Here is a 139089-nt window from a genome sequence, read left to right on the forward strand (position 1 = left end):
GCCTGGGTAACAAGAGCAAAACTCCATCTCAAAATAAATAAATAAATAAATAAATAAATAAATAAAAATCAGCTTTACTGGGCCGGGCGCGGTGGCTCACGCCTATAATCCCAGCACTTTGGGAGGCCGAGGCGGGTGGATCACGAGGTCAAGAGATCGAGACCATCCTGGTCAACATGGTGAAACCCCGTCCCTACTAAAAATACAAAAATTAGCTGGGTGTGGTGGCACACGCCTGCAGTCCCAACTACTCAGGAGGCTGAGGCAGGAGAATTGCTTGAACCCAGGAGGCGGAGGTTGCGGTGAGCCGAGATCGTGCTGTTGCACTCCAGCCTGGGTAACAAGAGTGGAACACTGTCTCAAAAAAAAAAACCAAAAAACAAAAAACCAGCTTTACTGAGAGGGGATGGGGTTAGTAAAAAAAATAAAAATAAATATTAGCCAGGTGTGGTAGCAGGTGCCTGTAATCCCAACTACTCGGGAGGCTGAGGCAGGAGAATTGCTGGAACCCCGAAGGCAGATGTTTCATTGAGCTGAAATCATGCCATTGCACTCCAGTCTGGGTGACAAGAGTGGAACTCCATCTCAAAAAACAAACAAACAAACAAACATACCCAGCCAGGCGTGATGGCGGACACCTGTAATCCCAGCTACTAGGGAGGCCAGGGCAGGAGAATCACTTGAACCCAGGAGGAAGAGGTTGCAGTACAGAACACTACAGCTTGGGCGACAGAGTGAGACTCAGTCTCAAAAAAAAAAAAAAAAAAAAAAAAGAACTGCTGAGATATTTGTGCTGAAACAGCCCCAGGAAGGCAGGTGTGGACACCATCCACCCTCTGCGGGCAGAAAGCCCATCCCCGAGTGGTGTGATTGGCACCCAGCTCTCTCAGTCTGGCTCTTCTGTGCTGGCGACTGGCAGATGGGACAGCTCATTGCTGCTGCCACTCATGCGTCTCTAGTTATGGGAGAGGGTGGCACCTTTAGATGCTCTGTGCCACGATGGAGAAGAATGTGACAAGGATGCTGGCAGAGGAAAAGCCTGAGGGAGCCCAGAAACGGTGCACACAGAGGACCATGCACAGATGCAGGTGTGCACGGCGGGGCTCCACCTGTGCCTGGTGCACGAATGAATCCGTGAAGAGAAATAGAAGGTAGAGAGAAAGCCCTCAAAAGAAAGATATGGATGGGTGTGGTAGCTCACGCCTGTAAGCCCAGCACTTTGGGAGGCTGAGGCAGGAGAATCACTTGAAGCCAGGAGTTCGAGACCAGCCTGGGCAACATGATGTGACCCCATCTCTATTATAAAAAAAAGAAAAGAAAGGTATACACTTATTAACGATTCTCATTATCTGAGGGAAGAACAAGGATGGCAGGAGACTCTTTAACCACCAATTTTAGTTTGATCTGCAATATTCTCCCCCTTTGGCATTTTCCGTTTTGTTCAAGAAAAAAAAGACCAAAAAATTGGAGGTCAATCTTTTAAAACAGAGCAACCCGGAGAAAAGAACTGCTGATTCATGTCCATTCTTTTAGCTTTCTTACGTTTTGTTAACACTGGAGCCATAACAGGGTGTGAGGGAATTTGGGGTGACGGAGCTGTCCTGTGTTTTGGTTGCAGGCGGTCAGGTGACATGTGCATTTGCCAGAACCTCAGGACTGCACCTAAAAAGGGTGAATTGTGCTGTATGCAAATTATGCCTTTATTTTAAAAAATGCTAATTTTTTTCTTTCTTTCTCACATTAAGGAGACAGATTTGACAGCCTTTAAATTAAGATCTCTGTGTATAAAACAAAACTCACACTAAAATTATAAGTTAAGAAATAGACCTGGAAAAAAACGTATATCCCCTGTGACAGAAATAGCGTCAATAATCTTAACATGTGAACCACACAGAAGAGGAACAAAGTTGGATTCCAGTAGGCAAGTGGGCAAAAGACACAGAGAGACATTCGCAAATCGGAAAGAGAGGGAGTAGCCAACCACCACAGCAGGAAGACGTTCCCGCACGCAAGAAATCAAAATCCAACCCTGCCCATCACAACCGGGAACCAATCTCACAGGAACCCCGGGCATGGGGGAGGCCGGGGCAGCGACTCTCCTGCTCGGCGGTAGGACTGTCAGGGCCTTCTGGGGGACAGAGACAAGATCTTTTCATCTTCGGGGTCCATTTGTGGGAATCGAGACCAAAGAAATCATTTAAACACGGACAAAAAGCTTCATCCCCAAAGGTGTGATTTGCAGCACTATTTATCGTAAAAGTCACCAAAATAAAAATAAAGGTACGAATATCTTTGTCTTTATTTAATTTATTTGGAGACAGAACCTCACTCTTGTTGCACAGGCTGGAGTGCAGTGCCATGATCTTGGCTCACGGCAAACCTTTACCTCCCAAGTTCAAGCGATTATCCTGCCTCAGCCTCCCAAGTAGCTGGATTACAGGCGTGCAACACTGCGCCCAGCTAATTTTTGTGTTTTCAGTAGAGATGGGGTTTTGCCACATTGAGCAGGCTGGTCTTGAACTCCTGACCTCAAGTGATCTGCCTGCCTTGGTCTCCCAAAGTGCTTGGATTACAGGCATGAGCCACTGTAATATTATCACCTAGGGAGTGCCCATCCTAGGTACTAGCTACAAATATTTTAAAAACATTGACAAACAGAGTTATGAAGAGAGGGTTATCATGCTTTTATGCCTGATAACAAAAACTATCACATGCAGGGTTTGATGGCTCATGCCTGTAATCCCAGCACCTTGGGAAGCTGAGAAGGGAGGCTCACTTTGAACCCAGGAGTTGGGAGGCCAGCCTGGACAACGTGGCAAATCCCCATCTCAACAAAAAATACCAAATAATAGCCTGGCATGGTAGTACGTGCCTGTGGTCCCAGCCACTCTGGAGGCTAAGGTGGGAGGATCACTTGAGCCCAGAAGTTGGAGGCCGTACTGCAGTGAGCCGAGATCACACCGCTGCACTTCGGTCAGGGTGACAGATTGAGACCCCATCTCAAGGGAAAAAAAAAATGCCACCACCAACACCTATTACAAAAGACTCTACAAAAACCGCAACCTGGCACAAAAGCCATCACAACCTGCCACCAAAAATACTTCAAGGACATCTCCCCGCCTGTTCACCCTCAGACTGGTGTCACCTTTATTATCGATCTTTGCAGCCAAGGATAATTATTTCAAAACCATTATGCAATCCTCCTCTTCTTTCCCGTTAAAAACCTTCTTCTTCCTTTACCTCTCTGCATATGCATGTCATTTACTATGACATGCATTTCCCACTGCAATGATCTATTCCCAAATAAACATATTTTCTTTTGGAAGCCTCTCTCTGGTTCTTATTTAGTTTGACATTGCAATAGCAAAACACTTACAGAAAGGGGAAAAAAAAAAATCTTAAATTTGTGCCAAGAAGGAATTGGGTAAGAACGCCATAAACCCTTCCCAGGGTACTATGATTTTAAAAGACTGAAGATGGCATGGTAGAAGGGGAAATGCTTCGAGAAATTAAGTATCCAAAACCAGGCTGCCCACTTGAAAATATTAGTTCGGATATCAGCTTGTCAAGAAGCAGGGCCCAAATCCAGGCAGGGCAGAGCCTGGGAGAACAACCATCAATTCACCAGCTCTCCTTGGTGTCGCCCTTAGAGAAGGAACTGGCTTCAGTTAAGGAGACGCCACCTTTGAAAAACACACCGTAATTGATCAATTCTAAGAAGGCACTTTCCCCACATCTTGAAGGCTCTGAAACCGGGAGGCATCTTCCAACAGCCGGCACCACACGACTGCTGTTTGCAAGGCATGAAAACCGGCAGAAAGGGGTGTCCACAGCCTAGAAGAAAATCCAGCAGAAATCCAGCAGAGTGGGGGCACTCTCAGCCCCTGGGAACCAACTGGGTGGGCTTGGGTTGGGAGAGGGTGGAATTGGCGGGGAATACGTTGTGTTTGGTGTTGCTCTGAAAACCGAAGTCGGCAATAAGCTGTTTCCTCTAATTGTAAAACTGGATCAAGAGCCCAGCAGTAATGATTTTTAGTTCTTACGTGCAATCATGCAATCTTTTTTTTTTTTTTTTTTCTGTCATCCAGGTTGGAGTGCAATGGTGCCATCACGACTCACTGCAGCTTCAACCTCGTGGGCTCAGATGATTCTTGATTCTCCCACCTCAGCCTCCCGAGTAGCTGGGACCACAGGTACACACCACCGTGTCTGGCTAATCTTTGTATAACTTTTCCATAATAAACAAAGAACAGGATCTCAATCGTGAAACAACTTCAGGAATCCTTTGTTTTACTTATATTTTCCTTTGCTGCTTGCAAAAAAATATACCCATAAAAGCTCTTTCAGCAAATAAGAAATAAAAATTCGAGTGATAAGAAAGCATTGTGTTGCATTTTACAGGCAGTACACTCTTTCTTTCCTTCCTTCCATCTTTCCTTCCTTCCTTTCTTTTTTTGAGACAGAGTCTTGCTCTGCCGCCCATACTCGTGTGCAGTGGCGAGATCTCGGCTGACTGCAACCTCCGCCTCCGTGTTCAGGTGATTCTTCTGCCTCAGCCTTCGAGTAGCTGGGATTACAGGTGTGTGCCACCACACCCGGCTAATTTTTGTATTTTCAGTAGAGACGGGGTTTTATCATATTGGCCAGGCTGGTCTTGAACTTCTGACCTCATGATCTGCCTGCCTCGGCTTCCCAAGTGTTGTAATCCCAAGTGTTGGGATTACAGGGGTGGGCCACCACACCTGGCCCACTTTTCTTTCTTTGTAACAACTATAAAAGTGGAGTGTCTTAGAATCCACAAAATGCAGTAGCTGAAACATTCTGCAGAAGGAATAATGCTAATCATAATAGCTGATGGGCCGGGCACGGTGGCTCACATCTGTAATCTCAGCACTTTGGGAGGCCAAGACAGGCAAATTACCTGAGGTCAAGAGTTCAAGACCAACCTGGGCAATACAGTGAAACCCTCTCTGCTAAAATACAAAAAAATTATCCAGGCGTGGCGGCATGTGCCTATAATTCCAGCTTCTCAAGAGACCGAGGCAGGAGAATCACTTGAACCTGGGAGGAAGAGGTAGCAGTGAGCCGAGATCGTGCCACAGCACTCCAGCCTGGGAGACAGAGTGAGACTCTGTCTCCAAAACAAAAAGCATGAAATACTAGTAGATGCTACACGGATGAACCTTGAAAACATGATGCTAAGTGAAAGAAGCAGCAGAAGTATTTCCTGGGCCAGGAGCAGTGGCTCACACCTGTAATCCCAGCATTCTGGGAGGCCAAGGCAGGTGGATCACTTGAACTCAGGAGTTCAAGACCAGCCTGGATGACATAGTGAGACCCTGATCTCTGGAAACATTACCAAAATAGCCAGGTGTGGTGGCACTCGCCTGTAGTCCTAGCTACTCAGGAGGCTGATGTGGGAGGATCATTTGAGCTCCAGAGGTTCAGCCTTCAGTGAGCCATGATGGCATCACTGTACTCCAGAGTGGCCGACAGAGTGAGATCCTCTCTCCAAAATAAAAAATTTAAAAAAAGAGATGCCAGTCACAACATTATACGATTCCATTCATATGAACAATGTTCATAAGAGGCAAATCTATAAAGACAGAAAGAGGATTAGTAATTTCTTAGGGCTGGGCAGAGTTGGGGAAGCTGGGGAGGCAGAGGAACGAGAGCTAATGGGTACAGGGTTTTTTCCAGAAGTGGTGAAAATGTTCTAAAATTATAGTGATAGGTGTGTGTATCTGTGAATACATTAACAGCCATTGAGTTGTAGACTTTAAATGTGTGAATTGTCTGGGTACGGTGGCTCATGCCTGTAATCCCAGCACTTTGGGAGGCCACGGAGTGCGGATCACCTGAGGTCAGGAGTTCGAGACCAGCCTGACTAACATGGTGAAACCCTCTCTCTACTAAAAACACAAAAAACTAGCCAGGCGTGGTGGTGGGTGCCTGTAATCCTGTAATCCCAGCTACTGGGGAGGCTGAGGAACACAATGGCTTGAACCTTGGAGGTGGAGGTTTCAGTGAGCCGAGATCGCGCCACTGCACTCCAGCCTGGGCAACAGAGTGAGACTCCATCTTAAAAAAAAAAAAAAGAAAGAAAGAAAAAGAAAAAAGTTATTTTTTCCTCCTTGTTTGATAAATGTTTTAATTTTTCGTTCTTTTGTTTTTTGAGATGGACTCTCACTCCGTCGCCCAGGCTGAAGTGCAGTGGCGCAATTCCAGCTTAATGCAGCCTCCCAGGCTCAAGTGATTCTCCCGTCTCTACCTCCCAAGTAGCTGGGACAACCGATGCACACCACCATGTCATAGCCTCGCCATGCTGCCCAGGCTGGTCTCAAACTCCTGGGCCCAAGCCATGCTCCCGCCCTAGCCTCCCAAAGTGAAGGGTTTTAATTTTTTTTTTTTTTTTTTTTGAGATGGAGTTTCGCTCTTGTTACCCAGGCTGGAGTGCAATGGCACGATCTCAGCTCACCACTACCTCCGCCTCCTGGGCTCAGGCAATTCTCCTGCCTCAGCCTCCCGAGTAGCTGGGATTACAGGCACGCGCCACCATGCCCAGCTAATTTTTTGTATTTTTAGTAGAGACGGGGTTTCACCATGTTGACCAGGATGGTCTCGATCTCTTGACCTCGTGATCCACCGGCCTCGGCCTCCCAAAGTGCTGGGATTACAGGCTTGAGCCACCGCGCCCGGTCCTTAATTTTTTTTTAATCATAAATAGATATACAGCCTTATAAAATTATTTTCCCATATCAGTTGAAATTATTATATTTTCTTCTTTGGTCTATGGATATGGTGAATTACACGAAAGATTTTTTTCAATTTTTGAACCATCTTTGCATTCGGAGGAGAAATCTTATTTGATCGTGAAGAATTATGATACGCTGGATTTAATAGAGGATTATTTAATTTGGGATTCTTGCATCTTCATTCACAAGTGAAAGGAATCTATAATTTTCTTGCATCTGGTCCTTATCCGATTTTGGATTCAACATTGCATTAGCCTCTAAAAATGAATCAGGCAGTTATTACATAATTTTCCAGCAATTTTCTGGAATAATTCATACAAGATAGGAATTAAACATTCTTTGAATGTTTGGTATCACTTGCTTAGAAAACCATCTGTGCCTGGGGGTTTTGGGGAGAGGGGAGATGTCTGAATATAATTTCAAATTCTTTAATAGTCACTGGCTTATTCAAGTTCTCTCATTTTGTGTCATTTTAGCATTGTATGTTTTTCTAGTAATTTAACCAGTTCATTCAGGTTTTTCATGTTAGCACATAGCCATAATATAGTTTCATTACTTTTTATATCTCTGTCCTGGCTATAATTATTCATTTTACAATTTGTATTTTATTTGTAGCCTGTCTCTTTGTTCTCAATTTGTTTGCCAAAAGTAAGTCTATCTTAGACACTTTTTCAAAAAGTAAAATAGCTTTAGGTTTTGTTCATCATCTTTTCTTCCCCCATCCACTTCCTTGATTTCTCCCATATTATTTTTAATCATTTTCATACCATACCCCCCAAAAATGTACAAACTATAGCTACAGGCACCATCACAAACACAATCTTCGTAATAGAAGTTTGTCTTTAAGAAGCAAGTTGCCTTGGCCGGGCCAGGTGGATCACACTTGTAATCCCAACACTTTGGAAGGCCGAGGCAGATGGATCACTTGAGGTCAGGAGTTCAAGACCAGCCTGATCAACATGGTGACACTCCATCTCTACAAATGCAAAAATTAGCCAGGCGTGGTGGTGTGTGCTCATAGTCCCAACTGCTTGGAAAGCTGAGGCAGGAGATTGGCTTGAACCTGGGAGGCAGAGTGGACGTTGCAGTGAGCCAAGATTGTACCACTTCATTCTGGCCTGGGCAACAGTGCAAGACTGTCTCAAAAAAAAAAAAAAAGAAAAAGCAAGTTGCATACAGTAAGATATGGTTATGGGCTGAAATGCAGCCCCGATGAGGCAATGAAGGTTAAATGGGGCCGTTAAGAGGGGCCCTAATCCAATCAGACTTCATCCTTATGGGAAGAGCAAATATGGCCACACGGGAGTCACCCGGGATGTGCACAGAGAGAGGACCACGTGAGGACACAGCAAGAAGGTGGCTGTCTGCAAGCCAAGGAAGGAGGCCTCAGAAGAAACCAACCGTGCTGACGTCTGGATCTCAGACTTCCAGCTCCAGAACTGGGAGACAATCACTTCTGCTCTTTCAGCCCCCACCAGCCTGTGCTACTTTATAAGGATAGTTTGAGCAAACGAATACAGGTATGATTACTCCAAAGCCCAAAAAACAAGCAAAACTAAATAGGACGTTGTTTCGGGAAACACACACGCATGCTAAAATAATAGTGAAAATCAAGCAGCAGTGAAACAATTCAGGATGGTGGGAACCAGTGAGGGGGGATGGGAGAAAGCGTTTAACAGTCACATCCTGTTCTTTCTCTTTTTCTTCCCTCCCACCCCTCAACCCCCCGGGCTCAAGCAATCCTCCCACCTCATCCTCCCAAATAGCTGGGTCTTCAGACTCCTGCCACCACGCCAGGCTAATTTTTGTATATTTTGTAGAGACAAGGTCCCACTATGTTGCCGAGGCTGGTCTCAAACTCCTGGGTTCAATGATCTTCCCGCCTCAGCTTCCCACGATGCTGGGACAACAGGCGTGAGTCACCACACAGGCCAGGAGCATCTTCTGTTATTCATAATAAGCCCACATCTGCTGACTCATCAATGGGTGCAAAATCACAGGGGAAGTTTTGATGAAAGGCAGATACCTTACCTGTCTTAAAGTATCTGCCCCTGGACTGCTTATTAGCTGCAAAGGAGTATTATACAGCTGAGGAATTGGACATCAGCTTGCTGGGTGATCAAAGCTCACTTCACTAATGAGGGACAGAAGAACCCTGTGTCCAGAGGGATCCCTTCAAAGTTGTGCACACCTAACCTCATTATTCTGGTGGGGAATGTATAACCTGAATCTAATCATCATGAGGAAACATTAGACCAACTCAAAATGCAGAACTTCTTTTTTTTTTTTTTTTTTTTTTAAGATGGAGTCTTACTCTGTCCCCAGGCCGCAGTGCAGTGGCGCCATCTCAGCTCACTGCAGCCTCCCAGGTTCAAGCAATTCTTCTGCCTCAGTCTCCCCAGTAGCTGGGACTACAGACACCCACCACCATCCCCAGCTAAATTTTTGTATTTTAGTAGAGACAGGGTTTCACCATGCTGGCCAGGATCGTCTCAATCTCCTGACCTCGTGATCCACCTGCCTCAGCCTCCCAGAGTGCTGGGATTACAGGCGTGAGCCACGGCACCTGGCCAAAATGTGGAACTTCTATTTTTAAAAGGGCAAGGAGCTGTTCTTCCAAAATGTCAATATCATAAATATGTTCCAGATTCATGCAGGCTAAAGAGACATGACAACTGGCCGGGTGCGGTGGCTCATGCCTGTAATCCCAGCACTTTGGGAGGCCAAGGCAAGTGGATCACCTGAAGTCAGGAGTTCAAGACCAGCCTGGCCAACATGGTGAAACCTCATCTCTATTAAAAGTACAAAAATTAGCTGGGCGTGGTGGCAGGTGCCTGTAATCCCAGCTACTTGGGAGGCTGAGACAGGAGAATTGCTTGAACCTGGGAGGTGGGGGTTGAAGTGAGCTGAGATCGTGCCACTGTACTCCAGCCTTTGCGACGGAACGAGACTCCATCTTAAAAGAAAGAAAAAGAAGAGACAACTACATGCAATGCCTGACCCCAGATGGGCTGCTGAACTGTGGGGAAGTGCTGTGAAGGACATCATTGGGTAAACTGACATAATTTTGAATATCGCCAGTGGATTAGATAAGAGTATGCATATATGCTACATTTACAGAAGTTGATTGCTGTGGTTACGGACGGTAATGTTTCTATTCTGAGGAAATACACACTGAAGAATTTAGTTACACGCATGATAGGTGTAACTGACCCTTAAATGCTTTAGAAAATAAACAGGTAAGGCCCTGCACCGTGACTCATGCCTATAATCCGAGCACTTTAGGAGGCCGAGGCAGGAGGGAGGATTCCTTGAGCCCACAAGTTTCAGACCAGCCTGGGAGAGACCTAGTCTCTTCAAATAACAGTAATAAAATTGGCTGAGTGTGGTGGCGCAGGTCTTTGGTCCCAGCTACTTGGGAGGCTGCCTGGGGGGAAATTGCTGAAGCCCAGGCAGTTAAGCGGCAGTGAGCTGGGATTGCACCACGGCACTCCATCCTCCGGGGGCTGAGGCGGAATTGTCTGAACCTGGGAAACGGAGGTTGCGCCACAGTCCTCCAGCCTGAACGACAGAGCAAAACTCCGTCTAAAAAAGGAAAAGAAAAAAGAAAGAAAGATCGGGGGAGAGAGAGAAAGAGAAAGAAGAAGAAAAGAAAAATTATATATATATGAGCTAAAACTAGCTAATACTGTAAGGGTCTGGCCTGCCCATCATCTATAGATCCAGATGAAACCAATGGCAAGGTTAGCAGCACACATTTCACCCGGGGGCGAGCTGCAGCGACGAGAGTGTCCTGGCAGCCGCCTTCGTGAATGACCACTGCTATCTTACTCTCTGAGAAACTTTGTGCTCTAAAATCACAGACTGTCGGAAACTTGGCTGTTTGAAAGTCTATCATCTGTAAGAATGAAACAGCCTAATCGCTGTTGCCTGGAAGATCTCCGTCACTTTGACAAAGATAAGGAGCCTCAATTTCCAGCCCCGGTGCAGAGCTTTAAATAAAGAGTTTCTGGGCACAGCATGCCACATTTATATTAACACTGTAGTTTCCAGGGAAACGGGACCTTAGGTCCACTTTGCAGTTCAAATCTGATTTATTTATTTATTTATTTATTTTGGAGACAGAGTGTCATTCTGTCATGCAGACTGGAATACAGTGGTACAGTCATATAGTTCACTGCAACCTGAAACTCCTGGGCTCAAGGCATCCCCTACCACCACGCCCAAATAATTCTCCCCTCTTCTCTCCCCCCCTCCCCTCCCCTCCTCCTTCTCCCCCTCCCTGCCTCCCTCCCTCCCTCCCTCCCTCCCTCCCTCCCTCCCTCCCTTCCTTCCTTTCTTCTTTCCTTCCTTCCATGGAGACTGTGTTTCACTGTTACCCAGGTTGGTCTTGGGCTCCTGGTGAGCTACTGCACTTGGCCCAGGCTTGATGTTGACTCACTTACACAGATTCCTCCCTTGTTCTAAACCTATCTAAACATTGCTTCACTTAAATTTCACCCCAATTTCTGTCTTCCTCCAAATGCTATGATTCGATTGCAGCTTCTCCTCTGGGGAGTGATCGCCATCATTTCAATGGGTCAACAAATCTGACTTTGTCTTGCTTGTCCCTGATGACTGGGCTAGGATGGGTGGGTGGGTGGGTGAACAGATGGAACCATGAAGCCAAAGCAAGGGCACAAACCGTTAATAAATAAATCTGAGTATTTGTACTACGGGGTTTATATATGTGCAGGTTATCTTTATTTATTTATTTTTTTGAGACGGAGTTTCGCTCTTGTTAGCCAGGCTGGAGTGCGATGGCGCCTTCTTGGCTCACCGCAACCTCCGCCTCCTGGGTTCAGGCAATTCTCCTGCCTCAGCCTCCCGAGTAGCTGGGACTACAGGCATGTGCCACCATGCCTGGCTAATTTTTGTATTTTTAGTAGAGACAGGGTTTCACCATGTTGACCAGGATGGTCTCGATCTCTTGACCTCGTGATCCACCCGCCTCGGCCTCCCAAAGTGCCGGGATTACAGGCTTGAGCCACCGCACCCGGCCTTATGTTCAGGTTATCTATAAGTTTAAAATTATTTCCAAATTAAAATTTTGTTTTTCTTTGTTTTTGTTTGTTTTTTGAGACGGAGTGTCTTGCTCTGTCACCCAGGCTGAAGCGCAGTGGCACAATCTCGGCTCACTGAAACCTCCATCTCCCAAGTTCAAGTGATTCTTCTCCCTCAGCCTCCTGAGTAGCTGGGACTGCGGGCGCCTGCCACCGCGCCCATCTAATTTTTGTATTTTTAGTAGAGACGGGGTTTCACCTATTGGCCAGGCTGGTCTCTAACCCCTAACCTTGTGATCCACACACCTCGGCCTCCCAGAGTGCTGGGATTACAGGCGTGAGCCCCCGCGCCCGGCCTTTGCGTTGTTTTTGTAAGGTGCACGCCTGTAATCCCAGCCACTCAGGAAGTTGAGGTGGGAGGATTGGTTTAGCGTAGGAGGTTAAGGCTGCAATGAGTACGATTGTGCCACTACTGTCCTCCAGCCTGGGTGGCAGAGTGAGACTCCGTTTCTAAATAAATAAATAAATAATAAAAAGGAAATAAATAAATAGAAAACAAAGAAACTAAGTTGGTTTGGACCAGCGTTTAGCCACAAAGAAATTTTATATTGAATTTTATGTTGTGATTCGGTATACTGACGTTCAAATTTTGAAAAGCTTATCATTTTCTACGATTCTTTTTTTTTTTTTTTTTTTTTTTTTTTTTGAGACAGAGTTTCGCTCTTGTTGCCCAGTCTGGAGTGCAATGGCGCGATCTCGGCTCACCGCAACCTCCGCCTCCTGGGTTCAGGCAATTCTCCTGCCTCAGCCTCCTGAGTAGCTGGGACTACAGGCACGCGCCACCACGCCCAACTAATTTTTAGTATTTTTAGTAGAGACGGGGTTTCACCATGTTGACCAGGATGGTCTCGATCTGTTGACCTTGTGATCCACCCGCCTCGGCCTCCCAAAGTGCTGGGATTACAGGCTTGAGCCATTTTCTACGATTCTAATATTTCATATGAACTTATTTTACTTTTCAAAAAATGGTTATGATGTACCCAAGGAAACGGGCCTGTTTTGAAAAACTCTCGTCTGAGAGATCCAAGTGCAAGCTGAATGCTAAGACTTCACAGCTTGGGGTTTTCCTACCTTTGGGCGCGTGACCGGACTACATTTCCCAAAGTACCGCGGGGCGAGGCCTGGGAGGAGAGGAGGGGTCTGAGCTCTGATTGGAGACTGCGGAGCTCCGACCTCACCGCCAAGGCATGGCCCTCAGGCTTGCTGGGAAATGGAGGGGAACCTCACGTGGGAGGAGGGGGCGGGGCTTGCGAGGTGACCTGTTGGAGTCACCCAGTTACTGCAGAAAAACGTGGTTCTGGGAAGGCAGTAAGGGGCGTGCTGCTTGGCCTCCTGGGCTCTGTCGCCCTGCAAGCCCTTGCGGCCGCTGGTTCTTCCTCGTTTGCTGAATCATCCCAGGCCTCCTGCCCTTCCTCTACTACTTCCCTCAGATCACTTCATGGATCCACCCCAATCAGCTGCAGAGGCCTCGCCTAGTCCATGACTCTGGCCTTGCAAACTACAGGCGCTCTGCAGAAATTCAGAGAGAGGACATTGGCAATCTCTGGCCCGTGGGAAGCCTGGTGGGGCTTCCTGGAGGAAAGGGTAGGTTTCCCACGCAGATTAGTCAGGAATCCGCACCGAAGGCCACTTATAGGCTGCTGTTCCGATGTATAAACAGTCCTTGCAGGCATGCCACTCCCCACCTTGGACCTCTCTCTCTGCACGCCCATAGCTCTACCTGTGCTTGGTATGGTAGCTCCAGGCACTGCCAGAGAGACAGACATTGTCAGACCAGACGGTGGCATTTAAAGTGATGTGGAAAGCCCTGGGCCCTATGGAAAACTAGAGGAGGTGCCTCACCCAGCCTGGAGAAGGCCAGGGAGGAAAAGCAGCAGAGATCCGACTCATCTCAGGGTCCCCAGCATGACGCCACATAAGCATCTTCTTTCAAAGGGCTGTCATGTGCCAGGCGATGCTGAGGACACGGAGATAGTCATGCCCTGTCCTGCCCCCCACCACACACACACCTGGAGTGTCCCTCAGCCTGGCTGGTCAGGGCTGGGTCAAGAGAGGAACAAGAGGTTTGTGGATACCAGAGGGGGTCCCTAACCCCACGTGGGGTGGGGGGAAATTCTGGTTGTGTGGGGTGATGTGTTATCCAATTCTTGGGAGTGGGTATTTACCCTGCAGAGAAAGGAGGATGGAAATCTTTGCATATACAAGAGCACAGTGTCAGGAGAGAACACACAGAGGTGAAGGTGAGGTTGGCTTGTCCTGGGGAAGATCAGATTGGGAATTGCAGACTCCTCTGTATCTGGTACTATTCTAGATCAATATTGTTTTTATCCCCACAGTACAGATGGAGACACTGAGAAGCAGCAAGGTTACGTCTCACTCAGGTTTTCCCAGGAGATAAGCGGCTGAGATAGGATTGGAATCTGAGGCATCTGGCTCCAGAATCCGGGCAGGTAACCATGGTGCACCACACCCACATACTTTCCAGAATGGAAGCTCTGCAAGGGCGGGGACCTCTCTGGGAAATCATAAGTAGTCATCGTTGTCTGCCTAATCTGACCTCTGGTTGGCTTTAAGATATCAGGTTGTCTGTCCCTCCCCAGGGAAACTGAAGCTCAGCGTGGGGAGAATTTCTGATTGAAGGCTGACTCCAGGCCACACCCGCACTGTCCTATTCTGTATTCCTGTGGGGCTGCAGGACTGAGAAATAACTCCTGAAGGGAGAAGGGTGGCCGATCTCCCCTCTATCCAAGCTGACAGTGATGGTTTGCTCTTCCCATGCGTGGATCCAACGGTGTCCCTTTAGGCAGTGGTGCCATGGCTGAAGGAGGGGACAGTGGTAAGGACAGACAGGGTCACATCCCCATTCCTGGGCTCCCTGATGTCAGGCTCATGCCCACGATGCCAATACTGGGGGAGGTCCTAGGGTGATTTCTAAAGCGCCTCTCCTCCAATCAGAGCTGTCCACTATGCTGAGGCCCAGGCTGGCTGATTCCTGAGTGTCTTCACTGCCCCCAAGGAGTAAAGGTATGAAAAATGGTGAGGGAGGGCGGGGCAAGGTGGCTCACACCTGTATTCCCAGTACTTTGGGAGGCCCAGACAGGCAGATTGCTTGAGCTCAGGAGTTCAAGGCCAGCCTGGGCAACATGGCAAAACCCGCCCTCTACAAACAATGCAAAAATTAGCCAGGTGTGGTGGGGTGCATCTGTAGTCCCAGCTTCTTGAGGGGCTAAGGTGGGAGGACTGCTTGAGCCCAGGAGGTTGAGGCTGCAGTGAGTCATGATTGTACCACTGCACTCCAGCTTGGCTGACAGAGCAAGACTCTGTCTCAAAAAAAGCAAACAAACAAAACAAAACAAAACAAAACAAAAAAGAGGAAGGCAGGCAGAGTGTGGCTCAACTTCAGCCATCCCCAAATGCGCACTGTCCTGGCCTCACCTGAACATCCCAAGAGCTGTAGAAGGTAGAAGGGATTGTGCCCATGTTCAGATGAGGAAACCGAGGCTCACAGTGGGGAAGGGCTGGGCTCCTGGCCTCACTGGCAGGAAGCAGAGGAGGAAAAATTGGAAGTCTAAGCTTCAGGGTTGGGTGGGTCCTTAAGTCCATGTTTCAATATATCATCTCAACAAGTCCGTGAAATGATATCAGGGGAAACAAACTGGCGGCACACCACTTAAACAAATTAAACGGGCTCTTTCCTGCAGGACTTGTCAGAGCCTTTAGCTCCTTCATGTTTCCCAAATCTCTTTGAAAAGGACCAAAGCCACCGCCTGGGGCGGCTGGCAGGCCCTGCGTCCCAAAGGCCGAGAGAGAGGGCACGATGGAGGTGAAGGTGCCTACAGCGTTTACACGCGTGCACTCCGGGCATCTGTGCAAAGGAGCAGATGACCGTGTGTACATATGCACCTGTGTTTCTCCATCACTCTGACGACTCAAATGACATCTGCAAAAAGCAGGCATCCAAAGGCCAGGACAGGCGCCTAAAGACCCGGGTCTGGCCCTTCCCGTCTTCCGTTGCAGGAGATAAAGTCCAAGAGTGCCTTCAACGGCCCTCAAGTCAGATTCCACAAGGATTTATTGGCACCGGACCTAGCCTGCTGCCAGCCCCTTCAAGGAAAGGCACTGACACGGAGGGGTCCCAGCACCGCAAGAGCCCTCCCAGGAGGGCCCAGCCCGGGGGACGGGGCGCGGGGGGACGCTGCCATCCGTGGGCAGGGAGTGAAGGGCAATATCGGAGGAGCGTGGGCACGGCACAGGAGAAGGCCGGGTGGTGGGATGGGTGCAGAGGCGGGTAACCAGCCCCGCTAGAAGGGGAACTCGCAGACGTAGTAGAGGCGCCGCTGGCAGTCGTGGTCCCACCAGGAGCCGTCGTCAGAGGCCTGCGCCACGCAGTTCTCCAGCGTGCCGCCGTTGGGCTGGTCCGGGCTGAGCGGGTGCGGCGTGGCGCTGGGCCGGGCGCCGGGCTCGGGGCGGGGTGCGCGGTGCCACGCGAAGAAGGACACGCGCTGCCCGTTTTCGAAGAGGTAGAGGCCCTCGGCGCGCCGATCGTGCACGCCCAACCATACGGGCCAGTTGTAGGGGGCGAGCGCCCCGCGCAGGTAGCGACTGAGCGCCTCCATCTGCTGGCGGTCCGCGGGTTGCGCCAGGCTCCCGCCTCGCGCCGTGCACCGCGCCTGCGCCGCCGCCTGCGCTTCGAAGTCGCGCGAGAGTAGGAAGCACTTGTGGCCCAGGCGCAGCCCCTTCAGGCAGCCTGCGGATCCCGCCGGGTAGAGGAGGCGGGGTCATGGATTTGGAGGCGGGAAGGGGGCGGGGCTAAAGCACCGGGGGTGGAGGGAGGCGGGGTCAGGACCTCGTTGGGTGGGCTGGGAGGAGGCGTGGCCAGAACCGCGGGAGCCCAGAGGCGGAGAGTCCGGTCTGCCAGGGGCGGGGCCAGGCAGTGGGGGCGGGACTGGAGGGGGCGTGGCGCTGCCCCAGTCGGGTCCGCGCGGCTACGGTGTGCCAGCTCTGCTCCACGCCTTCGGCCTCCCAGCTCTCTAACCTCCCTGTCCCCCAGCACACCCCAGTTCTCCCGAACCCACCCTCCCGCCCCGGGCACCGAGGGCCACTTTCCCACCAGTCCCATACCTGGCCCAGATAGTCTCATTTTTTTTCCACCCCGCGCACCGCGGACTCACCCTCCAAGCGGCCGTGCTCGCGCTCGGCGCGACCCTGCGCCTCCTGCAGGGCTTGCAGGGCATCGCGGGTGTCGCCCGCCGCGTTCCGCAGCTGCCGCAGCCCCTGGGTCAGCTCGACCACGCGGGTGTCCAACGCGTGCAGACGGACGTGCAGCTGGTGCAGGCCTGCGTCCAGGCCGGCCAGGCGGCCCACTGCGGACACACAGGGATCGTGCTGGAGGGGGAGCCTGAGGACCTGGACAACTGGGACCTAGGGCTCCTGAGGGAGGGGCGGGGGTGGGGTGGGACGGGATTCCTGGAAGGTAGGATCGAGTGGCCCAGGTTCTTAGGAGGCATGGCCGTGGACCTGGGGCTTCTAGGGGTGTGGGGGCTCAGGGCTGGGCAATGGACAGCTGAAAGGCCACCGGGCAGTGAACCGACCCTTCATTTTTGCGAAAGTGATAGCGGAGGCCTGGGGGTTTGGGGGCGGGGGCTTCTGGTTACTCACGGATGTAGGTGACGGTGTCCTCAGGGGTGGGAGAAGGGCTGGAGCTGGAGGATGGGATTGGCGTTGCTTCCTCCTCTTCCTCTCCCTGGTCCTCCTCCATCTCCCAGTCCTCTTTGCCCTCAACAGTTCCGGGAGGATTCTCATCCCCCCTCCCAGCAGGCAGTCCCAGGGCCTCCTGCAGATGCTGGGGCAGGGCAGGGGTGGTGAGCCCCAGTCTGCCACCAAGATGCCCCACACGCCCTTTTCCAACTCTTAACTCGTTCTCTGCCTCCTGAGTCCTGTCTTTGAGCCCATCAGCCCCCTCCTCTGAGACTATTCCGATCGCTCCTCCTTGTCCATTTCCCTAACCTTGCAACACCCGCCCCCAGGCCCACAGTTTGCCACCCATAGCTCCCTGACAGTCCAGAGCTCACCTTCCGCATCAGGGCCTCCCTCTCCCGCTCCTCCTCCTGGGCACCTCCCCAGACTCCCTCCCACTCCCTCTCGGCTCCCCGAGCCCCATGGCCAAAGCTCAAGAGCTGGGGGACCACCAAAGCCCCCAAAAGCCAGGCTGCCTGCATTAGGCTGTACTCTTGGCACCCAAGGTTCCAGATGTCTGGATGTCTAGGAGGGGGGGATGGGGGTCTCTGAGAACTGCTAAGTGGCTGTGCCCTGTGTGCAGATCACTAGCCCCCAGCTTCCCGACTCTCCCAGCTTCTCTCTTCCTGTCTCTGTCTGTCCCTTGGTCTCTTCTGCTCCTCCGTGTGTGTCTCTCCCCGCCCCTCTTGGCTCCCTCGAGGCCCTGCCTCTGTGGCCGGAAACCTCCAACGTTCCAAAGCCTGGATCCCCGCCTTGGGTCTCCTCGCACACCCCCCTCTTTCCACTTTCCAGAGCTCGCTTCCGCCCTGCTCTTTCCTTCTGCCGTGGCCCAAAGCTCAGATAATCAGGAAGAGGACGGAGCTGACTCTTCAAGGAATCTTGGAGAACGCAGGCCCGGGCCTCAGCCCAGGAAACCACTTAGAACCAAATGGGCAGTGGCGGGATGCTGGGACCGAGCACTGCTCCCTGCTCCCCTGCCTGGTCATTCCTGAAGAGGGAGCAGACCTCAGCGACTCACTGAGGTTGCTATTACCCTGGGGCCACCATCGCCCACACACCCGATGGAGGAGACTCCGGGGCCTCTCCTGCCCCCTAGATTGCCCATCGTAGCCTCCAAGCCCTTGTCTGGAGATGCAAGTGAGTGTGTGTGGGGGCAGGGCGACACATGTGAAGAGCATGCGTGTGACTGTGTGCACAGCCCTGGAAGATGGGGCTTGGAGATTAAATGACCACTTTACTAGAAGCCTCCTGCAGCCTGGGCCCTGGGCTGGGTGATACCGGGGGCTCCAGCTACTCACAGACCAGCAGCCAGATAGTTCCCAGGGTGAGGGGCTGGAGGTGGGAGGGGGTGGGGAGTCTGGAGGAGCAGTCAGGGAAGGTTTCTCCAGGAGGTGAAATCGACAGATGCTGGGTTGTGTGCTCAAGGAGCCCGGAGCATTCCGAGAGCCACCTCATCCCAGCCTGGACCACTGCAGTCTTCCTGCCCTCCCCCTTCTTCCTCCGGAGCCCCTCCAATCCCGCTGCTTGCCGCAGCCAAAGCAATGCTTCCAAACCATAAATCAGATCACATCACTCCCCACTCCCCTGCTCCCCCACCTTCCCATCATAAGCAGGAGGGAAGCCAAGCCCGGGCCTTAGTCCTCAGCACAGCCTGCCATGCTGGGGGCTGGGAAGGAAGAACCCTTTGCACCTCTGCAGCCTCATCACCCCCACTCCCCTTGCCCGCCCCCAGGCTCCACCTTCCCTGGCCTCTTTGGCTCCTACCCAAATACTAAGCTCATTACAACCCCAGAGCCTCTGCACTAGTCCTTTCCTCCTTCTGGAAGGTTTTCCCCCCAGCTCCTTCCCATCGAGATCTCAGCTCCAGGAAGCCTTCCCCAACCACCTTATCTGTCCCACAATTTACTTTATTAAAATGCCCCTTTTCATCTTTTTGGTATAATCGAGACTGGCACGATCTGTTTGTTTACATCTGTCCCCTGCCAAAGAAGGCAGGAGTTTTTATGCACCGCTGGATTCCCTAGCACAAGGCCTACCGAGCACATAGTAGGTGCTCAATGAACCTGTTGAGTGGGTGAGGGGGTAGCTGTTCCTGGTGGGGTCAAAGGCCTGGAGGCTTCGCCTTTTTGGTTTGGTGGCACCCGAGTTCTCAGGGTGGTGGTGGCAGCGTGGGTGGAGGTGGTGAGGGCAATGGGAGAGGGGCTTGGAGGTGCGGAAGCACGGCGCCATGCCGTGCCCCTCTATGCCAGGCCCATGAGTCACGCAGGGCTTTTCCAGCACAGGCCTGGCTGGCGGTGCCAGCAAGCATGGGGCACAGTAGCCAGGGATCACTGGCCTGCTCTTCAAAGGAGGAGACTGAGACTCTGAAGCAGCATGGCCTGCTGGAGGTCACCAGTGTGGCGGCAGCTAGCCAAGGTTTCTGGCTCCAAGAGCAGGGCATCTGCCCTCGGCTGCTGGGAGCCCCAGGAGGGGCCTTGGAAAACAATGCCTCCAGCCTTCCGTTTTCCAAGAAAGCCTGGTACATCGAGGACACTGTGACCTTGGGCAGTCTGCTCCCTGCCTCAGAGCCTGGGCCTCCCAGGTGCCCACTGGGGACCTGGGTCCCTCACCAGGAGGTACAGACCTCAAGAAATAATGCGTATGTGGGGAAAGGCCTTGTAAACTGTGCAGGGGTGCACAGCCTCTCTGGCTGCCGGAGCCAACACAGGCAGCTGTTCTCTCCCCAGGCTCAGCTGCTCACCACCTGGGCTAGTGGGCGTGCATCGAGAGAGAGGCCTCCCCAGGCTGGGCAGGCACCTCCTCCATCTCATACTGGGGTACCCCAGAGAGCCTGCAGCTGGAGGGGAACCCAGAGGCTGCTTAGAACTGCCTCTTGCAGGCTCTGGAGGTGCTGTTGGAGCTGGAGAATGGGGAAGCCTGGGCTAAGGAGCCACTCACCACTCACTGCTGCCCTGTGGGCTCTGCCTTTGCCGGTGCGTCCCAGGCGTGAGTTAGCTGTCTGCACACAGCTGGCTGCATATGCGTGCCTACACACACGCGTGCAAGCTCTGAGGAGATGGCTGGGTGTGTCTGTGTGTGAGGATCAAGGATATGCAACTGTGAGGGGATATGCCCAACAGTGCACAATAGCAATTGAGTGGGGACGTTGGAGCCAACCTCCCCGTTCCTGATCCTGTTCCCACCTCCTTATAGCTGGATGACCTTGGGCAAGTTATTTAGCCTCTCTGCGCCTTGCTTCCCCCTCTGGAAAATGGGGATGGTGACAGTCTCTGAGCCTGGCACACAGAAAATGCTCCAGGAATGTCAGCAGTAGCTATCCTGGAGGGGAAGGATGGCACGGTGTTAGGCATGTAAGCGGGTGAGTGCGAACCAGTGCAATGGACGGCACAGTGGGTGGGTGTGATGGGAAGGCGTGCGCACGTCTCTACAGTGCTGTAACTCCGTTTTGGTGTTGAGAGATCTGGGCATGCATACCCGGGTGAACGCCTGCGTGCGTGTGTGTGTGTGTGTGCGTGTGTGTGCGTGTGGTGGGCAAATGTGTGCATGTGCTTCTGTGCTGTGTGTGTGCCCAGGCACAGGGGTGTGACACACAACTGCATGTAGCTGGGTGTGTTTGCGGCCGTGTACCCCAGGTGCACTGTCTGGGCTTGCACGCGCTGGAGAGTGCGTGCCTGTGGGGATGTCTGCAGGTGCTGTTCAGCTGGTGACTATGCACCTGTGCCTTGGGGAAATGTGGTCTGGCCCAGGTATGTCCACATGTGCCCGGCCCCGGTGCTTAGATGGAAAGGAAAGAGTGGGGGGGGGGTTGGGGGGGAATCGGGTAGGAATCTATAACCTTCACACTTCAATTTGGGGATATAGAGTCTGGCAACAAATATTTATTGTGCCCCACTGTGTGTAGGGGGCCGAAGAGCTCTCTGGGAGGGGCCAGTCCTGAGGTGTGTGGGGGGCACCCTTACGGGGGCAGGACCCCTTCTTTGGGGTACGGGAGCAAGCAGGGGTGGAGTCAGGATCTGGGGACTCGGAGGTGGAGAGGAGTGGTGGGGGAGGGCAAGGGTAGGGGGCGGAGCCGGCGTTGGTGGGGGGGATGGGCGAGGTTTGGGGGCGCGGGGAGGGGCGATGTCTCCTCCGCCGACTCCCGGAGGGAGGGGAGAGGGCGGAGGGAGGGGAGGGAGGGAGAGAGGGAGGGAGAGAGAAACAGGGTGAGGGAGAGACAGCGAGAGCGAGAGAGCGAGAAGGGTGGCAGAGGAGGCGCGGAGCGGGCGGCGGCGGCGGCGGCCCGAGGAAGAGGAGGAGGAAGAGCAGGCGGAGACGCGGCGCCCGGAGCCGGCCGGACCGAGCCGGGGGCGGGCGAGGAGGGGCGCGGCGGCCGCGGCGGAAGGGGGGGCGCTCTGCGGATGGCCAGGCCCGGCCCGCGGGGGGGGTGAGGTCCTCGGCCCTCCCGCCCTCCCCCCCGGCCCCCGCCCGCCCCCTCCCCGGGCCCGCTCGCCCTCCGGGGCGGTGGGGCATGGCCTGAGGGTCCCCCGTCTCCGGGGGGGTGGGGGGTGGGGGGAGGGGGGAGGGGCCGCGGGCGCCGCCGACCGGGACTCAGCAGCCCCGCCAGGCAGGTAAGGGGGTCGAGAACCTGGGGGTTGGGGGAGCTACGGGGCCGGGGCCGCGGAAAGGGGCGGGGGCGCCCGGGATGTCCTTGGCCTGGCGCCGGGCTCCGGGCCTGGGTGTGCGGCTGGGGGTGCGGGTGAGGTGGGGAGCGTTGCCCTGGGCGACGCCAAATTGGGTTACGCCCGGGTCCCCCGTGCCCCGTCCCAGATTGCATCCTTGATGGGAGGCGCGCCCCCCATCCCCCGCCAGCAGAGCCCCTATCCCGAACCCGCCTTCCGGCTCTCAGGGGCCAAGGGCTCAGTCCCGGTACCCGCCTCCCCGCCCAGCCCGGCCACTCCCCCGCCTCATCCTGGCGCACCTGGGCCCCTTCGCCAGGTCACCCTGGTCCCCCTTCTCCTCCAGGGAGGGTCTAGGCCCGGGCCTCCTCCGCCCCCTTCGACCCCTCCAGCTCCCGCTTCTCCTTCCAGGCTCCTCCCTTCCCTTCCCACCTCCTGCCCCAGCTTCCCGCGTCCCCGCCTGGTCTCCAGTCCCTACACCGCCCGCCGGCGCGCCCCCTCGGCTCCCACCCCCGACTCCTGCTCCCCGGCGCCCCCCGCCCCTCTCCCCGGCCCGGGCTCTCCCCCACCAGTTTCCCAGCTTCGGCCCGGGCTCTCTCTCCCCGCCCCTCCCCGCCTCCCTCCGCCTCCATTCATTCTCCCGGGCCCCGCTCTCGGCCACGCCAACCGCCCCCTGTTCCCCCGCAGCCTCCCAGGGCACCCCCTCTCTCCCGTCCTCCGCCCCCCCCCTCGCCGATTCCTCAGCCCGTCTTGGTACCAGCTGCGTGCCAGCTATTCTTAGCCGAGGAGCGTTTGATTCATGCCGCCCCGGCGGAGCGTGCCCGCTCCCTCCCGCGAGCCCTGAGGGGGAGGGGCCGGAGTCGGCCAGGGGGCTGGGGCAGCCGTGCGCCCCGGCCAGCTTTTCTTTCCTCCCACTGGTCACCCTCTCCCAGCGGGGTTGAGGCTGGGGGTCAGCCAGGGTCAGCCGAGGGGGAGTGGCTGCGGGCCCCAGATCGCAAGGTGGGCTCTGCGGCGGGGTGAGGAGGAGGAGGCCGGGGTCTCGGCAGGGACGAGGTGGGGCGGCGCCCGCTGGGTACCTGGAGGGGGAGGGGCTTCGCAGCGCTGCCGCGCGTGGGGGAGGGGTCCGCCGGCCCTGGGTTAGACGCTCGCTCGCCCACAGCTCCTGGAACTCTCCTTCCCCCCCCCCACACACTCCGTCTTTCCTTCCCCAACCCCCCAGCCCATCCCCACTCCCCCAAAGTCAGCAGTACCCTCCACTGCTTCCCATCTCCATGGCAACGGTGCAGGAACCGGGCCTGGTGTGGGGGGGGAGGGACCAGACCAGACATTCTGGTTTCCGGTGCTGGGGTGGGAGTTGGGGGAGAACAGGAGGGAGGCGGATCCCATTTGGAAAGGGCCCACCCTCATAAGGCCACCTCACGGGAGAACAGCAAGGATCCAGAAATGACCTCCCACCTCAGTCCCAGAGACCCTCGTCTCACTTCTTAACCTCCCTCCTAACACCCCAGTCCTCAGAGCAGAGCCCCTAGTACCCAGCAAAGCCAGCCTATCCACCCTGCAGTCCTAGAAAAGAGCTACAGGTCATCTGCAGCCACCCATATCTACGGGGGGCACCACACCACGGTGGCCAGGACAGTGCTCCCGGGCCAACCTCCCTACCCACCCGCACACCTCCAGATGCCCCAACCTCCAAAGGCCACTTCTTGTGGTTCCCTTGGGGACGCCGCGGGCCAGATGCTCTGCCCATGACACCCCATCTCAGTGCCCCTTGTTCCCCTGGGACAACCAATTCCCTAGCACTACTCGGCATGCCACACGTTGTCAGCCACACTTAAGTGAAGTCACCGGCTCCACCCGCTCCAGGCTCACCACGCCTCCATCTCCCCCTTACTACATCTCAGCCTCAGCTTCTCCCCAACCCCCGCACCCCACCCCCCCCCACTGCCCTGGGTGAGGGGCCAGGCTGGGGCCAGGATGGCAGGAGGGCAGGATGCCTGTCAGTTTGTCCACCTGTCTGTCCTTAGCTAATTTTAGCTGCATTTTCTGTGGCCTGGCAAAGTGGGCCAGTAGCTCCCGTGGTGATTCTGCGGTTTCTGGGACACGGCCACGCTGGGTCACCAGCAAAGTGGGGCGCAGGGGGGGTGGGGGCTGCAAGCAGGGCCAAGGGCAGGGAAGGAGACACATGCCAGAAGCATGTCAGGGATGGGGCTGTGTGCATGCCAGCGTGGGAGGAGGCGGCAAGGGAGGCCCTGCAGGCAGAGGGTGTGCCCAGCCTCCTTCCTGTCCATCTTGGGCAGTAGGAGGAGGCTGCCCTTGACCACTTGACCACTGAGTAGCGCCTGTGGGGTCTGGGGGGTCCCGATCTCCTAGTCTGATGCCCGCCCTTGGCCCTCGCAGCCGCCTGTGATGCTGCCGTCCCCCGTCGCCCCGTGGCCCCACGATGACCCACAGCCCCGCGACAAGCGAGGACGAGGAACGCCACAGTGCCAGCGAGTGTCCCGAGGGGGGCTCAGAGTCCGACAGCTCCCCAGACGGGCCAGGTCGAGGCCCCCGGGGGACCCGGGGCCAGGGCAGTGGGGCACCTGGTAGCCTGGCCTCTATTAGAGGCCTTCAGGGCCGCTCAATGTCAGTCCCAGACGACGCCCACTTCAGCATGATGGTCTTCAGGATTGGCATCCCGGACCTGCACCAGACAGTGAGTGCCTGCTCACTGGCTGGCAGCAGGGGGGGACGGGGGAAGCAGGGGATACAGGGCCCCAACTGACATGGGGAGGCCACTGGTGCTGGGTATCCCTGGAGGAATCACCCCGACGCCCAGCTCCCAGCTCCCTTCCCAACCCACCTGAGGCTCTTCTCTGGCCCCTGACCCACCCTGTCGCCTGTCTCCTCCCCCACCAGAAATGCCTGCGCTTCAACCCTGATGCCACCATCTGGACGGCCAAGCAGCAGGTGCTCTGTGCCCTGAGCGAGAGCCTGCAGGATGTGCTCAACTATGGCCTGTTCCAGCCGGCCACCTCAGGCCGTGATGCCAACTTCCTGGAGGAGGAGAGGCTGCTGCGGGAGTACCCCCAGTCTTTCGAGAAGGGGGTCCCCTACCTGGAGGTGAAGCTTCCCCAACTCCTTCACTGACAAGAGAAGGCATGCCCTGAAATACATCTGTCCACCGCCCACCTTTGAACACACCCGAAACCTTCACGAGGGGACATCCAGTGTTCTAGTCCAGACCTTCTAAGCAGCACAGGGAACTCAGAGAGGCCTGAGTTCAAATCACCATCGGTTCTACTTCTGACCAGCCAAGTGGCCTTGGGCAATTCACTTCCCTGCCCCGAGCTTCTCCTGGCCCATCAAATTGGGGGAGGATTCCCAATTACAGTAGGCACTCTAGAACATTCCCCGTGGGGTCCCGACTCCTCCTCCTTCAAGGAAGGGATTGCCGCGCACCTAGGCCATGATACCCAGCACTCTCGGAAAAGCCGCTGCCTCCCCTCTGCCCAATAAACCAAGGTTCCAGGGCTGTTGCCACTCCTACCCTTAGCTACCCCCCCCCCCACCAGGGAACTGGAGGGGGATCAGACCTTCCCCCTACTCCAGGCCTTCTCCCCAGGCCCCTGATTGCAAGTCTCTGTGTCTCTCCCACTACCCTCCCCCTGACCTCAGTTCCGATACAAGACCCGAGTTTACAAACAGACCAACCTGGATGAGAAGCAGCTGGCCAAATTGCACACGAAGGTGAGAGAACCCTGCTGGCATCTGTCCCCTGTAGACCCTACCACCGGAGTCCCCTGCCCAAGCACCTTCCCTCCCCACCTCTTGCCAACAGACTCGACGTTCCTCCAGCCCGCTACCCCTCTGGCAGTCCCCTCCACCCCCGACTTGGGACGCTGTACCACATTTGAGACAGCCCCAAATACCATCACCTCCGGCACAGCTCCTTCGTACTTTCCTCTTTTGTCCCTCATCCCTCTGCCTGGGGTCGCATCATTCCCACCTGGCCTCCTTTGAGTCCCCCTTCTCTTCCCCTGACTCTCCACATCCAGCCAAGGCCTCCGTGCTTCCCGGGCCTTAGCCCAGGACCCTGACGTTGAAGGTCCTTGTGCCTACAGGCCATCTCACAGACAGGCTGCCGTTCCCCCAGCCTCACAGCCTGAACCTCTTCGAAATCCAGGCATTACCCCCACCCCTTCTCCAGCCCTATCGATCCCGGTACCTTGCCCTCCGGTCCTCAGCCCCTGTCTCCCCTGTGTCTCTGATGGTGAGAGCTGGGAGGAAATCGGGGAACCGCTTTGGTCAGACATGGGGGATTCTTGATGCTGGAGAAGGAAGACCTCCCAATCCCTCCTTGTCTGCCCTCCCCCGCCCACAGCATGCATTGAACTCTTTCCTCCACTAAACGTTCCATCCCTCCAGACTTGCACGTTGGGAGCCACTGGCCAACCACACTGAGAGCTTTCAGCATGGTTGGTCCCAACTAAGACAAGACTCCCTGTGAGTGTGAAACACACACTGGGTTTCGAAGACATAGTATCAGAAACAGAAAAGTTAAATAATCTCGTTAGTCATTTTCATCTCAATTGTCTTTTGAAACAATAACATTGTGGCTATGTCAGTTAAAGAATATATATCATTAAAATGAATTTCAACACAATTAACAGTTCACCCCCACCCTGCTTTCTTTTCTTTTCTTTTTTTCTTTTTTTTTTTTTTTTTTTTTTTGATAGGCTCTTGCTCTGTCACCTGGGCTTGAGTGCAGTGGTGCAATCATGGCTCACTGCAGCCTCAACCTTTCAGGGTTCAAAGGATCCTTCCAGCTCAGCCTCCTGAGTAGCTGGGACTACAGGCGTGTGCCACCACGCGTGGCTAGTTTTTTTGTTTGTTTCTTTGTTTGTTTGTTTGTTTTGTTTTTGTTTTTTGAGACGGAGTTTCGCTCTTGTTACCCAGGCTGGAGTGCAATGGCGCGATCTTGGTTCACCGCCACCTCCGCCTCCTGGGTTTGGGCAATTCTCCTGCCTCAGCCTCCTGAGGAGCTGGGATTACAGGCACGTGCCACCATGCCCAGCTAATGTTTTGTATTTTTGGAAGAGACGGGGTTCCACCATGTTGACCAGGATGGTCTCGATCTCTCGACCTCGTGATCCACCCGCCTCGGCCTCCCAAAGTGCTGGGATTACAGGCTTGAGCCACCGCGCCTGGCCGATGCGTGGCTAGTTTTTTGCATTTTTTATAGAGACTGGGAGCGGTGGGGGGGGGGGTCTCATTTTGTTGCTCAGGCTAGTTTCAAACTCCTGGGCCCAAGTGATCTGCCTGCCTCGGCCTCCCAAAGGGCTGGATGCTTTCTCTGTAAAGGAAGCTGCTAGACACTTTTTAACGGTGTATATGACTCCATGTGTTTTTTCACTGGACGGCCTTGCTCAAGGACCCTGCTTCTCCTCCCTGCTCCTGACTGTCCTGTCTTCTCTCTCTTTGCCCGTGGCTCAGACGGGGTTGAAGAAGTTCCTGGAGTATGTGCAGCTTGGGACATCTGACAAGGTGGCGCGGCTGCTGGACAAGGGGCTGGACCCCAATTACCATGACTCGGATTCGGGAGGTAGGGAGGGGGCACACAGCAGGAGACCTTGGGGCCAGGACAGGGCTGGGGAGCAGGGGTGCCATCTGTATTCAGATCCATTCCTGACTGATCCAAGGCTCTGTGGTTTCCCTGGGGACACCCCAGGCCGAATGCTCTGCCTGTAACACCTCCATCTCAGTGCTCCTTGTTTGGGTGTCTCCCAAGCATGCCACTGTCCTGAGGGGGAGGCCGCAGGGCCAGAGGCTGTGGGGTGGAGCGCTCCAGAGCCTAGAAAATGGGCAGGGATGGAGGAGAGAACGGGCTCCGTGTGACCAGCCTTTCCTGCCCTTCAGAGACCCCCTTGACACTGGCAGCCCAGACCGAAGGCTCCGTAGAGGTGATTCGAACCCTGTGCCTGGGCGGGGCCCACATCGACTTCCGGGCCCGGGATGGCATGACAGCGCTGCATAAGGCCGCATGTGCCCGACACTGCCTGGCACTCACGGTGAGGCTGTGGGGTACCCCCGCCCCCATCCTGGGGCCCTCTCTCCTTTTCCCTTTGTTCTTTCTCAAACCTGGGTTCTTGGGTTTCTGTTAAAAACGGGCCCTCTCATGTCCCCAGTACAAAGCCCCTTTCCATAGACTGACAGGCAGCTCCTAGTGTCACCCTGGTCAGGCCCCCTGGGTGCACCCACCTGGGCTACAGCTGACATGACGCATGCCCCAGGCACAGCCTCCTCCCCTAAACACCCCGAAGGTCTCCATCCACAGTGACCCAGCTCAATACCAAACCTGCCTCTGTCTCCCCAAGGTATAAACCCTTCTCTTCCCTTCAAATATGAAGTGAGCTCCCTGCTCTGCCTCCAGATAGAGCCCCTCCGCGTATACCCTGAAAAGAGCCCTCCAGCTACCTTTCCAAGCCCAGCCCTGCACCAGCTCCGCTCCCTCCTCTCCCACATCCAAATACAGCCCCTTCCCCACGTACACAGCCTCAAATGCACTTTCCCAAATAGACAAACCCATACACCCACAAAATACATACACAGCGTCAGCTGCACAGTCTAATTTTAAAATACTCTTCTTCTGCCCCTGCCCCCGCCAGGACACTTGATTCCGCTTCACACACAGGTCAGGATGGGCTGCCCCCAAAAACAGCCATTGAGAAGCACCCCAATGCACAGATGCTCCAGCTAAACAGCCCCTCCCTTCTCTCCCTCCCATTCTTTCCTGAAGAGCCCCTAATGCAGTCAGACGCCAGCCGCAAGGATCTGTAGCATACGCCTAGAATTAGCAGACCCTCTTTATGTACCCCCATTCCCATGCACCCCCAAACCACCATCCTGCTCATGCGCACCCCTCCCAGCCCCCAGACCTATTCAAGCCAGTAGCCACTGGCCACCTGGGACTGTTTAAATTTAAATTAATTAGAATGAAGTGAAATTAAAGTTTCAGGTCCTGAGGCTCACTAGCCACGTTCAGGTGCTCAGGGCCACGCGTGGCCACCGTATAGGGCGGGGAGTTGCGCACCATCCCCACGGTGGCGGAACGTTCTGCTGGACAGCTCTGCTACAGGCTGTCCTCACACAAGGTTGCTGCCAACACTTTCTCCTATTAATGCTCATTATCGCCAGCCTTCCACCCCCAGAGCTGTCCTTCAAGTGGGGGCAGGAAGTAGCCTCCAGCCTCAGTGAGGCTGGCCTGATCCTTGCCCTTACCCAAGCTTATCTATCTGTCCCCTGTGCCCCTTCTTTGAGATCCTGGACCTAATAACACCTCCCACTTGGCCAGGGACCCTCCTGCATCCAGACTCTGTCCTCTCATTTGTCCCCACAACCCCCCTGTAGTAGGTGGAATGGGTGGGTGCTGTGGCCCCAGTGTCCTTCAATGGCTCATCCAAGGTTGCCCCCCAGGGGAAAGGCTGGGCAGGATGTCAGAGTGTCAGAGTCCTCTGGAGGCATCTACCAAGTCCCACGTTGTTTACAGGGGATCCGAGTGGTCCAGGGAGGGAAAGGGCTGGGCTCAAGGTCGCGCAAGGGCATCATGGCCGAACTGAGATTGGCATTGGCCACTTGGTTCATCCAGGACTGCCAAGTCCCCCTGGGCCTTGAGAATGAGCAGATTAATATGTGACGGTCATCTGTGTTTTTCTACTGGGCTCTCTCTCCATTCCTAGGCGCTCCTGGACCTTGGGGGGTCCCCCAACTACAAGGACCGCCGGGGGCTGACCCCCCTTTTCCACACGGCTATGGTGGGCGGTGACCCCCGATGCTGTGAGCTGCTGCTGTACAACAGGGCCCAGCTGGGCATAGCTGATGAGAACGGCTGGCAGGAGATCCACCAGGTGCTCCTGAAGGGCTGGGCCATGAAGGGCTGGGGTTGGGGACTGGGTCCCTAAGGCATCCGTGGGGCTGGGGCTGGGAGCCAGATGCCAGGCTCCTCATAGAGCTTGGGGATGAGGACAGCATGGTCACCAAAGACGAAAAGATGGGGGATGAAGACATGAAGACCCTCAGGGAGCAGGGGCTGGGGAACCAGATGCCTTGATCCCTGAGAGGGATGGGCTGGCCTCTTGGCCTCCTTAAGGAGGTAGACCAGATACCTGGGGCTTGGAATGACTGGACATTTGGGTTGTGAAGCTGACAGCCCAGGCCCCTCAGCAGCAAGTGAGGCTAAAAGGTGATGGGGAGGTGGATGCGGTGAACGCTCGCATCCGAAGGCCAGAACGCAGGTCATAGACAGACTCTTGGCCCAGAGGGAGAGCAGCCTGGGCGGAATCCAGCCTGGGTCTGATCCGTGCCCCTCGCTCCCTGTCCTGCCCAGGCCTGCCAGCGGGGTCATTCTCAGCACCTGGAGCACCTGCTCTTCTACGGGGCTGAGCCTGGAGCCCAGAACGCCTCGGGGAACACGGCTCTGCACATCTGCGCCCTCTACAATAAGGTCTGCCTAGCAGCGGCCGCCCCAGGCCCCTCACAGCCCCCACAGCCGCCTCCCCCAGGGCCAAGCTCAGGCACTCCGCACCCTTCACTTCTTCACTATTTCCACCCTTTATCCAGTCATCCATTCATTCCTCCATCCATCCATCCATCCGTCCATCCATCCATCCATCCATCCATCCATCCAACAGATATTTACTGAGCTCCTGCTCTGTGTCAGGCCCAGAGCTGGGTGCTGGGGACAGAGTGTTGAGCTTGTGGCCTAGCAGAGGGCAGATGACGTCATTTGCTGCTGCAATCCAGAGTGCTCAGAGCAAAGTCACAGGGAATCCAGGTCCCTGTGGGAGCCCACATCTGGGACTGGGCTTGGGTGGAGAGGCTGTGGGTAGAGGTGGCTTCCTGGAAGAGGTGTCCCCAGTGTTAAGATTAGCAGGAGTAGAAAAGGAATTAAGGGGGGTGCTCCAGGGCAGGGGCCTGGCCTGTCCAGAAAGCCAGCAGAAAAGGGGCTGTGGGTCCCCAGTTCCTGTGTGTCTTCATTCAGCCCGTGATGTATGCAGGTGCCACGTGTCGGCAGGGCAGGGCACAGGGGAAGGCCACCGTGCAGCCCCTGCAGCTCCTGAAGGGAATGAGAGTGGGATAGCAGTTTTAGCAATTCAGGACCTTGGGATTTCTGACAACCTGGGTCCCCGAGCAGGAAGGGAGTGCTGAAAGGAGGACATCCCCACTTTCGGAGTCCCTAGAGAGGAGAGGTACAGAGTAGGCAGGGGGTCTCGTGACAGCTGGTTGGCAAGAGCCAGGGCTTTCAATGTCATGACCTCTGGCACTTCAGCCACCCAAGCTGCAGGTGATCCTGGGCAGGTCAGCCCCGTGGGAAGCCTCAGTCTCCCCACCTGTTTCTTGATGCTCCCTGCCCTTGAAGGGCTGCTGGGGGTTACTTAGAGGGCCAGGCGCTGGCATGACAGAGCTTGTCTGTCAGCCCCCTTCCTCCAGGAAGTCTTCCAAAACAGCCCTCGGCCCCCTCTGCTCGGCAGAACTTGCAGTGCTGGGGATTTGGCGGGTGGCCACGTGCCGCCTCGTGGCAGCCAGCAGTATGCCTGGAGCCCAGGGAAGACTCAGTGTTTGTCAAACCGAACCAACATGGTGCCGGCACTTCTCTCCCTGCGTGCTTCTGCCTCTCCTGCTCTGCGACACAGGCCTGGAAACCAGTCCTCTGACTCCCAGGCCCTCGTGCTGCTGAGGGGGAAGAAGCCCCAGCCCCACAGGCAGATGGGGGCGGGGGGCAAACAAGTCCCTCCCCCTCTTCGAGGCGCCATCCTTCTTCCTGAAATGGGAGTAACGCCAGCTCTTAGTGTAGAAGATGAGCCATCGTGTATATTAAGTGCTCATCCCTGGAAGGCAGCCATCAGAATAATAATTGTCATTGTTATCATCACCAGTGTCAGTCAGGGTCCCGTCAAGAGACGGAAGCTGTACCATTCGGATAAACAGATAAATTTTAGTGTAGAGAATTAGGCCAGACGCGGTGGCTCATGCCTGTAATCCCAACACTTTGGGAGGCTGAGGTGGGAGGATGGCTTGAGCCCAGGAATTCAAGACCAGCCTGGGCAACATGGGAAAACCCGGCCTCTATGAAAAGTACAAAAATTGGCCGGGCGGGCATGGTGGCTCATGCCTGTAATCCCAGCACTTTGGGAGGCTGAGGTGTGTGGATCATGAGGTCAAGAGATGGAGACCATCCTGGTCAACGTGGTGAAACCCCGTCTCTACTAAAAATACAAAAAATTAGCTGGGCATGGTAGCATGCACCTGTGGTCCCAGCTACTTGGGAGGCTGAGGCAGGAGAATCGCTTGAACCCAGGAGGTGGAGGTTGCAGTGAGCTGAGATCGCACCACTGCACTCTAGCCTGGGCAACAGAGCGAGACTCCGTCTAAAAAAAGAAAAATACAAAAATTAGCCAGGCACAATGGCGTGCACCTGTAGTCCCAGCTACTCAGGAGGCATGAGTTGGAAAGATCACTTGAGCCTGGGAGGTAGAGGCTACAGTGAGCTATGATCATGCCACTGCACTATAGCCTGGGTGACAGAGTGAAACCCTGACTCTGAAAAAAAAAAAAAAAAAAAAAAAAGAGACAGGAGGCAGAGTTTCCTTAGTAGACTGATGAACAAATCATTTCCCCTCCTTGGTAGTCTCCTTTCTCAGCTGTGAAATGGGTTAATAGTTTTGCTTGCCTTTGCCATGGGCTTAACAGATCGATGCATAACACATGAGAACTTGTTTCCCTTATTTCCATGCCGGCCCCCCACCCATCTTCCTCCCAGGCTTTAAGCTTCCCAAGAGCCAGAGCTGAGTCTGACAGTTTTTCCTCAGCCCCTGCCATCTTGGCCCCCTGACATGCCTGTCTAGCCTTTAGTGGTGACGGTCAGATCCGCGTCTAGGCTGTGAGCACCTCAACGGGGAGAGTTGAGTCTGATTACTTGCTGTGTTCCAGGGCCCCAGCATAGAGCAGGCCCACATGCATCTTTGTTGAGTGAGTGAATGAATGAATGAAAATGAATGAACGAATGATGGGTTAGTCCTGTTGGATTTCCACCAAGACTGTGCAGAGTGCCTGGCTAAGAGCATTCAACAGGTGTTTGCCTCTTTCAACAGACTGAATGACTCAACGAATGAATGAATGACTCGAACAAATGAATTTTGACGGACTCAGCCCCACCTCTTCCATCCTCATTCTTCCCGTGCACATTTCTTGAGCACCTACTATGTGCCCAGCACCAGGCATTGGGGATGTGAGATGAATCAGACGCAGCATCTGCCCTGGGGAGGGTGAGGGCGGGGTGGGGGGCTGGGAGCTCACAGTCTGGTGAGGAGGCAGACAGTAGACAAATCACAGCGACAGCATGAGATAAGTGCTAGGAAGCCTTTAAATGGTTCTCTGGGCGCCCAGGGGAGGGAGCCATCAACTCTGACTCGCACACCTTCTCAGCTCTGTAAGAGTAGGATGAGGAGCAGGTGAGCTCAGGGGCTGTGCTCTGGTCCTGTGCCCCCAGGGTGGGGGCTGGGGGGGGGGAACATGCAAAATACACATGGCAGCACTTAACAGTCTAGTTGGCCAGCACGGGCACACACAGACTCACATGCACACACACATACACACACACACACACACACACACACACACACACCCAGAACACACACTGGGCTAACTCTGCTGCCTGATGTGTGACTTCAGTGGTCAGAGCCGTCCATTCATAGCATCAGAAGGCCGGGTACGTAGAATCACTAGAGCCCAGGAGGCGGAGGCTGCAGTGAGCCAATACCTCGACACTCCACTCCAGCCTGGAGACAGAGGAAGAGCGAGACTGTCTCAAAAAAAAAAAAAAAAAAAAGAAAAAGGCCAGGTTGGAATCCTAACTGTTCCACTAACCGGCTGTGTGGCCTTGGGCATAGTGTCTGCCCTCTCTGAGCCTGTCCTGAAACATGTCATGTGGAAGGGGTAAGATCAAGGAGGCGCTTGGAGAATGCTGGGTAAATTAGCATCAGAGGGCACTGGGGTAGAGTTGAGCTGGAGACCAGATTGGGTTTGGCCAGGCCAAGACAAAAGGGAGAGGACATTCCTCCTACCCAACAGTTCTTGTGGGTCCAGCATGAATCCAGGTGGCTGGTGCCACAGGCAAAATGAACCCCCTGTGCAACTTACGATGTAGAAGAGAAGAGACACGAATGGGACAAATAACAGAAAATGGAATTTCAGGGAGATGGTGTTACGAAGAAAATGAGTCAACGTTGGCTTAGAGTGCCTGGCACACACACCAGTGGCATATTAAAAAATAAAGCAAGGGGTCGGGCGCCGTGGCTCACGCCTGTGATCCCAGCACTTTGGGAGGCTGCTGAGTTTGGGAATTCGAGACCAGCCTGGCCAACATGGTGAAACCCCATCTCTACTAAAAATACAAAAATTAGCCCGGCATAGTGGCAGGCGCCTGTAACCTCAGCTACTCGAGAGGCCCAGGCAGGAGAATCATTTGACCCAGGAGGCAGAGGTTGCAGTGAGCCGAGATCACACCACTGTTCTCCAGCCTGGGCAAACTCCATCTCAAAAAAATAAATTAAATAAATAAAGCAAGGAAGAGGACGAGGTTTTGTTTTTGTTTTGTTTTGTTTTTGAGAAGGAGTTTTGCTCTGTCCCGGGCTGTATGGCACAGTCTCGGCTCACTGCAACCTCCGCCTCCCAGGTTCAAGCGATTTTCCTGCCTCAGCCTCCTGATTAGCTGGGATTACAGAGGTGCGTCACCACGCCCGGCTAATTTTGTTTGTTTGTTTGTTTGTTTGTTTGTTTCGTAGAGATGGGGTTTCACCATGTTGGCCAGGATGGTCTTGAACTCCTGACCTCAGGTGATCCACAAGGGTTTTTTTTTTTTTTTTTTAGACAGGGTGGCTAGAGAAGACCTCTCTGAAGAGGTGGCATGTGTGCAAAAGCTTCAATGAAGTGAGGAAGCAGACTATGCTGAGATCTAGCGGGAGAGGATTCCAGGCAGAGGGAGCAGCCGTGCAAAGGTCCTGGGGCATGAGTGTGCTGTCAGAGGAAGGAGGAGGCCAGTGTGGCTGGAGCCTGGGAGCAAGGGTGGGTGGTAGAGGATGAAGTTGAAGGGTTGGGGTGCGGAGTGGCAGGGCAGGCAGCTCAGGTTAGCTCAGCTAACACTAACCCTGCTAGGCTGTGGCATGGACTTTGTGCTTAGCCCAAAGAGTGCTGAGGGCTTATGTGTGATTGACATTGGTGAGAAATTGATCTGAATGTAGAAGGTGTCCCTGTCCCCACTGGCCCAGTCCTGCCCCCTACCCTTTCCTCTGCAATGTATGTCCCCTTCCTTCTGGGTCTGGCAGAAAATGCAATTAAGATAGAAGGCTTTGGAGTCAGAGAGATCTGGGTTTAAATCTGAGGTTGATAATCACCAGCTGTGTGACCTTGAGCTTTGTCTGGTTTTTGAGACAGGGTCTCACTTTGTTACCCAGACTAGAGTGCAGTGGCACGAACAAGGCTCTCTGCAGCCTCGACCTCTTAGGCTCAAGTGCTCCTCTCACCTCAGCCCCACAAGTAGTTGGGACTACAAGCATGTGCCAATATGCCAGGCTGATTTTTGCATTATTTGTAGAGACGGGGTTTCGCCATGTTGCCCAGGCTGCTCTTAAACTCCTGGGCTCAAGCGATCCTCATGCCTCAGCCTCCCAAAGTGCTGGGATTACAGGAGTGAGCCACTCTGCTGGCTCACCTGAAGCTCTTTTGAAAGCCTTAGTTTTCTCCTCTGTAAAATAGAGACAATTTTCATCTCCAGGAATTGCTGGGCAATTCAGTGAGCTTTTGCCTCTAAGGTGCCAAGTGCCTGGCATGTAACATGATAAGCCTCCGGAAGGTCTAGACCTGTGATTCTCAACCAGGGAGCTTCTGCCGCCCAGGGGACACTTGGCAGTGTTTAGAGACATTTTTGGTTGTCATGACTGGGGAGGGGAGTGCTACTGACATCTAGTGGTAGAAAGGGGGGGATGCTACTCAACATCCCGCAGTGCTCAGAACACCCCCCACAAACCAATGAATCACCAAGAATTAATTATACCGTCCCAACATCCAGTGGAACATAGCGTGAGCCATTTATCCTAAACGCCCTCAAATATCCTAGTGGCCACGTTAAAAAGAAGGGGAAAATAATTAGGTGACATTTATTTTAACAACATATTTTACTTATAATAGTGTCTCCAAAACATTATCATTTCAACGTAGGATCAGTGCAGAAATTATCAGAGGTTTTTTGTTTGTTTGCTTTGGTTATTGAGACAGAGTCTCACTCTGTCACCCAAGCTGGAGTTCAGGGTGTCAGCTCGGCTCACTGCAACAGGGCCTTGCTCTGTCACCCAAGCTCGATCTCAGTTCACTGCAGCCTCAAACTCCTGGGCTCAAGCGATCCACCTATCTCAGCCTCCCAAGTAGCTGGGACTCCAGGCACCCACCACCATGCCTGGCTAATTTCTGTGGATTTTTTTGTAGACATGGGTTAGGGGGTGCTCCTCACTATGTTGCCCAGGCTGGTCTGGAACTTCTGCCTTGGCCTCCCAAAGTCCTAGGGTTATAGGCTTGAGCCACGGAGCCTGGCTACAGACATTTAAATTCTCTCTTGTTTCGTATGGTGTCCTTGAAATCCAGTGTGTATTTGGCATGCATGCTGCATCTCCGTTCGGGCTGTCCACATTTAATCTAAAGTGCTCCTGGCGCATACCTGGCAGGCGGCTGCTGTCCTGAGTGGTGCAGGTTTAGGGTGGAGTATTTATTCCTGTGGATCTTAGCACAAGCCCGAGCTAAGGGTCTTGGGCAAGTGGCTTCACCTGTGTGAGGCTCTGTTCCTTCAACTACACAATGGGGCCCAGGACCCCCTTCCCCAGAGAGGGCCATCAGGATTCTAATCAGATGATTTGACGAAACGTTCCAGCTATGTCCTGCACACCGGTACACCACGAGTAATACCTGTATCCACTCGTGGTGACCTTAATTTTCTTTTTTGTCTCTCTGTCCTGGGCCACGGGCCGTCACCCACAGGAGACCTGTGCCAGGATCCTCCTGTATCGAGGGGCCGACAAGGATGTGAAGAATAACAATGGCCAGACCCCCTTCCAGGTCCGGGGCTGCAGGGGATGTGCTGACATTTCCGGGGCTGAGGAAAGGGTGACAGTGACACCCAGTGGATAAGGAAGGGGACAATGAGGAAAGCAAGGAGAGAGGTTGTGAGGGGAGCTGGAATAAGAGGGAGGGCATGGGGGGGAAGGTTTGGGTTGGGCCCGGGGACCTCACCATGTTTCCTGCCCTCTCTCTGCTGCCTGCCCCCCGCCACCTGCCTGTACCCCCTCTCCCCAGGTGGCAGTGATTGCTGGGAATTTTGAGCTGGGGGAGCTGATCCGAAACCATCGAGAACAGGATGTGGGTGAGTGACAGGGGCTGGGGCTACACAGAGCACCTGGGGCGGCTGGGAGTTCGCGGTGGGATGGGCAGTTGGGGGACCGGATATGGGTGCTGGGATCGGATGGAGAAAACTCTAGAGAACCCAAAATGTCTGGGTGGGGGAGGGGGGCAGTCCCAGGCCCCCCACCCTTTCTCATCTCTGTCTTTCTCCCTCATACCTCTCTCCCACCATCTCTCATCTCCGTGCGGCCTCCTGCTTGCCCTTTCTCCCCCTCCCATCTGCCCCCGCTGCCACTGTGCCCTTGCAGTGCCCTTCCAGGAGTCCCCGAAGTATGCGGCCCGGCGACGGGGACCCCCGGGCACAGGGCTGACGGTGCCCCCAGCGCTGCTTCGAGCCAACAGTGACACCAGCATGGCCCTGCCCGACTGGATGGTATTCTCTGCCCCGGGGGCCTCATCCTCTGGGGCCCCTGGCCCTACCTCAGGGTCCCAGGGACAGTCGCAGCCCTCAGCCCCGACCACCAAGCTCAGCAGCGGGACCCTCCGAAGTGCCAGCAGCCCCCGGGGTGCCCGGGCCCGCTCTCCATCCAGAGGGAGGCACCCTGAGGACACCAAGAGGCAGCCCCGAGGCCGGCCCAGGTAGGGGAGGCTCACAGTTCCCAGCCCCATCGAATCTCCTCCCCGATCAGCGGCTTCTCCCAAGGCCAGCCCAGCTGCGTTCCTCCCGCGTCCTCCTCCATCCAAGTCCCTAGTGTCACTCTGGGGTAAAGTAAGGTCCTTGGGAGGTACTGTCCCGACTCCATCTCCAGAGCACCGCATGTTAGCTGGGCATCTGCTCCACGACAGGGGCCCCAGGCAGGGCGTACCCCAAATAAACATAGGCCCCAGCCCTTGAAGACAGACAGAATGACTGAGTGAGGTGGGGGAGGCCGAGCAGGAGGAGGATGAGGGCGTGGCAGGGACTTGGCGGTGAGGGGCAGACAGAGAGGTCACGCTGGAGGGAGGATGAGGAGGGGGTGGGGGACATTCCGGGGTCAGGAGGCCCACCTGGCTAGAGGAGGGTGAGAGGGAGGTGGAGGCCAGCCAGGCGAGTCCCAAGGAAGTGGGGGAGAAGCTGGCAACGGCGGGCAGAGGAGTTGGAGCTGACCCAGGAGGAAGCTGGGAGTCGCGGAAGGCTCGTGAGCAGAGGGATGACACAGTCCCAGCTCAGCCTCAGGAAGCTGAATCAGGCGGTGCGCACAGGACCGTGGGAGGGGCAGAGCCGGAAGCCAGGAGGCAGGAGAGGGGGCTGGGGGGGGGCAGCTGTGGGCAGGCAGAGGGAGCCCCCAAATGCCCTCTTCCCCTGAGGATGCCAGTGCTGGGAAACCCCTACCCCCCACCCCGATGCTCCATCCTCCCCCACGCAAGGACCTCTGTCCTCCTAGAGGTGTCCCTTCCCTCCACCCTCCCCTGCCTCTCATGCCCTCTGTGTACGCAGCTCCAGCGGGACACCCCGGGAAGGGCCAGCTGGGGGCACGGGGGGCTCAGGGGGCCCTGGGGGCTCCCTGGGCAGCCGCGGGAGGCGGAGGAAGCTCTACTCGGCGGTACCCGGACGCTCCTTCATGGCTGTGAAATCGTACCAGGCCCAAGCCGAGGGGGAGATCTCCCTGAGCAAGGGCGAGAAGATCAAAGGTACGCTGGGTGGAAGCAGGGACGGGGCTGGGCTGTGGGGGCGATCAGGGAGGAGGTGGAGCAGACAGCAGACCATTCTTGGGCACCTGGAGTGCCTCATGCACTCTGGAGAACTCAGACAGCCCCAGGACGCCTCTTGAGCCTTGAAGAAGCATAGAGTGTAGCTAAGATGACCCTGTCAGGAGGCAGTTCTGAGGCAAAGGAAGTGAAGTGAGCATTTGTGGGATGCCGACGCTGTGTGCAGAGCATGGCTGGCATGTTTCACCAAATCATCTCATTAGACTCCTGATGGCCCCTTCTGGGGAGTGGGGTCACGGGCCCCGTTGCATAGTTGAAGGAACAGAGCCGCACACAGGTGAAGCCATTTGCCCAAGGCCCCCAGTCCAAGCCCAGAGTCCTTCCCACCACCTGGTGTGGAGCCTGAGGCCGAGCAGCCTTAACTTTGCCTCCTGCATCTGCCCAGGGGTCCTCAACTGAGAGACGGGCCCAATGAGTTGGCAAATGTAAGACACCTGGTCATGGCGAGGGCTCCCCAAAGGGTGGCCGCTGTTATCGGGGTTCATCTCCCTTTGGTTTTTCTGTCACCTGGAAAGTGATGCCCATTGCCCCCGCTCGTAGACTTTGCAGGGCTGCTGACGTGTTCTCGGATAGAAGGATGCTTTAGAGCAGGCGTCCCCAAACTTTTTACACAGGGGGCCAGTTCACTGTCCCTCAGACCGTTGGAGGGCCGCCACATACTGTGCTCCTCTCACTGACCACCAATGAAAGAGGTGCCCCTTCCTGAAGTGCGACGGGGGGCCGGATAAATGGCCTCAGGGGGCCGTAGTTTGGGGACGCCTGCTTTAGAGACTACCACATGCAGCAGGTGTGGCTGTTAATATGAGGCATCGAATAACTCTTTGCCAGACTCTAGGCTGCCCAGGAGCCGAGCAGTATAGAGGTTGAGAGCCAAGCGGCCTGAGTTCAAATCCTGACCCTACCACTTCTGAGCGGGGTGACCTCGACCAAATGATTTCTCTGGGCCTCAGTTTCTTCATCTGTAAAATGGGACCCTCATGAGGATTAGAGGAGCCAGATGATGTGAAGCACTTAGATCAATGTTGCCTACATCACAAGGTGGCTCATGCCTGTAATCCCAACACTGGGAGGCCAAGGCCGGTGGCTCACCTGAGATCAGGAGTTCGAGACCAGCCTGGCCAACATGGTGACTCCCCATCTCTACTGAAAAAAAAAAAAAAAAAAAAAAAAAAGCCAGGCATGGTGGTGTGCACCTATAATCCCAGCTACTTGGGAGGCCGAGGCAGGAGAATAGCTTGAACCCAGGAGCGGGAGGCTGCAGTGAGCCAAGATTGCGCCAGTGCACTCCAGCCTAGGTGACAAGAGTGAAACTCCATCTCAAAAAAGAAAAGGCCATCATTTTCCTAAGTGGTCCCTATTTTAGACACTTAGAGGACAGAGCCTCAGGCCCCTGGATAAGCAAGGAGGGTTCTATCATAGAGGGTGAACCTGAGTGAGGCCTTAAAGGGTATTCAGGGATCAGAGCATCAGGCAGGCAGTATAACTGCATGTGTTTCGTAGTCTCTGTTCCCATAGCCTGAGTTCCTGTAGGTGAGGTCATAAGTCAGTGGTCTCTGGGTCTCTGGGGCTTAGTTTAATGACCCAGCTTACAGGAGGTTTCAGTACACACATATTGAGTGAATGAATGATCAAATTCAGGAGCCACTGTGGGGGCCACGTGCAGCTTCTTCAGGGCCGGCTGCCCGGGACGTAGGCACGTGGGGTGGGGGTTGATGGGAGAAAAGAATGGTGAGCTGAGGCCAGAGGTAAAGGCCCTTCCAGGCAGGCAGAGGACCATGGGCAGTATCTTGCCGAGCTAGACGCTCAAGGCTTCAATGCAGGGGAGAACACACTGCCTTTTGTTTTTATATCCTCATCTTCCATTAAAAGGGACTTAATTGCCTCAAAGCACGCCCACATCCACGATGTCACTGAGCTTCACACAGCCCGATGAGGTAGCAGACTCCCTCTACTCTCAGAATCAAAGCCCAAAGCCGTAACTTGGCCTCCAAGCTGCCTCCCTGCCCACCTCGCCAACCTCATCTCGTGCGACTCTTCCCTTCACCCACAAGGTTCCAGGGACCTCATCCTTCTCTCCAATCCTCCAATGCTCCAAGCCCTCCGTTACCCCAATGCACCAACCCCCCCAATCCCCCAGTGCCCCAAGCCCTCCAATCTTCCAGTGCCCTGAGCCCTCCAAACCTCCCAACCCTCCAAGGCACCCCCCAACCCTCCAGTGCCCCAAGCCCTCTTATACACCAAAGCCTTCAAACATGCTGTTCCTTCTGCCTGGAAAACGCTTCCATGCTCTCTTTGCCTCCCCAGCTCCTAGGATCCTTCAGGTCTCAGCCTATATGTCACCCCTCAGGGACACCTCCCTGGACCCCTTTGCCATATGTAAGTTATACACTCCCATCTGGCTTCTCTCCAAACACCCTCTTCTTTTCTCTTGCGCTCTGACCCCAACTCCCAATCACGCAGTCACCTGTACAGTTATGCCCCTACTGGCTGCTGGTTCGGAAGCTTCTCAAAGGAAGGAACAACATTGACGATATTCAACGGTGTCTGCCCTGGCACCTGACTCGTGACTGGTACTAAATATTTTTTCAGTGAACAAATGATTGATCACAAGATCACCAAGCCAGGCATTGCAGAACCAGACAAGAACCCAGTTCCCTTGACACCCCATGTCCTGCTCTCTTCCAAGACTTTCAGCTTCCCCTCATTTGGTCTCCCCAGAGGCTCTCAAGGGAGGCAGTTTGTGGAAGGGAACACGTCTGATGGCCCCAACGCAACCCCTAGCATAGCTGGAGCCATCGCCAGGTGGGGTTTCCTCCACATTTGCTTCAGTTTCATCTATGAAATGGAAAAGCAGTCGTCACCTAGGTAGGTGTAAGGAAGGGTTGAATGAGGAAGGAGAATAGGTGAAGGGCCGAATGGGGGCAGAGTCATGAAAAACGCCGAGGAAATGGAAGACAGTGTGCTGTCACTGGTGCTACTGTCATGCAGCAAAGCTCTGGGATGGAGAGGTAACAGCTCTGAGTGACTGCAAGCATGACCCCTGGAAGCAGACTGAGCTGTGTGCAAATGCAGATCCGTCCGTTACTAGCCGTGTAATCTTCAGCAAATGATCTTGGCTCTCCAAGCCTCAGTGTTCCTATCAGTAAAAGGGGGATAATGAAAGTGCCCCCTTTTAGGGTCCTGGCCCAGGTGCGAGCTAGATAAACATTAGCTGTTCTTGTCATGCGTCTGTGTACTTCAGCCCCAGGCATGTAACAGGCGGGCAGTGATGTTTGCTAAATAGGGAAGCGGTAGAACTGGGAGGTCTGGCAGGGGGAAGCAGCTTCCATTAGGGGAGAGGGAGAGAAGGCAACAGGTGATTCTAATCTCTTCTCCCTTCTGGAACCAGGAGAGGCCAAGAGAAACAAGGGTCTGGGGACAAAGGACAAAGATTAAGTGTCAAGGAGACTTTGGGAGGTGGCGGGGACATGGGCGGGAGGGTGAGGTAGAGCTTGTCCCTCCGTCCGTGATGTAAGTCCACAGAGCCTAGGATGGTGTAGGGGAATTACACAACTGAGCTGTGACCAGTTACCAGGGGAGACGAGGACCAATCGTGGACCTGCCCCTAACGTGGGAAGACCGTGTCATGGAACACAGCCCTCTTCCCCAGTGCCTCTGGTCCCCACTGGATCCAGAAGCTAGAAGGCAAGAGTGACGTGATTTGATTCTCCCCCAAGCTCCTCGCCCCTTCCTCAGATGTTTATTAAGGATACCCTTGGCCAGGAGCTGGTAACTGGGGAAGGCTCTAAGTTGAGTGTTTTGCCACCTGAGGGGCAGCACAGAAATGCAGAAATGTGTCTGTGTCCCTGTTCCCCAACCAGTGCTTAGCATCGGGGAAGGAGGCTTCTGGGAAGGCCAGGTCAAAGGTCGTGTTGGCTGGTTCCCCTCTGACTGCCTGGAAGAGGTGGCCAATCGCTCTCAGGAGAGCAAGCAAGGTAATGCAGAACCCCCAGCTGTGCTCAGTGGACCCTAGGATTCCCATGGCCATTCCTTTCCCTTTCTTGATGGGGGTGGGTACTGGGAGGTAATGGGAAGACTTGGGCCAGGAGCTCTGGGGTTGGGCTTGTGGTTTCCACAGGAGTCCAAGGCTATCTGTTGTCCCCCTGCAGAAAGCCGCAGTGACAAGGCAAAGAGACTCTTCCGGCATTATACCGTGGGCTCCTACGACAGCTTTGATGCCCCAAGGTAAATGTCCTTACACCCTCACGTGACCCCCCTCACCCCAAGTTCCCTTCACAATTTACGCATTTAAATATTTCCCATTACCTCTAAGTCCCCTTTCTAATCCGTTCTTTCTAAAATTTGATCCAGGGGTGGGAGAAGCCAGAATTAGCTTCAGAGAGCACAGCCCAACCCAACCCCAAACCATCTTCCGCAGCCACTAAGACTGCCCAGCTCTGGGGTCGCCAGAGACCAATGGGGTGGCCAGGGCAGGGTGGGGATGCCCAGGGGCCTGGGGAGTTCTTACGTCTGGCTGGCCGGAGGCCCTCTTCTCCTTCTTGTGCCCCATCTCTGTGCAGTCACGTGCAGTGGGAGTGTGTGTATCCCATGCACTGGTGTAGGGAGGGTGCAGTCAGGGCTGGGTGGGATGGGGGTGAGGAGAGGGGTGCACTGACACCTTTCCCCTCCCTGGCTGCTGGCTGACTTGCTTCGGAAGCTTAATCGATGGGATTGGCCCAGGGAGGTGAGAGGGGAGGGGCAGGGAGGGGATGGGGTCAGGAGGGAAAGACGGGGTGCCGGGGGCGGGGGTGGGGTGGGTGTATGAACGTGTGTGTGTGCACGACCAGAGCTGCGGTTTCCCGGTGTGTGAACGTGTGTCTCTGTAGGTGTGCATGACACGCATCTGTGTGCATGTGTGGCCTGGATGTACATGGACCTATGCCCGGGGCTGAAGGGTCTGCCCTGTTCTGTACATACCGGTGCCTTTGTGGCTATGATGACTGTGGGCTGGCTCTGCACATCTGTGCCTCTCTGAATCTGTGGGCAAGCACTGCAGGGCATGTCAGTGAGTCTGCTCACACACACGGACAGGTGGGTCTCTGCACACATCTGTCCCTCTCTGTGCATGTCACTGTGTGTGCACTCGCACAGGAACGTGTGTGCATGCATGTGTGTCTGTCTGATTGATCTGAGATTCAGGACCTGGGATGTTGGGGGAGGGAAGGGCAGAGGAGGGGAGGATTCCAGGGCTTGGGCCTCCAGAAGGACAGGGCTGTGGGGGAGGGAGGGTCATAATTTGGTGTCCAAAATACAACACTCTCCTCCGCTGCTCCCTCCAATCCAGGGAAGGGTCCCCTTGTGCGTAGCATCCTTCCATTAAATGTGTCCAAACCTACGTGTCTGTGTTCTGGCCAGTGGGGATGGGTCAGGGATGGGGAGGACAGAGAAATGGCAACATGGGGAGAGAGGGTGGGGCTGGGGTGCCACCCCGCGCCCCAGGTGTCTGAGGCGCTTGACCGTTGTGCGTGTTTGCCTGGCACGTCTCCGGCTCTGGGCACCGGGTGAGTATTGGGGTACATCCCCCACCCCGAGCTTCCATGTCAGCCTGTGCTTCTTGTCTACCAGCGTCTCTCTGGGTCTCTCCTTTGCCTCCGACTGTGGGGGTCACTTGCTCTACCAGCTGAATGGGGGTGGTCCCGTCTCCTACTCTGTCTTGTCAATGGGCTTCCTTCTCTACTCCTCCGTGCCTCTCGCTGGCTCCCACGTGCTGCTCTGTGTGTGGTGCGTCGGAGCCTCCCCTCCTCTTGCCTCCCCGCTGCTCCCGGACCCTGTCTGTGCTGGCCTGGCCTGTGCCTTGTGGTGTGCCCTGCTGCCAGGGCCCAACCCCGGCCTCCCTGCCGGAGATGGGCGATCCTTCCGTGTGTCCCCCCTCCTGGCGTGTGACGCCCTCTCCTCGCGCTGGCTCGGGGATCCACGCTCTTTCGGGGAGCCGTGGTGGTGTGTTCGCCCCTCCGCCTGGGCTTCTCTGGTGGAGGAGGGGTGTCGCTCACGGCCGTGGGGCCCAGTCTGAATGGCCCGGCCTTCCTTTCCGACTGTGCCGAGGTGCGTTGTGTGTTGGTCTGTCGTGGTGGGCTGCGCGTCCCCGCCGGGGGCCTCTCTCACCCGCGGTGTCCCTGCCCGGGAAGCGGGGCTCCGTCCGCGCGTCCGTGCACGCGGCTGCGAGGCATCTTGTGTGATGTGCGTCCGCTCCCCGCGCTCTCTCGCTCTGCACCTGCGCGGGAGGGCTCTGGAGGGGGGAGGGGGGTTAAGGGGGGGCTCAGACCGGAAGTGCCTCCCCCTTCTCCTCCCCCCTCCTAGCCTCGCCCCTCCCCCTTCTCCCGCCAAGGGGGCCCCCGCGTTCCCCTCCCGGCCCCCTCCCCCCTGCCCGGCCCCCTCCGCCGCCCGGCGCAGGACGCCAAGGGGTTAAGCCTCGCGCCTGCCGCCCGCCTCCGGAGCTGTCCGCGGTGCTGAAGCCGGCGCCGTCCGCGGTCTTTGCGCTACCGCCGCGGCCCGACCCCGCGCCCCGCGCCCCCGCGCCCCCGCGCCCCCTGGCATGTGAGCCCCCGGCCCTGCCCTCCCTCCCGCGGGGGGGGTGCGCGCCCCCTCCCCCTCCCCCCTCCCGGCGCGGGTCAGCATGAGGCGGGGCCTGGGGGCCCGGACACGGGGGTTCGGCCGAGCGGGGACGGGGACGCGGCGGCGGCGGCGGCGGCGGGGGCGGCCGGCACCGGGACCTGGGCCGGGGCTGGGGCCGCGGCGGCGATGGCTTTGTCTGCGGTCGGCGGCGGGGGTCTCGGAGGCGGCCCCGGTGGGAGCTCCCTGCCGCAGCCGCCCCCCGCGCTGTCCTCCAGCTGGCCAGCCCTGGGGCCCCGGCGGCGCAGCGTCTGGTACATCTACAGGTAACGGAGTGCGCCGCCCCCTGCTTTGCGGCCCGGCCAGCAGGCCCCGGCCCGCGGTGGCGACCCTCCCCCGCCGCTAACCCCCAGCCCCAAGGCCCTTCCCCCTCCCCCAACCCACCCCTTCCTCTCTGCTCCTCTTCCCTAACCTTCTCTCAGCCCGAAACCCCTTTCTGGACCCTCGTCTCAACCCTTCTCCTCTCCATCTCCCTCTCTGGGCCCCTCTCCCCAACCTCCCACCCAATACGCACTCAACGGCCCAGGGAATCTTTTCCTCCACCCCCTCACAGGCCCTTCCAGGCCCCTCTCCTCTCTTCCCCCAGACTTTCCACCCAGCAGGCCCCCCAAACGGATCCCCCTCCAGGATTTGGAACCCACTTGCCTTTCTGCCGCCTTTAGCGCCCCCACTCCCCGGAGCCCTCCCTGTGGGGAGCCACCGTGGCTTACCCGCATCCGCCTACATCCCGGGCCCCTGTCCCTCTGATCCCCACATCCCCACACCTCTTCACGGAGTTGGCAAGTCCCCCCATTCATACCCCTCTCTCCCATTCACAGTCATTCCCCCCTCCATCACACACGCATCCCGCCCCCGGCTTCCCCTCCCCTCCTCTTTTTCCGCTGCGTGTCACTGTGCGACGGTGCGTGTGTCAGTGTGGCTGTGTCGATGTGCGTGTGTGTGACTGCAGCCGCGTGCGTGTGTGCGCGGTGTGTGTGTGAGTGAGAGAGAGAGATGGAGAGATGGTGGGCTCCGAGCCCACCCCCCAACTGTGTCCATCTGTGTGTCCCTGTGTGACAGCGTCTGTCTCTGTATGACTTGGAGCGACAGCGAGGCTGTCTGGGACTCTGTGTGTGTGGTGTGTGGTGTGTGTGCTGGAGTGGGTCTGTCCCAGGGACTGCGGCTGTGCTTCCCATCACCCACCCTCCTGGGCCTGGCCTGCCCCTCCCCCACAGGTCCCTACTTGGAGGGTCCATCCTGTGTCACTGTCCCCGTGTGCTCCTCCCCCCTGCGCCCTGCCCCCCGGGGGTCTGTGCATGTCAGAGGCACTTGAGCCAGTGGCTGTGCCCTCTGCCCAAGTGGGGCACGTGTTCAGAGCCCCAGCTGAGCTGCATGGGGAGCCGCATCCGCTTGTTTGTGCCACTTCTCAGCATGGGGAGGGGGGCTGGCGTCCCTGCGTGGGGCCTCTGGGCAGGCCGTGGACGCGGGTACACGGGGAGGGGCTGAGTGTGGGGTTGGGGGTGCGGCGTGCATAGCAGCAGGCTCTGGGCTGGTGACCCTGGGTTTGTGAGAGGGACCGTGGGGCGGGGGTGGGGAAAGGAGGGGAGTGCAGGCCTCTGCGGGGCCCCTGTGTGTGGGATCCAGTGAACAATAGCTGGCTGCTGAGCTCCAGAGGCCGCTCGGGGTCGCTGAGGGATGGCCTGGGGAAAAGCATTGTGTGAGGTCCTGCAGGGCAGGTAGTCAGCCAGAGGGAGCATGAATGGGATGCTGCGTGGGCCGCCAAGATGGGGGGCGGGGGGGGGCTAGAGGGGGCTGGGTAGGAAGTGCAGGGTTGAGCCTGGAACCGGGGAGAGTGGGGATACTGAAGTGGGGGAGGGGTGGAGGCTGGAGGCCGGAGGGTTCTGAGCAGAGAACTGGGGTGGGGAGGGAATGCGGGGAATGTGGGGAGGATTTGGGGGTGGGGATTTGGGCTGTAGGGTGAGAGCACCGAGAGGACGCAGGGAATGTAAATGAAACGCAGCTGCCAGCAAACGCAGGTGGGAGGGCGTGTGATGAAGTGAGTCGAGGGGGCAGAAATAGGTAGTTTCCACCGTTGCGAAAGAGGGTGCCTGGGGAGCATGAAAAGCACCAGGGGTGCTTTAGGGGAGCCATTGAGGTTACTTACAGAGGTGCAAGAGGGTGTGGGAGGGATGAGGCCAAGAGATGAGGGAGAAGTGACAGGACAGGGGTGAGGAGGTCACAGAGGTCAGGAGGATGCTTTGGGGGAAAGGAGGGTGGGGTGTGTCTGGGCGACCGGCGAAGTCTGGGGATGGCTCCTTGGGGTGTCAGGGGAGCTTATGGGAGTCAGGGTTGAGGGGGGTGGGTTAGGGCATAGGTAACCTCAAGATGGCATGGAGGATCGGAGAGTGAGGGGCAGAGAGGAGGGGTACACAGGAGTCGGGGAGAGGGAGTTTAGGGGTACATGGAGCTGTGGGAGCAAGAGAGCAGTTGGGAAGTCCAAGGAGACTGTGGTGGGGTGAGGGAAACCCCACCGATGCCCTAGCTGGGGCTTGAGGAGGAGTCCTGGAGCAGAGAGGGGAATGGAGCATGTGTACGATGGTTGGTTGAGAGGCAGGAACAGAGTGGGTCTGGATGTGGTTAGACCCCCCTCCCCGCCCCAGATCACCACTGCTGTATCTAGGTTGTCTCTGGTGAATTCAAATCTTGGCTTTGACATTTTTCTAGCTCGTGTCATCTTGAGCAAGTTATTTCTCCGTGCCTCAGTTTCCCTATCTATAAAATGGGAAGAATAACAGTCAGCCTTTCCCAGGTTGTTGTAAGGACTAACTGAATGCACAAATGGAAATGTATAAATGCAAAGTGCTTGGAATGGTGGCTGGCATTCAGCAATAGTGCGATAAGTGTTCTGCCACACCCTGGGATAAACTCCAGGTGCTGCAGGGCCGAGCTCAGGGTGGATCTGGAGCAGACGGATATATATGCTCAAGGTATTTCAGTGCTGTGGAGTGGAGGGTATTACCACTGCAGTTACCCAAGTGTTCTCTTGGGTATTGTTGAAGAGTGGTACTCACTGTGTGACCTTGGACAAGTTACTTAACCTTTCTGTGCCTCTGTTTCCTCACCTATACAGTGAAACTAGGGCCCGGTGTCCTGGCTCATGCCTGTAATCCCAACACTTTGGGAGGCTGAGGTGGGAGGACTGCTTGAGCCTAGGAGTTCAAGACCAGCATGAGAAAGATAGTGAGACCTCATCTCTACCAAAATATATATATATATATATATATATATATATATATTTTTTTTTTTTTTTTTTTTTTAATTAGTTGGACATGGTGGCATGCACCTGTAGTCCTAGGTATTTGGGAGGCTGAAGTTGGAGGATCCTTTGAGACCGGGAGTTTGAGGCAGCAGTGAGCCATGATTGTGCCACTGTACTCCAGCCTGGGCAAGAGAGTGAGACCCTGTCTCAAAAAAATATAAATGAATACGTAAAGTGGAACTGGTACGTATCCCTACCCGAAGGCTGCTTATGAGGAGAACATTTAACGATCTATGTGCGAAGGGCTCCAATACTGCCCGGCCCATGGCAAATTCTCTTTCTTGGCATATCAACATGGGAGTTTTATTAATTATATTGGCTGACATTTGGGGAAGGCTTATATATGGGGTATGAAGCTGATGAGGGGCAAGAGAGAGATTCCAGAAGGCAGGGAGGAAGATGAAGGAAGGGAGGGATTTGTGGAATAGGTGAAAGACAGTGAGGTTGCCACCAGCGAGGAAGGGTGCTGCTGGCTGCTGGGGGGCCCTGGAGACCCGGAAGGGTTACAGGAGGGAGGGGTAGGGTAGGGAGCTGAGAATGAGGATGTCACAGAATGTGTGGTCAGAAACAGGCGGCTCTGACCTCTGAATCAATTTCCATGTCCAGTTTCCCTGTCCACTTGCCGTTCCAGCCTTTTTGGCCCGCTTTTCCTCCCTTCCCTTCTCCCTTCTCCCCGCCTCATCCACCCCTTTCAGCCCCTTCCCTTTTCTGCTGCCAATACCTCTTCATCCGAGGGAGGAAGACCTGGCAGGTATGGGGTGGATGAGTTTACTGGACTGTGATGAACTCTGAGCAAGGATTGTTGCTGGAGTACATACATGTGGACACTCGTGGTGTTGGGTGCACTAGGGTGCCACAAGGAGGGTGGTGGCAGGAAGGGAGGACGTGTGCCCGTCCAGAAGCCTGTCACCATGGTGCAAATGTATGGATTTTACAAGGGGAGCCATTGGAGTTCTGGGAGCACACGGGTGCTTGTAGGGGGTAGTACCCAAATACAGTGGAGCACAGTAGGTATTATTGGTGTGTGCTGGGAGGTATGTGTTCAGGGGGCGTGTTATGGGAATATACTGAGATCCGAGGGAAGGGGAGTTATTATTGGAACATACTGGGATGTGTGGGGGTTGCTGAAACATACTGGAGTATTCCAGGAGGGCTGTTTTGCTGAATTTGTGGGGGTAGGTAATTGGGGAGCATGCTTGGCTATTATTGGAGTATATTAGGGCCACATGGATGTTACTGGGATCTGGGTATTGTTGGAATACTCTGGGATTGTGAGGGTGGGAGGTGCTATGTGGTTATGCTCTGGGATAGGCTTTAGACCCCTAGGATGCTGGGCACAGCAGAGCACACATTCTGGTGACTTCTCGGTGATCTTGGGTATTCTGAAGGCAGTGGGGTTGCAGCCAGGGTGTCTGAGTATCCCTGCTGTAGACTGGGGTGTCAGATCCTCTGGAAATGGAATGGATGTGTATTCCTGAGGTGTACAGTGGTGATGTCAGGGGTTTGGGGCTGTTTGAGTGAGTGTTGAGATAAACGAACTGTATCTGAGTTTCATTGACATTTCCTGGGTACGTGAGCCTTACCCAAATGTGCTGGTGGCATTTGGTGGCTTTACTGGAGACTACCAGCCATATTCATGGGTGCTTTGCATTTTACTATAATAGAATATGCTGACTGCATGCAGGAGCTCCATTTGGGATGCACCAGGGAATACAGAAGACAGCGCCGTTCGCGGGGAGCTTTGCAGCAGTGGAAATGTTCTATATCTGCACTGTCCAGTGTGGTGGCCACCAGCCGCGTGCAGCTTTTGCACACTTTGAAATACGGCCACTGTGACTGAGGAATTGAATTTTTCCATTTGGTTTTGATTAGCTTTCATAAAAATAGCCACATGCACCTAGTGGCCACCATATTGGGCAGTACAGAATAAGCAATTTTATCATGTATGTGGAGTCCTTGGGAGGTGACATTTATATATGAAAGAAAGTGAGGGTGTCACCTTTACTGTATGTATATATATTTGTGTGTGTGTGTGTGTGTGAGCATATATATATATATATATATATGCTCACACACACACACACACAGTGAGTGTATATATATATATATACTCACACACACACACACACACACACACACACATACAGTAAAGGCATTTTGAGGGGTATCATCAAAGTACATGAGTCCTCTTGACTTAACACCCTGACCTAAGGATATCGAGCAGATCGTACTGAGCACCTACTATGTGCCAGGCATTGTGCAAAATACTATATGTGTATTACCCCCACTGGACTCCCACTACAGTCCCATCAGGTAGGGACTGTGATCACACCCCATTATAGATGAGGGAACTGAGGCACAAAAGGTTAAAGTTGTGGGCTCAAGGTCACAGGCAGGAAGTGACTAGCAGGGACCCAAGCCCAGCTGTCTGGTAATCTGGAGGCTCTTCTCCCATCCTCCCCACCGTGCCTGGCGCTGAATGGATGGGTGGATGGAGGCATGGATGGATGAATGAGGAGAGAGGGAGTGGGAGAGAGAGCATGCCGGCTCTGAGGGGGAAGCCTGTCAGGGCTGCTGCTAGCATACACACAGAGTGGGTGACAGAGATCCCAGGAAGGCAGTTAATGCCCCTGGAGCAGGAGCTCTGGTCTCTGGGTTGCTGGGTGGGGGACAGGCTCCGTGTCTCATGATTTCTTCTCCACTCCCCCCGCCCCCCCCATTTCTCCTGCCTCCCTGCCAGCGATTACATCATTAAGGAGAAGACAGTCTTGCTGCAGAAGAAGGACAGTGAGGGGTTTGGGTTCGTGCTCCGGGGGGCCAAGGGTGAGTGCCAGCCGGGAAGGGGACGGGAGAAGGGTTCTGTGACCCCAGAATCAGGGCTGGGTTGGGGGGCTGGAAAGGGAAAGGAACCCCAGCCTGCCCACCACCCCACCCCGGGGTGATGGTCCCTCAGCTGCGGTGAGACCTCCGTGACTTGGGTCTGAGCCCCATCCCCTGCTCGGCCTCTCCACCCCCTCCCCTCCGACCCCGCCGGCTCCTCCCTGTCTGCAGCGCAGACCCCCATCGAGGAGTTCACCCCTACCCCGGCCTTCCCGGCGCTGCAGTACCTGGAGTCGGTGGACGAGGGTGGCGTGGCATGGCGAGCTGGACTGCGAATGGGAGACTTCCTCATCGAGGTGAGTCCAGACCCCTTCTCTTCCCAGGGAACCTGGTGACAAGTTCCCAGACCCCCTCATGATCCACACCAGGATCTGAGTGCCCAGTTTTATCCTCCTTTGGCACCAGACTTCCTAGCCCCCTGCTCACCCTCCAGCCAGCCTCCATTTTCTCCAGCGATTCCATCCAGAGGCCTCTGAGGCATCTCAAAAGTGACACAGAGCTGTCCCCAACACACACAATACCAGGGGACAGCCAGGCACAGTGGCTCACGCCTGCAATCCCAGTGCATTGGGAGGCTGAAGCAAGTGGACTGCTTAAGCCCAGAAATTTGAGATCAGCCTGGGCAACATAGCAAGACCCTGTCTCTTAAAAAAAAAAAAAAAAATTGAGCCGAGTGTAGTGCTGCGTGCCTGAGGTCCCAGCTACTCAGGAGGCTGAGGTGGGAGGATTGCTTGAGCCCAGGAAGTTCAGGCTGCAGTGAGCCATGATTGTGCCACTGCACAGCAACCTGGGTGACAGAGAGAGACTCGGTCTTTTAAAAATGACAGTCGCCAGGCGCAGTGGCTCCCACTGGTAATCCTAGCACTTTGGGAGGCCGAGGTGGGCAGATCACCTGAGGCTGGGAGTTTGAGACCAGCCTGACCAACATGGAGAAACCCCTTCTCTACTAAAAATACAAAATTAGCCAGGTGTGGTGGTGCGTGCCTGCAATCCCAGCTACTCAGGAGGCTGAGGCAGGAGACTCGCTTGAACCCTGGAGGTGGAGGTTGTGGTGAGCCAAGTTCACGCCATTGCACTCCAGCCTGGGCAACAAGAGTGAAACTCTGTCTCAAAAATCAATAAATAAGGGGCCGGTCGCGGTGGCTCACGCCTGTAATCCCAGCACTTTGGGAGGTCGAGGCGGGTGGATCACGAGGTCAAGAGATCGAGACCATCCTGGTCAACATGGTGAAACCCCATCTCTCCTGAAAATACAAAAATTAGCTGGGCATGGTGGCGCGTGCCTGTAATCCCAGCTACTCAGGAGGCTGAGCCAGGAGAATTGCCTGAACCCAGGAGGCGGAGGTTGCGGTGAGCCGAGATCGCGCCATTGCACTCCAGCCTGGGTAACAAGAGCGAAACTCCGTCTCAAAAAAATAAAAATATAAATAAATAAATAAAAAGTAAATAAATACTGGGGACAAGGAGGGAGGGGGAGGTGAATAGGGTAAACTGAGCCTCTTCCCCAACCCTGGGGCCAAGGAGGGTGGGAAAGAGGGCTTGCCCAGGGAGGCAGTGGTATGAAGGGTCAGAGGCAGAGGAACGTGGCCCAGAGGACCATGGACAGGGCAGTGCAGGAGGCATCCTCGTTGGGGTGTCTGAAGCTGCAAGTACCCCTCCCCTCATCCACTTGATGTGATCTGGGAATGTCTGTGCCGCAGGTGAACGGGCAGAACGTGGTGAAAGTCGGCCACCGACAGGTGGTGAACATGATCCGCCAGGGGGGCAACACGCTGATGGTGAAGGTGGTGATGGTCACCAGGCACCCGGACATGGATGAGGCAGTGCACAAGAAAGGTACTCCTGCGACCATTCTCACAGACACCCCACTGCCACCAGGCTCAGGCCCGTGGGAGCCCCAGGGCTGGTCGCTGCTGCCCAAGGCCTTCCCTTCCCCAGCCCTGCTTCTCCATGACTCTTGTGGGGAGAAACTGAGGCAGGGAGGGCTCCCCCTGGCAGTGGCTATCCTCTGAGCCCTGTAGTGGGTAGAGGGTTGGGGGCATCTCCCCCATTATCCTGATGCCTTCCCGCATCACCTTTTCAGCACCCCAGCAGGCCAAGCGGCTGCCGCCCCCAACCATCTCCCTGCGTTCCAAATCTATGACCTCAGAGTTGGAGGAGATGGGTGAGCCTGCGGGGCTGCTGCGGCTAGGGGGCCGGGGAGGGGAGAGGGGAATAGGGGCTGGACCACCCCTTGAGTTCGTTAGTGTTGTTAGTCACCGGGGTCCTTGTCCTTATCCTGTCCCTAGTCCATGGGTCGGACTCCGGCCTGTGTGTGTGTCGCTGGGAAGGGGTGTCTGAGAGACGACTCTCCTCTGTGCTCTTGTATCTGTTTCTCTGTTGGGGTCTCTCTCAGGGTCTGTATGTGGCCCTCTCTACGGGTCTCTCTGTCTCCTTCCTTCTGTCCCACCTCACCCCCAACCCCCATTCAACATCTCTCCCTCCACCAGCTCCCCCCAACCCCCAATAACAGAGGAAAGCAAGCCCGCGGGTCGGGCAGCTGACCGCCCCCCGCCAGGGGCCCCGAGGGAGGTGGGCTTCCAGAGAGGGGACCCCTCGCCTTCCCCTGACGTCCTAACTCTTGGCTCCTCTACTGCCTCTCCCCCGGGCTAGTCTCCCCCTGGAAGAAGAAGAGTGGTGAGTGGGCACAGGACTGGCGGGAGGGCCCCCCCGTCTCCCGACCCCGCCGGCGGACTCGCCCCTCCCCAACCCGGCCCCTCACTGCCCCTCTCGCGCATGCGCGCCCGCTGGCCACGCCCACTGGCCCGCACCTGCTGGCCACGCCCACTGGCCGAGCCCGCTCCGCCCCGCCCCCGGGGGCTCCCTGGGCTTCATCCGTGTCCTTTGCCCACAGAGTACGAGCAGCAGCCGGCGCCGGTGCCCAGCATGGAGAAAAAGCGGACCGTGTATCAGATGGCTCTCAGTAAGACGACCCAGCCCTGCCCCTCGGGCTGCGGGGCCCCCAGCCCCGACATCTGCGCATCCCAGTCGTCCCACCACGAACCCCACGGCGCCCCTCACCTTCCTGCCCCAGCGAGGCCACGATCCCACCTCCCCTCCCTCCGCCCGTCCTCCCCCAATGCTGCCCCGTTTCTTGCCCACACCCCTTCCCACCCTGGCTGCTGACCCCCGGGCTGGGAGATCATGTGCCCAAGCGGGACTGCCCGTCCACCTGGAACCAGACAGGGCTGCCCTTTCCTGGTCGATCCAGGTGCTGGATGAACTGCGGACGGCAGCTCTGGTTTCTACGGCCCGGGTCAAGGCAAACTTCATTTTCTTGTCTTGCTACCCCTCTTCATCTCCCCCTAGACAAACTGGACGAAATCCTGGCCGCAGCTCAGCAGACCATCAGTGCAAGCGAGAGCCCTGGGCCCGGTGGCCTCGCCTCCCTGGGCAAACACCGACCCAAAGGCTTTTTTGCCACTGAGGTAGGCGGCCTGGTGTGGGGAGAAACTTGCAGGGGAGCCGCGGTTCACACACCAACCTGGAGCCTCTCTCTTTCCGAAACCCTCCTGAGGCCCCTGTGCTTTAGGCTGGTCCTGGAGAGGCGACACGCCTCCTAGGGTTTCCTCCTTTCTCTCAACTTTAGGGACCTCCTTTCCTCCTTATCCCCTTTTCCCAAAACCCCATCTCTGTCCTTTTCTGTCTCCACTCTCCACCCTGCTGTCATAGCTGCTCTCTTCCCCTGCCTCTTTCGATCCTCTGCATACCATCTCAAAGGTCTCAGGGAACACAGAGTGGTGTCACGGATGTAGTCTCCCCTGGCATAATAATAAATGCCCAACACATGGTACTTATTTTTTTTTTTTTTTTTTTTTGAGACGGAGTTTCGCCCTTGTTACCCAGGCTGGAGTGCAATGGCGCGATCTCGGCTCACCGCAACCTCCGCCTCCTGGGTTCAGGCAATTCTCCTGCCTCAGCCTCCTGAGTAGCTGGGATTACAGGCACGCGCCACCATGCCCAGCTAATTTTTTTTTGCACTTTTAGTAGAGACGGGGTTTCACCATGTTGACCAGGATAGTCTCGATCTTTCGACCTCGTGATCCACCCGCCTCGGCCTCCCAAAGTGCTGGGATTACAGGCTTGAGCCACCGCGCCCGGTTCACATAGTACTTATTAAAATATGAATGGTCATCTCTGTGGCCACTCTGTCTACCTCTCCCCACAATAAGAGGCTGACATGTAGGGGGTGTTGATAATTTGGGGGACACTGCATTTTATTTTTAAATTTTCATTTATTTATTTATTTTGAGACAGAGTCTCACTCTGTTGCCCAAGCTGGACTACAGTGGGGCGATCTCAGCTCACTGCAACCTCTGCCTCCCGGGTTCAAGTGATTCTCCTGCCTCAGCCTCCTGAGTAGCTGGGATTACAGGTGTGCACCACTATATCTGTCTAATTTTTGTATCTTTAGTAGAGACGGGGTTTTGCCATGATGGCCAGGCTGGTCTCCAACTCCTGGTCTCAAGTGATCCACCTGCCTCGGCCCCCCAGAGTGCTGGGATTACAGGTGTGAGCCACCGTGCCCAGCCAGACACCGAATTTTATAAATTATCTCATTTATTCCTTAGACTCATCCTGGGAGGTACACCAGGTTGTTAGCCCATTTACAGAGGGGAAAACTGAGGCTCAAGGAAGGAGGAGGGATTTTAACCCAGGAAGGCAGCCTTCTGAATCCATGGTCCTGCCACAGCTCTGGCTATCCTGTTGGGGTCCTGCTGGCACCTTCCTGGTTGTCGCCCCTACTGCACTAGGCTGTGTGCCTTCCCTTCAACACATTCCTCACCAGGCCCGCCAGTGCCACCCCTGACCCTCTGGCTGTCTCCTCCGGAAGCCACACTCTGCCTTACCCCTCCCTTCCCGCTTCTTTCTTCTCTGCGCAGGCCCCATCCTCCAGCCACATCCACCACCTAGTGGTCAGGGGTCCATTGACTCTAAAACTGGGTCCTTTGGCTTTTAGGGGGGCCATGGATCTCTTTGGCAGGCTGCCACGGTCCTTCTCAGAATAACGCTTATAAATGCATAACATGAAAGGATAACACAAGAGGCCAGTTACGCTAAAATATAGTTCTCAAAATATTTTTCTAAAGCAAAATTTGTGATATCACAATATCATCTTTTTTTGTCAACATGGTAGACACTGGCGCTGGATCTTAACAACTCTAATTTCAAAATCACGAGGAGCATAAACACTATTTTGGGAAATCTGCACCACTGTGATGGGCTATGGAAATATCTGTGATTCCTGCTGGGGATGCAGGCATGGGTCTTGATGAAACGAGCATGGTTTGCAACTTACATATTTAATTGAGGAAAGGTTGAGTTTTTGTTGGAGGATAATGAAAATGAAGACATGGGTTTTTTTTTTTTTCCTCTACAAGTGCCCGGGCCCACTGAAGTCTTTCCACAGTGCGGATGTTAGAGACTGCACTGTGTTCTGGAGGGTCTCATGCTTTTATAAAAATCAAGAGCATGGGACAAATTTTGTACCAGGACTCCTGGAATTTCTTTCTGACTTAGAGGCAGAAGGTCCTTGGCCACCTCTCAGGGCGTGGCAGAGTGTCCTGTTGGTAACAAGTCTTCATTTGACACCAGTCCTTGGATTCTCAAGGAATTTGCAATCCTTGAGTTTGTTAGGGTCATATTCCCATGCCCACCTCTCCCCGAGTTCCAAGGTACATGGACGTTAGAGCCTGGAGGATGTGGCTTCAAGTCCTGACTTCTTCTAAGTCACTTAATTTCTCTGCAACCCAGTTCCCTGCTCTGCAAGAGAGTGTTAAAGCTGACCTTGCTGGTTCTTAGGAGGATTCAATTGATGAATCCCAGCACAGCAGGCTCTCCACAAATAGAGGTTTCCATCTTCCCGCATTTCCCTAGTCTCAGAGACATTTTTCTAGATGGTTTCTCTGATCTAAGGCAAGTCCTTCCCCCATTCCCCAAAACTCGCACCCTGGAGTTTTTGAAACTTCACATCTGGCTCTGAGTTCCACAGACTCTGAGGCCATCCCTTGGGGACATTGTTTGGAATCTAGTCCAGATATCAGCTCTTATTTCGTAATCCTCTCTACTACCTCTTTCTTTCTCTTTCTTGAGACAGTCCTATTCCAATCTGTTCTTGAATGCCTCTGAAGATAAGGAGCTCACCACCGCCTGTCGCAGTTAGTCTATATGTGGATGGGTTTTTTTGTTTTGTTTTGTTTTGTTTTAAAGACGGAGTTTCGCCGTATTGGTCAGGCTGATCTCAAACTCCTGACCTCAGGTGATCCAACCGCCTCAGCCTCCCAAAGTGCTGGGATTACAAGCATGAGCCACTGTGCCCGGTGTGGATGGGTTTTTAACAAACTTCTTCCTGGCCAGGTGCGGTGGCTCGCACCTGTAATCCCAGCACTTTGGGAAGCTGAGGTGGGCAGATCACCTGAGGTCAGGAGTTTGAGACCAGTCTGACTAACATGAAGAAACCCCATCTCTACTAAAAATACAAAAATTAGCCAGATGTGGAAGGTGCCTGTAATCCCAGCTACTCAGGAGGCTGAGGTAAGAGAATCGCTTGAACCCGGGAGGCGGAGGTTGCAGTGAGCCAAGATTGCTCCATTGCACTCCAGCCTGGGTGACAAGAGCAAAACTCCATCTCAAAACAAAACCAAACCAAACTTATTCCTCACGTGGAGTTCAAATCTACCTCCCCTGGGCTCTTACCTTTTTTGTCACAGTTTTCTCCTGCGATCTTCTATCCTCACTCACCTGGCAGCAAACCCTCATAATTCCTCAGCAAACTTCTTCACAACCACCTACAAAGAAGGAAAGGGCAGTACAGAGACAGAGAGAAAGAGAGAGAGAAAGAGAGAGAGAGAGAGAGAGAGAGAGAGAGAGAGAGAGAGCATGCACATTCCCATTTTGCGGAAGATGAAACAGTCTTAGAGATTTGCATTCACTTGCCTGAGACCTCTCGGCAAGTGTGTATCTAATCAGACAGAACCATTATCTTCGTCGTGGTTTCTAGCACCCGCACTGCTGAAACAGTTGGCCCTCATGATCCCCAGATTCTGTGTTTGCGAATTCGCCTGCTTGCTGAAATTTATTAGAACCCCAGGATCAATACGGGAAGGGTTTTTGTGGTTATTCTCGGCCATGGGCAAAACAGAGAAAAATCTGGAGTAGCCCTGTGTGCGGGCTCCCGACGAGGCAGAATGAGGCTGCCTTCTCATTTCGGCTCCTATACTGTGAACAAGTGTCTTTTCTCGGTCTATTTAGTCCCATGTGCTTTACATCCTTGGGCTTTTTAGTGGTGATATCAGTGTTTCAAAGGTCCCCCAAGCAGGGTGCCGAAGAGCTGTCTCGTGTTCCTAAGTGTGAGAAGGCCGTGATGTGCCTTATGGAGAAAATACATATGTTAGAGAAGCTTCATTCAGGCATGAGTGAGAACGCTGTTGGCCAGGCGTTGGCTGTGAATGAATCAACAGTATATATTAAATAAGGCATCCTTCAACAGAAACACGCACAAAACAAGGTTATGTATTGATTGGCTGAGGGAAATGTGTGGCAACCCCATAGAACGTAACTACTGCAAATAGCCACAGTTGCCTGTATTGGGGGCTGTGTAATTCTTTGTTGTGGAAGGCTGTCCTATGCATTGTAGGGTTTTAGGAGCATTCCTGGCCTGTCCCGTCTGGATGCCAGCAGCAAATATTGCCCAATGTCCCCTGGGGAGCAAGACCACCTCTAATTGGGAACCACTGTCCTATATCAAAGGTGAAAAAGATTTTCAGGCCCGGGTACAGCAGCTCACACCTGTAATTCTAGCACTTGGGAAGGCCAAGGCTGGCAGATCCCTGGAGCTCAGTAGTTCAAGACCAGCATGTGCAACATGGCAAAACCCCGTCTCTACTAAACCCCATCTCTATCAGCTGGGCATGGTGGCTCACACCTGTAATCCCAGCACTTTGGGAGCCAAGGTGGGTGGATCACCTGAGGTCAGGAGTTTGAGACCAGCCTGGCCAGCATGGTGAAGCCCTGTCCTATTAAAAATACAAAAATTATCTGGGCACAGTGGTGCATGCCTGTAATCCCAGCTACTTGGGAGGCTGAAGGAGGAGAATCACTTGAACCCGGGAGGCAGAGGTTGTGTTGAGCTGAGGTCGCCCCATTGCACTCTAGCCTTGGCGACAGAGCAAAACAAAACTCCGTCTCAAAAAGAAAAAAAAAAAAAAAAAAGGAAGTCCACCATGACTCACCAGTGATCCCTGTGTATGCCCAGAGACCCTGAAACACCAGAGACGCCAAACTACCATATCAGGCTGAGTATAAATCTCTGATAAACTAATTAGAGCAAGTCCTGTTTCCATTAATTCAATAAATGCGCAGAGCCCCCCTGAAGTGCCAGGCAGCCACAGTTCGAGGTCTGCCCTGTGTGAACCCAGTTACAGGACAGCCAGGATCCTAGCCCTCAGGGAATTCACTCTCTGAGCTCCAGAGGTCTCCCAAGAGGAGCCCAGACACCAGCCAGTAATAAAACCAGCTGCCCACCTGCCCCCACCTCCTAGAAATGAAACTCACAGGCACTCCCCTGAGTTCTGTGGGACCTCCTTTCCCTCTGTGACCAGGGGACCCATAGTCATTTGCCCTGTACATCCCCCTCGCCTCTTCTTCCTTTGCCTCTTGGATCTGCCCCTGGGCCTTCCCCAGGCCCCCCTCTCATGTTGGAGGCTCTCTCTGCCGCCATCTCTGCTCCTTCCCACCTGCTGTCTTTCTCCCACTCTCTGAGTCAATGCAGATGCCCCTTCATGAGGTTTCTGCATCTTGGTGGCCTCTCTTGGCATCAGGTCTGGTTCTTGTATCTCCATTTCCCATTCATATCGGCTCCTCTCCCTTTTTACTCTGCCTCTTCCCTCTGGTCTAGTTGCAGTGTGGGGGTGCAGTATCCCCGCCCCCCCCCCAAGGCATCTTAGGTTGGGTCTGCACAAAAGGGAGCAAGAGCAAAGCGTTGTATAAGATGCCACTGTTGGCCAGGTGTGGTGGCTCATGCCTGCAACCCCAGCACTTTGGGAGGCTGAAGCAGGAGAATCACTTGAACCTTGAACCCGGGAGGCAGAGATTGTGGTGAGCCGAGATCACCCCTTGGCGCTCCAGCCTGGGTGACAGAGTGAAAAAAAAAAAAAAAAAGATGCCGCTGTGTAAGGACTTGGAAGCTGGGAAATTTCAACCTCTCTAAAGATGCGCTTTCGCATACAACCTAGGGCAGGTGGGGAGGAAGACCCTCAGGTGCCAACAGCGGGGGCGCAGAGCCCGGCATAGCCACCGTAGGTCAGGGCATCTCTTGGGCTGTCTCCTCCTAGGGCTCTGCTGTCCATCCAGGGCTTTGGCTTTCTTGGCTACTGTCTTTGTCACCTGCCACTGGCGCCAGAGAACTCCCTTTCCCCCCCAGTGTCTCAGTCTGAGAAGTCATCGCCCTCTCTCAGTCGCACTCCCTGCTTCTGGGGTTCCCTCCTGGGGCTGCGCTGGCCCTCTGAGTCTGGGCTGCCCTCCCTCCCGCCTCTCTGCGCCTCCTGCTTCCCATCTCTCTCGTCTCAGTCCACGTCTCTCCCCCTTCTAGGCCCTGTCTCTGTCTGTCCCTCCTCCTCTCTCTCACCTTCCCTGTCTTTCTATTCCCATCCCTCTCTATTTCCCCGCCCCGCCTTCCCCCATCTCTGTGTTCATCTCTGTGTCTCTTGTCTCTCCATCTCTGTCTCCCATCTCTGCCTTTGTCTCTCTGTCTCTGTCTCCTGATCTCTGCCTTTGTCTCTCTATCTCTCCATCTCTGTCTCTCTCTCCCCATCTCTGCCATTGTCTGTCTCTGTCTCTCTGTCTCTCCACCTGTGTCTCTGTGTCTCCTTGTCTCCCTGTCTCTATCTCTGTCCCCCCCTTCCCTGTCTCTTCAGTTGTCTCTCCGCCCATTCTCTCCCCATCCCCTATCAGGGTGGCCTCCCTAGCAGGAGTTCCCAGCCCCTGGTCAGCCCCAGGACCTGCGCTGCCACTGAGGCACCAGGCTCACGAGGTGACGGAGAGTTGGGCCTGCGGGCGACTCATTGACGGGTGTCTGCCCGGCAGCCGGTGACGTTACTCAAGGCTGCGCACTCTGATTGGCTGTCCCTTCTGCGCGGGAGCGAATGCTCCTGTTGATTGGTGGAGTTCAGGGGCTCCCTCAGCAGTCAGTGCGACGCCCCCATCAGACAGTGTTATGGCCCCTCCGTCAGTCTGACATCTCTCCTGTTACCCTGACCCTTCTTATGTCAAGCTTTCGGACCCTTCCTCTTCCACATGGCAAATCTTCTGTCAGTTGGCAAATCTGACACCTCCTCTAGCACTCTGCACCCTCCTCTGTCGGGGACACCCCTCCCTTCCCACTCTAACCGGTTTCCTGCCACTCTAAGCCCTCTCCCGTCACCCTGATGCCTTGCCTGTAACCCTGACCCCTCCCCATCACACTGACACCCCATCACACTGACCCCTCCCCATCACCCTGACCGCTCCCCATCACCCTGATTCCTTGCCTGTAACCCTGACCCCTCCCCATCACACTGACACCCCCATCACCCTGACCGCTCCCCGTCACCCTGATTCCTTGCCTGTAACCCTGACCCCTCCCCATCACACTGACACCCCCATCACCCTGACACCTCCCCATCACCCTGATTCCTTGCCTGTAACCCTGACCCCTCCCCATCACACTTACACCCCCATCACACTGACCGCTCCCCATCACCCTGATTCTCTGCCCATAACTCTGACCCCTCCCGATCACACTTACACCCCCATCACACTGACACCCCTCATCACCCTGACCGCTCCCCATCACCCTGATTCCTTGCCTGTAACCCTGACCCCTCCCCATCACACTGACACCCCCCATCACCCTGACCCCTCCCCATCACACTGACACCCCCCATCACCCTGACCACTCCCCATCACCCTGATTCCTTGCCTGTAACCCTGACCCCTCCCCATCACACTGACACCCCCATCACACTGACCCCTCCCCATTACCCTGATTCCCTGCCCATAACTCTGACCCCTCCCGATCACACTTACACCCCCATCACCCTGACGCCTCCCCATCACCCTGATTCCTTGCCTGTAACCCTGACCCCTCCCCATCACACTGACACCCCCCATCACCCTGACCGCTCCCCATCACCCTGATTCCTTGCCTGTAACCCCCATCACACTGACACCCCCCATCACCCTGAACCCTCCCATCACCCTGATTCCTTGCCTGTAACCCTGACCCTTCCCCATCACACTGACACCTCCCATCACTGTGACCCCTTGCCTGTAATCCTGACCCATCCCCATCACTCAGACCCCTCCCCATCCACCCTGATCTGACCTGAAAAATGCTTTTTATCTCTCTTTTGTTAAAGAAGTTGGGGCTGGGCATGGTGGCTCACGCCTGTAATCGGAGCACTTTGGGAGCCCAAGGCAACGGATTACTTGAGGTCAGGAGTTCGAGACCAGCCTGGCCAACATGGTGAAACCCCGTCTCTACTAAAAATACACACACAATAAAATAGCCAGGCATGGTGGTGGGCACCTGTAATCCCAGCTGCTTGGGAGGCTGAGGCAGGAAAATCGCTTGAACCTGGGAGGTGGAGATTGCATTGAGCTGAGATCACACCATTATACTTCAGCCTGGGTGGCAGAGTGAGACTCCACGTCAAAATATATATATGGGGTAGGGGGTTGCAGCCAGGTTGGCAGCCTCCATAGTCTTAAAGACCCAGACTCCTTCTCAATTTCTGCTCCACCATCCTAGCCATGTTTCCAACTACAGACTGGCCTCATAGTCCAAAGTGGCTGCTGGAGCACTAGCTATTGCACCAGCATTCCAGGTAGCAGGAACAAAGAAGGAAGGAAAGGCAGAAGGGCAAAAGAGGGCACCTTGCTGCCTCTTGAGTTACCTCCAAGACCCCAAATGTAACACGCAGCACTCTGACTTGTGCATCTGGGTTGGTCTTCCTTAGTCATATGGCCACACCTAGCTGCAAAGGAGGCTGGGAAGTGGAGTCTCTCAAAAGGTGCCAAATATGATGAGCATTTTCTTACCAAGGAAATACAGTAGAATGAGTATTGCGGTGGGCTGCGTGCCCGGGAAGACAGACCGTAAACAAGCAAGCAAATAATTATGATGACTCCAAACTGGCCTACGTCCAGGGAGCTATGACGGAGTAACAAGAAGCCGCCTCTCCAGAGAGGCGACATTGGAGCCCAAATCTGAAGGAAACTCGAAACTTGCAGATCCGACCCACTCCCACCCTTCTGTCACCTGTCTGACCTCATCTCCCACCCCTCAGCTCCCCGTCTTTGTCCTGCTCCTCCTGAGCCGGCCAGGCTCACCCGCCCTTCAGGGCCTTCGCACCTACTGTTCCAGCTGCCTGGAACACTCTTCCTCTACACATGGTTATGCTGCCTCCTTCACCCCCTCCAGGAGTTTGCTCAAATGATACCTTCTCAGTCAGGCCTTCCTTGACCACCTCATTTTATTTATTTTGAGACAAGGTCTTGCTCTGTTACCCAGGCAGGAGTGCAGTGGCATGATCACACATCACTGCAGTCTCAAACTCATGGGCTCAAGGGATCCTCCCACCTCAGCCTCCTGAGAGCTTGGAAGACAGGCACATGCACCATGCACCACTAATTTTTTTTAAAATTTTGTTTTGGTAGAGACAGGGTCTTGCTACGTTGCCCAGGTTGGTCTCAAACTTTTGGCCTCAAGAGAGCCTCCCGCCTCCCAGAGTGCTGAGATTGCAGACATGAGCCACTGTGCCTGGCCAGCCTTTATTTTGTTTTGTTTTGTTTTCTTTTATTTGACAGAGTCTTGGTCTTTTGCCCAGGCTGGAGTGCAGTGGCGCAATCTCAGCTAACTGCAAATTCCGCCTTCCAGATTCAAGTGATTCTCCTGCCTCAGCCTCCCAAGTACCTGGGACTACAGGCATGTGCCACTACACCCAGCTAATTTTTTGGTATTTTTAGTAGAGATGGGGTTTCACCATGTTGGTCAGGCTGGTTTTAAACTCGTGACCTCTAATGATCCACCACCATGACCTCCCAAAGTGCTGGGATTACAGGCGAGAGCCACCATGCCTGGCACCAGCCCTTATTTTAAATTACATTCTCCCTCTCTCTTGCCCCTTATCTCCATCTGACCCACGTTATAGTTTACGAATTTATTTTGTTTATGGCCTGCTTGGCCTTCCTGTGGTCCAGGCCATTTGTGTAATTTGTTGTATCTGCAGTATCTGTTACCGTCCCTGGCATAAAGGAAGTCCTCGCTAAATATTTCTGGAATGAATGAATCAATGAGACAAACAGAGGAATAGGCCCTGTCAGGGAGGGAAGTGCAGGGAGAGGCGTGTAAGACGGAGCCCCGGAAAGTCTGGACTAGAACCAATAGAAATCACTGTGATGACGAAATGTTCCACATTTATGCTGTCCAGTTTGGTAGCCATCAGCCACAGGTAACTGTTGAGTACTTCAAATGTGGCCAATGCAATGGAGAAATTGAATTTTACAAATTAATTTTAATTAATTGAAATTTACACTTGTCTCTTTGGTTTGTCTGCAGAGTCTCACTCTGTCATCCAGGCTGGAGTGCAGTGGTACACTCGTAGCTCAGTGCAGCTATGAATTCCTGCACTCAGGTGATGCTCCCCCCTCAGTCTCCCAAGTAACTAAGATGACAGGTGTGTGCCACTACGCCTGGCTAAGTTTTTTTTTGTTTTTGTTTTTTGTTTTTGAGACTGAGTCTTGCCATATAACCCAGGCTGGAGTGCAGTGGCATAATCTCGGCTCACTGCAACCTCCACCACCCTGTTTCAAGTGATTCTCCTGCCTCAGCCTCCTGTATAGCTGGGATTACAGGTACGTGCCACCAAGCCCAGCTAATTTGTAGTACTTTTAGTAGAGACGAAGTTTCACCATGTTGGCCAGGCTGGTCTCAAACTCCCGACCTCAGGTGATCCCCCTGCCTTGGCCTCCCAAAGTACTGGGATTACAGGTGTGAGCCGCTGCACCCAGCAACTTTTTTAATTTTTTTTTTTTTTTTTTTTTTTGTAGAGACAAAGTCTCCCTATGCTGCCCAGGCTGGTGTCAAACTCTTGGGCTCAAGGGATCCTCCCAAATGTTGAGATTTCAGTCATGAGCCGCCATGTTGGCCTGAAATTTACAGTTGAATGGCTAGTGGCAACTCTATGGGGCAGGGCAGGCCTAAAGGAAGCGGGTAGCCAGGCCCGGGCGGAGGGCTACAATGACAGAGCTTCCCCAAGCAGAGCCCAGAGCCCAGTGCAAGGATGTTCCACGCAGAGTCTGGGAGGTGAGAATTCAGGGAACGGGGAATGCTTGTGAATGGCTGGAAGAAAGGAGCAGGAGGGGGCGTGGTGGGAAGTGCAGGCAGTGAGGGTTCATCCCAAAGGTGAGGACTTCATTCCAGGAGGGTTTCCTTTCTCTGCACTTCTGGTCCCAAAGATGGAGAAGAAAGAGACATGGGGTGACCTGGCAGAAGCTGGGGAGTAGGGCCCCAAAGTGCTGGACCTGGGCTGATGCTACGTTACTCATCTGACGCCTCCAGAACAGCAGGCCACGTGTGGGGACTGGGGACTCAGTAAGAAAGTGACCAAGTCACTACCCTACCCTCAGGCAGGTTTCACAATGACCTTCCTGAACCTTAGGGGCTTTGGCCCTTCCGCATTTAAAAAAAAAAGGTGGGGGGCCGGCACGGTGGGTCTTGCCTTGTAATCTGACACTTTTTGGGAGGCCAAAGTGGGAGGATCGCTTGAGCCCAGGAATTTGAGATGAGCCTGTGCATTTCAAATGCCCAGTTTTGTTTGTTCGTTTGTTTTGAGGTTTTGCAGAGGCAAGACCTCCCCTCTGCAAAAAAAAATTCAACACAGTGGCTGACACCTGTCATCGCAGCCCTGCGGGAGGCCAAGGCAGGCAGATCACGAGGTCAGGAGATCAAGACCATCCTGGCTAACATGGCGAAACCCCATCTCTACTAAAAATACAAAGAAAAAAAATTAGCCAGGCTTGCCTCTAGTCCCAGGTACCTGAGAGACTGAGGCAGCAGAATCGCTTGGACCTGGGAGGCGGAGGCTGCAGTGAGCCAAGATCATGCCACTGCTTTCCAGCCTGGGTGGCAAAATCAAAAATTAGCTAGATGTGATGGTGCCTGCCTATAGTCCCAGCTGCTCAGGAGGCTGAGGCTGGGATCACCTGAGCTTGGGTGAGCCTTGTTAACGCCACTGCACTCCAGCTCTGGCCACCCCCCCCCCCCCCAAAAAAAAAAAGTTTAAATATTATTTTTGTTGCTGCAAAGATGGATGTTATCCAAGTAGATTTTTTTTTCACTTCCACTTTGAAAAGAAATTAAAACACTTTCCCAAAAGGCATCATGGTCCCTAGACACTGTAGGCGCGATGCCTGCGATGCAACAGGCTTGCCTTCAGCGAGTTTCTAGGCTATTGGAGGACATGAGCAGCAAGCAGACAACACGGGTTCTGGGGAAGAGAGACGCTGTGAAGGCAACGCAGGGAAATGCGGCCCGGGAAGGGGCAGGGAAGGTCCGCGGAGAGCTCAGCGCTGGAGAGGAACTGTGACGGGAAGGGAAAAGCGCCTGTAGAGAGGACCCAGCGGACCTGTGTCTTTTTTTTTTTGAGACGGAGTTTCACCCCTGTTACCCAGGCTGGAGTGCAATGGCGCGATCTCGGCTCACCGCAACCTCCGCCTCCTGGGCTCAGGCAATTCTCCTGCCTCAGCCTCCTGAGTAGCTGGGATTACAGGCACGCGCCACCATGCCCAGCTAGTTTTTTGTATTTTTAGTAGAGACGGGGTTTCACCATGTTGACCAGGATGGGCTCGATCTCTCGACCTCGTGATCCACCCGCCTCGGCCTCCCAAAGTGCTGGGATTACAGGCTTGAGCCACTGCGCCCGGCTCCTGTGTTCCTAAGCCACGGTAGACGCGGGGCTGACAGAGGAGGAGAAAGAGGTGGAAGTGGAGGGGGACGCAGGGAGCAGGTGGGAAATGGGGGCAGGGGCTGGGGTGTCTTTATGTGTGAGCTTCCCTAGAACGGGAGCTTGAGGTGGGGATCCCTGTGCCAAGGGTTTGCTAAGGGGGGATGCTCAGGGAGTGCGGAGCCTGGCTGGAGCCGTGGAAGGTCACTGCCTCCAGCCTGATTCCACGGGGAGTTCTGGAGTGGGAACCCGTGGGGTCAGGCTGGGCACGCCGGCTTTAGTGCTGCCTTGGACTTGCTATCAGTCAGTGGTGGGCTGCGTGCCGCTCCAAGAGGCAGGGGCACCTAATGGACCCGGGGAGTCCAGGACTCTGAAGGAGGGTGATTCTTCAGGGCCGCAGCAGGTGGCAGTCCCAGCGGCGGGGGAGGGGTGGGATGCCACATGGCGGGGCGGCTGCAGGGCCACCAGCAGCGCTTGTCATGGACGGTCTCGTAGACCAGAGTTGGGAGTTGGGTCCCCTCTGTTTCTCCTGACTACACGGGATTTCAAGCAGGGGCCATTGCATGCTTTTTGAAAGATGCCTCCGGCTCTTTTGTGGGAAACAGATGGGAACAGGGTTGGGGATCGGGGATGGCAGCTGGGAGGCGAGGCAGTGGGCTGCTGCCGCCATCCTGGAGAGCACTGGTGGGGGCCTGGACAGGGGCAGGGGCTGGAGGAAGGAAGCAGAGAGAGAGTGGACGGAAAGTCTGCTTTCTTCTCCTTTCTTTCTCCCTCCCACCCCGACGCAAGGCTTTTCTTTTCCCCAGAGTCGCCTTTCACCTTCTTTTTTGTTGTTGTTGTTTTGAGCTGGAGTCTCGCTCTGTTGCCCAGGCTGGAGTGCAGTGGTGCAATCTTGGGTCACTGCAGCCTCCACCTCCCGGGTTCAAACGATTCCAGAACCTCAGCTTCCCGAATAACGAGTATTACAGGTGCCTGCCACTACGCCGGGCTAATTTTTCTATTTTTAGTAGAGACAAGGTTTCACCATGTTGGCCACGCTGGTCTCGAACTCTCGACCTCAGGTGATCCTCCCGCCTCAGCCTCACAAAGTGCTGGGATCATAGGTGTGACCCGTCGCACCTGGCCTCCTTCCACCGTCTTCTTCACACTGCTCTCCCTTCCCACAGCAGCTTAGGGAAGAAATAGGGGCAGCTGTAAGGGGAAGCCACGAGCCTTTCTGCACTGACTGATCTTTCTCTGCTATCTTTTCTCTGTCTCCCCCTCTGACTGCTGCCCTAAAGTCAAGCTTCGATCCCCACCACCGTTCCCAGCCAAGTTATGAGCGTCCTTCTTTCCTGCCTCCAGTACCTGGGCTGATGCTCCGACAAAAGTCTATCGGTATGCCACCCAGAAGAGGGGATGTGTGGGCTGGGGGAGGTCAGGAGGGCGACAATTTAGGAAAAACGAGCAGACTTGGGAATGTTCTCTGCTTCCAGAGAGACCATAGTTTCATCCAGTTGGGTCAAAAGTTCAGGCTTTGGAGATGGGCGAACTTGGCCATAAATCCTGGCTCCTCTCCTTCCCAGCTGTGTGAACGGGGACAGGTGGCTTCACTTCCGGGGGCCTCCAGCTCTGCATCTGGAGAATGGGAATGTAGTGAGCTAAAGCCCCTGCTCCAGCTTTCTGATTCTTTCACTTATACCCAATTCCATTCATTCATTCATTTTGCAAGTGTTAACCGAGCGCCTCCCACAGGCCAGGAATCGTTCTAGAATGGGGATGTGTCAGGGAACCCTCCTGGGGCTTGCTTTCTAGCGGGGAAAGACAGATAATGGATTATAAGGATGATAAGCAAGAAAAGTATCTAGTACATGAGCAGTGGTACAGGCTATGGAGGAAAAAATAGAAAAAAATAGTAGAGTAAGGTGATAGTGATCAGGAGGGCTGCGGTGGGGGGCGGGGGCGGTGCAGGTTCGACCTAAAACCTAGAGATGAAGTAGGGAGTCTTGAGGCTCTCCGGGAGTAAGGCATTCCAGGCAGAGCGACCTGCCTCTGCAAAGGCCCTGAGGTCTGTCCGAGCCTGGTCCACTTATAGAACAGGGAGGAGGCCAGTGCTGCGGGTGCCGAGGGAGCACTGGACATGAGGGCAGAGGGGGGACAGGGCCCTGATCATTCAGAGTCTGGGGAGTCGTGGTGAGGACTTGACCCTTTGCTCTGAGTGAGGTGGGAGCATGGCGGGGCTGTGAGCAGAGGAGCTGATTTCGGTCTTAGCAGAATCTCTCTGGCTGCTGTGAAGGGACTAGAATGAAGGGCGTGAGCTGGGAAGCCCAGGGACCAGAGAGGAGGTGACAGTTATTGCTATCCAGATAGGAAATGATGGTGGCTGACCCAGGGTGGTGACTCTGGAGGGGTGAGAGGGATTGACTTCCGGATACAATTTGAAACAACAGAATTTGCTGGTGGATCGGATGTGGGTGATGTGAGGGAGAAAGCCACGAGGGGTGACTGCAAGGCTTTCAGTCAGAGCCTGAAAGGACACAGCTGCTGTTTACTGCCGTGGTGGGGGGAGACGGTGCGCTGGGAGATCGGGAGCTTGGGCTGGAGCCTTGGGAGTCTGAGATGCCCGTGAGCCAGCCAGCTAGGTGTGAGTATTTGGATATAGAAGCCCGGAGCTCAGGGCGGAGGATGGGGCCGTAGGCAATAAACGTGGGTGTCAACAGGAGAAATGTAGCTGGTCACTGGTCGAGAGGGAGTAGTCAGAGGCGAGAAGAGGGTCAAAGGCAGAGTCCTGGCAGGGAAATAAGCAAAGACTTAAACTCCACGGCTCCTGGAGTTGTTTTTCCTTGATGACATCCGGTTTTTCCCCAGCTCCTCGATTTCAAAGTCCATCAAGTGTGAGTCTTGCAGCCGTGGGGTCTACCCGGCTCTCATCGTTTCCCTGATTTTTTTTTTTTTTTTTTTCCTATAGATCCGCTCCCTTTTAACCTTTAGCCTCATCCTAAGTGGTTCTCTCTGTAGAATCACAGCTTCAACGTACTGGTTGCATTTCTTTCCTGCATCTATGTATAAAGGAAGCACCTATCTGTGCATAAACTCGAGGGACTATCCCTTCCCAGCTCAAACCACTCGGTGAATGGTTTATTCACTGAGCCTTTGAAAGGAATTTTTTTTAAAGAAACGGCGCCCCCTCCTGGCGTGGGGAGGAAGCTCCGCTGAATTTCAGTTTCCTGACCTTGAGGACCTTGTGGTTTCCGGTTGTGCAGTGCACAACCTGTACCTCTGTATGATGCAGATTTGGGTTTACCCCAGCTGGGGAAGCGCTGGGCGAGCCCGCGTGCAGTTCTTAGCATATACTGGCTGCCATTCTTCTTAGTAGTATTGTTGCGGTTCTACGGGATAGTGGAGCAGGGAGACCGTCCCTCCCTCCTGTCCCTCTCCTTGATCCTCTCTGTCTCCCCAGGGGCAGCAGAAGATGACAGACCTTACCTAGCACCCCCAGCCATGAAATTCAGCCGCAGCCTGTCTGTGCCTGGTTCGGAGGACATTCCCCCGCCACCCACCACGTCCCCACCGGAGCCCCCCTACAGCACACCTCCAGCCCCCTCCTCCTCAGGCCGCCTCACCCCCTCCCCCCGGGGAGGGCCCTTCAACCCTGGCTCTAGCGGCGCCCTCCCCGCCTCCTCCCCAGCATCCTTTGACGGGCCCTCCCCTCCCGACACCCGCGTGGGAAGCCGCGAGAAAAGCCTGTACCACGGCGGGCCCCTGCCCCCCGCGCACCACCACCCGCCCCACCACCACCACCACCACGCGCCGCCGCCGCAGCCCCACCACCACCACGCGCACCCCCCGCATCCTCCCGAGATGGAGACGGGCGGCTCTCCCGACGACCCTCCGCCGCGCCTGGCGCTCGGGCCCCAGCCCAGCCTGCGAGGCTGGAGGGGCGGCGGGCCCAGCCCGACCCCCGGGGCCCCGTCCCCGTCGCACCACGGCAGCGCGGGCGGGGGCGGCGGCTCCTCCCAGGGCCCGGCCCTGCGCTACTTCCAGCTGCCCCCGCGGGCGGCCAGCGCGGCCATGTACGTGCCCGCCCGCTCGGGCCGCGGCCGCAAGGGCCCGCTGGTGAAGCAGACCAAGGTGGAAGGCGAGCCCCAGAAGGGCGGCCTCCCGCCCGCGCCGTCGCCCACGTCCCCGGCCTCCCCGCAGCCGCCGCCCGCGGTGGCCGCGCCGTCGGAGAAGAACTCCATCCCCATCCCCACCATCATCATCAAGGCCCCGTCCACCAGTAGCAGCGGCCGCAGCAGCCAGGGCAGCAGCACCGAGGCCGAGCCCCCCACCCAGCCCGAGCCCGCGGGGGGCGGCGGCGGCGGCGGCGGCGGCTCCTCGCCCAGCCCCGCCCCGGCCATGTCGCCCGTGCCCCCGTCCCCCTCGCCCGTGCCCACCCCCGCCTCGCCCAGCGGCCCGGCCACGCTGGACTTCACCAGCCAGTTCGGAGCCGCCCTGGTGGGGGCGGCCCGGAGGGAGGGGGGCTGGCAGAACGAGGCGCGCCGGCGCTCCACGCTGTTCCTCTCCACCGACGCGGGGGACGAGGACGGCGGCGACGGCGGGCTGGGCGCAGGGGGCACCCCGGGCCCACGGCTGCGCCACTCCAAATCCATCGACGAGGGTATGTTCTCCGCCGAGCCCTACCTCCGGCTGGAGTCCGCGGCGGCCGGCGGCGGTGTGGGCTACGGCGGCTACGGGGCCGGCAGCCGAGCCTACGGGGGTGGCGGGGGCAGCAGCGCCTTCACCAGCTTCCTGCCCCCGCGACCCCTGGTGCACCCGCTGACCGGCAAGGCCCTGGATCCCGCCTCCCCGCTGGGGCTGGCCCTGGCCGCCCGCGAGCGAGCGCTGAAGGAGTCCTCGGAGGGCAGCGGGGCCCCCCAGCCCCCTCCCAGGCCCCCGTCGCCCCGCTACGAGGTCCCGCCACCCACCCCGCACCACCACTCGCCCCACGCCCACCACGAGCCAGTGCTGCGTCTCTGGGGGGCCTCCCCGCCGGACCCCGCGCGCAGGGAGCTGGGGTACAGGGCCGGGCTGGGCAGCCAGGAGAAGTCCCTTCCCGCCAGCCCGCCCGCCGCCCGGCGCTCCCTGCTACATCGCCTGCCGCCCACCGCCCCGGGGGTAGGGCCCCTCCTGCTGCAGCTGGGAACGGAGCCCCCGGCCCCGCATCCCGGAGTGAGCAAGGCCTGGAGGTCTGGAGCCCCCGAAGAGCCCGAGCGGCTGCCGCTGCACGTGCGGTTCCTTGAAAACTGCCAGCCCCGGGCCCCTGCGGCGAGCGGAAGGGGGCCCCCCTCGGAGGACGGGCCGGGGGTCCCGCCGCCCAGCCCACGCCGGTCCGTGCCCCCCTCCCCGACCTCCCCGAGGGCCAGCGAAGAGAACGGGCTGCCCCTGCTGGTCCTGCCGCCTCCCGCCCCCTCGGTGGACGTGGAAGACGGCGAATTCCTGTTTGTGGAACCGCTGCCTCCGCCCCTGGAATTCTCCAACAGCTTCGAAAAGCCGGAGTCGCCCCTCACGCCTGGGCCTCCGCACCCGCTACCCGACCCACCTGCCCCGGCCACCCCGTTACCTCCCGTGCCACCCCCGGCTGTCGCCGCAGCCCCTCCCAACCTGGACTCCACCGCATCCAGCCTGACATCCTATGACAGCGAGGTGGCCACCCTGACCCAGGGGGCCCCCGCCGCTCCTGGGGACCCCCCTCCGCCAGGCCCGCCTGCCCCAGCAGCACCGGCTCCCGCTGCGCCACAGCCCGGCCCAGACCCTCCGCCTGGCACGGATTCTGGCATCGAGGAGGTGGACAGTCGGAGCAGCAGTGACCACCCGCTGGAGACCATCAGCAGCGCCTCCACGCTGAGCAGCCTGTCTGCCGAAGGTGGTGGCAGCGCAGGGGGCGGGGGCGGGGGTGGGGCCGCTGTGGCCAGTGGGCCGGAGCTTTTGGACACCTATGTGGCCTACCTGGACGGCCAGGCCTTCGGGGGCAGCGGTCCTCCCGGCCCGCCATACCCTCCTCAGCTCATGACTCCCTCTAAGCTCCGGGGCCGGGCGCTAGGAGCTGCTGGAGGCCTGCGGCCTGGCCCCAGTGGGGGACTCCGAGACCCTGTCACCCCCACGAGCCCCACCGTCTCGGTGACAGGGGCTGGAACCGATGGGCTGCTGGCCCTGCGCGCTTGTTCAGGACCCTCTGCGGCGGGCGTGGCGGGGGGTCCGGTGGCTGTAGAGCCAGAAGTCCCACCGGTGCCCTTGCCCTCGGCCTCCTCTCTGCCTCGGAAGCTGCTGCCCTGGGAGGAGGGCCCGGGCCCACCGCCACCACCTCTGCCCGGGCCCCTGGCCCAGCCTCAGGCCTCAGCGTTGGCCACAGTTAAAGCCAGCATCATCAGTGAACTCAGCTCCAAGCTTCAGCAGTTTGGGGGCTCCTCGGCAGCCGGAGGCGCTCTGCCCTGGGCCCGAGGAGGCAGCGGGGGAAGCACAGACAGTCACCACGGGGGAGCCAGCTACGTACCCGAGAGGACTTCCTCCCTGCAGCGGCAGAGGTAAGCCGGGGGATGGTGGCCAATAAGGGAGGCCAGAGGGCTTGATTTCATGGGTACCAGAGTTGGCCTTCCCCACGGCTGTGTCCCTTTAGGGTCTCAGGGTGGCGGAAAGGAAACAGAAGCCAGGCTGGCTGCTCTCACAGAAGCGCACTTTCAGATACTTTTTTTCTCTTTCTTTTTTGGGGGGTGGGGGTGGGGGGGGGATACAGTGTCTTGCTGTGTTGCCCAGGCTGGAGTGCAGTGGTGCAATCTCTTCTCACTGCAACCTCCACCTCCCAGGTGCAAATGATTCTAAAGCCCCAGCCTCCTGAGTAGCTGGGATTACAGGTGCCCACCACCACACCCAGCAAATTTTTGTATTTTTAGTAAAGGCAGGGTTTTGCCATGTTGGCCAGGCTGGTCTTGAACTCCTGACCTCAAGTGATTCAGCTCGCCTTGATCTCTCTCCCAAAGTGCTGGGATTAGAGGTATGAGCCACCGTGTGTGGCCATGGCCGATTTTTCTTAAATTTTTTGTAGAGACCAGCTATGTTGCCCAGGCTCGTTTCAAACTCCTGAGCTCGAGCGAGCCTCCTTTTTTGACCTCCCAAAGTATTGCAATTACAGATGTAAGCGACTGAGTCCAGCCTTTAAATTTCCATTTATCTCAGTAGCTTCTGTTGTGTCTTCCCGTCGCCATCACAACCCATATCTCATAATGAACAAAAAGTTATTAACAAAGGAGACTAGAGTGAGACCTGCTTATGCTTGTTTCCTTGGTGAGCTGTCGCTTCTTTCTGACAGTCCCTGAAATCTGTGCGTCCCTGAAGCCTGTGTGGTCCAAGACAGGATGCGGTTACAGGTGTGGCTGTAGAGCCCACCTTCTCGGCTTCCAGTCAGTCCCAGCCTCACACTTTCTACCTGAGTGATCTTAGGCAAATGAATGCTCAGGCAAATTCTACCTCTCTGTAGAAGGGGGATGGCCTAGTGCCAGCCTCAAAGAGTTTCGGAGAGGCTTTAATGTGGGCCATTGTTAACAGAAGATCGGGAAAGAGAGGGGCCTCTAATAAGAGCCCAGCAACTTCTACATGGGAAAATATGGGATGATGCTGAAGGTTCCCAGAGCAGCCGGTTAGCTAGCTACCCTGCCACAGAATTCGAGCCGATTCAAGACCTTCTAGTCCTAGAGAAAGTAGAGTTGTATTTCTGATTCAGATACACAGAGGGTTGGGAGCAGTTCTTTTTTTTTTTTTTTTTGAGACGGAGTTTCGTTCTTGTTACCCAGGCTGGAGTGCAATGGCGCGATCTCGGCTCACCGCAACCTCCGCCTCCTGGGTTCAGGCAATTCTCCTGCCTCAGCCTCCTGAGTAGCTGGGATTACAGGCACGTGCCACCATGCCCAGCTAATTTTTTGTATTTTTTTTAGTAGAGACGGGGTTTCACCATGTTGACCAGGTTGGTCTCGATCTCTCGACCTTGTGATCCACCCGCCTCGGCCTCCCAAAGTGCTGGGATTATAAGTGTGAGCCACCGCGCCCGGCCGGGAGCAGTTCTTAATCTCCTTGTCCATCTACAGAGTTCACTCGTATTCTGTTTGAAGATCTGTTATCCTAATGTGTCTGACATTCAAACATGGGTTCAGGGAGTGCATATTTGGGGCAACCTGAATCTATGCTCCCAGGCCGTAAAAAAATAAAGAAAAGAAAAAGGAGACTGGGCACAGTGGCATGCGTCTGTAGTCCCAACTACTCAGGAAGCTGAGGTGGGCAGATCACTTGAGTCTGGTAGGTTGAGGCTGCAATGAGCTGATATCACACCAAGGCACTCCAGCCTGCGCAACACAGTGAGACCCTGTCGTAAAGAAAATCAAAGAGAGGCCGGGCGCGGTGGCTCAAGCCTGTAATCCCAGCACTTTGGGAGGCCGAGGCGGGTGGATCACGAGGTCGAGAGTTCGAGACCATCCTGGTCGACATGGTGAAACCCCGTCTCTACTAAAAATACAAAAAATCAGCTGGGCATGGTGACGTGTGCCTGTAATCCCAGCTACTCAGGAGGCTGAGGCAGGAGAATTGCCTGAACCCAGGAGGCGGAGGTTACGGTGAGCCGAGATCGCGCCATTGCACTCCAGCCTGGGTAACAAGAGCGAAACTCCGTCTCAAAAAGAAAAAAAAAAAAAAAGAAAAAGAAAATCAAAGAGAGAAAGAAAGAAAAGAAAAAGTGAGTTTGTCTATTGTCAGACAAACTTGAATCAATGCTCCTAGGTTGTATAAAAATAAACAAATGTGTGTTTATTAGGCCTTGGAGATCTAACTGCAATTCATGGACTATTCTTAAGCATTCTGAGTAGAGGAGAGGATTTTCTTCTTCCCCCGACCCCCACTGCTTGCAGCAGCAATAGGAAGGATGCTTAATTCAGTCAACGATTGAATCAGTGATTGATTCATGACCTGCTGTGTGCAGGGTGCCCTTCTGGGTGCTGAGCTCCGCTGCTGGGCAGGACAGGCAACTACTGTACGACCCGAAGGGCTCATAGTCTAGGGGCGTAGGAGCAGGGGCTGGGCCGTAAAACAAAAGAATTGTAACCATCCCACAGTGGGATCATTGGAGAAGGTCTCTTACTACAACAGGCAAGATGGGCAGAATAATGGAAGTGGGGAGGGAGAGAATCCCAGGGCTGCCCGAGGCAGGAGTGAGCCAGGCACGGGAAGCGGCCAGTTCTAAGGGCCTGAGGTGGGGCAGTGCTGGACGGAACGAAAGGGATGAGGGGAACCTTCTTCTCCCCTTGTTTCTTCTCTCTTTCATCTCCCTCTCTTCATCTCTCTCCCTCTGTGTCCCCTGTCCCCTTCCATCTCTCTCCCCTGGATGCTCACCCTCTTTTTTGTCTCTCTCACTGTCTCCCCATCTTTCACTCTGCTATGACTGGCCATAACCTGAAAGGCAGTATAGAGTAGTGGTGAAGAGCTCAGACTTTGGTGCCATATAGCCGGGCTCTGCCACTTCCTGTGTGTCCTTAGGCAAGTTACTTAACCTCTCTGTGCTGATAATAATAGTAACCTGCATCAGGGTTGTCGTGGGGATTACATTGAGATGCAATCATGTAAAGCACTTAGAACAATGCCTGGCACACGTGAGCATCAGTAAGGGGTGACGATTATTATTATTATCACTTAATGTCTCTTTTTCTTTCATCTCTCTTGACTCTCGCCCTCTCCCTGTCCTGTCATCTTTCTCTCCCTTCATTTCTTTCCTCGACGGCCGTCTTACCCTTTGCTCCCTCCGTTTCTTCCCGTCTCTCTCCTCCATCTCTCCCCCTACCCGATGTCTCTCCTCCTCTCTCCCTATATCTTGACCTCGGCCTCTTTCTCACCCCTGCCCTTGACCCCTGAATCCCTGTCCTCCCCACCCCCCGCCCACCCCCTTGTGACATTCCAGACTCTCCGACGACTCCCAGTCCTCGCTCCTCTCCAAGCCAGTCAGCAGCCTGTTTCAGAACTGGCCTAAACCACCTCTGCCGCCGCTCCCCACCGGAACAGGGGTCTCCCCGACAGCCGCTGCGGCCCCAGGGGCCACCTCACCCTCGGCCTCCTCCTCCTCCACGTCCACCCGCCACCTCCAGGGCGTGGAGTTCGAGATGCGGCCCCCTCTGCTCCGCCGGGCCCCCAGCCCCTCGCTGCTGCCCGCCTCGGAGCACAAGGTCAGCCCCGCACCCAGGCCCTCGTCCCTGCCCATCCTGCCTTCCGGACCCCTCTACCCAGGCCTCTTTGACATCCGTGGCTCCCCAACTGGAGGGGCAGGAGGCTCGGCTGATCCCTTCGCCCCAGTATTTGTGCCACCACACCCGGGGATGTCCGGGGGGCTCGGGGGAGCCTTGTCAGGGGCCTCGCGCTCCCTCTCACCGACCCGCCTGCTCTCGCTGCCCCCGGACAAGCCGTTTGGCGCTAAACCTCTGGGGTTCTGGACCAAGTTCGACGTGGCCGATTGGCTGGAGTGGCTGGGCTTGGCGGAGCACAGAGCCCAGTTCCTGGACCACGAGATTGATGGCTCCCACCTGCCCGCCTTGACCAAGGAGGACTACGTCGATCTTGGTGTGACCAGGGTGGGGCACCGCATGAACATCGACCGGGCTCTCAAATTCTTCCTGGAAAGGTGATGGCTGGCCTGGACGGACCAGCCCGTCCACAAACTCTTGAGCCTGCTGGCCTCTTGACCTCTGACCCCTGACTGTCATTCTCACCCCGGGCCAGGGACCTCTGTTCAAACCGCGCCCTGCCCTCTTCTCCCAAGGCCAGAGGTCACCAGGTGGCCCAATCCAGGCCGGACATTTGCACCTCACTGGAGGGGGGCAGCTGACACCAGACTCTGTGTGTGTGAAGCGGGGAGCGGAGCGGGGACAGGAGAAACTACAGAGGGGGATTGAGAAGGAGGGAAGGGCCGATTCTGGGGGGAGGGGACAGACAGAGCCATAGAGGGTCAGCCCTGAGCCTGATTGGATGGGGACCATGCCCCAGGCCGCAGGGGAAGGGGGTGCCCTCAGATTCCATCACCTGCCGCCCCTCTAACAACCCTTCCCACCCTCTCCAGGCCCCTCAGCTCTTCCCCCCTTCCCCTCTCTCCAGCACACACAGCTGCCCGCCTCAGCCTCTTGCACGCTCCATTGCACGCCTGCTCACCTCTCTCCCTGCCTCTCCCCTCCCTGGGCTGCAATTTTGCACAAATTTGCCCTCTCGCTGTCTTGCACATTCTGCCTTTGCTTCCGGCTGGCGAGGCCCGCTCAAACACACTCTTTTCTCCTCGCACACGCTGCATTTCCTTTCTCACGCTCCAAGCCTCCTGCTCTGATTCTCGCTGCTTACTCACTTCCCTCCCGGGGCCCTCCTTTACACACTCCATTTCACATCTCCAGACCCCCTTCCCCCCCCGCTCGCTCTGGACCCTTGTTGCAGACACACTTGGGACACATTTGCCCTCCCCCACTCACAGACTCCATGCGCATCATTCATTCTCTGGAGTGCCCTGCTCTTTGCTCAGCCCCACACACTCTTACCTCCATTTTCCTATGTTGAAGCACTTTCCCTTCCTATTCTTAAACCCCCCGAGTCTTCCTCTCCCACTGCCCCCGTCACCAGGACAGTCCTAGCCCCCCCTGCCGCTTCCCCTCGCCCCTCTTGCACTGTCGCTTTTGGTCACACCTGCCTCCCAGGAACTGCGTTTCTCTCACAAATGCTCAGTCTCTTCTTTGCCAGGCTCCCACTCCCTTGCCCCTTTCTGTTTGAAATCTTTGCCCCTCTGCATTTTTTATTTTGTGAACCCTCTTGCACACTTGCTTTGGCACACGCGCCCCCTCCCGCATAATGGTCTCCGGAAGCCTTGTTCCTCCCACTTCACCAGGTTCTTGCACACCATGGCATTGCTGCACACACCTTCGTGTCTTTTCTACCTGGATGAGAGCTCTGCCACTTCTTTCCTTTTGCACACTCATCTCATTCCACGCGCTCTTGGGCTGTAACTGTCATTTCTTTTCCTGACACACTTATTTTTTTTTTTTCTTGTTGACGAGCAGCTCTTTCGGCCATTCTCACTCTGATTCTTTTACCTCCTTAAGCGCTTTCTCTTCCTGGTGAGAGAAAACCCTATGCACACTCGCTTCCTGCTCACCATGCTTCCACACTCCAGCCTCTCCCTGCCTCCAGACCACACCCCCCCAACATCCTCTCTTTTCTCAGTCTTCCTGTCCTTCCTGGGCCATCTTTCATCCCTTTTGCACGAAGACTCCCCTTTCCTAACCTGTCCTCTCCAAGAAGCTCCCTCTCCCTCCAGCATGGCTGTTCCTTCCCGCACGCTTCCTCTCTCCCTTTATTCCCGGGGCTTGGGAATTTTAAGCCACCCTTCCCCCTCGAAAGCCCCCTCCCCTGCTGTGGGTAAAGGGGGGAGGGCATTGCCCTCAGGTCCCCCCCCCATGTTCAGCTGCCAAAGAAGGGAGCTCCCCCTCCTTCCCCAAACCCATTTCCCCTCTGCTGCCCCTACCCCCGAGAGGGGGGGGCGCTCCGTCCATGAGGGGAGGGGGCTTGCAGCCCCCTCCCCTCACCATGTCAGGGATCTGCGGGGAACCTCGTGGGAGGGTCGTGGGAGGGGGGAGGGGTGGTCAGGAGAGGGGCAGAGGCCGCGCTGGACCCCTACCCGCCCCCTCCCCCTTGTCGGATGCCCCCAGTCCGCAGGGGGCCTGCGCGGCGCCTGTCTATCAAGGGCTTGTTCATTCTGGATGGGTGCCGCGGGGTTGGGGAGGGCGTAGGGGGTGGGGAGGGGGGGAGGAGAGGTCGGGGTGGGGAGTGGGAAGGGATCGAATGCGGGGACAGCGCGGGGTGGAGTGGAGAGACAAAGCAAAAAGCGGAACAATAACAAAAGAAAATACAAAAAACAGAAAAAAAAAACACACAAAATCCCTAGAACACACACAAAAAAAAATCCAGAAAAAAACCTGAAATAAAAAGCCCGAGAATTGTCTTCCAATGGGGGCGGGAGGGGAAGAGGAGGGGGGCGGATGAGGACGTCCGATTCTCGCTGAGACCGGGCTCCGCACGCGTTGAAAGCCCCAGTGCCCAGGTCTTCCCGTTCGCGGGCCTCAGTTCACCCCTCAAGGGATTGGGACCCAGGCGTCCACGTAAAGGAACTGGATGAAGATTAGGGAGGCGGAATTATAACATGGGGGTTCATTCCTACCCCCCATCACTTCCCTCCCCCGACTCCCCAACAAGATTTTGCAGAGAGAAATGGCTTTTGTACCAGGTCATTCTTTATAATTAAACTCACAGTATCCACCCCGCCCCCGAGCCGGCCCCGCCTCCTTCCTGGGAAGGCAACGCCCCCTGTTCTCCCGGGCTCCGGGTGGGTGGCGCCTGCCCGAAGGTGAGGTGCGCATGCGCAGCCGGGACCGGCCCAGGCGTCAGGCCTCCTCGTCCGGCTCCGCCCCCAGGGCCTCGAGCATGCGCCGCCGGACGAGGGAGCGGCGCAGGTGCAGGCGGTAGTCGCCCAGCAGGAGGTCGTCGTGGCGCACGAGTTGGTGCGCGAACCCGCGAGGACTCAGCCCGGAGCGCAGCAGGCGCGAGCGCGTCTGGAAGTCCGTGACTGCGATGAGCCACCTGCAAGGCGGGTGGGAACGGAAAAGGAACTGGCAGGTCGTCTCAGCCCCGGCTTTGATCGTCGAAGAGTCCCTGCCTGGTCCCCCTTACCCTCTCTTAGCCTGGTTCTGCACCCTAATCACTGTCTGTCGAGGCTCCATCTCAAACCGCTCCAAGGTCCAACCCTCACCTGGTGGCTGCAGGCTCCGCTCTGTCCTAGGCACCCTAGGCCTGTCCCCACCCTGTCACCCCTGCCCCTACGCCTACTATGTGCGCAGTCCCCTCCGCCCCCTCACAGCTTCCTTTCCAGGCTCAGACGCCACACCTCGAGCGTGCCTAGCCGGGTCACTTCTAGGTCACTCAAAGTCGGATCCGCACTCACTACAGATCCCGCCTTCTCTCTGATCTCACCGGTCCCTGCCTCCTACCGCGCTCACTCTAGGCCCCGCCCCTCGGGGGGGCGCTGCACCAATCTCGCTCTTATCTAGTGGCTCCTGGCCCCGCCCCCTCGTGCTTCCACTCCACTGTCGCCCCACCTCACAACGCCCTTACACCAACCACGCTCTTATCTAGTGGCTCCGAGCCCCGCCCTTCAGGGCCTTTACACCAATCACGCTCTTAGCTAGTCGCTCCTGGCCCCGCCCCGTCACGCTTACGCTTCACTGTCGCCCCGCCCCCCAACGCCCTTACACCGACCACGTTCTAATCTAGTCGCTCCGGGCTTCGCCCCCTCGCTGCGCTCACTTTTGACCCCGCTCCTCCCGCTCGCTCTAGGCCCGGTCCCCGCGGTTTGCTCACCGGTTCCGGCGGCCGGCAGTCCCGCAGATGACATTCATGTTCTCAAAGCGGATGCTGCTCACGCGCCCGCTCTCCATGGCCCCCGGTAACTCGGCCTCCAGCGCTTGCAGCACCTCCAGGTGGGTAAAATCCTCTTCGGGCTGCGAGTGTAGAAGAGAGAACCTCAGCCCGTGACCGCCTGGTTCATTTTGGGTTCAGAAGTAACCACCCTAGACCGCACCTGCAGAACCTGCCACAGAATTCCAGGTGGCATTCGAGGGGCAAAGATCGCTCTTGATCCCAGGGTACTGTCGTTATTGTCAAAGGAGGCAACAGATTTTCTCTCAGATGGGAAAGCAACACTCTCACTCTAGGTAATTCTCCCAAAAAATCAATTCGCACCAAGCCGATTTGCCCAAAAGTCAATGAACAGTTGGTTGAATGATTCACCAACTTAGCCAACTTTACCAATCTACCAAAAACTTTCCCAGCAATCTACAGTGGATGCGATGGGAAGGTCTTGAAGATTACTGCCAGGATTTAAGTTGCACACCCTACCTTTTATATTTTAAGAATATTCAGTTGTCAAAAGATAAGAGTCATAGGTGGTTTTGATGTCAATCTATTAACATTCAGAAACATGTGCTGGTCACAACACAGCAGCAGCACATGATTATCATGTCGAGGGTGATTACAGTTTTCATAGCACATAAAATTGCTGAGGAACTGAAATGAAAATTTCAGTGAAATGAATGATTTCACTGAAAAATGATGTCACTTCTAGAATGGCATTCCTTGAGTGGGCTGAGAGGGGAGGCTGGAGGGTCCCTTGCTCAAAGCCACAACGAAGTGGACTGACAGGGTGGAGATTGATCCCTAGAACGAGGACAGCAATCCCTGTATGTGGGGTGGAGAGTCACACGGATTAGCTGAGAGAGTACCTTGGAGGCCTTTGCCTGGCACACACTAAGTACTAATTGACATCAACTCTTCTCATTCAATTACTGAGTGCCTGGGACCCTAATATTTACCTCTTCTGATTGAAGGCAGGGATGACTAGTTTGCTGAATCTGCCAAAAACATGGGCTTTTTCTTTTTTCTTTCTTTCTTTTTTTTTTTTTTTTTTTTTTTGCTTTTTGAGACACAGCCTCACTCTGTCACCCAGGCTGGAGTGCAGTGACATGATCTCAGTTTGGCTTACTACAACCTCCACCTGCTGGGTTCAAGTGATTCTCCTGCCTCAGCTGCCCGAGTAGCTGGGATTACAGGCGCCTGCCACCACACCCGGCTAGTGTTTGTATTTTTAGCAGAGATGGATTTTCACCATGTTGGCCAGACTAGTCTCCAACTCCTGACCTCAGGTGATCCATCCACCTTGGCCTCCCAAAGCGTTGGGCTTAGAGGCATGAGCCACCGCACCCAACACGCATGGGCTTTTTCTTGAGTGTTTGTCGTATTTGCAAACTTTACAGAATTTCGTAGTAGATGGATTAGTAGGACGTCTCTTGTCCTCCCTCCCTGCCCCCCATCCTTCTCCCCTTTCTCTGCCCCTTGGTCTCCCCTCTGACATGAACAGTACCTTTCATGACTGACCCTTTGACAAATTCACAACCAATTTTCAGCAAACTGTCCTGGGGCCAAGCCCACTGCTGACCAGCCACAGAACCTGCATTTAAACTCTGGCCGCACTGCTTCTCAGCCTGTGCCTTTGCCACCACCCCACCCGAATTGCAGCAAATAAGGGCCTCGGGCCACTCACCAGGGTCTCCATGCAGAGGCAGAGGGGCTGGGCAGCTGGTTGCGTGGAGAACTTGCGAATGCACGGGAGCTCTCGGTCCAGTGCCTCGTACTCTGCAATGACCCGCTGCAGGTACTGCCTCCTGGGGAGAGAGCAAGCAGACAGGGACCTCTGAGGTCAGGGGTGATTGCCATCACATTTGGAGGAGCGGAGGACAGAGGTCACGGGGGTCAGGGACAACTCACGAGGATTTGATGGGCCTGCCCAGGCTGCGAGCCTGCATCTCTGGGGTCTCCAGGTCCATAAGGACGGCTCCTGAGGACGGAGAACCAGTGTCAGCTGCCCTGAGCCCTCCTCAGCCACGATTCTGCCTAAATCGGCATCACCAATTGCTTGCCCATGCCACACCCAGAATAGCTGGTATGCCAGTTACTGAGCTACTGTCTGGCAGCTCCACCCCCCGCTCGACCCCCCCCACCCCCCACACTGGCTCTATGATGCCTGGGCTGAGACTAATAACCACATTTCTGCTTTACCAGCTGGGTTCTTATTAGGCTCTGCCTAAAGGGGGCGCCCGAGGGAGCCTGCAGGGCAGGAGGAAGCAGGAGGAAGTTTTTGCCTCCTCTTCTGGTCACCCCAGCCTTACTTCACTGTGGCAGCTTTCGTAACAGCACTTGAATCCCAATTTTCAGTTTTTCCAGCACTCTCAGAATCAGTCTCCTGATTGGAACTTGATTGATAATAGTTCTCACATACGGGCCCTTTTTGACCACCCCACCGTCAGCTAACTGGTCTCTCTCTTATGGCCAAGTGCTAGCTGTTCCATGTACTCCGTTTTCCCTTTCCCCTACAATCCTAGAGTTTTACCCAGCACGTGGCTTCCCAGCTGGAGACAACAGTCCCAGACTCCTGTGCAGCTAGGTGTGGCCGTATGACCAAGAGCTCACCAATCAAGTGTTAGATGGAGTGAGAGGTGTAAATTTGGAGTCATTTGCTTAAAAGACGACTGCTTTTCTGGGACGCTTTGCCCCTTTCTCTTGGACTAGAATGTGGATTAGCAATAACCCAGCTTCAGCCATGTTCGGATATGGGGAGCAACCGCATGGGAGGAACTCTCATCTCTAAATCTTCTCACAGAGCCAAGATGTCCCACCAACCCTGCCTTCCATTTAACAATAGAGAAATGCACTTCTGGTTCTTGACCAGCTGAGGCAGGCAATATAGAAAGACTCTATCTCTACCAAAAAAAAAATAAAATAAAATGTTTTCGTTATCTGGGCATGTTGTGTGTGCCCAGCTACCGAGGAAGCTAGGGTGAGAGGATCGCTTGAAGCCACAAGTTAGAGGTTGCAGTGAGACATAATTGTACCACTGTACTTCAGCCTGGGTGATGTGTGTGTGTGTTTGTGAGGGGGGGGGGGGGCGGGAAGGGAGGAAGGAGAGAGAAAGAAAGAGGAGAGAAAGAGCTGGGCATGGTGGCTTACACCTGTAATCCCAGCACTCTGGGAGGCTGAGGCGGGCAGATCACGAGGCCAGGAGTTCGAGACCAGCCTGGCCAATATGGTAAAACCCCATCTCTACTAAAAATACAAAAATTAGCCGGGCATGACGGTATGTGTATGTAATCCCAGCTACTCAGGAGGCTGAGGCAGAAGAATTGCTTGAACCCGGGAGGCGGAGGTTGCAGTGAGCCAAGATCGTGCCACTGCACTGCAGCCTGAGCAGCAGAGTGAGATTCTGTCTCAAAAAAAAAAAAGAGAGCGAGAAAGAAAAGAGAGAGGAAAGGAGGGAAGAAGGAGAGAGGAAGGGAGGAAAAGAGAAAAGAAAAGAAATACACTTCTGTCTTCTTTATGCTGTTGTGTTTTGGGGGTATCTTTGTTACAGCTGTGGAAAGAGAGGGAAGCAGACCCTGAGAGCCAGGCCCTGAGGCTCTCCTGCTGAACATAAGACACTTCCCGTAACACCAACATCAAGCAAGGCCGCTCTGACTGCAGTGGACTGAGACAAAAACAAGACCACTCCTGATTCATGTCTCAACACAACAGCCATGAGCATTGCCCAAACCACAAAGATGACCAAAACCCCCCTCCCAGCTCAGAGCTGCCGGCTTCTTTTTCATTAACACCAGCATTAGTTCCATCTATCCCTCCTGGCTCCTGATAAGATGAGAGTCCCAGTCTCGGGCTTGCCTGTGCTATCTGTCAACTTCGCATCCAGAGCAAAGCTCCACTCACACGCACCCTCCCCAAACTCACCTGACACAGCCCGGCTCTTGCAATAAGCCTTGCTAACACCCTTCCTTAGACAACCTGTGTGTGTGTGTGTGTGTGTGTGTGTGTGTGTGTGTGTGTAGTGTCCCTCATTACAATAATACAGCACATTCAGCTTGGTTTAGCTACAGTCAGTGGTGGGATGGTGTATTTCCACAAGGCTCTCTCGCACGCCGTCTCACACATCTGCCGCATTTGCCAGTTGTCATGGCGTCAGTGCTCCCACTATGGCCAATTTCATGCTACCAACAGTTTCAACAACCAGCTCTCAAAATGCAACGTTTGCCTTCTTCGAGCCAGCAGAGGCTGTGTCTAGCGCACCACTGCCACAGATATGGCCCGTGGTCTTTGACTTCAGGATATCAACACAGCTTAGCCTGTCCCATCTCTCTGTTCCCTGCCCTCTGCCTCCCACCTGTTTCCCCAGGGCGGCTGGGATGAGCTTTTCACCTCAGCACCCCATGCTCTACAGGCCATCAGAGGCCCCCCTCTTACCCTCAGGATGAAGTCCTGACTGTGGTACACACTGACTCCGGGGCCACCCCCAGACCTACTAGATTCAAATCTACATTTTAACAGGATCCTCTCCGGACGTACCTTACCTCATTATTTCCTTCCAGCCATACTGGCCTCCCTCCATCCCTCAAACGTAGCCATCCCCTCCTCAAGTCTGTCCACTTAACAATACACTATGTGCTTATTGTCCCTTTTATATTGCCAAACACTTTTTTAAATACTTTTCATTATGCCAGCGTGCGTGATTCACACCTGTAATCCCAGCTCTTTGCGAGGCCGACGTGGGCAGATTGCCTGAGCTCAGGAGTTCGAGACCAGCCTGGCCAATAAGGTAAGATCCCATCTCTACTAAAAACACAGAAAATTAGGCTGGCGTGGTAGTGCACACCTGTAGTCCCAGCTACTCTGGAGGCTGAGGCAGGAGAGTCATTTGAACCCAGAAAGCAGAGATCGCAGGGAGCAGGGATCACACCACGGCACTCTAGTGGCAAAGCAAGACTCTGCCGCCAAAAGAAAATAGAATAGGCCGGGCGCGGTGGCTCAAGCCTGTAATCCCAGCACTTTGGGAGGCCGAGGCGGGTGGATCACGAGGTCGAGAGATCGAGACCATCCTGGTCAACATGGTGAAACCCCGTCTCTACTAAAGGTGCAAAAAATTAGCTGGGCATGGTGGCGCGTGCCTGTGATCCCAGCTACTTAGGAGGCTGAGGCAGGAGAATTGCCTGAGCCCAGGAGGCGGAGGTTGCGGTGAGCCGAGATCGCGCCATTGCACTCCAGCCTGGGTAACAAGAGCGAAACTCCGTCTCAAAAAAAAAAAAAAAGAAAAAGAAAATAGAATAGAATAGAATGCTTTCTGGTCGGGCGCGGTGGCTCACACCTGTAATCCCAGCACTTTGGGAGGCCGAGGCGGGTGGATCACGAGGTGAGGAGATTGAGACCATCCTGGCCAACATGGTGAAATCCCGTCTCTACTAAAAATACAATAATTAGCTGGGTGTGGTGGCAGGTGCCTGTAATCCCAGCTCCTCAGGAGGCTGAGGCAGGAGAATCGCTTGAACCCTGGAGGTGGAGGTTGCAGTGAGCCGAGATCGCGCCACTGCACTCCAGCCTGGGCAACAGAGTGAGACTCTGTCTCAACAAAAAGAAAGGAAAAGAAAACAAAAAGAATCATATACTTTCCGTTGTATCCTCACAACCTTCTGAGGTAGTGTTGTTTAACACATGATGAAACAGAAGCACAGAGAGGTTACGTGACTTGCCCAAAGGCACACAGCACAAAATGACAGAATAAGGATAAAAAGGTACGCATCTAGATCCGGAGTGTGTGTTCTCAGTCTCCCCAGGCGTCTTCCTCTCACTCCACTCTCATCTAGTCTCCTCACTCCTCTCCCTCTCCAGTTACCCCAGCGAGGGAGAATTTTAAAATGTAGATCTGACCCTATGGCCCCATTCTCAAAACCCTCCCAGGACTTTTCATTGTCTTTGGGATGAAAAAAGTCTAAAGTCCTTCCAGTGACCATAAGACCAGACATGATCAGACCCTGCTGATGTCCTAAGCCTGATCAAGCGCCATCGTCTTTTTCACCTGTTGCATTCCAGAAATGCTGTTTTTCTGCGACTTGGATTCTCTCTGACCCCTCCTGCTGCAGGATCTCGGCTTATGCCGTGACTCTGTGTGGAACGCTCTTCCCCCTGATTTGACTAATCGAGTCTCCCTGAGTGTCCACTGTTGGCATTTCTCATAGCACCATATGCTTGTTCTCATAGTGGTTGCAATTTTACGTTTATTTCTATGATTCCCTAATGACACTGTCTTCCCTACGTCTTCTGAGGAATGCGAGGGCAGAGGCTTGTCGTTTTGCCCCCAGCATCTAGCAAAGTGCCAGGCTTAGTCCTTAGTATCTACTGAATGAAGCCTGAAATGGTTGCACATTTTTGGGGGCCCTAATTTAAACAAACCAACTATAAAAAATAAAATTTTGAGATAATTAGGGACATTTAAATATGTACCAGGTATGAGATGATATTCAAAAATAGCTATTGGCGGGGCATGGTGGTTCACACCTATAATCCTGGCACTTTGGGAGGCTGAGGCAGGAGGATCACTTGAGCCCAGGATTTCGAGGCTGCAGTGAGCTATGATGGTGCCACTGTACTCCAGCCTGGGTTACAAAGTGAGTCCCTGTCTCAAAAAAAATTAATTAATTTAAAAAAAATTGTATGCCTTCTAAAAGAATTAAATGAATCAAAAAGTAACTCTAGCAACATCAAAGATGCATGTGAAAAAATGTTAATAGCTTCTCATGAAACACGACATTAGAAATAAGAACTATTTCTAGTTACAACAGTGATCTTAATATATTCATTTACATGTATACATGTAATTGAATTAACAAAAGCGTAAATTCAGAAGTAAGTACTTATTGAGTAATGGGGTAAAAGCAGCAATTTCAAGCATTTCCCCCCCTCTTTGGTGATAGAGTCTCACTCTGTTGCCCAGGCTGGAGTGCCGTGGTACAATCATGGCTCACTGCAGCCATGAACCCCTGGGTTCATGGGATCTTCCTGCCTCAGCCTCCCGAGTAGCTGGTAAAATTTTTCTTAACGGGCATTTCAGAGGGCCCGTCTATGCCTTGGAGGTTGCTGGGGATCAAGAGATGAATGAGGCACACTCCTGACCTTTCAGAACTCTTAGGTAAAGGGTAATAATGTGTTTCAACGAAAGTGTTACGAGGTGGAGGGAAAGCCCAGTCTGGGGGCAATCAGGGAAGGCTCCCTGGAGGAGGTATTGTCCACAGCGAGACCTAAAGAATAAGAAGGCATTTACCAAATAAAGAGGTGCCAGAGAGAACGATGTTTCACATGAAGGGTCTGGCGTGGGCCAAGGTTTTTGAGCGAAACAGAACATGTCACCTGCAAGAACTACCCAGAATTCTCTTGAGCCCCAAGACTAAAGAGCACTTATTGCCATCGGAGGCTGTGAACGATCTGTGAGATGGCGTGTTTCATGTTTCCTCTCCCAGCATGAGAACAAGCCAGGCTGTTTCATCCATTAGGCACTACAGGCAAAATGCTTGGGGCCCAGGGGCTTTCTAATGGCGTATGCTAAAGTTTGTAACCTGATCAACTAAAAAAGGTAATTGGCTCCACAGTGCTGAGAAGAAAACAGCAAAATCGAAATGAACAAATGTTGGTCTACAAAACAGCCAACTGGTCGACTCAACTCCACTGACCTTTTCTGGGGCTACATATACATTACATGTCACATGCGTGCCTCAGCCTAGACTACAGATGGTGCAGGTGGGGTCTCCAAAAGAAAGATGCCTTCAAAAGCACCAGAAGAGACCTGAAGGCAGAGAATCAATGTCTGTTTTGCCACCAGGACACTTGTTCTACCTTGAAGGCTGAGGTGGGAGAATCACTTGAGCCCAGGCGTTCAAGGCTGCAGTGAGTTTTTTGTTTTTTTGAGATAAGAGTTTCCTTCCGTTCCCCGTGCTGGAGTGCAATGGCACAATCTTGGCTCGCTGCAGCCTCTGCCTCCTGAGTTCAAGCGATTCTCCTGCCTCAGCCTCCCCAGTAGCTGGGACTACAGGCGCCCACCACCACGCTGGTCGATTTTTGTATTTTAAGTAGAGATGGGGTTTCACCGTGTTGGCCAGTTTGGTTTCGTACCCCCAACCTCAGGTGATCCGCCTGCCTTGGCCTCCAAAGTGCTGAGATTACAGGCCCGAGCCACCATGCCCAGACCTTGATTTGGTTTTCTATTACCTGCAGTCAAATGCATCCTCACTGAGCTATTACTCCATAAATGTTGAATGAGTGTAAATGCACGAGCTGTGCTACAGCACAGAGTGCTAGGAACCTGCAGCAATCAACAGGGGTCAGACCACACAGGGCCTCAAAAGCCAGGCTGGAGCTTTGGGACTCTGTCCTGGAGGTGACAGGAAGCTAGGAAGTGTTATGAGCAGAGGACAGCCAGGGTCACTGCTGGAAGTTAGAGAGACCTTTCTGGAGCCATGGGGAGATAGGCAGGAGGAGAGAAACGGACCGGAGAGGAGGTGAGGAGAGGGTCCACATGGAAGAGGAGGAGACCCGGGACACGGCCGCGGGGACAGGGAGGAAGGGATACAGAAGGGACAGTCAGAGGGCAGGAAGATGGGGCCTGACGGGCTGTGGGAGGGAATTGTGGGAGGTGGAAAGATGGCACCAGTGACTGGGTTGGCGGCGGTGGGGAGCAGCTCTGGGGAAAGATGCTGAGCTCAGGGCGGAAGACAAGACCGTGAGGGTACCTAGGAGAAGAATGGCCTCAGAGGTGTTGCTTAGGCCCCAGAGGGTCATGGGAAATGTAGTTCTGAGTTCAGGGCATTGGCCAGGGAACTGCAGAGGCTCATGGGAAATGTAGTTTGCGGTCCGAGGGGCCGGCTCTCCAGGAATCTGGTGAATGTTAGGGGTGGCTCTCACTTGGGAGTGCCAGTGACTCGCTTAGGGCCATACTGTGAGCCAGGGCTACCACGCATTGCCTGGATGGAGGAAGTCCACCCCTTCCCCGACGACACTGCTCAGTACCTGCCTCCCTGTGCGTGGTGGGGTTGCCCACGGCGGGGGAGCACACGGGCTGCACTGCTGGCTGCATCCTGGGAAGGTGGGTGGGGGACGTCTCAGGAAGATGGCAGGAGAGGCTCTGACTGGGCCAGCCACCCCAGCTCCTTCTCCCCACTGCTGCCGCCTCTACCTCCTCTTTGAAGCCCCAGGGTAGAATTACAGAGGAACTGGAAGGCTGAGACCACGAGGAGATCTGGGTTCCCCTGACCTCGGGGACTCCCTGTGCGCCCCAATCCCTTCTTGCCCATTTCTCTGTTTTCCCTTCTATCTCTGCCTGTCTCCTGGAGTCCCTTTCTGCACCCCTGCCTCTCCACCTCCCGTCCTCGCTCTCTCCCCATCTCTCTGCTCCCCTGCCTCCTCCCTGGTGTCCCCACATCTCCGCCACTCTTCTGCTTGATTTCTCTGCCTTCTTCCTTCCTCCTTCTCTCCTGGGCTCCATCCCTTTAATCTCCTCTATCAGTTTCCCCGGCGTCTCCCCAGGCCCCTGTCCCTCCCTGTCATCATCATTCTCTGCCCCTCCCTAACCCCGTCACGCTCTCTGTCCTCCCCAGTCCCCGTGCCCCCTCGCTCTCCTCTCCTAGCTGCCTCCACTGCCCCCATGAGCTCCCTCCCCCTCTGTCATCCTTTTTCTGTTCCCACTTGCCCTCGCTCATCCCTGCCCCAGGCAGGAACTGGTTAGAAACAGGTGAGATTCCAGCAGCAACTGGGTTCTCTGGGGGGAGGGGATGGTGGGCAGAGAGCCTGGTTGCCATGGTGCCCCCAGAGGGAGGGGGAGGGGTGGGGGCCTGGACTCTTGGGTCTGAGGGAGGAGGCACTGGGGGCCTGAAATCCTGGGTCTGAGGAAGGAGGGGCTGGGGTCTGGACACCTGAGTCTGAGGGAGGAGGACTGGGGCCTGTACACCTGGGGCTGAGGGAGGAGGGGCCGGAGTTCTGGACACTTGGTTCTGATGGGGGGAGAGCCTGGGACCTGGACTCCTGGGTTTAAGGGAGCAGAGAATGGGGGCCTGGGCTCCTGGGTCTGGGGGCTCCTGAGCCTCTCGTGCTAGAGAGAAGGGGTCTAGCCATGTAGTTGCCTGTCCAGCATCCCTTTCCCCGGGTCTGCAGAGCGCTCAGCAGGAACTATGGAGGAGGAAGCTGGATCTTCCCGTATTCACTTTGTGTGTCCTCGCAGTCTCTGTCTCTGCTACTTGGATCTGTTTCTCTCCCTCTCGCTCCACATCCAGATGGTCTCTGGACTGTCTATTGCTCCTGCTTACTAAGTATTCATTCGAGGTAGTGGCACCGTGATTTCCTCAGTGACTGGTTCAGTGGTGAGCGTAAGAATCGATCTAGGCTACAAAGTCAGCCTTTGGACCTTGGCTGGAACTGATAGAAAAGATCTTTCCACTGTGGTTTTGGGGCTAGTCAGAGCCAGGGTTGGAGCTCCTGGGGCCGCCACGTCACCAGGCAGGGAGATAACTTGCCGGAGAGCAAAGACAGCCCTAGGGAAGCAGAGCCCAAAGATACAGACAGTCTGATTCCTGGAGATGACTGGGAAACCTGGATCCAGCAGTGCCTGAAGCCCTCTTCCACCCCATAAAGTTCCTTTTACGATTAGGTCAATGTGATTTGAGTTTCCATCCTTGGCAATTAAAACAGTCCAGATTTAAATAGTTTTGCTCAGTTCTGGGGGCCCTGACCCCCTCCTGGCATCTTCACATCTCTTTCTCTCCCATCGAGCTGTCTTCCATTTCCGGTTGGCAATTTTATCTCAGCGGAATAGAGGACATTTTTGACTGCCTTGACCACAGGCACACCTGACCCTCCCAGCCTGTCGGTCTCCAAGTTTTATTCCTTTTGCCTCTTACCTCTCTCTGCTCTTTCGTCTCCTCTCTGCTCCCATAGCTCCCGCAGCCACCTACGCCTCACTCCCTCCTGTTGGGACCCTTGCCCCAGCCTCCTTTTTGGTTGGTTGGTTGGTTTTTGAGACAAGGTCTCACTGTGTTCCCCAGGCTGGAGTGCGGCGGTATGAGAACAGCGTTGACCTCCCAGGCTCAAGCAATCCTTCTGCCTCAGTCTCCCGAGTAACTGGGACCACAGGCCCACACCACCACGCCCAGCTAATTTTTTTTTTTTTTTAAAAGATGGGGTCTCGGGCCGGGCGCGGTGGCTCAAGCCTGTAATCCCAGCACTTTGGGAGGCCGAGGCGGGTGGATCACGAGGTCGAGAGATCGAGACCAACCTGGTCAACATGGTGAAACCCCGTCTCTACTAAAAATACACAAAATTAGCTGGGCATGGTGGCGCGTGCCTGTAATCCCAGCTACTCAGGAGGCTGAGGCAGGAGAATTGCCTGAGCCCAGGAGGCGGAGGTGGCGGTGAGCCGAGATCGCGCCATTGCACTCCAGCCTGGGTAACAAGAGCGCAACTCCGTCTCAAAAAAAAAAAAAAGATGGGGTCTCGCTGTGTTGCGCAAGCTGTCTCAAACTCCGGGGCTCGGGCGATCCTCCCACCTCAGCCTGTGAAAGTGCTGGGATTGCGGGTGTGAGCCGCCACGCCTGGCCCAGCCTCCTCGCGATCCCATCCTCCATTCTCTCACCCTCATTCCCCTCCTCACAGGCGAGGCTCCAGAGGGGTCCTTCTGTGCCCAGCACTGACCTGCCCCCTCCCTCCTCACAGTCCTCCCAGGGCTCCCCAGTGCCTTGGACAACCCTTCAGCCCCTCACCTGGGCTGAAAGAGTAGCCCCACCTCCCTCTCCCACCTCACCCCCTCAAACATCCTCTAGCTACCCTTTATTAATTATTTTATATAAATAATCCCTCCCGCACATCCTGCCTTATTTCTGTCTCCACTCTTTCCATATGCTGTGCCTTCTGCCTGGAATGCTCTTCCAACCTCCTTCTTTCCCTATGCCCCAAAATGCCCTCATCTTTTAATAAGAAGCTCGAATGCTCCTCTTCCAGGAAGCCCTCTCTGACTCATCCTCCTCCCTCGGCCTGTTATTATCTGCTCCTTCTCCGGACTTCTGAACACTGCCCCCTACCCCATCTGTCTGGCTCAGAAATTTGGGTCCTGACTCATCTCTGGCTCTCCAGCATCACCCCCCACAGGGCCAGGCTTCTGGGAAGTTCAGGACACATGAGTTGAATGAACACATGATTATTTCTCTCTATTTCTGTCACTCACACTCAGTAGCCCCGTAACCCCATCTGCCCTGTCCCTCCTGGTCTTCACAAGCCAACATAAGGTGAAGAAAAGGACATGGCTTCTGACATCGAACAGACCAGCCTCCGATGCTGCTCCCAGGCTGTGCGATGTCAGGCAAATGTCGTCCCCTCTCTGAGCCTCCTCTTCCTCATCTCTTGCCTTCCTTAATGCTACCTTCAAGGGCTGTTGGTGCTTACAAGAGGCAAGGTACAGCAACACCCCCAAATTCGAGCCAGGCACCAAGGAGGCACCCCAAAGGAGGTCGTTTCCTTTCCAGTCCTCTGACTCTGCGTCTTGCTTTGGCTGTCTTTGCGTCTCTCTCTGCTCCTCTGTGTCTCTCTTCTTCCCTCTGGGGTTTGAGTATCTCATCTCTCTGTGTGGCTTAATTTGATTTTTTTTGGAAGTTTGGGTTGTTTTATTTATTTATTTTGGGACAAGGTCTTGCTCTGTTGCTCAGGCTGGTGTGCGGTGGTGCAGTCACAGCTCACTGCAGCCTCAACCTCCTAAGCTCAAGCGATTCTCCCGCCTCAGCCTTCCAAGTAGGTAGGACTACAGGCACGCACCACCACGCCTGGCTAATTTTTGTATTTTTTTGGTAAAGCTGAAATTTTACCATGTTGTCCAGGTTGGCCTTGAACCCTTTTTTTTTTTTTTTTTTTTTTTTTTTGAGACGGAGTTTCGCTCTTGTTACCCAGGCTGGAGTGCAATGGCGCGATCTCGGCTCACCGCAACCTCCGCCTCCTGGGTTCAAGCAATTCTCCTGCCTCAGCCTCCTGAGTAGCTGGGATTACAGGCATGCACCACCATGCCCAGCTAATTTTGTGTATTTTTAGTAGAGACGGGGTTTCACCATGTTGACCAGGATGGTCTCGATCTCTTGACCCCGTGATCCACCCGCCTCGGCCTCCCAAAGTGCTGGGATTACAGGTTTGAGCCACCGCACCCGGCCTTGAACTCTTGACTTTAAGCTCTCTGCCCACCCCAGCCTCCCAAAGTGCTGGGATTACACTGTGTCTAAATTTGAATTCCTGTATCGCACATTTCTGTATTCCTGTATCTCACTGTCTGCATCTTGTAGATTTCTGTGTGTCTTCCTGTCTCCATCTTTCTCTCCCTGTCTTTCTCTCTGTACGTCTGTCTCTGTCTCCATCACTCTATTTCCCCCTCTCTGTTTCTCTGTCTCCATCTCTCTTTCCTCCCCTTTCTCTCTGTGTCTCTTTCTCTGCCTCCATCACTCTGCCTGTTTCCCCATCTGTCTGCTTCTCTGTGTCTCCTTGCCTGTCTCTCTGCCTTACCCCGACCAGCTTTCCTCTGCCACTCACTCCATCTCTCTGGACCATCCCTGGCCCACTTCCTGGCCTGGCTCCCAGTCTAAGACACACATCCCTGAATCAGCGTTTTCCTCCAATTTCAGAAATATTGTCAGCATTGCAGTGGCAGCAGGGATGGCCATAGCCCTGGTCAAAGGGTTTGCCTTCCCACCTCCCCATTCTCAGGGTTTGTTCTCTCCAGGGGGAGCACAGGAGAACAAGTGAGTCTGTATTTACACACGTGTATATGCCTCTGAATGTGTCTGCATCTATCATCAGGCACATTTGTGTGTAAATCTGTAGGTATTTGTGAAAACTCATTCATTCAGTCATCCATCCATCCATCCCTTCATCTGTTTCTCCAACATCCACCGATCCATCCGATCATCCATCCATCTACCTAACCCTCCACTCAGCCCTCTCTTCATCTATTTCTCCAAAATCCATCCATCCATCCTCCATCTACTTCTTCATCTACCCACCCCATCATCTATTCCATCATCCATCCATCCACCCAGCCTCCACTCATTCATCCATCCGTACTATCATCCAGTCATCCATCCATTCCTTCATCTATTTCTCCAATCCATCCATCCACCAATCCATCCATCTTCTATCCATTCAACCACTTACCCATTCATCCCTTCATCTATTTCTGCAGCTTCCATCCATCCCATCCAACAATCCGCTCATCCACTCATTCACTCCTTCATCTATTCCTCCAACATCCATCCATTTATCCACCAATCTGGCTATCCTCTATCCATCCAGCCATTCACTCATCCATTCCTTCATCTATTTCTGCAGCATCCATCTATCCATCCTCCATCTGACTCTTCGTCTATCCATCCAATCACTCATGTTTTCACCCAACCATCCACTCATTCATCTATCCATTCCTTTATGTGTTCCTCCAACATCCATCTATCCATCCACCATTCTATCCATCTTCTGTCCATCCAACCATTCACCCACCCATCTATCCATCCACTCATTCATCTATCCACTCCTTCATCTATTCCTCCAATATCTGTCTATCCATCCACCATTCTGTCCATCTTCTATCCATCCAGCCATTCACTCACCCATCTATCCATCCACTCATTCATCTATCCACTCCTTCATCTATTCCTCCAATATCTGTCTATCCATCCACCATTCTGTCCATCTTCTATCCATCCAGCCATTCACTCACCCATCTATCCATCCACTCATTCATCTATCCATTCCTTCATCTATTCCTCCAACGTCCATCTATCCATCCACCGTTCCATTTTCTATCCATCCAACCATTCACTCATCCGTCCATCTAGCCATCCATCCCTTCATCAATCCTTCCAGCATCTATCCAGTCATGCACCCACCCATCAATACATCATGGAGTCCTACATTCCTCCACTTATGCATTCACATGTTCACTCATTCATTCAACCAACCAATATGTATTGAGTGCCTACCATGTGCCGGGTACTGTGCCAGGCAGCTGGGACACCACTATGAACAAAACAAAGTGCTCCTCCTGTGGAGCTTGTGTGCTCGGCAGTCCTCAGAGGGCCAACCCCGCTCCTGCCCCCAGGTCTTACGCGAGCTGTTCCTTCTCTCTGGGACATTTCCCTTTCCCTCCCTCATCTTCACCACCTGGCTTATGCCTACTCATCCTTCTGAGCTCGGCTGAAAAGTCATTTGCTCAGGGACCTCCTTGATCTCTCTCAAACACGCAGCACAATGGATATCCCTTCCTAGCGTTGATCCTAGTAGGAGGGTCCTAGTATGTATACTTATTTGATTATTATCTGTCTCTTCCACTAGACCATGAGCTCTTCCAAGCCTGGCATTTTAGTCTGTTTTGTTCCCAGCTGAATTTCTGGTGCCCCCAAAAGTGCCTGGCACACATTAGGTGCTCAGAAAGTATTTCTTAAATGACTGCATGAATTGAGTTGAAGGAATGGGGAAGAGCCTATCTCTGCCTCCTGGCTCCCTGTCCGGTGCTCTTTATATTGTTCTGTACTGCTAGCAGCAGTGACATGCAAGTCCTCAGATGGGTCATAGATGTCAACAGCATGGTGGTTACAGGCAAGGGCTCCGGATTCAGATCCACTCGGTTTTTTTGTTTTTTCTTTTTCTTTTGAGACATCACTCTGACGTGCAGACTGGAGTGCAGTGGCACAATCATGGCTCACTGCAGCCTCCATTTCCCTGCAGCCTCGACTTCCGGGACTCAAGCAATCCTCCCACCTCAGCCTCCCCCCGCTCCCAAGCAGCTGGGACTACAGGCATGTGCCACCATGCCCAGCAAATTTTTGTAAAGATGGGATCTCACTATGTTGTCCAGCAAGTCTCGACTCCTGAGCTCACACAATCCTGCCGCCTTCAGCCTCCCAAAGTGCTGAGATTATAGGTGTGAACCACTGCAACTGTTGGTTTGTAGTCTCCACTCACACTTTCCAGATGTGTGACCTTGGACAGGGCACTTCCCTTGTTAAGCCTCAATTTTCTCACTCGTCAAGTCCAGCTAAAGTTTAAATGAGCAAATGCATTTAGTTTTTAGTTATGACAACTCTAAACACTACCCATTTTTCCTAAGCACCTTCCATGAATTTAATTTAACCCTTAAAATAACTCAATGAGATAGAATATGATTTTTTTTTTTTTTTTTTTTTTTTTTTTTTTTTTTTTGAGACAGAGTCTCACTCTCTCGCCAGGCTGGAGTGCAGTGGTGTAATCTCAGTTCACTGCAATGTCTGCCTCCCAGGTTCAAGCGATTCTCCTGCCTCAGCCTCCTGAGTAGCCGGGACTACAGGCCTGCACCATAATACCTGGCTAATTTTTGTATTTTTAGTAGAGAAGGGTTTATCATGTTGGCTAGGATGGTCTCAATCACTTGACCTCGTGATCCACCTGCCTCCGCCTCCCAGAGTGCTGGGATTACAGGAGTGAGCCACTGCACTTGGCCAAGATACAATGTGATTTTTTAAAGTATTATTATCTGCCCTTACAGAGAGAGAAACCAAGGCATGGAGAATATAAGTAATCCCTCCAAGGTTGCATGGAGAGGGGAGCAGAGCTGGGATCTGAATCCCAGTGCTCTGCCCCCAGAGTCACATAGACAACCAGTGCACTACGGCTGCCTCTCCATGCCTGGGCAGCCTCCGAATCTGAGCATCTCTTTGGAAACGTGTCATGGCAGCCTGGCAAGCCCATCTGTGTGCCCATCTCTGAGTATGCACATCACTGCATGTCTCTCCCTGTGGAACGGGGCTACCTGTGGACCCTGGCAGGCCCAGCAGGGTGCAAGCCGTCAGAGTCGGCACTGGGACCTGCATGCATGGTCCGTAGGTGTACACCCACACATGCTTCTCTGGGTGTCAACGCACATCCATCTGGGGGGATACAAGAAGCCACAAGGATGGGACTCTGGGCAAACCTGGGAGGCATTTCTGGGGGTTCTGTGGTAGGATAATGACTGTGAGATGTACACATCGGCAGCGGTAGGGGTGGAGTGTGATCTAATTAGAGGAAGGACCCAGGACGCTTGCTGGACGTTGTATTTGCAGAAGCAGCCAGCGATTTTTACTTTATCTATTTATTTTGTCATTTTTATTTCTGGCTCTAAATATTTATTTCTTTATTTTAATTTTTTATTTTTGAGACAGGATCTCACTCTGTCACCCAGGCTGGAGTGCAAGTGGCACATTCTTGGCTAACTGCAACCTCTACCTCCCAGGTTCACGTGATCCTCCTGCCTCAGCCCCTCAAGTAGCTCGGGCTACAGGGTTGCATCACCACACCTGGCTCATTTTTGTACAGACAGGGTTTTGCCATGTCGCCCAGGCCGGTCTTGAACTCCTGAGCTCAAGTGATCCGCCCACCTTAGCCTCCCAAAGTACTAGGATTACAGGCGTGAGCCACCACACCTGGCCTATTTATTCTTGAGATGGCTCTTGCTCTGTTGCCCGGGCTGGAGTGCGGTGGGGCAGTTATAGCTCACTGCAGCCTCAAAATCCTGGGCTCCGGCAATCCTCCCACCTCGGCCTCCTGCATAGGTGGGACTACAGGCATGCGCCACCACACCCACTAGTATTGTTTTGGTTTTTTGTTTTTGTTTTGTAGAGATGGGGTCTCACTATGTTGTCCAGGATAGTCTCAAACTCCTGGACTTCAAGTGATCCTCCCTTCTTGGCCTCCCAAAGTATTGAGATTTACAGGTGTTAGCCCAGACTGATTTTTACTTAGAGGTTATATTTATTTGAATGTCACTGACTGAGGGTCAGCACTGAGGGGCCCTCCAAGCCATCCTCCAGGCTACATAGATCTAGCACAAGCTCGTCCAACCCATGGTCTGAGGCTCCCAAGCAGCCCAAGACGGCTTGGAATGCAGCCCCACACAAATTTGTAAACTTTCTTAAAACATCACAAGCCTTTTTTGGTAATTGTTCTTTTATTTTAGCTCATCGGCTATTGTTAGTGTTACTGTATTTTCTGTGTAGCCCAAGACAACTATCTTAATGTGTAGCCCAAGACAACTTTTCTTCCAGTGCGGCCCAGGGAAGCCAAAAGATTAGACACTCATGATCTTCTAGACCTTACCCAAGGGATTTAACCTCCACGGGCCTCAGTTGTGTCCTCTGTGAAATGGGAATGACATAATTGCACCCAAGGGAAACTTAAATGAGAAAATGCTTTCAAAGCACTTAGCACTTCACCACTTACAGGAAGTGACAATTGCGATTGACTGCTTATTAATATACCAGAAACTCTTACTTGCTGCTTTTGAGAAATATTCATTAAGCGCTTAATTGGTACCAATGTTTTGTCTACACTGACTGGTTTCTCAAACGGTGGATCCCTTAGGCAGTAAGTTTGTGGTGTGTATTTAACTGATGAGGAAATGGGGGCTCAGAGCAAGAGGTGCACACAGGCAGGAGGTGGCCCAGGTGGGATTCAAACCCAGGTCCCTGATAGTACCTGTATCCTGGCTGTGGCACTGTACCTTTGAGTTTCAGCTTCCCCTTCCACCACCGGCCTTCAGAGCGGCTCAGGTGGGAGGGCCTGAAGTCCTGGGTTCCTGGGAAGAGGGGCCTAGGGTCCTGGACTTCTACCTTTGTGATAGAGGAGCGGAGAACCTGGCCCCGGACCGTGGAGAAGCAGCGTGTCAGGATCCCAGATCTCTGGATCCCCAACGTGGAAACGCACTTGGTCTCTGATGCCTTGGTCCCAAGGAAATCTCCCTGCTTCCTTGCTGAGGCGAAGTGATTTTGGCTTTCTGGCCGCGGGTTTGCAGCGGGGAAAGGAGGGAGGGTGCAGGGGGAGGAGCCGTAGACCTGCGACAGTGGCAAGGAGGAGCCGAGCCGGCACCGCGGCGCGGCGGGCGCGCGGGGCTGCAGCGGCGGCGGCGGCGGCGGCGGCGGCGGCAGCGGCTGCAGCGGCGGCTCTGGGTGAGAGAGCTCCTCCCCTCCCCCCGCCACAGCCCCCGCCCCAGCTAGATCCCGGGGGTCGGCCCCGGCGCGCGGGGGCGGGGTAGGTGCAGAGCGCGTGGATCTCGGGCCGGGGAGTGGGAGCGGGAGCGATGCAGCGCTCTCCGGCCACCCCGGGAGATGGACACGTGGCCTTGGAAGGGGGTCCCGAAATACCTAGGTGTACCCCACCCCTCGCCCACCGACCTCTAGCGCGTGGGGATCGTTTCCCCATCCCGTGGCCCCGAAGGACTTAGGGCTCCGTGGCTTTTCGAAGTCCCGGACATCGTTCCCCTCCCCTGCAGCGTCTTGGGACCCCAACATCTTAACCCCACCTCAACCTTAAAAAAAGAAAAAAAAAAAATTCCCATCCGCTCTGCAGCCCGGGGAGGCATTAAGGACTTCAACTCCCAGCAGCCCCTGCAGCGTCGGGTCTATGAAGCCGCAGCTGCGCGAGCGCGAGGCCTGCCGGGAATTGTAGTCTCTTACCCCTTAACGGGAGCTGGGGGCCCGGAGGTGGGAGGGGGGGTGGCCGGGCTCCCAGTGGGTCGCCTGGGGTCGGGCAGCCGGCTCGAGGAGGGCAAGATGTGACTCTTAAGCTGAGCTTCTTCTCTCGGCCTCAGCCCCCGGATCAGACTTCCCCTCTCATCACCCAGCGTCTGGGGACGGGTCCACAGTCCCTTGTCCGCCCGACAACCCCCATGGGCTGCCGCCCGCCGCCGCCTCCGCTGCCACCCGGGACGCGGCAGAGATAAGCTCAGGTGAGTGTGACCATGCCTGTCTTGGAGTCCTGGCCTTCTGCAGCACCCCCACGACACCTGTCCATCTGTGAGCCCTGGTCTGTCTGTTCCTAATTCCCCTGCATCCCCCTTCAACCCGTCTTGATGCCTGGCTCTGAGCCATGTGTCACTAATTCCCCCTCTCCCCACATCCACCTCTCCCTCCTAGCCCCCTCTCATTTATGTGCTCATCCAGCCTTCCCTTCTGAACCCATGTCTGTCTGCCCAGCCCTCCTCTCTCTCCTTTTGTCTGTCTGTGATCTCTAGACATCATCTACCGCCCTTTATTTCCGCACCCATCCATCCTCCCCTTCGACGGTTCCTCTTTCAAAGACATTTCTGCCCACACTCCTGCCTGCCCCTCTTCACCGTCCCTCTTCCACTCGTCTCTCGAGCCCCCGTGAATTAATCACATCTCAGCTCCTTCCTTGTCACTGTCCATCCCAAGTCTCAATCCTTGACATTCCTTCTGCTGCCTGTTCACCTCTCCCTCCCCTCTCTTCCAAGCCCCAGGCTGGCCTTTTCATCAACTCTGTCTCCGCTCCCTGCCTCCCTCCCTCCCTCAACTTGGTCCCCTTCTCTCCACCCCCAGCTACCACCACACCTGGTCCGCCTCCTATCTCTCTACCTGCATCCAGCCCTGTCTCCTGGTCCTCCCTACGTCTACCCCCGTCTGGCCTCCTTCTTTGTCCCTGGACCTTCCAAGTGCTCCCTCCCACCCTAAACCCCCGTTCATCCTGTTCCTGCGGTCTAACACGCTTTTCTCTACAATGCCTTTCCCCACCCCGGCACCACTGCCCCCTGCCTGTGGCTGGCTCCATGTCATCCTTCAGGTCTGGGAGAGCCCTCCCTGACCGCCCCCCTCTGAGGTCCTCGGTGACACATCCTCCAGCGGTGTCCCGTGGAGCGTTCCTCACTGTCTGAGAGTGACCCGTTCGCGTATGTGTTTTTGTTTGCTTGCTTACTCTACGTCTCCTCTCGTTGGATTGTGACCCCGGGAGGTCAGGGAACTCCAGGACCTTGTTCTCTGCTGGATTCGCAGCAACCAGCACAGCATGCAGGGTGTAGTCGGTGCTGGACGGATGCTGGCTGAACGAATGAGTGAGGAGTGGCCGGCACCTTGTCTGCTCATCCCTAACTCCCCTTCCTTCATCTGTGCAGCCCTAATCTTTGTTTCCTCGTCTGTCCGTCCCTTTATTTGTGCATCCTGATTCTTTGTCCCCTCACTGCCCTTCTCTGTCTCTTCCTCCTTGTTCATTTGTCCCTGTTCTGCCCTCTACTCCATTGACGCTGATCTCTGTCCCCTTGGCTTATCCAGTCCCTGTTACTCTCTCCATCCCTAACTTCGGCCCTCTTGTGCGTCCGCTCCGCATTCCTTTTGCTTCCCCATCCCGCCCTAATACCTGTCCCCTCGTCCTTCCTCAGATCTCCACCCCTTATCCATCTCTCTCTCATCATCGTCCCGTTTGCCCATCCTTCCTCTGCTCGGTGTCGCCTTCCACCCTTATCTCCACACCTGCCCACCCTTCTCTCCCATTCTGTTTCCCATCTGCCCCTGCGCCCCACCCCTCCCACGCACAGGACCGGACGGCCACCATGTCAGGGGACTATGAGGACGAGCTCTGCCGGCGGGCACTCATCCTGGTCTCAGACCTCTGTGCACGAGTCCGGGATGCCGACACCAACGACAGGTGCCAGGAGTTCAATGACCGAATCCGAGGCTACCCCCGGGGTCCAGATGCAGGTCAGCACCCCTGGCTGTTTCGGCCAGCCCCCTGCCTGCATGGCCAGGAGACTCCGAGCAGACCTGCTCAGCTTTCTGTTGCCGGTGGGGCCAGTCCCTCATAGAGTCTTGCCCCCATCCTGCCTGCTGCTGCCCCTCTCCCAAACTTCTGATCCAAGGAGAAGGCTGTGTGGTCCACTTGACCCCTGACTTTTTGACTTTTGCCCTGTGGGCCTCCCTCTGACTACTGCCACCAAACGTCCCCTTCAGATATCTCTGTGCATCTTGCGTGCGTCTCGGGCTCTTGAGTGAGACTGTCTGACTTGTTTGGGATCAAATCCTACCTCCCCCACTTTATTAATAACTGCCTGGCTATAGGTGAGTGACTTTTCTTCTGAGCCTCAGTCTCCTTGTCCGGAAAATGGGGATAATAAAAGGGGTGCTTCATAGGGCAGATGAAAGACGTCAAGGGTGTAACGCCTGGGAAGCACTTAGAGCAACGCTGGGGGGCTGCGTGGCCATTCATTCAACGTTGGGATTCACTTACTGAGCCTGCGAGGTCCTTAAACATCTCACGTCTCGGTGATGACTCACAGTGACCCCTTGTGGGGATATCGAATCCCCATTTCCCACAGGGGAAACTGAGGCTGAGAAAGGTGAAGTGACCTGTCCAAGGTCACACCGCTAAAAAGCAGCAGGGTGCTGGGAACCAGGAAACGTTATGAGTGTCATTGTCCAGATGAGGAAATGCTGACCAGAAGAAGCATGTGCTGAGCAATTACAACCACAGTCACACTTGCTGAGCACCAGGGCGGGGCCTGGCGCTGCACACGCAGGACGCCCAGGTGACAGCCATGAGAGATAAGGGCCAGAGAGCAGCAGTCCCTTGCCTAGAATTTCGTCTTGCATAGTCCAGTACAGCACTGTAGTTTGGGGGTCCCCGAGACCACCCTCGGGTTCAATGATTCGCTAGAATCATTGACTCCCAGAACTCAGGAAACTGTTTTCTTGTTGTTGTTTTTGTTTGTTTATTTGTTTTTTGAGGTGGTGTTTCACTCATGCTGCCCAGGCTGGAGTGCAATGGCGCGATTTCTGCTCACTGCAACCTCCACCTCCCAGGTTCAAGTGATTTTCCTACCTCAGCCTCCCAAGTAGCTGGGAATACGGTCACCTGCCACCATGCCCAGCTAATTTTTTTGTGTTTTTAGTAGATCTGGGGTTTCACCATGTTGGCCAGGCTGGCCTCGAACTGCTGACTTCAAATGATCCATCCACCTGCGTTGGCCTCCCAAGAGTCCTGGGATTAGGCGTGAGCCACCATGCCCAGCTGGAAATTGTTATACTCATGGTTATAGTTTATTATATATTGTCCCATATATGTGGCTGATTGCTGGTGTGGCTGACGTTAGTCTCCAGCTCCTGTAGAGGCTGAGCTGGAGGCCTCCAGCATACATCACAGTGTTCGCATAGACTATCACGCTTGATCCAAGGCCCAGGTAAACAAAGACACTCTAATCAGGCAGGACATTCCATGGCCTTAGAGGTTCCCCTACCAAGAGCTGATCACCTTTCTCTGGGCGAGGTGAATCTTCTACTGCACACCTATACTGCCTCTCCACACCCGGAGAGCTCCCCAGTCTGTGCAGACAGGAAGGGGGAATCTGTCAGGGTTTGTGGGAGTCACGCTTTGAGTTGGACAGCGTCTGAATCAGACTGGCAGTGTTTAATTTTTCTCCACAATGACCCTGTTTTCTCAATTCGCCCTGTATTCAGGAGGCCGCTGAAGTCCTTGCCTCTGGCTTCTAAGAGGCCCCCCAGAATGCTCAGTGAGTGCTGGTCACATAAAAAGGAACACTCTGGCCGGGCATAATGGTGTACGCCTGTAACCCCAGAAATTCGGGAAGCCGAGGTGGATGGATCACCTGAGGCCAGGAGTTTGAGACCAGCCTGGCCAACGTAGCAAAACCCCATACATACTAAAAATACAAAAATTAGCCAAGCGTGGTGGCACACGCCTGTAATCCCAGCTACTCAGGAGGCTGAGGCAGGAGAATCACTTGAACTCGGGAGGCGGAGCGTGTGGGAGCTGAAATTGCACCATTCCATTCCAGCCTCGGCAACAAGAGCAAAACTCCATCTCAGAAAAAGAAAATGCAATACTTACCGTGTAGCGTCGTAGAGCATAAATTAAATGATACATGTAAAGTGCCTGGTTCTGGCAATCGCACGGATAATTGCAAGGCAAATACAAAGGGTGAATTTAACTCTTTGGGGACAGCAGAGGGAGGATGGACTGTGGCCCCACCCTGACCCCTACCTCTGTCCTCATTCTTTCTAGACATCTCCGTGAGCCTGCTGTCAGTCATCGTGACATTCTGTGGCATTGTCCTTCTGGGTGTCTCTCTCTTCGTGTCCTGGAAGTTGTGCTGGGTGCCCTGGCGGGACAAGGGAGGCTCGGCAGTGGGCGGTGGCCCCCTGCGCAAAGACCTAGGCCCTGGTGTTGGCCTGGCGGGCCTGGTAGGCGGCGGTGGGCACCACCTGGGGACTGGCCTGGGTGGTCATCCTCTGCTGGGCGGCCCACACCACCATGCCCATGCCACCCACCATCCACCCTTTGCCGAGCTGCTGGAGCCAGGCAGCCTGGGGGGTTCTGACACCCCTGAACCCTCCTACTTGGACATGGACTCGTATCCAGAGGCTGCAGCAGCCGCAGTGGCCGCTGGGGTCAAACCGAGCCAGACATCCCCTGAGCTGCCCTCTGAGGCAGGAGCAGGCTCTGGGTTGCTCCTGCTGCCCCCCAGTGGTGGGGGCTTGCCCAGCGCCCAGTCACATCAGCAGGTCACAAGCCTGGCACCCACCACCAGGTGAGAGAGGATACTGGGCTGGGGGTCCACTCTGAACTTCTGCTCCTCCTCTGTGTCTCTTTCCCATCTATGGCTCTTAGAAGTTCAGGATTTGGAGGAGAATTGGGGTATTAACTCCTGGATCCTGGAGGTGGAGGTGTCTCAGCTGAGACCCGCAGGCTGAGAGAGTTGGCCAGGCAAGGAGGCAGGGCTGTGACTTGGGCATTCCAGGCGAAGGGAGTGCCCCAGGCAAAGACGAGAGGAGAACAAGATTGTAGTGCATTGTGGGAACAGCCCTTAGTCACCAAGGCATGAGAATAAGTTTGAAAAAAAAAAAAAAAAAAAAACAACTTCAGGCTGGGTGCGGTGGCTCACATCTGTAATACCCGCACTTTGGGAGGCTGAGGTGGCCGGATCCCTTGAGGTCAGGAGTTCGAGACCAGCCTGGCCAATATGGTGAAACCTCATCTCTACTAAAAATACACACACACACACACACACACACACACACACACACACGCACACGAAAGAAAGAAAAGAAAGCCAGGCATGGTAGTGCGTGCCTGTAGTCCCAGCTACTCAGGAGGCTGAGACAGGAGAATCACTTGAACCCTGGAGCCAAGATACACCACTGTACTCCAGCCTAGGCGGCAGAGCAAGACTCCATCTCAAAAAAGAAAAAAAAAAAAAGAAAGAAAGAAAAAGAAAAGAAAACCTCAGAGATGTGGCTACAGACGCCAGACCACATGGGGCTTTAAGTGCCAGGCTGAGGATCTGGGACTTTGTCCTGAGGGTACTGAGGAGCCATGGGGGGGTGGGGGGCTGTGAGCAGCCGAGGAGCAGGGTCAGCTCTGGGTGTAGAAGGAACCCTCTGGGGCCATATAAGGGTGGACTGGAGGGACACAGTGGAGACTGAGAGTCCAGGCAAGAGAGGACAAGGCCTGAGCTGTGACTGGGACAGTGGGGCTGTGGAGGAGAGATGGCCAGGGAGATTCAGAGAAGGGCAAAGAGGGTTCAAAGAAGGTCTGTGTTATGTGGGGCCTTTGGGGTCCATGGAGAAGCATCCTGGGACACCAGCTTGAGATCCAGAGGAGGTTACTGGAAGCTGGTGCCTGCACAGGCCTGGGCTGGAACTAGCTTTGATACGGGGAGAATGAGGCCGGGCGCAGTGGCTCACATCTCTAATCCCAGCACTTTGGGAGGCCGAGGCAAGGCGGATCACCTGAGGTCAGGAGTTCGAGAGCAGCCTGACCAACACGGTAAAACCTGTCACTACTAAAAAGATAAAAACTAGCCGGGTGTGGTGGCATGTGCCTCTAATCCCGGCTACTTGGGAGGCTAAGGTAGGAGAATCGCTTGAACCCGGGAGGTGGAGGTTGCAGTGAGCTGAGATAATCCCATTCCACTCCAGCCTGGGCGACAAGAGCAAAACTCTGTCTCAGAAAGAAAGGAAAAGGAAGGGAGGGGGGGAGGGAAGGGAGTGCCTCCAGATACCAAGGGGGACACCGGCTCAGAGAGCACAGTGGCCTGCTCAAGCTCACAAAGTGAGCAAAGGAGGGGACTTGTGGCCACCTGGCTGGGGGTGGAGGGAAAGGAAGGCAGGAGTCTCCAGATCGTTGTACGCAGTCAAGGATCAAAGCCACTGACCTCATCTTGGTCTCCCCTCACCCCCTACAGGTACCCAGCCCTGCCCCGACCCCTCACCCAGCAGACTCTGACCTCCCAGCCGGACCCCAGCAGTGAGGAGCGGCCACCCGCCCTGCCCTTACCCCTGCCAGGTGGCGAGGAAAAAGCCAAACTCATCGGGCAGATCAAGCCAGAGCTATACCAGGGGACTGGCCCTGGTGGCCGGCGGGGCGGCGGGGCCCCGGGCTCTGGAGAGGCAGGCTCAGGGGCACCGTGTGGCCGAATCAGCTTTGCCCTGCGGTACCTCTATGGCTCGGACCAGCTGGTGGTGAGGATCCTGCAGGCCCTGGACCTCCCCGCCAAGGACTCCAATGGCTTCTCAGACCCCTACGTCAAGATCTACCTGCTGCCCGACCGAAAGAAAAAGTTTCAGACCAAGGTCCGGAGCAGCGGTGGGCTGGATACTGGGGTCTCACAGAGAGGGGCTGGGGGCCTGGACTCCAGGTCTGAGGGAGGAGGGGCTGGCGGTCTGGACTCCCAGGTCTGAGGGAGGAGGGGCTGGGGGCCTGGACTCCCAGGTCTGAGGGAGGAGGGGCTGGGGGCCTGGACTCCTGTGTCTGAGGGAGGAGGGGCTGGGGGCCTGGACTCCAGGTCTGAGGGAGGAGGGGCTGGGGGCCTGGACTCCAGGTCTAAGGGAGGAGGGGCTGGGGGGCCTGGACTCCAGGTCTGAGGGAGGAGGGGCTGGGGGCCTGGACTCCAGGTCTAAGGGAGGAGGGGCTGGGGGGCCTGGACTCCAGGTCTGAGGGAGGAGGGGCTGGGGGCCTGGACTCCCAGGTCTGAGGGAGGAGGGGCTGGGGGCCTGGACTCCTGTGTCTGAGGGAGGAGGGGCTGGGGGCCTGGACTCCAGGTCTGAGGGAGGAGGGGCTGGGGGCCTGGACTCCTGGGTCTGAGGGAGGAGGGGCTGGGGGCCTGGACTCCAGGTCTGAGGGAGGAGGGGCTGGGGGCCTGGACTCCAGGTCTAAGGGAGGAGGGGCTGGGGGGCCTGGACTCCAGGTCTGAGGGAGGAGGGTCTGGGGGCCTGGACTCCAGGTCTAAGGGAGGAGGGGCTGGGGGGCCTGGACTCCAGGTCTGAGGGAGGAGGGGCTGGGGGCCTGGATTCCCGGGTACCGTGGAGGAGGGCTGGGGGCCTGGACTCCTGGGTCTGAGGGAGGAGGGGCTGGGGGTCTGGACTCCCAGGTCTGAGGGAGGAGGGGCTGGGGGTCTGGACTCCCAGGTCTGAGGGAGGAGGGGTTGGGGGCCTGGACTCCCGGGTCCCTTGGAGGAGGGCTGGGGGCCTGGACTCCCGGGTCACATGGAGGAAGGGCTGGGGGCCTGGATTCCTGGGTACCGTGGAGGTGGGGCGGGGGGCCTGGACTCCCGGGTCCCTTGGAGGAGGGGATTGTAGACACGGTGTCTGTCTTCCGTGGCCCACCCCCACCAGGTGCACAGGAAGACCCTGAACCCTGTCTTCAATGAGACGTTTCAATTCTCGGTGCCCCTGGCTGAGCTGGCCCAGCGCAAACTGCACTTCAGCGTCTATGACTTTGACCGCTTCTCGCGGCATGACCTCATCGGCCAGGTGGTGCTGGACAACCTCCTGGAGCTGGCTGAGCAGCCCCCTGACCGCCCACTCTGGAGGGACATCATGGAGGGCGGCTCGGTCAGTGGCCCCCTCCCCTGACCTTCCCCTTCCCAGGACCCCAAGACCCCCCGGGTGGCAAGCCCCCTGCCCCCAGACTTCATAGCTACCTCACTTCTCCCTGCATTTCTCTGTTAAAATGTATCGCACGGGGGAAGATTGGAAACTTACAGGCAAGAACAGAGAATGATACAATGGACACCCTTCCTCTCCTTGAGGTCACCAAATATGATTGTCAGGCCTGGATCCGGTTTTCCAAACTCTCACCCCCGTGGCCATCAGCGCCTTCCTGCCTCAACCCCCGCTGCCTTCCGCCCTCTCATCCCAGACGTCTGACCTTCCAACTTGCTGACTTTCCAATGTCCGGACTTCTAGAAACCCCAATCCCTCAATAATTTCTGAACTTCTGAATTTTCCAAACCCCTGACATTGGAACTCTTTCATCTTCTAACCTTCTGTTTTTCCGTGGTCCCTGCCTGAACCCTGGTAGCCCAATCCCCCAGACCACAGCCGTCCTGGGGGCCCCAGTATCCTGACACTCCCCCGTTCTCCCAGCGCCCAGATTATCGGGCCCGGTGGCCGCCTCCTCATTCCTTCACGCCCCTTCCCTGCGGCACCTCATTCTCCCCATACCTCCAGCACCTCCCCAGTCCCACTCTTCGGTCCCCGTGGTGAGCGTCCTGAGCTCTTCTGCCCCCAGATCTCAGATCCCTACAGCGCCCCTGCTCCAATTCTGATTCCAGGGCCCTGCCCAGCTGGGGTGGCTGTGCATGTGCTTCAGGGAGGCCTTTCCGTGAGGAAGCGACTCGCTCTGACCACCTCATGGCCCTCCTCAAGGTCCTTTCCTCCTTGGAGCCTCAGTTTCCCCATCTGTCCAGTCGAGCTGGGTCTCTAGCTCTTCCTGCAGGCTTCTTCACAGGGCTCTCCCCGGCCTGCCCGCTTCGCCCCTCCAAGCCCAGCCTCTGGGATTGAATGAAGTGCCTCAGTTCCAAGGTCCCGTTCCCGGGGCCCCTGTGTGTCCCACCAGCTCCCCCTCCCAGTCACCACTCGCGGCAGCCCCGCACCAGAGCCTTCTGTCCGTATCCATGCTGTGCAGGAAGCCTACGTTGCTCTCTCTCTGGTCTTTGCCCCTCCACTCTCATTCTAGGTCACCGTCACCTCTGGATCTTCATACACCGCTAACCCACCGTCTATGTCCCTTTCTCTCTCTGGGTCTCTGTCCCCCTCCCTGTCTGGGTCTCTGTCTCCCTCTCTCTGGGCTTCTGTCTCTCTCTGAGTCTCTGTCTCTGTCTGTCTCTGGGCCTCTGTCTCTCTTACTTTAGAACTTTGTCTGTGGGTCTGTTTCTCCATCTGTATCTCAGTGTTTTGGCTCCTGTCTCAGTCTATTTCTCTCTCTCTTTCTCTCTCTCTCTCTCTCCCCTTCTCTTTCTCTCTCCCCTCACTCATGTCTCTTCCAATCTTCCCTGCAGAACAAATAGACTTTGACGGTCATGGGCGGCTGTGGCCAGGGAATTACTGGGCCTTGGCCCAGAGTCAGATTGTTAAGTGGTTGGGAAACCTGAGCGCTGGATGTCAGGGTGGAGAGCGGGAGGCTCCAGAGAGAAAATTAGGAAGAGCTGAAGAGGGGCTGAGGCAAGAGATCACTGACCTTGTCCCCAACTGCAGGAAAAGGCAGATCTTGGGGAGCTCAACTTCTCGCTCTGCTACCTCCCCACGGCCGGGCGCCTCACCGTCACCATCATCAAAGCCTCTAACCTCAAAGCGATGGACCTCACGGGCTTCTCAGGTGAGGGTCCTGGGTCTGAGGGAGGAGGGGCTGGGGGCCTGGACTCCCGGGTCTGAGGGAGGAGGGGCTGGGGGCCTGGACTCCCGGGTCTGAGGGAGGAGGGGCTGGGGGCCTGGACTCCCGGGTCTGAGGAAGGGAGTCTGTGTTCCTTACTTTGTCGCTGCTCCCAGACCCCTACGTGAAGGCCTCTCTGATCAGCGAGGGGCGGCGTCTGAAGAAGCGGAAAACCTCCATCAAGAAGAACACGCTGAACCCCACGTATAACGAGGCGCTGGTGTTCGACGTGGCCCCTGAGAGCGTGGAGAACGTGGGGCTCAGCATCGCCGTGGTGGACTATGACTGGTGAGGGGCGCAGCGGGGGTGGGGGGCGTGGCGGGAAGGCCGGGTGGGGACAGGCTCTTCCACCGCCCTCCCCCGGGCCTCACCGACCGCAACCCGCAGCATCGGGCACAACGAGGTGATCGGCGTGTGCCGCGTGGGCCCCGACGCCGCCGACCCGCACGGCCGCGAGCACTGGGCGGAGATGCTGGCCAACCCCCGCAAGCCCGTGGAGCACTGGCATCAGCTAGTGGAGGTGAGTGGGGTCCCGCACCGCACCCGTCCAGCACCCCAGCAGTCTCGGCCCCTCCATTCATGCAACCAACGCGAACGTCTTTTTATTATTATTATTTTATGTATTTATTTATTTTTGAGTCGGAGTCTCGCTCTGTCGCCCAGGCTGGAGTGCAGTGTCGCGATCTTGACTCACCGCAACCTCCGCCTCCCAGGTTGCAGCAATTCTGCTGCCTCAGCCTCCTGAGTAGCTGGGATTACAGGCATGTGCTGCCACCCCCAGCTAATTTTTGTATTTTTAGTAGGGACGGGGTTTCACCCTGTTGTCCAGGCTGGTCTTGAACTCCCGACTTTGGCCACCTCGGCCTCCAAAATGCTGGGATTACAGGTGTGAGCCACCGCGGCCAGCTGTGTGTGTGTGTGTGTGTGTGTGTGTGTGTGTGTGTGTGTGTCAGAGTCTAGCCTTTGTTACCCAGGCTGGAGTGCAATGGGCTTATCTCAGCTCACCGCAAACTCCGCCTCACAGGTTCAGGCAATTCTCCTGCCTCAGCCTCCCGAGTAGCTGGGATTACAGGTGTGTGCCACCACGCCAGCTACTTTTTTTTTTTTTTTTTTTTTTTTTGGGTAGCTTTTTAGTAGAGATGGGGTTTCTCCATCTTGGTCAGGCTGGTCTTGAACTCCAGACCTCAGCCACCTCAGCCTCCCCAAGTGCTGGGATTGCAGATCTCAGCCACTTCGCCCAGCCCACCTTGCGTCTTTATGAGCCATGGAGTCAGGCATCTTAGGTTCCAGTCCCTGCTGTGCCAACTTTAGCTGTGCAGCTTACAGCCAGTTTCCCAAATCCTCTGTGCCTCAGTTTACCCACTGGGAAATGGGACTGTTGATAGCATCTTCTGTTAGGATAGAGGTCAGACGTGCCGAGTTAAACGTTCTGCAAATGGTCGCTGTTGTTACCCATGAGACTAAGTTGAAAATAGGAGGAACTGGGTGAAAAGATCCAGGTGGGGGTGTGGCGGTTTATTTGTTTGTGTTGGGTCGTGTTAAGAGCAGGCTGTGACAATTACTTGATTGTGGCATACTGGGCAGGCAGCGACTTTTTCTTTTTTTTTTTTTTTTTTTTTTTGAGGTGGAGTTTCGCTCTTGTTACCCAGGCTGGAGTGCAATGGCGCGATCTCGGGGCGCGATCTAGGCTCACCGCAACCTCTGCCTCCCGGGTTCAGGCAATTCTCCTGCCTCAGCCTCCTGAGTAGCTGGGATTACAGGCACACGCCACCACGCCCAGCTAATTTTTTGTATTTTTTGGTAGAGACGGGGTTTCACCATGTTGACCAGGATGGTCTCAATCTCTCGACCTCGTGATTCACCCGCCTCGGACTCCCAAAGTGCTGGGATTACAGGCTTGAGCCACTGCGCCCTGCCGACATTTTTTTTTTTTAATGGGGTGGAGTGAGGTGACTCACACCTGTAATCCCAGCACTTTTGGGAGGCTGAAGTGGGAGGGTCATTTGAGCTCAGGAGTTCGAGACCAGCTTGGCCAAAATGTAGAGAAACCCCATCTCAGCCGGGCGCGGTGGCTCAAGCCTGTAATCCCAGCACTTTGGGAGGCCAAGGCGGGTGGATCACGAGGTCAAGAGATCGAGACCATCCTGGTCAACAAGGTGAAACCCCGTCTCTACTAAAAATACAAAAAGTTAGCTGGGCATGGTGGCGCGTGCCTGTAATCCCAGCTACTCGGGAGGCTGAGGCAGGAGAATTGCCTGAACCCAGGAGGTGGAGGTTGCGGTGAGCCGAGATCGTGCCATTGCACTCCAGCCTGGGTAACAAGAGCGAAACTCCATCTCAAAAAAAAAAAAAAAAAAGAGAAACCCCATCTCTACTAAAAATACAAAAATCAGCTGTGTGTGACTGTGGGCACCTGTAATCCAAATTACTCAGGAGGCTGAGGCAGGAGAATCACTTGAAGCTGGGAGGCAGAGGTTGCAGTGAGCCACCATTGTGCCACCGCACCCCAGCCTGGGTGACAGCGAGAGACTCTCTCAAAAAAAGAAGAGAAAAGAAAAAGTCATTTAAGATCATCGCTTAGTCAGGAGAAATAATCAAACATGGCCATTCTCTCAAGAAAAAACAAGAGCAAGGAGGTGGATGTAGAAAATGTTATTGATAGATTTGCCTCCACTAAAAGCCAAGAAACAGAGATCGCGTCGCTATAAACATTAAAAATAAATAAGTAGAAAAAAATAAAAAGCAAAAAAAAGCCAAGAAAGTAAAATTATTCAAATTCTGTCTAGGGTATATGTGAAAGATTTAAATGTAAAATAGTGTTGTGAATTTCAACACACTCTTCATTTTTCAGTGTTTTTCAACTAGTTTAGCATTTGGGGAAAAATAAATTTAGAAAAAATATATAGCAGCTTGGGCGGGTGCAGTGGCTCATGCCTGTAATCCCAGCACAAGCCTTGGGAGGCCAAGGCAGGTGGATTACTTGAGCCTGGGAGTTTGAACCTAGCCTGGGCAATATGGTGGGGGGGCTGTCTCTACAAAAATAATTTAGGAATTAGTAGGCATGATCATGCACACCTGTAGTCCCAGCTACTCAGGAGGCTGAGGTGGGAGGATCCCTTGAGCCCAGGAGTTTGATACTGCGATGAGCTATGATCTCACCACCACATTCTAGCCTGGGCAATGAAGCAAGAACCCCACTCCTTAAAAAAAAAAAAAAAAAAGCAAGTATATAAGGGCACATACTTTTCCTTAGGAATAGCAGTCTGATACGGCATGAGACTGACCTTTTTTTTTTTTTTTTTTTTTTTTGAGACGGAGTTTCGCTCTTGTTACCCAGGCTGGAGTGCAATGGCGCGATCTCGGCTCACCGCAACCTCCGCCTCCTGGGTTCAGGCAATTCTCCTGCCTCAGCCTCCTGAGTAGCTGGGATTACAGGCACATGCCACCATGCCCAGCTAATTTTTGTATTTTTAGTAGAGACGGGGTTTCACCATGTTGACCAGGATGGTCTCAATCTGTCGACCTCGTGATCCACCCGCCTCAGCCTCCCAAAGTGCTGGGATTACAGGCTTGAGCCACCGCGCCCGGCCGAGACTGACCTTTTAAAAAAAAAATTGATATTTTGTTCATCATGGATTTTTTTGCATTAATTCTGACTTTTTAAAAATACTGCATTAAGTATTTTTTTAAAATTTATATTGATTGATTGATTGATTGAGGCAGTCTCACTCTGTCACCCAAGCTGGAGTGCAATGTCACAATCTTGGCTCACTGCAACCTTCCCCTCCTGGGTTCAAACGATTCTCCTGCTCAGCCTCCCAAGTAGGTGGGAATACAGGTATGTGCCACCACACCCTGCATCTTTTTTTCTTTTTTAAGTAGAATGAGGTTTCACTATGTTGGCCAGGCTGGTCTAGAACTCCTGACCTCAAGTGATCCACCCACCTCAGCCTCCCAAAGTGTGGGGATTACAGGCGTGAACCACCGCACCCCGCCAGTATTGCATTAAATATTCTTTATCTTGATTGCTGCATCTGTGGCACACATTTACATGTAGTGCTGGGTGAAACTTGAAGCACATCACCAGATTTCGTCTGGCCCTGCTTGTGGGCTTCTTTCCAGTGATGATGAGGGACTCAACAGCTGGGCACAGAGCTCAGATTTGAGATTGGAAAAGACCGGGACTCTACAAAAGTGGACAGGATGGCGCTACTCCCTCCTTCGGTCATTCACTCATTCATCCCACAACCCTTCCCAGAAGTTTCTGGTGAGCCACTGCCCATGCTGGGCGATGCTGGAGGCACAGAGTCCAGGCAGAGTCCTGACTGCCCATGAATTTCAGCCCCTCGTGGTCCCTGTGGCCCCAGAAGGTCCTTCTGCACCCAGAGCTCCCCCTCCCTGCCCTTGCTCACAGCCCTCCTGTGGCTCCCCACTGCCTCCAGGACAGAGTCTCAGCCCTTTTGAGCCATGCAGGACCTGCCCCACTCCCTCCGGCAGCCACATCTCTCCCCCCATTTGCAGTCTCCTCTTTCTGTGCCTCCATTTACCCATCTGTAGAATGGAATTGTAATACCAACTGCCCGTCACTTCAGGGCCAAGTGAGAAAGCACATCCGAAGTAATGAACCAGGATTGACATCTTATCCTGCTGATGATTAGCATCAGTTTCAACTCTGTCCCTCACTCCCGAACCTTCTGGACTTTCTCCTTTAGGAAAAGACTTTGACCAGCTTTACAAAAGGCAGCAAAGGACTATCAGAGAAAGAGAACTCAGAGTGAGGGGTAAGGAGTCTGGCCACAGGGGTGGGGCTGAAGGTAGGGACCCCTGGGTCTGAGGGAGGAAGGCTGGGGGCCTGGACCCCTGGGTCTGAGGGAGGAGGGGCTGGGGGCCTGGAGTCCCGGGTCTGAGGGAGGAGGGGCTGGGCCTGGGACTCCTGGGTCTGAGGGAGGAGGGGCTGGGGGTCTGGAGTCCCGGGTCTGAGGGAGGAGGGGCTGGGCCTGGGACTCCTGGGTCTGAGGGAGGAGGGGCTGGGGGTCTGGACTCCCGGATCTGAGGGAGGAGGGGCTGGGGGTCTGGACTCCTGGATCTGAGGGAGGAGGGGCTGGGCCTGGGACTCCTGGGTCTGAGGGAGGAGGGGCTGGGCCTGGGACTCCTGGGTCTGAGGGAGGAGGGGCTGGGGCCTGGACTCCCGGGTCTGAGGGAGGAGGGGCTGGGGCCTGGACTCCCGGGTCTGAGGGAGGAGGGGCTGGGGCCTGGACTCCCGGGTCTGAGGGAGGAGGGGCTGGGGCCTGGACTCCCGGGTCTGAGGGAGGAGGGGCTGGGGCCTGGACTCCCGGGTCTGAGGGAGGAGGGGCTGGGGTCTGGACTCCTGGGTCTGAGGGAGGAGGGGCTGGGCCTGGGACTCCTGGGTCTGAGGGAGGAGGGGCTGGGGGCCTGGGACTCCTGGGTCTGAGGGAGGAGGGGCTGGGGGTCTGGACTCCCGGGTCTGAGGGAGGAGGGGCTGGGGGCCTGGAGTCCCGGGTCTGAGGGAGGAGGGGCTGGGGGCCTGGAGTCCCGGGTCTGAGGGAGGAGGGGCTGGGGGCCTGGACTCCTGGATCTGAGGGAGGAGGGGCTGGGCCTGGGACTCCTGGGTCCGTGGGTGGTGATGGGGCTGCAGGGGGTCATGGCGCACTTCTCTGCCGTTGCTGACCCGTCCTCTCCTGCCTCACCGTGCAGGTCTGGCCTAGGCCTGGGATCGGACCAGGCTCCCTCGGGACCCCATCTTTTCCTGCCCGGACCGTGAATTCATCTCCTTGAAGCCATAACGTCCGAGCTGCTGGTGCAGGGCAGCCCCGGCCCTGGGCTTCCCATCCCTGGAAGCGAGAGGATGGGAGGAGGCCGGCCCAGCCCCTTGTTTCAGGGTGGGGGGCATTCAGCCTCCGCTGTATCTGTCTTTTCTTCCCTGGGGCTCCCCCTCGAGTCGAGGGGCCATGCATGTCTGGGGGACCCCTGCCCCCACAACCCTCTGTCTGTCTGTCTCTTTGCTGTGTGTCCAAGACTTGGTGTCCTGACGCCTGTTCTCGCCGTGAATGTCAATGGGCCATCCGCTCTGTCCTTCCAGACACACACACCTGTGTCCACCCCTTCTGTTCGCCACACCCCGCGTCTGGCCGGTCCCCCCACTGCTGCTGCTATCAACGCCAGAATAAACACACTCCGTGGGCCTCACTCCACCTGGGCCTCCTGTCCTCTCTGAGACCGGGAAGCTGGATTGCAGCATGCTGGCTCTGCGAGCGGACAAATTCGTGTTTCTTTCAATGACTGGGCAACTTAAGGATCTCTCTTGAGCGTTGGTTTATAAAAATGGTGTTAGGATCACTGTGAGTACAGAACACAAAATGCAACCTAGAGCTATAAACAGAATTGAAAGACCTCCATCCATGGAAAGCCTGTGAACACAGAGGGATTTCAGGCATGGTTATATCCAGGTGTTCAAGGGACTCTTTCACTTCTGCTGTCCTTTTTTTTTGAGATGCAGTCTCCCTCTTGCCCAGGCTGGAGAGCAGTGGTGCCATCTCGGCTCACTGCAATCACCACCTCCCGGCTTCAAGCAATTCTCCTGCCTCAGCCTCCCTATTAGCTGGGATTACAGGTGCTCACCGCCACACCTGGCTAATGTTTTGTATTTTTGGTAGAGACAGGGTTTTACCACGTTGGCCAGGCTAGTCTAGAACTCCTGACTTCGTGTGATCCACCCACCTGCACCTCCCAGAGTGCTGGGATTACAGGTGTGAGCCACCATGCCTGGCTATTGACTTCTTTTTCAGGTGGGTCTTTGGAGTGGCGATGATATGGCCACTGGGAGCTCCAGGTGTATAATGCTGTATCTGTTACGGTGCCTTTGGCTGGAAAAAAACAAAAACAAAAACAAACAAAAAACCAGACTTCCCACCTGAAAGAGCTTAAATGAGAAAGCTGTTTCTGCATGATCGCTATCAAATCTTTCAAAGACAGACAGTCCCAGGGTTGGTTTGGTTGCTGAAGAACATCAGGCTCTGGTTGGCATCTCTGAGACTGGTGTTGATTCCCCTCCTGAGTACAAACTGTTTATAGCAGCATCGTGTTCTTACACCGTGGCATCTAAATCAGGCAGTGTAGACCGGGGCCTCCCCTCCTGTGTTCCTCCTTTTTCCTCCCCAGAATAATTCTCCTTATTTTTCTCTTGTCAGAACCCGGCTGTATGGCTACCCCGAGTTGCAAAGTGGTCTGGGCAGTGAACACCTCATTTCCAGTCCCCATGGTGGGGTGCGGGCTTTGCCTAGAGGAAGCATGGGTAGGGGAACGACTGTTGGGTAGGAAATTAACAGGATCTGCCGCAATTTCAAGAAATTAATAGGACTTGTAATTGCCTTCAGAGCAGATAACTTCAGAGGAAACAATGTGAGAATCAGCTGTCCCTCAGCTGCTGTGTCGTTCAGGGACAGGATTCTGATTGGTCCTGCTCAGAGCTTGGAGACACCTCGGGCCAATCATTGGGTACGGTTTGGGGCAGACTTTTGGGTCTGACCCCTGCCTTAGCTGACTCCTCCTCCTCCCCTGCCTGTGTTCCCCAGGATTGGTCCAAAGACCTTCAGGACCTCTTCCCTTTTTGCTGGAGGGATAAATTCATCTCTTGCAAGCCAGTAATGTAGAGATCCCTTGATTGACAGTTCCAACAGAATCACACAGCAATGGGCAAGGGACAGTCCCTCTAAGTGGCAGGTGTCCATACATTCTACCCTCAGCTACTTGACACTAATTCACACCTGCATTCCAGGACACGGTATTTCAAAAAATCCCATCGCAAAAATTGGTCCAATCACTGTGTCAGTTTGCTAGGGCTGATGTAACAAGTTACCATAACCTAGCTGAAAACAACAGAAATTTATTCTCTCACAGCTCTGGAGGCCAGAAGTCTGAAGTCAAGGTGTTACCGCCAGGCACAGTGGTTCATGCCTGTAAATCCCAGCACTTTGGGAGGCTGAGGCGGGAGGATCACTCAAGCCCAGGAGTTGGAGACCAGGTAACATAGTGAGATACTCTTTAAAAAAAAATGCCAGGCACTGTGGCTCACACCTGTAATCCCAGCACTTTGGGAGGCCAAAGCAGGCAGATCACAAGGTAAGGAGATAGAGACCATCCTGACTAACATGGTGAAACCCTGTCTCTACTAAAAATATAAAAATTAGCCAGACATGGTGGCACACACCTGTAGTCCCAGCTACTCGGGAGGCTGAGGCAGGAGAATCACTGGAACCCAGGAGGTGGGGGTAACAGTGAGCCGAGATTGTGCCATTGCACTCCAGCCTGGCATCAGAGCAAGACTCCGTCTCAGAAAAAAAAAAAAAAAATTAGCTGGGCATGGTGATACTCACTTGTAGTTCCAGCTACTCTGGAGGCCGAAGTGGGAGTATCACTTGAGCTCAGGAGTTTGAGACCAGCCTGGGCGGCATAGCAAGACCCTCTCTCTACAAATAATAGTAATAATAATAACAACAATAAAATTAGCCAGGCATGGTGGTACTCACCTGTAGTCCCACCTACCTGGCGGCTGAGGCAGGAGGATCACTTGAACCCAGAGTTTGAGGCTGCAGTGAGCTGTGACGGTGACATTGTACTGCAGCCTGGCCAAAGGCATTGGTGAGGTTTTCTTCTGAGGATCTGATGGAGAATCTGTTTCCCTCCTCCCTCCTCCCTCCTGGTGGCTGCTGGTGATCCTTCACCTTCCTTGGCTCATGGAGACATCACTCCAGTCTCTGCTTCTGTCTTTCCTTTGCCTCTTCCCCTGTGTGTCTCTGTGTCTCAAATCTCCCTCTGCCTTTCCCCTATAAGGACACTTGTCACTGGATGTAAGAGACCACTCTAAATCCTGGACGATGCCATTTAGAGATCCTTAATTACATCCCAGAGACCCTTCTTCTAAAGGGTCTGGTTCCAGGGGTGTAGGACATGGATATATCTTTCAGGGGCCACCGTTCAACCCACTGTAACCACCTTGAAAAACAGTTGGTCAGTTTCTTATAAAGTTAACACAAACTTACCATATGACTCAGCAGTGCAGTCCCACCCGTGAGAAATAAAAACATGTTCACACAAGTATTCACAACAGCCTTATTCATGATAGCCCCAATCTGGAAATGCAGAAACAACATCAATATCCATCAATGAGACGGTGGATGGTCAAACCGTGGTCTGTCCACAGGATGGAGTACGATTCACCCATAACCTGAACCACCTACCGATATGCATAGCACCATGGATAAATATCAGAAACACGATGGCATGTGATATAAGCCAGACACAAGAGTATATGCTGTAGGATTCCAGTGATGTGAAATTGTAGAAAGAAAACTAACCTGAGCTGGGCATGGTGACTCCCGCCTGTAATCCCAGCACCTTGGGAGGCTGAGGTGGTGGATTACTTGAGATCAGGAGTTCAAAACCAGCCTGGCCATCATGGTAAAACCCATCTCTACTAAAATAACAAAAATTAGCCAGGCGTGGTGGCACACACCTGTAATCCCAGCTACTCAGGAGGCTGAGGCAGGAGATTCACTTGAGCCTGGGAGGCAGAGGTTGCAGTGAACCGAGATCGTAACACTGTACTCCACCCTGGGCAACAAAGCAAGACTCCATTTGAAAAAAGAAAGAAAGAAAAAAGGAAAGAAGGAGGGGGGGGAGGGGAGGGGAGAGGAGGGGAGGGGAGGGGAGGGGAGGGAAGAGAAAAGAAGAGACTAATATGTAGGGGCAGAGAGTGGATCAGTGGTTGCCTGGGGGTTGTGGCAGCAGGTGGGTGGTTGTGGAGAGATTGATTACTGGTGAACACAGGGAACCTTTCCAGTTGCTGGAAGTTGTCACACAACTGAATACATTGTCAAAACTCATTGCACTTAAAATTTGTTCATTTAAGTTCTTGTTACATTGTTGCAAAATAAACGACCATCTTAGCCAATTTTTTTTTTTTTGAGACAGTCATCTTAGACAATTTTAAAAAAAAAATTTTTTTTTTTGAGTCAGAGTCTCACTGCGATGCCCAGGCTGGAGTGCAATGGTGCAATCTCGGTTCACTGCAACCTCTGCTTCCTGGGTTCAAGCGATTCTTCTGCCTCAGCCTCCGGAGTAGCTGGGATTACAGGCATGAGCCACCTCACCCAGATTTAGCCAATTTAAAGTGTACAGTAGCATTGTTGTGCAATCATCACCCCTACTCATCTGTAGATCCCTTTCCTCTTCAGAATTGAAACTTTGTTCCCGTTAAGCAACTCACTGTTCCCTTTTCTCCCCAGCCCCTGGCAAGCACATTCCACTCTCTGGGAAATTCTCCATGAATTTGACTGCTCTAGGTACCTCATGTAAGTGGAATCATACAGCATCTGTCTTTTTGTGATGGGACTGTTTCACTTAGCATGAATATCCTTAGACTTCACCCATGTTGTAGCATATGTTAGAATTTCCTTTCTTTTTAAAGATTAAATAATTTTCCATTATGTGTATATCCCACATTTTGTTTATCTGTTAATTCACTGATGAACAGCTGGGTTGCTTCCTTCACCTTTTGGCCATTGTAAATAATGCTGCTATGAAAATGGATTGGAAACGTCTTTTTGAAATATTGGTACATTTTTGGCCAGGCGTGGTGTATGCCTGTAATCCCAGCTACTTGGGAGGCCAAGGCAGGAGAATCGCTTGAACCCAGGAAGCGGAGGTTACAGTGAGCCACAATCACACCATTGCACTCCAGCCTGGGTGACAGGGCGAGACTCTGTCTCCAAAGAGAGAGAGAGAGACAGAGACAGAGACAGAGACAGAGACAGAGAGACAGAGACAGAGAGACAGAGAGAGAAATGGGGGGGAAGGAAGAGGGGAAGGAAATATTAATACATTTTCTTGCACACAAATTTTATCTTGATAAAGCTAGCTAAAACTACTACTCGTACCTAACATAATATAACCATTCCTAGTGCGACTGCAGAAGCATTCACCCCTTCCCCAAAGGGAGGCATCACAAAGCCACATCCAATCCACAGACCAAGATATCTGGACACGCTATTCCTTTCATCAAGGACACATGGAATCTCTCTTTATCCGGAAAATTAATATTAAGTGTGCAGTGGCTGACACCTGTAATCCCAACACTTTGGGAGGCTGAGGCGTTCAAGACCAGCCTGGCCAACATGGCAAAACCCTGTCTTTACTAAAAATACAAAAATTAGCTGGACGTGGTGGCGCATGCCTATAATCCCAGCTACTTGGGAGGCTGAGGCAGGAAGAATCGCTTGAACCCGGGAGGTAGAGGTTATAGTGAGCTGAGATTGCGCCACTGCACTCCAGCCTGGGGTACAGAGCAAGACTGTCTCGAAAGAAGGAAGGAAGGGAGGGAGGAAGGAAGGAAGGAAAATTAATGTTAAATGAAATTGTAGCCCCCTCAGCATCCCATGCCCATGTATAACAGTGGGGGGAAAAACAGGAAAACCATCACAATTGTCACTTGAAAGGGGAGGGGAAAGAAAGAAACAGAACAGTATGGCCATTTGCTGAATTTATCAATACTCCTCCACTTTCAAGAGACAGCAAACTGGCCTCAAAAAAAAAAAAAAAAAAAAAAAAAACAAAAAACTATCGCTAGGCATGGTGGCTCATGCCTATAATCCCAGCGCTTTGGGAGGCTGAGGTTGGTGGATCACTAGAGCCCAGGAGTTCCAGACCCAGCCTTGGCAACATAGCAAGACTCCATCTCTCACACACACACAAAATTTTTTTTAAATAGCCAGGTGCCATGGTGTGCACCTGTAGTCCCAGCTACTCAAGGGCTAAGGTGGGAGGATCTCTTGAGCCCAGGAGGTCAAGGCTGCAGTGAGCCGTGGTTGAGCCACTGCATTCCAGTCTGGAGGACATAGAGACAACACCCAGTTTCCAAAAAACAGTTATTATTATTATTTTTTTTTTTGAGACGGAGTTTCGCTCTTGTTACCCAGGCTGGAGTGCAATGGCGCGATCTCGGCTCACCGCAACCTCCGCCTCCTGGGCTCAGGCAATTCTCCTGCCTCAGCCTCCTGAGTAGCTGGGATTACAGGCACGCGCCACCATGCCCAGCTAATTTTTTTTTTTGCACTTTCAGTAGAGACGGGGTTTCTCCATGTTGACCAGGATGGTCTCGATCTCTCGACCTTGTGATCCACCCGCCTCGGCCTCCCAAAGTGCTGGGATTACAGGCTTGAGCCACCGCGCCCGGCAAAAAACAATTATTAAAGCTAATCCACCCGCCTCGGCCTCCCAAAATGCTGGGATTACAGGCATGGGCCACCTCGCCCAGCCTGAATTCTTTTATTCTTCATATGTCTGTGAGATTTGTCCATGTTGTTGCTGATTGTTGGAGGTTTCACTGTCATCGCCGTATAAGGTGTGTGTTATGAGCCAGGCACGGTGGCTCACACCTATAATCCTAGCACTTTAGAAGGGTGAGGCAGGCAGATAGTTTGAGCCCAGGAGTTCAAGACCAGCCTGAGCAACATAGTGAGACCCAGTCTCTACCAAATAAATAAATAAATAAATAGAGAAATTAGTTGGGTGTGGTGGTGCGCGCCTATAGTCTCAACTACTTGGGAAGTTGAGGTGGAAGGATGACTCGAGCTTGGGAAGCAGAGGTTGCAGTGAGCTGAGATCATGCCATTGCCCTCCAGCCTGGGTGACAGAGGGTGATCCTGTCTCAAACCAAAAAAAAAAGTGCGTTATGGGGATACAAAGTAATCTATGAATTCTACAGTGGATTAGGTAGCTTCTGGTCTGGCATGATCACTTACAGTACTGCTATGTACATTGCATTTTGGTGAACATATATAGGCATTTCTGTTGGGTATATACCTAGAAGTGTCATTGCTGAGTCCCAGGGTGTATACATGGTGTGCAAATGTTCATCTTTTTTTTGAGATGAGCCAGGCTGGTTTTCAATTCCTGACCTCAAGTCATCTGCCTGCCTTAGCCTCCCAAAGTGCTGGGATTACAGGCATGAGCCACCATGCCCAGCCTCACGTTCATCTTTAATAGACACTGCCAACCAGTTTTCCCAACTAATTTTCTCCATTTATACACCCTCCAGCAGTCTCTGAGAATTTCAGTTGCTCGCCAACATTTGGTATTGTTAGCCCTTTCAATTTTAGCAGTTCTGGTGGGAGTGCAGCAGTATTTTATTATGGTTTTAATTTACCTTTTCCCCATGCCTAATGAAATTGAACACCTTTCCAAATATTGAGCCACATGAATATGCTATTTTGTGAAATGTCAATTCACACCATGTGTCCATTTCTCTATTGGATTTTCTGCCTTTTTTTGAAGAACAGGTTAGTAGGAGTTCTTTATATATTCTCTTGAGGCCTTTGTTAGAAAAAAATATTCTTCTCCCGCTCTCTGGCTTTTCATTCTCCTAATGGTATTTTTTGATGAACGTAAGTTCCTATTTTAATATAGTCCAATTTATCAACATTTTCCTTTATAGTTAAGGCTTGTTTGTTTCTTGTTTAAGAAGTATTTTTTGGCCAGGCACAATGGCTCATGCCTGTAATCACAGCACTTTGGGAGGCTGAGGCAGGAGGATCACAAGAGCCCAGGAGTTTGAGACCAACCTGGGCAACACAGCGAGCCCCTATCTCTATTAAAACAGACAAGTAATAAAAGAAATGTTTTCTTACCCTAAAGGTTTTGAAGATATTCTACAATATTTTCTTCTAGAGGTTTTATTATTTAAGTTTAAACATTTAGCCCTACAACACATCTGGAATCAATTTTTGTGTACTGTGTGAGGAAAGGGTCATGTGGCTATCAGTTGGCTCAGCCCTATTTATTCAAAAAGATAATTTTTTGCTTCTCACTGCACTGCAATGTTGCTTTTGTCATAAACCAAATGACCATATATTTGTGAAATTTTCCTGATTTTTCCATGTTGTTCTTTTGGTCTATTTGTTTTTCCTTGCAAGAGTACACTGCTGTAATTATTATTATGGTAAGCTTTGCTCTCTGGAAAGTCCTCTGGCTTTATTTATTTATTTATTTTTACAAAGGGAGTTTGTTGACTTCTAGAACTGAGCTATGTAACTAGCTTCAGGCATAACTGGATCCAGGTACTAAAATGAATCTTGAGAAATACAGCTCAGTTTCCACCTGGGCTTTACATTTCTGTATTTTGACTTCCCTCTCAGGCAGAATCTCTTTCCTCATAATGGCAAACAGGGCCCACAGCAGCTCGAAGCTTCCATCGTATCATCTTAACAGCCTAGCGAAAAAGGGCGACTGCCTTCCTGAATGATGATACTGAGGTCTCAAGATTAGCGCCCATTGGCCCAGCTTGGGTCACATGTCCATTTCTGCAGCAATCACTTGTCTCAGTCCATGTTGTCTTGCTATAAAGGAAAACTTGAGGCTGGCTAACTTTTTTTTTTTTTTTTTTTTGGAGACAGAGTCTTGCTCTGTTGCCCAGGCTGGAGTGCAGTGGTGCAATCTAAGCTCACTACAACCCCCACCTCCCAGGTTCAAGTGATTCTTCTGCCTCAGCCTCTGGTGTAGCTGGTATTACAGGTGCCTGCCACCACACCTGGCTAATTTTTTGTATTTTTAGTAGAGACTGGGTGTCACCATGTTGGCCAGGCTGGTGTCGAACCTCTGACTTCAAGTGATCCACGAGGCTGGGTAATTTATAACGAGAAAAGGTGTATTTGGCTTATGATTCTGCTGGTTGGAAGATTGGGCATGTAGGGAAAGTCTCAGGCTGCTTCCACTCTTGGTGGGAGGAGAAGGGAAGCAAGGATCACATGGCAATAGAGGAGGCAGGAGAGGCAAGTGTCAGCCTTTTTTTTTTTTTTTTTGAGACTGTGTCTCAAAAAAATGCAATAGTACAATCTTTGCTCACTGCAACTTCCGCCTCCCAGGTTCAAGAGATTCTCCTGCCTTAGCCTCCCAAGTAGGTGAGACTACAGGCACCGCCCCACCAGGCCCAGCTATATTTGTATTTTTAGTAGAGACGGGGGTTTCACCATGTTGGCCAGGATGGTCTCGATCTCCTGACCTCACGATTAGCCCACCTCGGCCTCCCAAAGCGCTGGGACTACAGGCATGGGCCACCACGCCTGACCATGTCAGCCTCTTTTTTTTTTTTTTTTTTTTTTTTTTTTGAGACGGAGTTTCGCTCTTGTTACCCAGGCTGGAGTGCAATGGCGCAATCTCGGCTCACCGCAACCTCCGCCTCCCGGGTTCAAGCAATTCTCCTGCCTCAGCCTCCTGAGTAGCTGGGATTACAGGCACGCGCCAACATGCCCAGCTAATTTTTTTTTATTTTTAGTAGAGACGGGGTTTCACCATGTTGACCAGGATGGTCTCCATCTCTTGACCTGATGATCCACCCGCCTTGGCCTCCCAAAGTGCTGGGATTACAGGCTTGAGCCACCGCGCCCGGCCCATGTCAGCCTCTTTTTAACTCATGGGAATGAATGGAGGGAGAACTCAGCTCTCATGGGAATGAATGGAGGGAGAACTCACTCACCCATACTCCCAGGGAGGGCATTAATCTATTTGTGAGGGGTCCATCCCTGTGACCCAAACACCTCTCATTAGACCCCCGTCTCCAACACTGGGGAGCAAATTTCAACAATGAAATTTGGATGGCAGCCTGGCCAACACGGGGGAACCCTGTCTCTACTAATGCAAAAATTAGCCTGTAATCCCAGCTACTCAGGAGGCTGAGGCAAGAGAATCACTTGAACCCAGGAGGTGGAGGTCACACTGAGCTAAGATGTGCAACTTTGCACTCCAGCCTGGGTGACAAAGCAAGACTCTGTCTCAAAAAAAAAAAAAAAAAAAAAAAGGATGGGACAAACATCCCAACTATGGCACATGGTACCAGGGTGATGAAGCACTCAGATTGGCCAGGTCTGACTCTTGTTCTCACACTTATATCCCAGGGTCCACTCAAAGAATGTATATTTTGCATAGGGAGGGGTAATAGAAAATCAGACGTTTAAGAGAATAAAAAGAGAAGCAACAGACTGTGAGAAAATATTTTCAAAACACTTATCAGATAAAAAGCTGGTATCCAGGGCAGTCACGGTGGCTCATGCCTGTAATCCCAGCACTTTGGGAGGCCAAGGTGGGCAGATCACCTGAGGTCAGGAGTTCAAGACCAGCCTGGCCAACATGGCAAAATCCTGTCTCTACTAAAAAGACAAAAATTAGCTGGACGTGGTGTTGGGCGCCTGTAATTCCAGCTACTCAGGAGGCTGAGGCAGAAGAATTGCTTGAACCCAGGAGGCAGAGGTTGTAGTGAGCCAAGACCAACCCACTGCACTCCAGCCTGGGCAACAGAGTGAGATTCTGCCCCCCCCACCCCATCCCCAAAAATACCCCCAAATTAAAAGCTATTAGAAAGCTGAAAATCCAAATCACTAATAACACCAAATGCTGATGAGGATAAGGAACATCATCAGGAACTCTTACTCCTTGCTGGCAGTAATGCAAATTGGTACAGCCACTTTAGAAGATAGTTTGAAAGCTTCTTACAAAACTAAACACTCTTAGCATATATCGCAGCACTCATGTTCCTTGGTATTTACCCAAATGAGTTGAAAACTTACATCCACACAAAAACCTGAAGACAAATATTCATACTGGCTCTGTACATAATTGCCGGAACTTGGAAGCAATCAAGATATCCTTCAGGAGAGGAACAAACTGCGATACATCCATACAATGGAATGTTTTTCAGTTATAAAAAGAGATGGGCTCTCAAGCCATGAAAAGATATGGAAACAAAAATGCATATTTCTAAGTCAAAGAAGCCAATATAAAATGGCTACATAAGGTGTGATTCCAACTATATGACATTCTGGAAGAGGAAAAACTATAGAGACAGTTTAAAAAAAATCAGTGGGTTTTTAGGGGTTTGGGAGAGGGAAGAGTGAATCAGCAGAGCTCACCCAACTTTTAGGACAGTGAAACCACTCTGCATAATACTATAAAAGTAGATCTATGTCATGATGTAAATTTGTCTAAACCCATAGACTATACCACACTAAGAGATGTAAACGATGGCCTTTCCTCTCAATTTGCTGTAAATTTAAAACTGCTCCTAAAAAAAGGGGGGGGGGCCTATTTTAAAAAGCAAACAAACAAAACCACTATAGAATGTACAAAGTCTCACAAAAAGAGTGGACCTTAATGTAAACTACAGGTCTCAGCTAATAATAATGTATTAGTATTGGCTTATTAATTGTAACAACTGTGGCACAGTAACAGAATGTTAACAGGGGAGATGGGGGGCGATGAAGGGGGATATAGAAACTTTTCATACTTTTCATCTGACTTTTTTTCTGCAAACCTAAGACTACAAAAAAAAACAAAAACAACAACAAAAAAAACTATTAAGACTATCAGAGATAACAGATGTCATTCAGGCAGAAACAATAGTTGTACATTATATAGATCCAAGCTGCCCTAGGTGTTCACTCTAATAACAGTTTGCACGTTGGTGCATAATTATGGAGTATACAAGAGATAAAAGGCGCCAGCTGCGGTGGCTCCCGCCTGTAATCCCAGTACTTTGGGAGGCCGAGGCGGGCAGATCACCTGAAGTCAGGAGTTTGAGACAAGTCGGGTGTCAACATGGTGAAATCCCGTCTCTACCAAAAAAACAAAAATTAGCCGGGCATGGTGGTGTGTGCTTGTAATCCCAACTTCTCAGGTGGCTGAGACAGGAGTCTTGTTTGAACCCAGTGGGCGGAGGTGACAGTGAGCTGAGATCACAGCAATGCACTCCAGCCTGGGCAACAGAGCAAGACTTCGTCTCATTAAAAAAAATAAAATACAATTAAAAAAAAGGAGAGAAAACATACCGAAGTAATTTAAAAACAGTATTGGTAACATGGAAAATTTTCTCTTTCTTTAACGAGTGAGAGGTTCTTATGTTGCCCAGGCTGGTTGGCCTCGAACGCATAGCCTCGGCTCCTCAAGCTCCAGGACCACTGGCACGAGCCACCGCAGCCCCTGGGCGTGGCCTCTCTTTTCGTCCCTTTGGCGTCACATCGACAGATGTATCCAATCACGAGAGGCTTACTCCTGACGTCACCAGTCCTCAAGGCCAGGGAGGGCCCTGCGTTCCACGGCGCCCCCTGGCGGGAGCAAAGGAATCTCTATCTAAGAGAGAGCAGCCAATGGGGTCAGCTGACTCCAGCAGGGATCCCGTGCCAGGTCCAACACCCCTCACTCCCCCACGGCGACTCAAGTCCCTTTCCATCTCCACGTCCCCAGTGCTTGTGGAAGGAATCCGGCCGAGAGAGAGAGATGCGAAAGGTAGGGAAGATGCAGATTCCCTGGCATCCAATTCTATCCAGTCTTTGACCCCTCCAGGCGTCCAGAGTAGCGGGTCCAACGAACCGGTCGCGCAGGTATCCAATTAGCTAGGGCGGGGTTGCCATGACGACACGAGTCTCTACAGGGTTCCCAGGGTCGGTGAGCTCTAGCGCTGAGCGCCCCGCGGGCGCTTGGCAAGGCGTGGCCATCTACTCCAGCAAAGCGCGCGCTGGTCAAAGGCAGCCAATAAGGCGAGGACCAGCGTCCGGGACATCTCTAGTTGCCGAGCGGGCCGCCGGAGCGCGTGCGCTCGCGCGTGAGTTCCCTGAGCTCCCGCGAGCCTGCAGGCGGGGCGCGCGCACCTGGGCCACGTGATTGGTGCGCATGCGCTGATGCTTCCGGGTGTGTGTGTGTGTGTGTGTGTGTGTGTGTGTGCGCGCGCGCGCGCGTGTGTGTGTGTGTGTGTTTTCAAGTGTGAAAGGAGATAAAGGGCGGGAAAGGGCGTGAGGCCCTAAGGAGACGGTCAGACTGACTGATGGACCTCGAGGTGGGCCCTCGGTCCCTAGGACAGGACTAGAAGACGAGGTGGCCCCTAGAAAACATCCAGAGACTGAGAAGAGGAAACATCTCTGAGGGGCAGGGCCCCCCCCGCAGGCGCAGACCCAGAGGGGCAGAGGACGATTCGCAGACGGAAGGAAAGACGCTGGGAAGGAGCCGGGGGTGACAGGAAGAGAAGGAGACGGGGAAGGACCCTCAGGCGACGGAGACAGGGCCTCCTTTGACTAGGAGCGACGAGAGGGGCGGTGCCCGAGACGGAGGGGACAGGACAAGCGCCCACGGTCACAGGCGGAGCGCCCGACGGCACAGGGGCTGAGGCGGGAGATGGGGACAGAGACGCGACAGGGAGAAGACAGCAGCGAGGGCAGTGCAGAAGTGGGATCCACAGCCACGAAGAGGACAGAGTCTGAGGCAAAAGGGAGAGGAGCAGCGAGAGAAGCCAGTGAATCAGAGGGGAGCGAACCGGAGAGGGGACGGAGACAAGGACCCCAGGGGCCAGGATGGAGGCCAAGGGGTGTAAGCAAGATGGAGGGGGGGCCAGGCACAGTGGCTCATGCCTGTAATCCTAGCACTTTGGAGAGCCAAGGTGGGAGGATCACTGGAGGCCAGAAGTTCGAGACCAGCCTTGCCAACATGGTGAAACCCCGTGTCTACTAACAATAGAAAAAATAGCTAGGTGTGGTGGCACGCTCCTGTAGTCTCAGCTACTCTAGAGGCTGAGGCAGGACAAGCCCTTGAACCTGGGAGGCGAAGGCTGTAGTGAGCGAACCCAGGGCAAAGGTTGTAGTGAGCCAAGATTACACCACAGGTCTCCAGCCTGGGTAAAAGGGTGAGACGGAGAGAGGGAGAGAGAGAGAGAAGAGGAAGGAGAAGAGAGAGACCAAGATGATGGATGGTGACAGAAACAGGGAGGACTGTGACAAAATGGACAGAGACCGAGAGACAGTGACAGTGGAGAAAGAGATAAGGGGATGTGGTAGCCACAGAGAAGCTAAGAGAGAAGAGAGAGAACCAGAGGCAGATAACAGAAGTGATTCAGGGAAAAGTGAAAAAATAAAGAGACGGTGTCAGAGACAAAGTTAGAGGCAATAGCAAATGAGGCAAAGAGAGCAAACTCAGATGCGGGGGCAGAGGTAATGGTGTCAATATCAGAGATTCAGGAAACAATACTAGATTAGGAGTGCGCAGAGGAGACAGGGAGATGAAGGAAAATAGCAAAGACAGGCCGGGCGTGGTGGCTCATGCCTGTAATCCCAGCACTTTGGGAAGTGGAGGTGGGCAGATCACTTCAGATCAGGAGTTTGAGACCAGCCTGGCCAACATGGCAAAACCTTGTCTCTGCAAAAAAAGTATATATATATATATATATATGTGTGTGTGTGTGTGTGTGTGTGTGTGTGTAAATTAGCTGGGCATGGTAGTGTGCACCTGTGGTCTCAGCTATTCGGGAGGCTGAGGCAGGAGGATCACCTGAGCCACAGAGGTCAAGGCTGCAGTGAGCTATGATGATGTCACTACCCTCCAACCTGGGAAACAAAGGGAGTCCCTGACCCTACCAAAAAAAAAAAAAAAAAAAAAAAAAAAAAAAAAAATTTAAATTAGCCAGACATGGTGGTGGCAGCACACATCTGTTTTCTTAGCTACCCAGGAAGCTGAGATGCAAGGATTGCTAGAGCCTGAGAGTTAGAGGCTGCAGTGAGTGGTGTTCATGCTACTGGACTCCAGTCTCATCTGGGCAACAGAGTGAGACTGGCTTTAAAAAAAAAAAAAAAAAAAAAAAAAGCAAAGACAGAAGTGGAACAGAAGTCGAGAGGACACAGACAGTTAGAAGGTAGAAGGCAGAGAAAGAGACCATGACAGAAATACAGGAGACAGAAGCCGAGCAAGGGACAGAGATAGAGGATTCAGAGTGGGAGGAGACGGAGCCAGAGGGAACAGTAACAGAACGCACAGACTCTGAGCAGAGGGCAGTCGTGGTGATGCTACCAGGATGAGCATAACAGAGCCCATTCAATGACACACAGAGAGGTGAAGTTATAGAGGCAGAGAAAGTGATGTCAGACAGAAGGGGTGGTAAGATAAAAAGGGGGTGATGGAAAGAGAAAAGACATTGAGGCAAGATGGGGTGTCGATGGAAGGTGCCTTGCCAGCTGTCCGGCAGCGAGAGGGTGTGGGCAGAGTTAGAAACAGAACTGTATTTTTTTTTTTTTTTTTTTTTTTGAGACGGAGTTTCGCCCTTGTTACCCAGGCTGGAGTGCAATGGCGCGATCTCGGCTCACCGCAACCTCCACCTCCTAGGTTCAGGCAATTCTCCGGCCTCAGCCTCCCGAGTAGCTGGGATTACAGGCACGTGCCACCATGCCCAGCTAATTTTTTTTTTTTTTTTTTTTTGTATTTTTAGTAGAGACGGGGTTTCACCATGTTGACCAGGATGGTCTCGATCTCTCGACCTCGTGATCCACCCGCCTCGGCCTCCCAAAGTGCTGGGATTACAGGCTTGAGCCACCGCGCCCGGCCCAGAACTGTATCTTACAGGGGAGGAGAGTGATGGGGAGTCCATGACGGAGACCCGCCAGAGAAAGAGAAGGACACAGAAACAGGTACTGAGTCACAGAGATGAATAGACAGAAAGGGCAAAGAGAAAGGAAATGAGAGGGTCAGAGCTGTCTGAGACTTCATAAGGGGTGAGGACAGCAGGCAAAAGCAAAGATAGAGAAGTGAGTAAAGACCCAGAGAGAGTGAGAGGGACCCACAAACCCGTGGGTAGCTGAGACCTGCCACTCATCCCAGTACCTAAACTTAGGAAGTAATGAAACCTAGAATGTTCGAGGGTTTTTCTCTTTCAGTTTGGTTAAGTTATGACCTTGATTTGGAATTGTGATTTGAAAGATCTCAACACCGATTCTAGATTTGTGACCAAGTTTCCGAATCCTCCAGTCCTCTTTCATTGGCCCACGGTAGCCATGGCACAAAGCAGTATGCAAAATCACTCTTTTTTTCATTCATTTATTAAACAACTATTGAGTATTCATTCTGTACCAGGCATCATTCTGGTTACCGGGGAGGCGATAGCAGAAAACAAAATCCATACACCCACACAGATTTCAACCTAGTTGGTGGACAAATAAATATACAATGTCAAGTAGTGTTAAGTGCTAAGAAGAGAAATTAAGCAACGCTGAGAGGTCAGAGTAGTTGAGGTTGCTGATAATTTCAGACTAGGTTATTCAGACCAACGTTCCCACTAAAAGCAACTACAGTTGCTGGATTTTTTGTTTCTTCTTTTGGTCTTGAAAGTATTGGCCTGGCACAGTAGCCTGCGCCTGTAGTCCCAGCTACCTAGCAGGCTGAGGCAGGAGGACCCCTCGAGGCCAGGAGTCCCAGGCTGTAGTGCACAATTAATACAATCATGAATAGTCACTGCACTCTAGCCTGGGCAACAATTTAGTAAGTCGTTAAGCAAATTGTTAAGGCAACAATTTTTCCTTAACATTTAGGCATTAAGGAAAAAAAAGATTTTTTTTTTATTGAATGAGAGGTTCTTATTTTGCCCAGGTTGGCCTTGAACGCATAGCGTCACCTCCTCAAGCACCAGGACAACTGGCCCGAGCCACCGGGGCTGCCGAGGCGGGGGGGGCGTCTCCATTCGTCCCTTTAACTGATGTAACCAATCACGAGAGACTTACTCCTGACGTCACCAGTCCGCAAGACCAGGTAGGGCCCTGTGTTCTTTGGCACCCCCTGGCGGGAGGAAAGGGACCTGTATCTGAGAGAGAGCAGCCAATGGGGTCAGCTGACTCCAGCAGGGTTCCGGTGCCAGGTCCAACACCCCTCACTCCCCCACGGCGACTCATGTCACTTTCCGTCTCCGCGTCCCCAGTGCTTGGGGAAGAAATCCAGGTGAGAGAGAGAGAAATGCGAAAGGTAAGGAAGATCCAAATTCCCTGGCATCCAGTTATATACAATCCTTGACCCGCCAGGCATCCAGAGTAGTGGGCTCAATGAAGTGGCGCCGGTATCCAATTAGCGAGGGCGGGGTTGCCATGACGACACGAGTCTCTACAGGGTTCCCAGGTCGGTGAGCTCTCGCGCTGAGCGCCCCGCGGCGCTTGGCAAGGCGTGGCCATCTACTCCAGCAAGCGCGCGCTGGTCGAAGGCAGCCAATAAGGCTTCGTGACGTCACTAGTTTCCGACCCGGCCGCCGGAGCGTGTGAGCTCGCGCGTGAGTTCTCCCGCGAGCCTGCAGGCTGGGCGCGCGCACCGGTCCCAGAGTGGTGATTGGTGCGCATGCGCTGATGCTTCCGCCTGTCTAAAGGGAGAGAGAAAGGACCGGAAATGGGGTGAGGCGAGGCGAGGAGGCTGTAAGAAGAGGGTCAGACTGACCGATGGACCTCGACGTGTCCACTCTGCCCCAGGACAGACGTAGAAGAGGATGTGGCCCCTAGGAAACATCCAGAGACTGAGAGGAGGAAACATCTCTGAGGGGCAGGGCCCCCCACAGGCGCAGACCCAGAGGGGCAGAGGACGATTCGCAGACGGAAGGAAAGACGCTGGGAAGGAGCCGGGGGTGACAGGAAGAGAAGGAGACGGGGAAGGACCCTCAGGCGACGGAGACAGGGCCTCCTTTGACTAGGAGCGACGAGAGGGGCGGTGCCCGAGACGGAGGGGACAGGACAAGCGCCCACGGTCACAGGCGGAGCGCCCGACGGCACAGGGGCTGAGGCGGGAGATGGGGACAGAGACGCGACAGGGAGAAGACAGCAGCGAGGGCAGTGCAGAAGTGGGATCCACAGCCACGAAGAGGACAGAGTCTGAGGCAAAGGGGAGAGGAGCAGCGAGAGAAGCCAGTGAATCAGAGGGGAGCGAACCGGAGAGGGGACGGAGACAAGGACCCCAGGGGCCAGGATGGAGGCCAAGGGGTGTAAGAAAGACCTGAGAGACGGCCGGGCACGGTGGCTCATGCCTGTAATCCCACCACATTGGAGAGCCAAGGTGGGAGGATCACTTGAGGCCAGAAGTTCCAGACCAGCCTCGCCAACATGGTGGAACACCATCTGTACTAAAAATGCAAAAATTAGCCGGGCGTGGTGGCACACACCTGCAATCCTAGCTACCTGGGAGGCCGAGGCAAGAGAATCGCTTGAACCCCAGAGGCGGAGGTTGCAGTGAGCCGCGGAAGTTGTGCCACTGCACTCCAGTTTGGGTGACAGAGTGAGACTTCATCTAAGAAAGAAAGGGAGGGAGGGGAAGAAGGAGGGAGGGAGTAAGGGAAAATGATATCGTTTGAACCATGGAGGTGGAAGCTGCAGTGAGTTGAGGTCATGCCATCTAGCCTGGGTGACAGAGTGAGACTTCATCAAAAGAAAGAGAGAGAGAGGGCCGGGCGCGGTGGCTCAAGCCTGTAATCCCAGCACTTTGGGAGGCCGAGGCGGGTGGATCACGAGGTCGAGAGATCGAGACCAACCTGGTCAACATGGTGAAACCCCGTCTCTACTAAAAATACAAAAAATTAGCTGGGCATGGTGGCGCGTGCCTGTAATCCCAGCTACTCAGGAGGCTGAGGCAGGAGAATTGCCTGAACCCAGGAGGTGGAGGTTGCGGTGAGCCAAGATCGCGCCATTGCACTCCAGCCTGGGTAACAAGAGCGAAACTCCGTCTCAAAAAAAAAAAAAAAAAGAGAGAGAGAAAAGGAAGAAAGAGAGAGAGAAAGAAGGGAGGGACAGAGGGAGGGAGAGAGGAAGGAAGGAAAGGGAAAGAAAACGAAACTGCTTGCTTTCCTCGTTGCTGCTTTCCATAAGTAGCAACTCCTCGTGTGTTCAAAATGTATTAGGAGATTGCCACAATTCAGTCAATTCAGAAGTAGGATCTTCAGGCTGTACTTCAAATTCGAGGTCCCTCGCTATTTCCACATCTGATAGGACTTCTTCCACTAAGGTCTGGAACTTCTCTCAAAGTCATGAGTGCTAGAATGAACTTCTTCCAAACTTCTGGTAATGTTGATTTTGGACCACCTCCCGTGAATCACAGATGTTCTTAATGGCATCTAAGAATGGTGAATCCTTTCCAGAAGGTTGTCAATGGACTTTGCTCAGATCCATCAGAGGAATCACTATGGCAGGGGTGCCCTTATGAAATGTATTTCTGAAATAACAAGACCTGAAAATTAAAAGTACTTCTTGAGCCATGGGCTGCAAAATGGATGTCGTGTTAGCGGGCATGAAAAGGATGCTAATCTTGTACCTCTCCACCAGAGCACTTGGGTGACCAGGTATATTGTTAATAAGCAGTAATATTTTGAAAGAAATTTTTTTTTTCTGGGCAGTAGATCTCAACAATGGGCTTAAAATATTCAGTAAACCATGTAGTAAACAGATGTGCTGTTACTCAGGCTTTGTTCTATTTTTTGAGCATAAGGCCTAGTAGATTTTGCATAATTCTTAAGGGCCCTAGAATTTTCAGAATGGCAAATAAGCACTGGCTTCAATTAAAGTCACCAGTTGCATGAACCCCTTACAAGAGAGTCACCTATCCTTTGAAACTTTGAAGCCAAATATTGAATTTTCCTCTCCCGCTATAAAATCCCTAGATGGCATGTTCTTTTCGTAGAAGGCTGTTTTATCACATTGAAAATCTGTTGTTTAGTATAGCTGCTTTTTGTCAATTATCTTAGCTAGGCCTTCTGGATAACCTGCTGCAGCTTCTTCATCAGCATTTGCTGCTTCACCTTGCATTTCTTCAACCCACCCCCACCCCACCCCCTAGATGGAGTCTCACTCTGTCACCCAGGATAGAGTACAGTGGCGAGATCTTGGCTCACTGCAGTCTCCACCACCCAGGTTCAAGCAATTATCCTGCCACAGCCTGTCGAGTAGCTGGGATTACAGGTGCGAGCCACCACGCCCAGCTAATTTTTGTATTTTTAGTAGAGGTGATGTTTCCCCATGTTGGCAAGGCTGGTCTTGAACTCCTGACCTTGTGATCCACCCACCTTGACCTCCCAAAGTGCTGGGATGACTGACGTAAGCCACTGCGCCTGGCCTCACCTTGCACTTCTGTATTATAGAGATCGCTTCTTTCCTTAAACCTCATGAACCAACCTTTGCTAGCTTCCAGCGTTTCTTCTGCGGCTTCCTTACCTCTCAGCCTTCATATAATTGAAGAGCGTTAAGGCCTTACTCTGAATTAGGCTTTGACTTAGGTGAAAACTGGCTATTTTGATCTTCTATCCAGACCACGAAAGCTTTCTTCATATCAGCAATAAGGCTGTTTTGCTTTCTTACTATTCATGCATTCACCGAAGTAGCTCTTTTAGAGGCCTTTTCTTTTGCCTAGCAGAGCTTCTAACCTGCCTTCCTCACTGAACTTAATCATTTTTAGCTTTTCATTTAAAGTGAAAAGCATGTGACTCTTCCTTTCACTTAAATGCTTAGAGGCCACTGTAGAGCTGTCAGTTGGCCTTTTTTTTTTTTCTCGAGACTCTGTCGCCCAGGCTGGAGTGCAGTAGTGCAATCTCGGCTCACTGCAACCTCTGCCTCCCAGGTTCAAGCGATCCCCGTGCCTCAGTCTCCTGCATAACTGGGATTACAGGCACACACCACCACACCTGGATAATTTTTATATTATTCATAGATACGGGGTTTCACCATGTTGGCCAGGATAGTCTCGATCTCCTGACCTCATGATCTGCTCGCCTTGGCCTCCCAACGTGCTGGGATTGCAGGCATGAGCCACCATACCCAGCTGAAATTGGCCTAATTTTAATACAGTTGTGTCTCAGGGAATGAGGACGCGCCAGGAGAGGGAGAAAGACTGGGGAAAGGCCACTTGTTAGAAAAGTCACAACACGCACAACATTTATAGATTAAGTTTGCCATCCCATGTGAATGATGTTCATGGCATCCCTAAACAATTACGATAGCAACATCAAAGATCACTGAT

At 54.2% G+C, this 139089-nt stretch overlaps 4 protein-coding genes across 15 annotated transcripts; 2 read left to right on the top strand and 2 right to left on the bottom strand.

Moving 5' to 3' along the window:
- Positions 1 to 15911: 15911 nt before the first annotated feature.
- Positions 15912 to 18279, bottom strand: CLEC11A (C-type lectin domain containing 11A). Its single transcript, XM_003940405.3, has 4 exons — positions 17929 to 18279; positions 17516 to 17699; positions 17029 to 17220; positions 15912 to 16604 (listed from the first exon to the last, which is right to left on the bottom strand). The coding sequence occupies exons 1-4, from the start codon at positions 18073 to 18075 to the stop codon at positions 16159 to 16161; spliced, it is 969 nt and encodes a 322-aa protein (XP_003940454.1). The 5' UTR covers positions 18076 to 18279; the 3' UTR covers positions 15912 to 16158.
- Positions 18280 to 21762: 3483 nt separating this feature from the next.
- SHANK1 (SH3 and multiple ankyrin repeat domains 1) lies at positions 21763 to 81608 on the top strand. 5 transcript variants are annotated; one of them, XM_039466368.2, is made up of 26 exons: positions 21763 to 22200; positions 24646 to 24943; positions 25147 to 25350; positions 25906 to 25977; positions 27724 to 27832; positions 28147 to 28298; positions 29967 to 30134; positions 30614 to 30730; positions 37312 to 37389; positions 37627 to 37693; positions 37980 to 38310; positions 39149 to 39342; positions 43281 to 43394; positions 43569 to 43644; positions 44117 to 44143; positions 52107 to 52189; positions 52418 to 52542; positions 53947 to 54082; positions 54330 to 54410; positions 54899 to 54922; positions 55140 to 55208; positions 55595 to 55713; positions 69549 to 69645; positions 71708 to 74810; positions 77726 to 77802; positions 78221 to 78299. In XM_039466368.2, the coding sequence occupies exons 2-25, from the start codon at positions 24689 to 24691 to the stop codon at positions 77769 to 77771; spliced, it is 5847 nt and encodes a 1948-aa protein (XP_039322302.1). In that variant the 5' UTR covers positions 21763 to 22200; positions 24646 to 24688; the 3' UTR covers positions 77772 to 77802; positions 78221 to 78299. The 5 variants fall into 5 exon arrangements, with proteins under 5 accessions (XP_039322302.1, XP_039322297.1, XP_039322300.1 ...); XM_039466363.2 differs by lacking the exon at positions 77726 to 77802 and having other exon boundaries at positions 21765 to 22200; positions 78221 to 81608; XM_039466366.2 differs by lacking the exons at positions 54899 to 54922; positions 77726 to 77802 and having other exon boundaries at positions 21765 to 22200; positions 78221 to 81608.
- A 32-nt stretch (positions 81609 to 81640) lies between these two features.
- On the bottom strand, positions 81641 to 91837 carry C14H19orf81 (chromosome 14 C19orf81 homolog). The gene is made up of 5 exons (XM_003940404.4): positions 91771 to 91837; positions 84664 to 84733; positions 84440 to 84560; positions 82702 to 82841; positions 81641 to 81924 (listed from the first exon to the last, which is right to left on the bottom strand). The coding sequence occupies exons 1-5, from the start codon at positions 91835 to 91837 to the stop codon at positions 81729 to 81731; spliced, it is 594 nt and encodes a 197-aa protein (XP_003940453.1). The 3' UTR covers positions 81641 to 81728.
- Positions 87407 to 118457, top strand: SYT3 (synaptotagmin 3). 8 transcript variants are annotated; one of them, XM_074386035.1, is made up of 11 exons: positions 87407 to 87535; positions 102380 to 102517; positions 104117 to 104279; positions 106597 to 107122; positions 108779 to 109166; positions 110208 to 110426; positions 112071 to 112191; positions 112362 to 112533; positions 112633 to 112765; positions 116958 to 117026; positions 117961 to 118457. In XM_074386035.1, exons 3-10 carry the CDS (start codon positions 104132 to 104134, stop codon positions 117021 to 117023), a joined length of 1773 nt encoding a protein of 590 aa, XP_074242136.1. In that variant the 5' UTR covers positions 87407 to 87535; positions 102380 to 102517; positions 104117 to 104131; the 3' UTR covers positions 117024 to 117026; positions 117961 to 118457. The 8 variants fall into 8 exon arrangements, with proteins under 8 accessions (XP_074242136.1, XP_074242137.1, XP_010349423.1 ...); XM_074386036.1 differs by lacking the exon at positions 87407 to 87535 and adding an exon at positions 91868 to 92491; XM_010351121.2 differs by lacking the exon at positions 87407 to 87535 and adding an exon at positions 92296 to 92491 and having other exon boundaries at positions 103854 to 104279.
- Positions 118458 to 139089: the final 20632 nt, after the last annotated feature.

The sequence above is a fragment of the Saimiri boliviensis genome, chromosome 14 (assembly GCF_048565385.1).
Source record: "Saimiri boliviensis isolate mSaiBol1 chromosome 14, mSaiBol1.pri, whole genome shotgun sequence".
Lineage (NCBI taxonomy): Eukaryota > Metazoa > Chordata > Mammalia > Primates > Cebidae > Saimiri > Saimiri boliviensis.

Excerpts from the sequence above, each read along its gene's own strand:
- CLEC11A (XM_003940405.3), bottom strand. The coding sequence starts at position 18,075 with ATGCAGGCAGCCTGGCTTTTGGGGGCTTTGGTGGTCCCCCAGCTCTTG. Across the intron at positions 17,700-17,928 it reads GGGAGGCCCTGATGCGGAAG|CATCTGCAGGAGGCCCTGGG; the intron begins GTGAGCTCTGGA and ends GCCCTGCCCCAG. Across the intron at positions 16,605-17,028 it reads CGAGCACGGCCGCTTGGAGG|GCTGCCTGAAGGGGCTGCGC; the intron begins GTGAGTCCGCGG and ends CGGGATCCGCAG.
- SHANK1 (XM_039466363.2), top strand. The coding sequence starts at position 24,689 with ATGACCCACAGCCCCGCGACAAGCGAGGACGAGGAACGCCACAGTGCC. Across the intron at positions 28,299-29,966 it reads GACACTGCCTGGCACTCACG|GCGCTCCTGGACCTTGGGGG; the intron begins GTGAGGCTGTGG and ends CTCCATTCCTAG. Across the intron at positions 43,395-43,568 it reads CTCTCAGGAGAGCAAGCAAG|AAAGCCGCAGTGACAAGGCA; the intron begins GTAATGCAGAAC and ends GTCCCCCTGCAG.
- C14H19orf81 (XM_003940404.4), bottom strand. The coding sequence starts at position 91,837 with ATGCAGCCAGCAGTGCAGCCCGTGTGCTCCCCCGCCGTGGGCAACCCC. Across the intron at positions 84,561-84,663 it reads GGCAGGCCCATCAAATCCTC|GAGGCAGTACCTGCAGCGGG; the intron begins GTGAGTTGTCCC and ends CTCTCTCCCCAG. Across the intron at positions 81,925-82,701 it reads ACTGCCGGCCGCCGGAACCG|GTGGCTCATCGCAGTCACGG; the intron begins GTGAGCAAACCG and ends CCCGCCTTGCAG.
- SYT3 (XM_074386035.1), top strand. The coding sequence starts at position 104,132 with ATGTCAGGGGACTATGAGGACGAGCTCTGCCGGCGGGCACTCATCCTG. Across the intron at positions 112,192-112,361 it reads GGACCTCACGGGCTTCTCAG|ACCCCTACGTGAAGGCCTCT; the intron begins GTGAGGGTCCTG and ends CGCTGCTCCCAG. Across the intron at positions 112,766-116,957 it reads ACTGGCATCAGCTAGTGGAG|GAAAAGACTTTGACCAGCTT; the intron begins GTGAGTGGGGTC and ends TTTCTCCTTTAG.